The sequence below is a fragment of the Pleurodeles waltl genome, chromosome 8 (assembly GCF_031143425.1).
Source record: "Pleurodeles waltl isolate 20211129_DDA chromosome 8, aPleWal1.hap1.20221129, whole genome shotgun sequence".
Taxonomy (NCBI): Eukaryota; Metazoa; Chordata; class Amphibia; order Caudata; family Salamandridae; genus Pleurodeles; species Pleurodeles waltl.
In genome coordinates, this window is record NC_090447.1 from 36,350,115 (window position 1) to 36,494,293 (window position 144,179).

The 144,179-nt window shown below is 47.9% G+C and overlaps 1 protein-coding gene across 1 annotated transcript; it reads left to right on the forward strand.

Moving 5' to 3' along the window:
* The first annotated feature begins 18,430 nt into the window (after positions 1-18,430).
* On the forward strand, positions 18,431-97,174 carry LOC138249368 (olfactory receptor 56A4-like). Its single transcript, XM_069203327.1, has 3 exons — positions 18,431-19,018; positions 67,512-68,474; positions 97,046-97,174. The coding sequence occupies exons 1-3, from the start codon at positions 18,431-18,433 to the stop codon at positions 97,172-97,174; spliced, it is 1,680 nt and encodes a 559-aa protein (XP_069059428.1).
* Positions 97,175-144,179: the final 47,005 nt, after the last annotated feature.

Below are 144,179 nucleotides of genomic sequence, written 5' to 3' on the forward strand. Positions count from 1 at the left end.
AGACACCTCTGCGACCACCCCAACTGCAGGTACAGACCCCACCCCCTGTACCAGCACTGCCCTCCCAGTAGCCTCTCACTAAGTTGCCTGTGCCTGCTCACCCAGGACGTCTCTTAGGAGGTGGGGAGACAGGGTGGGAGAGCACAGGGGACGCATGAATGGATGTTGTGGAGGTGTTTGCAAGTGAGGTGTATGTGATGCTTGGAATGGTGATGGTGGTAGTGGCTGTTGATGCAGTGCATGAAGGTGTGAGTGTGGAAGTGACAGTGAGGGAGGAAGAGCAGGCGGAGACAGTGAAGGCAGCAGATGTTGTGTGTGCAACTATCTGTTGTTTGTGTGAGTGCTTGTAGCCTGAAGTGTGCTGCCTGTGTTTGTCCATGCCACTCTTGTGTGATGGTTTATATGCATGCTTATCTGTATGAGTGCATGGGATGGGTTAGGGTTGACGAGACTGGGACTGGGAAGTGGTAGCTGAAGGGGGGGCAATAGGAACAGGAACAATGGCTGCCATCAGAGAGGAGGCCAGAGCCTGGAATGATCTCTGTTAGGCCGCCAATCCACCATGAATGCCCTTGAGGCATTTCTGCATTTGGGATGCCAGCCCCTGGATGGCATTCACAATGGTTGACTGCCCTACAGAGATGGATCTCAGAAAGTCAATAGCCTCCTTACTCAGGGCAGCAGGCAAACTGGGGCAGGGCCGGAGGTGCTTGGGGCGAAGGCGATGCCCACCCTCCTGGGTGAGCAGGCACAGCAGGGGCCTGAGGAGGTCAATGGCCTCCTCGCTGAGGGCAGCAGAGGTGACAGGGGCAGGGGCTGAGGTGCCTGGGGCGAAGGTGATGCCCACCCTCCTGGGTGAGCGGGCATGGGGCACACGATGAGGGACTGCTGGGAGGGCAGTGCTGGTAGGGGGGTGGCGGCTGTACCTGTAGCTGGGGTGGTCACAGAGGTGTCCGCCACCACTAGGGAGCTTTCATCGGAGGAGATATCGAAGTCTGAACTGTCCCCTCCAGTCTCCGCTGTGGTGCTCCCCTCACCCTCCATCCCACTGGTGCCCTCAGCGTCGGTGGACTCTGCCTCTTGGGTCCTGTGGGATGCAGCTACCTCCGTCGCCTGTGCCTCTGCTCCTCCACCAGATGATGCTAATGCACATAAGGACAGGGTGACAACACAAGAAGGAGGGGGAGAGACAAAGTATACACTTGATCAATGGCTGCACCAACACCAACGTTGGCATACACAGCACCCTCACACACAGGGAACAGGCCTACGCACTATGCATTGTACTACCAGTGATATTGCTAGCTACCAAGCATGGGGAGGGGCACACACCGCCAAATTCAGAACACATGAACCCATACAGCCCTGACCAGTAGTGGATGCCTACGAGCTAGGTAGCAGGACCATCACTTCAAAATCCTAGCCACCAGTGGACCTACGCTGCAATGTCAGGCTTGGCCTAGGGGCACCCACTGACAGACATCCACCACTTGGGTACCACACCACCAGGCCTTAGGAGTAATGATGGGCACTATACTCACCCCGTTGTGGCTGTCAGCAGATTTACCTCACTTCCACCTGTCCCTCCACACAGGACAGGCAGATGCCATTTCAGGGTTGGGGGCAAACCCTTGATAATTGCTGCATCACTGATTAAATTTGGACATACTGGACAATTCACACTGACCCATTACAAATTAACAGCATGCAATGTTCTGTTGTAGCCCGCATGTTCAGTTTGTCACTCTTTTGCCCCAGAAGATTGCTACCGCTCTGGATGAATCGGAGATGGAGACATACCCCTGTGTACAGACCCCTGGTGAACTTGCAAACACTGGAGGTCAGGCACATTATCCTCACCTATAGACTAGATAAGGCCACAATCACAGAGCTGTGCGCCCAATTGAAGCCTGACCTGATATCTGCTATCCGTCATCCCACTGGGATCCCCCCTCTTGTGTAAGTTCTATCTGTTCTCCATTTGCTGGCCACTGGTTCTTTCCAAGTGACAGTGGGCTTGGCAGCAGGAATGTTACAGCCAGTGTTCTCAATAGTTGAAAAGGCTTGGTCAGCTTCTGGGGACCATACACATTTTTCTTTCTTTCTTAGTAGCTTAGTGATTGGAGCCACTGTCTGGGAGAAATGATTTATGAACCTCCGGTAAAAATTTGCAAACCCCAGGAAACATTGTACATCACGAACATTCTTTGGGGTGGGCCACTCAGATACAGCCTTTACTTTCTTTTCTGCCATCACCATACCTTGAGGGGTAAGGATAACCCCCAAAAATTCAACTGTGGTGACATGAAACTCAAACTTGGTTAGTTTGCAATATAAATGGTGCTTTCGAAGGGCGGCAAGAATTTTCTTGACATGTTGTACATGTTCATTCTCATTGTCTGAGTAGGTCAAAATGTAATCAATGTAGACTATGGCAAATATGTTGAGATACTCTCTAGGAACATCATTCAAGAAGAATTGAAATGCTGCTGGAGCATTACACAGACCAAAAGGGATGACAGTGTATTCAAAAAGGCCATATCTTGTCTTGAACGCTGTTTTCCATTCATCGTCCTCTCTCATTCTGACCAAATGATAAGCACCTCGAAGATCAAGCTTTGTTTAGATTTTGGCTTTCTTTACTTGTTCCAGCAAGACCGGAATTAAGGGCAATGGATATTTATTCTTGATGGTGACTTTGTTCAAACCCCTATAGTTGATACAAGTTAGAAGCTCTCCAATCGCCTTTGGATCAAAAAACAAAGGAGAAGCTGCAGGAGACTTAGAAGGGCGAATGAAACCATTCTCCAAGAATTGATCTAGATACTTCCGTAAATGTTGATTTTCATGTTCTGACAGAGCGTATACACAACAGTTGGGGAGTATCGCACCTGGAACTAGATCAATTTGACAGTCATAAGATCTATGAGGAGGTGAGTTCTCTGCTTCTTTCTCATCGAACACATCTTTGTAAGATGAATACTGTTTAGGCAATTTTATTTCTTTCTCAGTGGCAGTGGCTATGTAGGAGTTACAAACGCTTGATACTTGAAACTGTTGGAGGCATTGTTCTTTACATAGCGCAGATGAGAACACAATCTTTCGTTCTGCCCAATTAATCTCTGGATTGTGGTGAGTTAACCATGGTAAGCCAAGGATAATTTCATACTGGGGTGCATGGATCACATCAAGGATGAGTTTCTCTTTATGTCTCTTTCTTTGATTCTTATCTTCACAAATCACCGACAAAGGGACAGTCTGAAGAATTACAGGACCTTCAGTCAAGAGTTTTCCATCTACTGCCTGGATGATTTCTGGGGTCTTTTTTTCAATAGAGGGGATCCCCCATGCACAAACCAATTGGGCGTCAACAAAGTTCCTGATAGCCCCAGAATCAACTAGAGCCTTCTTGAAATGGGTCTTTCTGTTTACCTGAACTTGTATACCCAGTTTAAGATGTCTGGATTGTGAAGGGTCCACGGTGACACCCAAGAGCAACCCTTCTATGCATCTTGGGTGTTTTAGTTTTTCCGACTCGACTTGAGCATTGGCTGCAACCTTCTGAACTGGACCTCTTTTGCTCTTTGGTATGATTGGACATTCTTTGGCAAAATGACCCTTGCGCCCACAATAGAGACATTGTCCATTCTTTCTACGAAGGTCCTTTTCGTCTTTGGTCAAAGGTCTCCTGATGGTCCCAATTTCCATCGGTTCTGGTGTTCTTTCTTTTGGAGTTCTTGAGTCTCTATTATCGTGAACACGCCATGAATATTTTTCATTCTTTTTGCGTGTTCCTTTTCGTTCAGTTAAACTATGATCTAGCCTCAAGACAAGGTTTATCAATTCTCGACAGTCTGTCGGCTGCGGGTCTATTTGAGCTAGGATATCTTTTAGCTCCTCTTTGAGACCCTTGTAGAACAAGGCTGCTTGTTTTTCATCAGGCCAGGAGGTCTCGGCGACCAACCGATTAAAGTTGGCTAAATATGACACTAAGGTGGTCATTACAACCCTGGCGGGTGGTGTTAAAGCGGCGGTAAAACCGCTAACAGTCCGGCGGTAAACAAAATGGAATTACGACTGTGGCAGAGACCGCTAACATAGACAGCCACTTTAACACTCTGACCGCAACGGCGATACAAACAAACACGGCAGCGTTAACCGCCAACAGACAGGCAGGAGACAATGTACCGCCCACAGTATTACAACCCACCAATCCGCCACCTTTTCCGGGGCGGATTTACCGCAAACAAAAACACGGCAGAAACAGGACTTCGAAGGGAAAACGCTCACCTCAACACACCCCACGATGAACCAGGACGCCATGGAACCTGAGCTCCAGATTCTGCCAGCCTTTATCTTCCTGCTCCTCTACCAGGAGCACGAATGCCGGCGGCGAAGTCAACAGTGAGTACTGCACCAACGACACACAGGGAAGGGGGAAGGAAAAAACAGTGACTCACACACGCAATACGCAAAACCATCACCCTCACCCACTACAACACACATGCTAATACACATTGATGCATCACAGTTACACACCCCAACCCCCCCGGAAGAATGCAAGGACAAAAGGAAAAGAGTCGAAAATTTTTGATATATTCAATTACATACATCAGAAATATTTACAAATATATACATTTATATATATACAATTATAAACACCAAGAACACAAGTCCAAGGGAGTCCACCATCATAGTCCGTGGGTCACTGGGCCCAAAAGGCATGGGCGAGGCCCACACAAGATACCCGAACAAGACGGAGAGAACACTGCAGGGGCATAAGATAGAAGTAAAACAGGCACCTCAGGGGGAAGTGAAGGGGGGCACCTCAGCAGGTTGAGTGCACGACGCCAAATCCACGAGGGGGCCCCATGCCCACTGTTCAATCCTGGGGAGTGCAAAGCCACAGTCTCTCAAGTCTCTACAGTGAGTGGTTTGCCCACTGTTCAATCCTGGGGAGTGCAAATCCACAGTCTCTCAAGTCTCTACAGTGGGTGGGTTGACCACTGCTATATCGTGGGGAGTGCAAAGCCACAGTCTCTCGAGTCTCTACAGTGGGTGGTTTGCCCACTGCTATATCCTGGGGAGTGCAAAGCCACAGTCTCTCAAGTCTCTGAAGTGGGTGGTTTGCCCACTGCTATATCCTGGGAAGTGCAAAGCCACAGTCTCTCCAGTCTCTACAGTGGGTGGTTTGCCCACTGTTCAATCCTGGGGAGTGCAAAGCCACAGTCTCTCAAGTGGATGTCAATATCCACTGGTTCTGGAGGGGGCCTTGTGCCCAGAGTGCTTCATCCTGCTGAGGACTCAGGTAGTGGATGTCAATCTCCACTGGTTCTGGAGGGGCCTTGTGCCCAGAGTGCTTCATCTGGCCAGGAAGGGGCCTTGCGCCCAGAGTGCTTCATCCTGCCAAGGACTGAGGTAGTGGATGACAATCTCCACTGGTTCTGGAGGGGGCCTTGTGCCCAGAGTGCTTCATCCTGCTCATGGCAGCCTCAGTAGCGTCAGAGCTGTTTGCGCTCATGGGCCTGCGGTGCTTGTAGCGGCGGTGTCCTTGGCAGCGGTGCTTGTGGCTGTGGTGTCTTGGCAGCGGTGCTTGTGGCGGCGGTGTCCTTGGCAGCGGTGCTTGTGGCGGCGGTGTCCTTGGCTGCTGTCGGTCGCCTCCTGGGCAGCGGGGCTGCTGCTGGTGGTCCTGTTGGGGCAGTGTGGCTGCTGGCGGTTGCCTCCTGGGCAGCGGGCTGCTGCTGGCGGTCCTGTCTGTGGCAGTTTGGCTGCTGGCGGTCGCCTCCTGGGCAGCGGGGCTGATGGTGGTCTTGTCCGCCGTGCTGATCTTCCCAGACTTGACGGTTTTCTTGTGCCCCTTCCCCACCTTGGATGGTGTTGCAGCTGTCTCCACAATCTCAACTGTACCCCTGGGAGCAGCTTTGGTGGCTGGTGTCTTTCCCCTCTCCTGCCGGGCACTGTCCGACTTTTGATGCTTGACAGGTGGGGGACTGTCTGTGCTGTGGCTCCTTGCCACACTGCCTGCCCTGCTGCCTGGTGCACTCCATAATCCGGTGACTACTGGCACCACTGGTCCCTCCGATGTTGTGGCTGAGGTGCCAGGTTGGACCCTAGGAGACTGACGGGGTGGGGGAGGTGAGGGAAAGAGGTCAAGGCTGGACAGGAAAAGTTTCTTAGAACACTGGGACGGGAAGCTGGAGGGGGTTTCGGAGTGGAGGAAGAGGTTGTGATCGTAGGAGGTGTACGTTTGCTGACTTTGGGTAAAGGTGCATGGGCTGGAGGCTGTCGTGAGGTGGATGGCTGTTGGGTGGGTATGTGGCTGCGTTTGTGTACCTTGGGAGGTGGCTTCACAGACACACTGGGAGAGGACACAGGGGATGTGTGAATGGTAGTGGGGGTGGTGACTGCACGGAAGCAGGGTGTAGTTGTGGGTGTGCTGGTGATGGACGTAGTCGCTGAAGATGTAGTGCATGCAGGTGTGAGTGGAGACGAGACAGGGAGGGAGAAGGGAGACGAGGAGGAGGGGGACACAGTGGAAGCAGTGGATGTTGGTGTGTCTGCATGTGTATGATGCTTGCGTGAGTGCCTGTGGGATGTGTGGTGTTTATGTTTGCCAGAGATTCCTTTGTGTGTTGAGGTGTGTGCATGCTGGTCTGATGATGTGCTTGGGATAGGCTGAGGTACAGGGGTGTGGATCTGGGTGGAGGAAGTTGGAGGGGGGAGGCTAGAGACAGGGACAATGGCTGCCATCAGTGCTAAGGCCAGAGTCTGAAAAACTCACTGAAGGGCTGCCTGACCAGAATGAATGCCATCCAGGAATGCATTAGCTTGTTACAACTGCCTCTCTACACCCTGGATGGCATTGAAAATGGTAGACTGCCCAACAGTCAGGGACCTGAGGAGGTCAATGGCCTCTTCACTGAGGGCAGCAGGGGTGACTGGGGCGGGGCTGAGGTGCCTGGGGCGAAGGTGATGCCCACCCTCCTGGGTGAGCGGGTACGGGGCAAAGGCTGAGGGGCTGCTGGGAGGGCGGTGCTGGTAGGGGGGGGTGGCGGCTGTACCTGTAGATGCGGGGGCACAGATGGCGCCACCACCGGAAGGGAGCTTCCATCAGAGGAAGAGTCTGTATCGCTGGTGTCAGCTCCTGTTCCTGTCGTGGAGCTCCCCTCGCCTTCCACCCCACTGGTGAATTTGGAGTCCATAGTGTCACCCTCCAGGGCCATGTGGGATGCAGCTCCCTTCTGCTCCGGTGCCACTGCTCCTCCGCCTGATGATGCTAATGCACACAAGTACAGGGAGACCACAAAAAGAGTTGAGTGCATGCAATACCGCTACCGTTGGCGGAAACAACAGACACAGAAGCCCCTTGCACTACGCCGCGCGCTTGGAGTCCACTATTTAATCCCTGGGACATGGCTTACAAGGCTATGGGCGATTTCTGCACACATGGATGTCACAGGAGCCTGACTAGGTGTAGTTGGCACTGTACACAGGTGGGGTGGGGTGCCACAGGAACTGCCTGAAAAAGGGGACTTAACTAGAAAAGTCACCCTGGCCTAGTGGAACTCACAGCCCACCTTCCCCACCCAGACACCTTCAATGCGCGCTGAATCAGCTGAATGAGAGTGTACTCACCCCCTTGTTGCTGCTGTGATGCCCTAAAGCACCCATCCGAACTCCGGGTACGCCACCGCCATGATCCTGAACATCAGAGGGGGTCATGGTGCGACGAACACCCCTCCCACGTTGGGAGGCCATCCCTAGCTGTGCCTCCACCGTCTTCTTGCTCCAGCGGCGAATGTCCTCCCATCTTTTCCGGCAGTGGGTGCTCCGTCTGTGGACTTCCTTGGCGATGGCACGCCAAATATCCTTCTTCTGGTGGGTGCTGACCTACAGGAATTGTACAGGGGAAAAAGAGAAGTAATTACCAACTGCACCGTCACAGTCATTGGCCCGCATCCCTACCCTTGCCATATGCCACATGCACTCACCGTCGTTTCATGCACGCCTCATTCTCCCCCCTATCGTTCATCCACCCGACTCCACACAGGCATGGCCAATACAGCATGGTAACAGTGTACTTACCTGTTTGTCTGGAGGACCGTAGAGTAGCATGTGCTGGGGGAGGACTCCATCCACGAGTTTCTCCAACTCCTCCGTGCTGAAGGCAGGGGCCCTTTCCCCAGACGCACGAGTCATTGTCTCTTCCAGAATGAGGTCCAGCAGCACCTGCAGTGTAGGTCCTCTCCTGTCGAAGATCAGGTATCGAGTGATTGAACAGTGAGAAAATGGCAGTCACGTCCGCGGCGGTGCGTACCGTCAGCACCGGCATACATTGTCATTGGCTCCTGGGACCCATAGGGTCCAATGTTAACCAATGCAGAATTGCGCGACGGTGTACAACGCCAGCGCAGTTACCTCATATCCCATTGTCCCACTTTACAGGTCAGGCAGCCGCCATTTCAGGGGCCCACAAAGCTTTATTTTTGACTGCATCACACATACCTAGGCCTTGGCTAAACACTCATGCAGGCAAAATTCGGTTTATGAATAGTTTTCGGAGTAAGCTGTGTTTACGTACCACAGAGTTGGTTGACTCTGTGCTCGCTGTTCTCCTCCACAGGCACCGTCCGCTGGGGCATGTGAGGAGATGGCGGCATCCTCCGGTGTACAGACCGCTGGTGGACCTGTCGACAATGGAGGAAAGACATGTGATCATCACCTACAGGCTTGATCGTGCCACAATCCAGGAACTGTGTGCCCAGTTGGAGCCAGACCTGATGTCAGCTATCTGCCATCCCACAGGTGTCCCCCCTCAAGTACAGATGCTGCAAGTACCCAATTTCCTAGCAAGTGGGTCTTTTCAAACAACAGTGGCCATAGCATCAGGGATGTCCCAGCCTATGTTTTCCAACGTATTGTCCAGAGTGTTGTCTGCCCTGCTGAAATACATGCTGAGCTACATCGTTTTCCCTGGTGGATTTGCCTACCGTGAAAGGTGACTTCTATGCCCTGGGACATATCTCTAACATCATAGGTGCCATTGATGGGACACATGTGGCCTTGGTCCCCCCCGCAGGAGTGAACAGGTGTACAGAAACCAGAAGAGTTACCATTCGATGAATGTGCAGATGGTGTGTTTGGCAGACCAATACATCTTCCATGTTAATGCAAAATTCCCTGGCTCAGTGCATGACGCTTACATCCTGCGGAATAGCTAAATCCCTTATGTGATGGGGCAACTACAGAGGCACCGGGTGTGGCTATTAGGGGAGCACCTGGACCCAAATCAGTGGGAATAGTTGTCTGGTTCTGGGGATGTCCCTAAGAGTTAATGTGGGTCTAACAGTTGTCCCTCGCCATTTGCAGGTGACTCTGGTTACCCCAACCTGTCATGGCTACTGACCCCAGTGAGGAATCCCAGGACAACAGCAGAGGAATGCTACAATGAGGCCCATGGGCGAACTAGGAGGATTATAGAGCTGACCTTCGGCCTCCTGAGGGCCAGGTTCCGGTGCCTACATATGACAGGTGGATCCCTATTCTACTCACTAAAGAAGGTGTGCCAGATCATCGTGGCTTGTTGTATACTTCACAAATTGGCTTTGCGACAACAGGGGCCTTTTCTGCAGGAGGATGGTCCAGAAGGAGGTTTTGTGGCAGCTGTGGAGCCTGCGGACAGTGAAGATGAGGAAGCAGAAGAAGAGGACATCAACAACAGGAACTTGGTGATCCTGCAATACTTCCAGTGATACACAGGTAAGAAGACAAACCTGCCTGCTACATGTACTTTAAAACTACTACCTCTCTACTGTCTGTCCTTTTCACCCAGTGTATAGTCACTTACGATTTCACAGATGTGGGTCCCACTGTGTGACATCTGCTTTGTTTCCTCATGGACTAGAGCTGTGTGACATAGGTATGTTGACATTACATTTGAAAGAGCATTTTGGCACTGTAATTGCTAATACACTAATTCAAAATCACATATATTGGAGGGGGTTGTAAAATGGTGAGGGGTGATGGTGGAGGAATGTCCATGGTAGAGTCCAAGCTATTAGTCTCACAGGTGCATTGTCCAAAGGGGCATAGGAAGTGGAGCTGGGGCAGTTTGAGGATGGACAGGGTGACAAGGTGGGACAAAAGGATAACAATCAGGGTGGTCTTATTTCTTGGTGGGGATCTTGGCATCGTTCTCTGTCTTTGTCCTGGATCTCAGGGACCGTTTGCGGGGTGGTTCTCCCTCTGCAGGGGGTGGGGTGCTGGTGTGGTGGTCCTGTGGCGGTGCCTCCTGTCCACTAGCACTGGTGGAGGTGGTGGGCAGTTCATCGTCCAGGCTAGTGTCAGGGGCCCCTTGTTGTGCCACAGTGTCCCTCCTGGTGTTGAGGACTTCCTTCAGCACCCCGAAAATGGTGCACAGGGTGGAATTGATGGATTTGAGTTCCTCCCTGAAGCCCAAATACTGTTCCTCCTGCAGCCGCTGGGTCTCCTGAAACTTGGCCAGTACCTGTGCCATCATCTCCTGGGAATGATGGTAGGCTCCCATGATGTTGGAGAGGGCCTCGTGGAGAGTGGGTTCCCTGGGCCTGTCCTCCCCCGTCACACAGCAGCCCTCCCAGTTCCCCTGTGTTCCTGTGCCTCTGTCCCCCTGAACCGTGTGCCCACTACCACTGCCCCCAGGTCTCTGTTGGGGTGGTGGGTTAGCCTGGGTTCCCTGTAGTGGTGGACACACTGCTGAGTGACGTGTCCTGGGGACAGAGGTATGGGCCCGCTGGGTGGGTGCTGTGCTGGTGTTTCCAGAGGGGGGAAGCTCTGTGGTGGCCTGTGACTGTGTGAGGGGAACTGACTGTCCCGAGGTCCCAGATGGGCCGGGCTGGTCATCTAGATCCAGTTGGATAGAGCTCCTGTCATCACTGTGGGCCTTCTTCTGTGGGTGGTGAGGACATATCTGGACACTCCAGTCTGGTGAAGTTGGGTAGGGGTCCTGCAGGGGTGTAAAAGCATGATTATTACATCTGTGTGTGCCATGGTGTGCAATGGGTGGTTGACCGTGTACCCCAGTGCTTGCATTCCTGTGTGGGACCTTGTGTGATGATGGTTTAGGGGGGTGTATGGGTATCTGTAGTGGCCATGCTTTGGTGATGGGTGTCCATGCTTTGGTGTTGCATGCAGGGCTTGGTGTTGGGATGGGTGGTTTGTGATATTGAGTCATTTGTGAGGAGTAGGAGTGATGGGGATGAGGACAAGGGTGGGGGTATGTGATGTCATGCAGGTAGGGTGGGGGATATAGTAGTGAAGATTTGACTGACCAGAGTCCATTCCTCCAGCTACTCCTGCGAGGCCCTCAGGATGCAGAATAGCCAAGACCTGCTCCTCCCATGTTGTTAGTTGTGGGGGAAGAGGTGGGGGTCCGCCGCCAGTCCTCTGTACCGCAATGTGGTGTCTTGAGACCACGGAACACACCTTCCCCCGTAGGTCGTTCCACCTCTTCCTGATGTCATCCCTATTTCTTGGGAGCTGTCCCACTGCATTGACCCTGTCCACGATTCTTTGCCATAGCTCGATCTTCCTAGCTATGGAGGTGTGCTGCACCTGTGATCCGAATAGCTGTGGCTCAGATGATTTCCTCCACCGTGACCCTGAGCTCCTCCTCAGAGAACCTGGGGTGTCTTTGCCGTGCCATGGGGTGGTGTGGGTGATGTGTGGGTTGGTGTGTGTTGTGATGTGTGGGGTGATATTTAGTGGTGTGTTCTGTGAGGTGTGTGGATGTTATGTGGGTGATGGTGTTGAGTGCCTGTGGATGCTCGTTTGTAGATGATTGTGTCTCTCTGTGGCCTTCAGTTGCAGCTGTCGTCGTAGAGGTTTGTGGGTGATGTGGGTGTGTGTATCATATTGTATTGGGTGTGTGGGAGTGGTGTGTGCTTGTGTATCAGGTGTGTGTATTTTGAATTGTCCAATGTGGATGTGTTTTGTAAGAGTGTGTGTATTTTGAGCGCGGCGGTGTGTACCGCCAATGGAATACCTCGGTTGAAAGACCGCCGCGTGGATTCGTGGGTCGTGATAATGTGGGCGTATTCCTGTTGGTGTGACGGTGGAGGTTTTGTTTTCGCCAGTTTATCACTGACCTTTGCTGTGGCGGACTTGTGTGGGTGTCTAAATTTTGGCGAATTCCGACCTGTGGGTCATAATGACCGTGGCAGAATTCCACTGCCGCGGTGGTTTGTTGGCGGTCTTCTGCACGGCCGTAAGCGGCATTTACCGCCAATGTTGTAATGACCCCCAAGTCCTGATTCCCTTGTCACAAGTTTAATAATTCACAATCTGACAACAATGTTACAGTTCTACGATCAAAAACTCATTCAAACTTTTGAACACAATTTCTCCAGTTGTACAACAAGGGACTGTCTTTACGCACAAGAGGAATAACCCAGGTAGCTGCATCTCCAGTCAGATATAATAACAAGAAAGCTACTTTGGACTGGGCATCAGGAAAGTCTGTGGTCTGCAGGTAAAGTGTAGTTCCACTTGAACCAGGAAAGATTGCGCTTTCAAGGGTTCACCTGAGAAACATTCGGGGGGAGCTAAAAGAATGGCTGAAGGGACATTGAGGGAATTGTTTTTCGGATTACCTCCAGAAGTTTGAGAAGAAGGACCTGGCCAAGACACACCTGTGGGATGTTGTTCCTTCTTCTCTACCTTATCCTGTAACTGACACACTCTCTCAGCTAGGCTAGATTCCAAATCTTTTGATGATACCACCTCGGCTTGGAGCTGAGTTATTGCCTTGACTAGCTCGTCCAGTGTGGCCATGCTGAGAACATACACAAACCAGGAGGATAATAATTTGTGGGCTCACTATTCTGTCAGAGTCACCAGATCCTCGGGGTCTGTGCACGTTCCCAATACTTCCACCACAAGACAGCTCCAATACTCTGATTAGAATTATTACAGAGTCTAAGAGAGTCCAAGTGGGGAAAAGGGGATTTGGAAGGGAACAGCTGGGAAGGCGACCTGTAGGTTAAAACACACAATATCAAGATTATATCATATTAATCAATACTAGATTATAACTCTAAGCATTTTCGTTCTGAGATTATATACATCCTAAGAATGGACTTAAATAACTAGGCTTCAAGAATACTGGATACCTGAGAAGGAATCAAGGAATGGTTAAATGCAATGTTCAGATTCAAACATTATCTTTTGCACGAGGATCAGGAAAAAACATCTGCATAATTTCTAAAACATCATATGAACCAGTTTTGAGGAACTTCTTAAATACATACTACATCACATCTAGAACTTTAGAATTTTGTTTTCTCAAAATTGTCGGAACATGAATTGTGCACCTTGTATACTTTCACAAAAAGGCTGTAAATACCATAGAATGATTGTGCACCATAAATAACATAAGTTTTATACTCGAGAAATAAGTCACGCGTCTTGCTGACTAGAAAGCCACCTCATAAATGCCATGAAGAGGTAGCACATTATGAACACCCTGTTAATAAACACAAGAAAAGAATTGCGCTTCCTGCCGATTCGAATGTCAGCATAAAATGCCAGGAAATGGTAGCGCACAATGAACAGCATGAATTACACACGAGAAATGAATTGTGCGTCTCGCCGATTCGAATGCCACCATGTAAATGCCAGGAAATGCTAGTGCTCAAATAACAGTATGAATTACACACGAGAAATGAATCACGCGTCTCGCCGATTCGAATGCCACCATGTAAATGCCAGAAAATGGTAGCGCACAATGAACAGCATGAGTTACACACGAGAAGTGAATAGCGCGTTTCGCCGATTCGAATGCCACCATGTAAATGCCAGGAAATGGTAGCGCACAATGAAAAACATGAGTCACACACTAGAAGTGAATTGCGCGTTTCGCTGATTCGAATGCCACCATGTAAATGCCAGGAAATGGTAGCGCACAATGAACAACATGAATTACACACGAGAAATGAATCATGCATCTCACCGATTCAAATGTCACCATGTAAATGCCAGGAAATGGTAGCGCACAATGAACAACATGAATTACACACGAGAAATGAATCGCGCCTCTCGCCGATTCAAATGCCACCATGTAAATACCAGGAAATGGTAGCGCACAATGAATATCAAGGGTTAAAGCACGAGGGGTGAATTGCGCGTCTTGTCGATTCTAATGTCACCATATGAATGCCTGGAAATAGTAACGCACACTGATTATCAAGGGTTAAAGCACGAGGAAAGAATTGAGTGTCTTGCCGATTCGAATGTCACCATATGAATGCCTGGAAATGGTAATCTAGCCAATTCGAATGCCAGCATGTAAATGCCCAATAAAACATCAAGCGCACTTTCACAAGCACAAGAGTCAAAAGATCTTATCATGATAATTAGGCCCAAGAACTCGAAATCCTTCGAGAACGGAGTTGGGGGCCCAGCCCGACCTCCGTCTTACCGCCCTGATCAAGAATCACCAAGCGCAGTGAAAGGGCGAGGTCTGGAAGATCCAAGTAGGCCTCTGGAACAGGAGCTCAGGACGTTGCTGCTGCTCTGCACCGGGACCTCTGAATAGTGAGCATGTGGAGCTGGGATGGCTCCCTTTTATAGAGTCTTAGCCCAGCCCACCAACCACACCTAGGCATGCTGCAGGGAAGCTTCTAGAAGGCCCTGGAAGGGGACCATACCCTGACACAGTCTGAATGCCTGCAACAGTACATTACATGTGAACACTATTTATATGCATGCTGAACATAAGTCTTCAGGATGAAACTCTGCAATGCAAAAGGTTAAACAACATTATATCAGCACAATGCATAAATTATGTCAGCTTGAAATCGTTAGGTTTTTGCATTCTGGTCACCCATAGAGCACGCACTGCCCTGATGTTGACAGTACACCCCTCTCCCAGACGCGCTCTAGGGCATGGTTTGTCTGGATTGAGATGATGAAAATGCCTCATAAGTACTGGAGCATGGATATCAGATGCGGAGACCCATGAGTTATTTTCAGGACCATAACCTTTCCATGAGATTAAGTACAATAGGTTACGCCCTCTCAATTTAGAATCCAATACTTTCTTGACTTTGTATTCTACTTCCCCTTGTACTAGAACTGGAGCTGGATGAGGGCGGACCTTCTGGACTGCCTTTTTCAAGAGGGGAGTGTGTAACACTGGATGAATCCGTAATGCCCTTGGCAATTGCAGTTTATAGGTCGTAGGATTTATTTGCTGAAGAACAGTGTAAGGGCCTATGAATTTGGGGTTGAACATGTGCTTCCTTTTGAAGTCTATAAGTTTTGTGGAAAGCCACACTTTCTCACCTGGTTGATACTGCGGTCCCTCACAATGTTTCTTTTCATAATGCTTTTTGTATTTTTGTTTGGCCTTTTCTAAATGCTGTTGAATCAATTTCTGGGTGTGATGCAGATGTTGAAAGGTTTCTGACACAGCTGGAGTAAGGGAACATTCTTGAGGGATAGTGATGGGCAAGGTGTCAGGATGATAGCCAAACAAGCCAAAAAAGGTGTGATACCAGTAGAAGTGTGGAAAGAGTTATTGTAGGCTAGTTCAGCTAACCAGAGCATTGATGTCCAAGAATGAAGTGCTTTTTCAGCGTAAGCACGCAGGTACTGCTTCAAAGTTTGATTGAATCTCTCAGTTTGACCATCTGTTTGAGGATGGTGGCTAGTAGATAGTGTAGATGTCACTTGGAGTGTTTTACACCATGTCTTCCAGAAATTGGAGGCAAATTGCGAGCCTCGATCGGAGAGGATCATTTTTGGCAGTCCATGATAACAAACCACCCTATTCAATAAAATTGTTGCCAGTTCACTGGAAGTGGGCAATTTCTTACAGGCAATGGAATGTCTATATTTCGTGAGACTATCTACTACCACCAGGATTACTGAATGTTGTTGAACCACAGGTGGACCTGTAATAAAGTCTAAGGAAATGTGCTCCCAAGGACGACTTGGAGTTGGGAGTGGATGCAACAACCCTTTCGGTTTTGAATGACTTGTTTTTGTGCGAGCACAGACTTCGCAGTTGTTTACCATCGTTTTTACATCTTTTGTTAAGGTAGGCCACCAAAAATAGCGTTGGATTAATTCAAGAGTTTTAGGAGTACCTGGATGACCTGCCGTAGGTATAACATGCAAACAATAAAACACTATCTTGCAAAGTTTGGTAGTGGGCACAAACAAGCGAGCATCATGAAAAGGTAATCTTCTGGTGCAGGCTGAAGACAGGCAGTCCTTGGAAGATGCACGACCTGGAAACTGTTGCAGTTGCTGGTAGGAGCTGAAGTTACAATGTTGCAGAAGTCATCTTTGCTCCTTTGTTGCACTTTTGTACAGTTAATGTCTTCTAGTTAGCCCTTGCCTTCTCATCCACACTACCCCTAGAGAGCATGGCTTCTAGATACTGACCACATTTCACAAATAAGGAATAACTGGACCTGGTACAAGGGGGAAGCACCTTAGGTACCCACAACAAACCAGGCCAGCCTCCTACAGGCACGGATTATAGTTACTTGAGATAGTTCTAACTATAACTGATGAATTTCTATGGTTTTGTATGTTTAAAATGTGAGCCTAACTATAACATTCCTGTAACCTTTGTTTTTGTAATGAATTTATATGTTTTTTTAATTCTATTTGCTAACTACAATGTCCTTGTAAACTTTCTTTTTTTCAGTGACTTTTTATGGTTTCAAAATGTTCATTATCATACGTTAATCCAACCACCACTGTGCATGGCCTTTGGCTGTGCGCTGTGGCAGTTGCCCACACAGACCAACCCCCCATAACCACCCAACATTGTGCATGGCCTTCACTAGTGTGCAGCAGGAGTTGCCCGCAAGGTCTGGACCGTGGACAGTTCCTGCATCCAAACAACCAACCCTACTCTGCACATGGCCCTTTGACAGTGTGTGGCAGGAGTTGGCTGTGGCCTATCTCTCTGGGTGTGAGAATAGGTGTAAGATGGTGTATCTGGAAGTGAGAGTGGCTGTGAGAGTCTCTCTCTGGGTGTGAGAGAGCATACATCACTGTCTTAGTGGGTATGTCAGTGTCTGCACAGGTGTGTGAGTGGCTGCATGAGGGTGTCAGTGGGTTTCTGAGTGAGTGTGTAAGAGTCTGAGTGGGTCTGCAAGTTGGTGCATCGGTGTCTGAGTGGGTCTGTGAGTGGGTGTGTGAGGGTATCACTATGGCTGTGAATGGATGTGTGGGGTCTGAGTGGAGCTCTGAGAGGGTTCATGAGGGTCTGAGTGGATCCGTGAGTGGGTGCATGAGTGTCTGAGTGGGTCTGTGAGTGGGCGCACAAGTTTGTGTGTGGGTCTGTGAGTAGGTGCGTAAGGATCTCAGTGGGACAGGAGTCCACTCTTCGTGTTTTTTAAAATTTACTCTCATCATAAATTTAAAAAAATGCTTTTTAGCCCTGTGGGTTCCCTCTTGGACCCTACCACCTGAGCTAATGGGTCCGGGAGTCTGTACCCTGGCCCCTTTGTTTTTTTTTTTACATTTTTGTCCTGGACTCGGCTCATGCTGAGTCCCAACACAGCTTCTAATACTTGCTGGTCCGAAGTGTTGAGAGCCAATCACCTCTCATCAGATCGGGAGGGGTCACAAATCCTTTGCGTTCCTAGAAATACAAATTTGAATATCCTTAAATTTCTCAAAAACTGCTGAACGGATTTACACCAAATAAAAAAGTGCTCTTTCTGGACTAAGAGCTACCTTTCTGCTAAATTTGGTGCAATTCCGTCCAGTGGGTGTTGTGCTATCTCTGTTCAATTTTTCCTATGGCAATTAACATTGGAAATGCTCACAATTTCACTCCCCCTTTATATAGCCTCCTGCTTGACAGATTACCCCAAAACTTTCCAGATAGCAGGTCACGTCACTGATGATTTTTTTGGGAAGATTCGTCTAGCAGCCCCATTGATATAGGAATGCAAAAACACCTTTTTCTTTTGAACTATAATTGTCTAGTGGTGACTACAAAAATATATATATATATATATATATATATATATATATATATATATATATGCATTGTGCATTAACTGTTTTCTTTCCACGCTCTTTCATGCAATCAATAAATTCCGATTAACCTTTGTAAACTTTAAGCATTTTTTCTCTCAAAGCCATCGGTCACAGTCAATCAAAGTATGTTGTTACCCTTGGCACTTCGGATTCTTCTTATCTCTTTTACTCCCACGATGTTGTGCGCTGCCATAACGCCATCAAACACGAGAAAACAAACTGGTCCTGCTTCTGGCGCGCTCTTTCATGTTGGTGCAGGTGTGAGGAATGGACTATTTCCTCTCATGAATCCAAAAACAAACAGTTGCAAGCAACTTCACCACCGCACTCCAGGAGGAAATTATTTATTTTTATTGCAGTCAGGATTAAATCACCAGGTAATAGAATGGATATATTTCATGATTTGGTAATCGAGGATCTTGAGAAGATGGTTAAGATCAAGAATAATAAAAGTGAAAATATCACTATACGAGAACGGCAGGCACTGAAGGCACTCATGGAGAATAACAACTTGGAAATTAAACCAGCCGACAAAGGTGGGAACATAGTGATTATGGAAAAGCAGCAGTACATGCAGGAGGCATACCGTCAATTAAATGATAAAAATCACTATCTGAAACTGCAAAGAAATCCCATAAATGATTTGATCTTTGAGTTGAATAGATATCTGGACTCGTGGCATGAGGCTGGTTTGTTAAATGATGATGAAAAAACATTCCTTAGAAATGAAAATCCGACACTTCCTACAATATACTTCCTCCCGAAGATACACAAGAGCTTAAAAAATCCCCCATGGCGTCCAATTGTCTCGAGTTGCGGAGCACTGTATGAAAATATTTCTACGTATGTGGATTTCTTTCTGGCACCGTTAGTACAAAATTTGAGTTCTTATATTAAGGATACTGGTGATTTCCTGAGGATTCTTGCTGACATTGGATGGGAAGAAGGCTATAAACTGGTCACTATTGACGTGGTATCTCTCTATACATCTACTGACCACAAGATTGGACTGAAAGCAGTGCAATATTTTTTACAACAACGTGACATTAGTCTGTTAAAACACTCTCAAATGCTGTTGAAGATGATAGAATTGTGTCTGAACAATAATATATTCCTATTCAATCATCAAATCTTTGCCCAAATCCGCGGGACAGCAATGGGCATTTCCTTCTCACCGAGTTAGGCCAACTTGACCATGGGCTGGTGGGAGAAACAGATAGCCTGGGGAGGTGAGAATGAGAAACTAGCGGAGAAAGCTGTGATCTGGTTAAGATTTATAGATGATCTTTTCATCATTTGGAATGGGACAGAAAATTAATTCCTGCAATACTTTGCAAAACTAAATCAAAATGATATGGGCCTCCAATTCACATATAATATAAGTGAAGAACAGGTCCAGTTCTTGGATGTGATGGTGTATGTAGAGAACAATCGGATTCAGACAACTCTATTCCGGAAGGAAACGTCAACTAACAGCATCTTGCATGGAGAGAGCTTCCATCCAATGTCATTGAAAAAGAGTATACCCTATGGAGAATTTGTCAGAATAAAACGTAATTGTTCCACGGAAAGTGAAATGGAACAAAAATTCATCAAAACGAGACAGAGATTTCTTCAAAGAAAATACAAATACAAAGATATTAGAGCTGGGGAACTAAAAGCAAGAGCTCGAACCAGAGATAATATATTGAACAAAACAATGATGAAAAAACCTCAGGAAGACACAACTATTAGATTTGTGATGACATACACCAAGGAGAGCTATTTAATCTCGAAAATTCTGAGGAAATATTGGTACATTATAAGGAAGGACCCAGAGGTGGGAAAGTTGGTTGGGGAGAAACCTATGGTTACTTATTAAAAAGTACCATCTCTACAGGACCTTTTGGTTAATAGTCACTTTCAGATCAAAGAACAGTCAAACTGGCTCTCGAGCCAAACAAATGGTTTTGTCTGCTGTAAGAAGTGCAAAGCATGTCGCATTGGGATGAATGTGAAGGAATTCGAGGACTCTGGTGGCAACAAGATGACTAAAAAACAAAAAGATCACATGTAATTCCAATTATGTGGTATGTGTGATTCAATGCACATGTGGTCTGCGTTATGTGGGCAGTACAATTTGTCCTTTGAAAAAACGCATTTTGGAACACATTAGAGCCGTTCAAAATAAGGATACAACCTATGCTATTGCAAAACACCTTATGACTCATGATGGAGCTAAATGGGCAGACATGAGATTTTTTGGTATTGCGAGTGTAGAGAGCAATGAAAGGGGAGGAGATAGAGAGTTACAACTGAGACGTTTGGAGTCACGGTTCATAATACAGCTCAAAACCAAAAGCCCGTGGGGTCTGAATGGGGATGAAGAATTACATTATCATCTGTAGGTTGAGGATATATAAAGCTCTTGCTAACAGTTATTAGATAAGATTACCTGTGTATGTGTGGATAGAGGATATTTATAGATAAATATCAAGGAGAAAATGAGGTAAATTTAGGATGTATATGAGAAAGTATGAAAACAATAATAGATAAGTGCACCAATCTATTATCAGGTACATATAGCAACCACAGAGGTAATTGTATTAAGCAAGGTTAATAGTACCAACAAAATAGAAATGGACATAATGTTTGTTGTGAATAGTGATATTCTTTGCACATATTCATTTAGACAATTTGTGTAGCGTAGGGCACGTTCTGTGGTGGTGGGGAGCTTGGTTTATAATGCACAACATTTAATTTATTTTTAATAGACTACATGTCCCACAATGCACCAATAGGGGTCATAGGAGAGACACTATAAATAGGGGACATGGAGATAGGACTAAGTTACTATGATCAAGACCAGTAGGTCGAAACGCGTCAGTGGTGAAGGATGGTGATTTAATCCTGACTGCAATAAAAATAAATAATTTCCTCCTAGAGTGCGGTGGTGAAGTTGCTTGCAACTGTTAGTTTTTGGATTCATGAGAGGAAATGGTCCATTCCTCACACCTGCACCAACATGAAAGAGCGCGCCAGAAGCAGGACCAGTTTGTTTTCTCATATATATATATATATATATTTTTTTTTTTTTTAACAGATATACATATATATATATATATATATATATATATATATATATATATATATATATATGCTTAAAGACTTTGCTGTACAAATGGCAAAAGACTTTGGGGGTCATTCCGACCCTGGCAGTAAATACCGCCAGGGCCGGGGACCGCGGGAGCACCGCCAACAGGCTGGCGGTGCTCCCTTGGGCATTCTGACCGCGGCGGTTTGGCCGCGGTCAGAACAGGAAAACCGGCGGTCTCCCGCCGGTTTTCCGCTGCCCTGGGAATCCCTGCGCCGCCATGGGGGATTCCGACCCCCTCACCGCCATCCTGTTCCTGACGGTTCCGCCCAGCAAGAACAGGATGGCGGTGAGGGGTGTCGTGGGGCCCCTGGGGGCCCCTGCAGTGCCCATGCCAATGGCATGGGCACTGCAGGGGCCCCCGTAAGAGGGCCCCACTTTGTATTTCAGTGTCTGCATTGCAGACACTGAAATACGCGACAGGTGCCACTGCACCCGTCGCACATCCTCCACTCCGCCGGCTCCATTCGGAGCCGGCATCCTCATAGAGGGCTGTTTCCCACTGGGCTGGCGGGCGGCCTTTTGGCGGTCGCCCGCCAGCCCAGTGGGAAACCCAGAATGACCGCCGCGGTCTTTTGACCGTGGTACGGTCTTCTGGCGGTTCCCTCCAGGCGGGCGGCTCCCGCCGCCCGCCGGGGTCAGAATGACCCCCTTTGTCACTATGTAGCTCGGCATGGATAGCACTGTGCTGATCCAATGCTTAAAAACTTTGCTAGATAAAAAGACATTTGAGGTGAGCAAATCTAGAGTGTCGCTGGTGTTGCTGGGTGCTCCTTACTAGAGCTGCTCTCCACCTAAACTTGGGAACTACCCAGAGTTCTCTATTCTTTTTTGCATAATTTATGCGGCACTCTAACACTGGAAGGGATTTGCTATATATATATATATACATAACAGAGGTTCTGCTAATGAAATCTTGAAAACTATGGGATTTACAGTTGATCACACTATCACCAGTTTATTGAAACCTTCCAGTAGATTCAATCAATAGCTACCTAGTGGCAACCTAATTGACACTTTTCACGAATTGGTAGTCAATGACATTGATAATTTTCACAATAATTGGAATTGTAAAAAATCTAAGAGAACTAATTTTTCAGCTATGGATTGGAAAGATTTGAATGATTTGAAATCCAATTGTACTATTATCATTAAGCCCTCTGATAAAGGAGGCAACATTGTGATCATGGATGTAGAGAGTTATACCAAGGAGGCTTATCGACAATTAACCAATAGGGAGCACTATGAGAAATTAGGTGCCAATCCTACAATTGAATATCAAGCTATATATTGGGAGATGTTGGATACATGGCGTATAAATGGCCTCATTGATCAAAATGAGTATCTCTACTTAAAAGTTGTATTTCCTAAAATCCCATGCATTTACTTCTTACCCAAAATCCATAAAAATAAGAAACATCCTCCAGGTCGACCGATTGTGAGTATGAACTCCTCCCTCCTAGAGAACACCTCACGTTATTTGGATCTTTTTCTATGTACCTATGTAACTGAATTGCCTTCATATTTGCGGGATACCAATGACTTCTTATCTAAAATACACAATATTCCTTGGCAACCTAGTTTTTTGTTGGTCACTATGTATGTAACCTCCCTCTATACTTCCATCATGCACGAGTATGGCATTCAGGCTTGTAGATACTTAGGTACCCGCAAAATAGAATATTTCCAACACACAAATATGCTTCTGACCATTTTGAGATTATGCCTTACCCATAATGTCTTTCTATTTGATAATGAATATTATCTTCAGAAACAGGGGATAGCTATGGGAGCTTCTTTAGGCCCCACTTACGCGAACCTGTGCATGGGTTGGTAGGAAAAGAAAATAGCTTGGTCAGACTCTAATAAGGACCATATGGAACGAGTTGTTCTGTGGGTCAGATATATTGATGACCTTTTTCTCATTTGGGATGGTGATGAACATTCCTTGGTACACTATGTTAATATACTTAACAATAATGAGTTTAATATCCATTTGGATTTGAAATATAGCGCCTGTACCATTGAATTCTTGGATGTTCAGGTAACTGTCCATAATGAGACTTTGCAGACGACTATATTTTGCAAACCAACTGCATGCAATTCCATTCTGCATGGGAATACAGTAGTGGTCATCCTAAAGCTCTAAAATGGAGCATTCCTTACAGTCAATTTTTGCGGGCTCGTAGAATTTGTTCTGATGATGAATGCTTTAACATTGAAATTACCACTGTTATTCAAAGATTTCTAAACAGAGGCTATCCTTGGAAGATCCTAAATGATGCCCATCTGAGAGTATTGAATATGTCCAAAGAAAAATTACTCTTTAAATTGGGAGGCACAGAGGATATCTCCCAAGGTAATAGATCTCCTCCGAGGCTGTTTCTTGAATTCAATCTACAACACTCTGAATTGAATAACATTATACGTAAAAATTGGCATGTCTTGCGACATGAATCTTGTATTAAAGAGAGTGTGGGCTTACATCCTCATATCGTAAAACCGGGTCATCAGGAGATCTTCTCACTAGGAGTCTATTTTGTTCCAAGGTTAATCGATCCTGGTTATCCAAGAAGAGTTTGGGCTTCTGGAAATGTGATCACTGTAAATCTTGCAAATGTGCGTACAACACTCATTCATACACTACATTTGAGGGCAGGGTTTGTGAAATAACTGATTGAATAACCTGTGACACTGAGTATGTTGTATATGTGATAGAATGTGGCTGCCACAAAAAAGATGTGGGCAGCACTATCCACAAATTAAAAGTGAGGTTTTTACAACATCTTAGAGCAATTAAAAATCAGGATCGATCATGTCCTTTAGCCAAATAATTCTGGGATGTCTATGAAGGTAATTGTAGTTCTTTGACGTTTTATGGGCTAAAAACTGTTGCTGTCAATCCCCAAGGTGGGAATAGAACTGCATTGTTAAGACAAATAGAATCCAGAATGATTTTATCATTGGGTTCTGTAAATCCGTGGGGACATAATCTAGATGCGGAACTCTATGTACATTTGTGAGAATCTGAATCTCATCTACTTTTGACTGTGCCATGGTAGACATACAACATTAGTACACATGATCCTGATTCAATTATATGTATGTTATTTAGTAGTTTGGACTGAAGATAATCACGTTACAATATGGCCGCCATGTTTTCTAACATCCTATTTTTGTTGCTGAAACTAAATAGGGACTATAAGATTTAAATAGGTGTGTGCTAAAATGTCAGCCAATGTCCAGTTGAAGGCGTTTGCCGAAACGCGTTGACATTTGGCTGAGACAGCGTGTGTTGTTGTTTTTTGGCATTATTTTTGCTTATTGTTAAATTTTTGGAGTGACTTTTTGAAATTCATATATTTAGATTTGCCTCCATTAATTTTTTCTTCAATAGAGTCAACGATTTTTCACAAAAATTAATTTTGAACTGTTTTCATTATCTACTTTCCACGATCACCTGGATATTGTGCAGCCATTTGGTGTTGAAATACGTCGCACCGCTTTTTGAAATTTATATATATATCTATATATCTTTATATCTATATATAACCACTTGATGCGGTGTGCTCTTCTGCTCCTAATCGCCGGTGGTGCTGGTATCTGACTCGCGCCACCGGGTCAAATATTCACACTGTCCTTCTGCATTTTAAAAAGGATACGGCACTCCACAGTTGCTAAAATTAATTTATTGGCACGCAAAGGAACGCATTTCGGTGTTTATGCCTTTGTCAACTTTGCGGTCGCCATTTTGGAATGTCCTTATATACCACAGGATCGATTTTGCAATTCAAATTGTTTTTAAATCTCATTCGATTTTTAAACATACTAGCAAACCTACACAATTACTTCTACTATATTTCATTAATCACATACTGATGTCTCATTTTGAATTTAAAATTATGTTTGATTTCACTCTTGAATCCCTCCAAACAAAATACATAACGATAGCGATGGTCATAAAATAAAATAAACATATCATTAATATCATGTCACAATGTTATTAGGTCACATTCAGTTAACTTATTCAGACTTTGATTTCATTCATCACTATATCCAAACGAAATCGCACAGCGATATAAATGGTCTCAAACATGTCACCTTTATCATAGTAATGATAAATGCGCTACTACATTAATTTATGAACGGTGTTTATCATCTAATATCAATATCAATATTAACATTTATAGTGCCCATTCAAAATTAACTAAATAACAAAAAAGCAGATGTCATAATAAATACCTATTCCTTTATCACAGCATCATTTGTTTATAAACAATTTCAAATAGCCTATTGATTTTTCTAACTCCCACCTAAGCAGCTAATCTATTGTTAGCAGTAGAAACTGTAACATATTATTGTAAACTTATAAACAATTCTTCACTACTGTTTAATCCATTAGGTTCCATAGTATCAAACTTGATTATATATCTTGATTCCAATGTTCTTAGTTTCAACTCCCTATTGCCACCTCGAACGTCCTTAACAATACCATCGATCATGCTTTATTTTATTTCTTCTAGTTTTCCATTGTGTCTCTCATGAATGTGGCGTGCAAAAGGATATGTATCATCCTTATTTTGTATAGCTCTCAGATGTTGTAAAGTTCATTTAGGAACCTGTAATTTGGTGCTCCTTACATATATTTTGGGGCAACTGCACCTCAAAATATATACTACATAGTCACTCTTACATTTATAGCGTCCCTTTATTTTTTGTACTGGTTTTTGACTTACCATAAGAGATTTGATGCTCTCACCATTTTTACAAGCTTTACACTTAAAACATTTATAGAACCCATCCTGTTGTTTCAACCACATATTGTCGTTTTCATGCTTCCTGATGTCACTTTTGACTAATATATCCCTCATTGCTTTACTCCTCCTATAGGTTAGTTGAGGTTTATTAGGTATTTCTGTCCCTATCACAGGACCACTTTTTAGTACATGCCAATGTTTTCGCAATAGTCTTCTGAATTGCATGTGTCTCGTGTATTATGTCGTTATAAATCTCTGGATACCTGCTCCTATTTTATTCTTTTATTCTCTTTATCTTCTACATTAAATAAGAGAGAATCTCTAGATCGTAACTCAACTTTCCTTTTTGCTGCTTCCAATGTTGTGTTAGAATAGCCTCTCATTTTTAGTCTTTCAAATATTTCAAATTGTACTGACTCAAAGTCTTCTTAAGTGCTGCAAATTCTCTTAGCTCTCAACAACTCCCCTAACAGAATACTCTCCTTCAATTGATGGGGATGAAAGCTCGTTGCATGTAGTATACTATTTCCTGCAGTGGAGTTTCTGTATACTGTGGTTTCCAATCTGCCTGCATCTATTCTGATCATAACATCTGGAAATTCAATTTCTTGTGTATGAATATTAAATATGAATTTCAAATTTAAATCATTACCATTAATCTCTTGAATGCATTTTCTTGCACTTTCCACATCGCCTTTCCATATGACAAAAATGCTACAACTCTATAAATTATTATTTTCCAATTAACTTAAAAATATAAATAATTTAAAATTACAAACTATATTCAAAAACATTAACAACAATTATACAAACAATATAACACATAGACAATCAACATATTATTTAAACACATTAAAAACTTAAAAATGATATTTCTTCCACAAAAAAAATTATATTTTGACCAACAATATTTTTGAACACTATGGGGCTGATTAAGAGTTTGATGGTCCTGTGACCGCCATGTTGGCGGTGGCTGTCCGACCGCCAACAGTATGGTGGAGTGGACCGCCATATTATGAGATTGCCCGGAACCCACACCTAAATGGACACATGCACTTTCAAATTCACATTCACATTCAAATGCTACGCAAACTACCATAACTCCACACACTCCAGGTATGCACTGACAAAAAACTAGAACACACACACCGCATGTACACTATAACCTTATCAGGGGGACACATCTTACACCATACATGCCTACATCACACAACACAAAAGTTAAAAAAACACATACCACTACAAACACAACACAATGCGGTTCCACCAACATTCAATTTAAATGCACATACTCATCACACAACACACACTCTAACTTTGAGGACAACAGCACTGCACACAAACCCACAGACTGCAGAAAACATGACATGAAGCAGCAAGCTTCACAAACACACACATCTTCATGCACAAACAACGTCAGCCAGAAACATAAGAAACCTAGGGAAGGAAATGCAGGACAAACATGTTACACAAACTCCAACAACAGGCTGGGTTTATTTTTTCTTATAAATAAATCTGAAAAAAAAAGTCCAAGGCTGTAGGCCAGTCGAATCATAGAAGGTCCAGAAGGCACAATTCAGGTCCCAAGACTCGACACCTGACTCCCAAATAACCTCCAAAGGTAGGGGCTTCAAGGGGGCAGGTAGGCACCTCATGAATTATAGGGGGTGGGCAGGGTGCCAGGGAAGGGGGGGGGGTGGGTTTTGAGGAGGAGGACTTAGGTTTGTGTTTCTGAAGGGGGTTCAGGTTTGGTCTTGGGAGGGGGACCTTCTTTGGGTGGGTAGACTTCTTAGTAGGGGGAGGGGCATGGGTGCCAGCAGACAGGGAAGAGGAAGATTTGGTGGTAGAAGGGATGGCTTTGGGGAGGGTAACTGAACATTTGGGGGTAGTACAGGGGAAGAACAGGGGTATGGTGAAAATCACAGAGGAATAATTATTTAGACACATGGGGATGGTCATCAAAAGTGGGGCAGGATTTGGAGGTTGAGGAAGTGGTAGTATGACATGTTAGGGTTGATGTCTTGGGTGTATGTTTGTGGGAGGTGTGCTTGTATGTGGTGGGTGTCTGTTGGGTGGGTGGGTGAGGGTGTTTATATCCTAGGGTTGAGGGGGGTTGGAAGTGCTGGGGAATGCCATGGTGGGTGGGAGGGTGTCTGCTGGGGTAGTGACTACACGTATGGTGTTTGTGCTGCTTGTAGGTATCTCTATGGTTGGGGTGTCTGCAGGTATGACAGGTGTGGTGTTTGGATGTGTGGCTGTTGGTGCAGTGTGTGCAGGTGTGCTAGATGCCGTGTGTGTGATATTGTGGTAGGGTTGTCAGGGGAAGTCCTGACTGTTGCTGTTTCTGCAGGTAGATGTTGTTTGTGTATATGCCAGTGGTATGTCTTGTGGTACTTGTGTTTGTGTGAGCTACCAGTGTCTGTTGAGGTGGATGCATGTGAGTCTGCTTGTGTGCTTTGGGTGGGTTTTAGAAGGGAGGGTTTGGACTAGGAAGAGAAAGGTGGAAGGGGGACGGAATACAAGGGGAGACTTGCTGCCATCATTGTGGATGCCAGAGCCTGAAATGATCTCTGTAGGCCAGAGATTGCACCATGAATGCCCTCCAGGAATGCGTTGGATCTGGCGTGCCAGCCCCTGGGTGGCATACATAATGGCCATCTGACCCACAGAGATCGACCTCAGGAGGTCAAATGCCTCCTCACTGAGGGTAGCAGAGCTAACAGAGGCTGGGGCAGAAGTGTTTGCTGCAAAGGAGACGCCCACCCTCTTGGGTAAGAGGGCACGGGCAACTGGGTGGGGAGCAACAGGGAGGGCGGTGATAGATCAGGGGATGGTGGACAAAGATGGTACTGTCGTGGTCCCTGATGGGTCCACCACCACTAGGGAGTGGCCACTAGAGGAAGAATCCGTGGAGAAGATGTTGTTCAGGTCTCCCCCATGGTACTCCCCTCGTTTCCAGGCCACTCGGTCCCTCGTTATCAGTGGGCTCATGACCTGGGGTCACGTGGCCAGATGCTTCCGCACTTGGTGAAGCCCTATCTCCTTCGCCTGCTGGTTCTGATATTGACAAAAAAAAGAAAAGTAAGGTTATAACATCAACATGAAGACAGTACAATTACAAATCTGAGAGACAAAAAAAAACATCATATCAACTGACCCCCTGCATGAAGTGACCACTCCACAGCAAACATGTGCAATATCCAGAACAACACATTGAATCCAGTTGCCAAACTATGGATCCCTCTGCAAGGTACCCTAACAATTTCACTGGCACAAGCCTATGCACGCATCTAAAAAGCACTGACATTATTTCTCAGGGACAATTGATGGTGCTAAGGAAAGGCAATCAACAATGCTTAAATCATGCATACCTGGATTAGGTGATATGGAAACGTCCAGTTCACTAGCAGCACAACACAAAAACGTACAGCTCCACAAGTCACACCTTACCAAAGTGAGTCAAGGCTGGTAATTGCAAGACCTACTCAAATGTGACACACATCTGAAGTTTCAACAAACTACATAAAAGTCAGGTCCCATTGCTCATGGACAGATGTCTTCTGAGTTTAAACATGAATGGTCTAGTAAGGTCCAGGATAGGCCCCAAAAATGTCACCCACCCATGTCCATCTGTACTTCTGAGTGTGTCTGTAGTGGATAACTGTGCCGTGCAGGAAGTGGGGACACAGAACGTGCAATCACTACCAGAAGGACACCATACTGTTACAAAATGATGAACACTGTCACTACCCACTCCACAGACATGATAAGCATGGAATCTGTCTGTGGGGAATCCCTGACCCAAAAGACATGTAATGCTCACATCACTATAAGTCAATCCATGATGCATTCATACAGTCAGAGAACAATGCCCAAACAACACACAAATTCTGGGTACCCAAGACATTATACCACATCAAGGGCACAATCATCATCAAGTGGATCAACACCCTGCCCCTACCTGTCATGTCCATCACCCTACTGCTGTTACACCTAACTTACAACATACTATGAGGTATGAATGTATCTGTCTGACTAAATATGATGGTGACACAGTCCTGTCAGGGGCATCACAGTAAATGGACAACCATTGCAGATGTATCATGACTACAAAAGGACCCCATGGATATATATGTGAGGGATCTGGGATATCATGCCAACCCTAATGGCTATCACATGCCTATATCTCATGCATAGATATGTATCATATTGAAACTGGACCAGATGCAGACATGTTGGTACAAGGCATGTTGAATACACTGATGAAACATCACCTATGACAATGTACATTCCCCACTTACCAAGGGGAAGTCTCTTGCTACAGCTGCCAAGACATTAGCCATGTAAGTCATGTCACATGTATGGTGGACACCGGTGCATCACAGATGGCTATTAGGCACATGCACACAACATACAATAGAGAAAATCTGACCCTGGGGTGCAGATGTAAACCTACACATATCCCCAGACACATGACAGAGGACAGTGGCCCACGTCCTACTCACCTTTGGGCTGCATCATTTGTCTGGAGTGATTCCCGTGTACAAAGTTACATTCAGCAGGGTTTTGTAACACTTTTCTGGACACCTCACATTGACATATGTACTCACAGCTGGAAAATTATACTGAGGGTATAGTAAAAATCTAGGTCTCATCTCCTATAGGAGGAGCACACCAATTGAGAACACATGACTTTTCCCCAACAATTGGATGCCACAATATATGTGACACATGACATATGCCGCATTGTCAGGGGGAGAAGTCTGTCCCTCACTCAATCACTTGGCAAAGGGGCAAGCATGTTATATGTACTTGCCCCTTGTGGCTGCTGTACTGCTCTCAAATGCCCATCCAAGGCCAGATAGGCCACTGCCAAAATGTGGGCCATTATGGGGGTCATTGTCTGATGGGCACCCTGTCCCCATTGGGAGGACATCCCCAGCAAGGCCTCTGCCGTCTTCCGGGCCAAGCGTCTAGGGTCCTCCCACCTCTTCAGACAGTGAGTGATCTGCAGACTGCAGACTCCCATGCTACGCACCTGCTTGGTGATAGCTCTCCATATCCTCTTCTTCTGGTGGCTGTTGACCTGCATGGATGCATAAAAACAAGACATGAAATCATGTCCATAAGTTCAATGAAAAAATGAAAAAATGAAAGAGTCACACACATGTCATTGTACCAAGCCTAGAGCATCCTGTCTTAACCTTACAGTCAACCTGTGGCACATATCAGTCATTGTACACAGGGACATGACTGTAAACACTCCCCATTTGGGTGCAGTAGACACCCCACAGCTCATGCCCTCCAATGACCAGTTGTCAATACTGTAACGTTTGTGAATCATGACAAAATTGCCTGACATTGATTAGGTGCAAGAAGATGGAACACATTCCACAACATTGGCAAGTAATAGTTACAGCTCACTGCAAACAATGCACAAAAAAACACACAACCTCCAAATATCACATGCTGCTAAAAGTCATTAGATGAAACTACACGCCCACTGATAGATCCATTGTGCATTGATCACATTGATGGGAGTGAGCGGTGGAGCATACATAGAGGCAATCCTTCCATGTGTGAACATGTGCTGAGACAGATGCAGGCACATGCTACCTCAGGGGGTGGGGGGTTTCAGTGTCACATCAACCAGTAGTTACATACATCTACACATGTGTGGACACAGAAACTGTGACTCTACAGGGACATACCTGGCCCAGCATTGTACACATCTAACTTCATAACCATAAACACAGAGTCCAACATCAGGGCACATTACACAACAGCACATTGTTTTCAGATGTGCAATGTCCGAAATTGAAGGCACATACACTAGACACATCAGAGCTGTAAGGTAGAGACTATAGGGCTGAGTGATCAAGGTAGCCATAAAGACTTTTTAACACATGTAAAAAATGCAATAATCATATGCCCCAATGCAAATCCCAGGGTGATGAGTGGACATTGGCTAAAGAAGCTATTGATAGGCAGAGAGGCATGAACTGACACCATCACATGTTTTAGGGGAATCTGGGAGTGGGCACAGTGTCACAATCACAGTGGAACAGGCAAATCGATACAGGACAGCTATCAAACATACCCAGACACTTTACTCAGCAGGCTGAGCAGACAGACCTACACATCAAACCATGTCCTCCCAATCATGTGCAACAGGGTAAATTATGTAGTCGTTAGCCAATTTACACTGCATGCCTATGTCCTTAGCTCTGAGGGGCATAGTGAGTCAATACCTGGCTTCAGTGCAACAGGTCAACAAGGCCACATGTGGCCACAGACCTATGTGTAAAATGTGTAAACACAAATGGGACTCAGTCCACACACATGATATGTCACCAACCCTCCTGCTACCATGCAACCACATTTGACTACACTATACAGACCTTTTTTGGAATAATTTCAGTGCAGATGGCTGTCAAAGCAACTCATCTAGCCATGTGCATCAAATCCAAATTGGGTCAGAGAGTACTCAATTCACACTCACCACATTTTCTCACAACTTCAAACTTTTCACTTGCCCATTCAATCAACCACCCATACACATTTACAGTACAAAATAGGTCTTTGCAGACACCAGCTAACTAATTGGGCTTAAACGTAGGCTAACGAAAGCTGAGATAGGTAGAAGTAGATGAAAAGTATGCACATGGTGTATTTACCTGCTCCTGTGGTGCACCATAGAGCTGTCATACAGGGGTGGGACCTCCTCCAGTAGCTTCTTCAGCTCTTCTGGTGAGAAGGCAGGGGCCCTATCACCTTTTGGACGCAACATGACTGCTCCCAGAGGTGGTACACAGCAGTCAGGTCATGGAAGTCTTGCTGGCAGCATTGTCAGGAGTCAAGAAAGGGATTCTGTAGAACGTGGCGGTTTTGCTTGCCACATAGACAACTTCTCTACTGGCTGACACTGCCATTGGCCCACGAGTGCCACAGCAGCAATGTTATCCTATGGCAGTGCCCATCGCGGTAGTATCTGCCTAATGCCATGACAACTCCTGCCAGTGGTCACGGGCAGTTCCTATTGTCCAGTGGAGTAGGTTAGGCATCTACCATTTTTGAGCCATATAAAGCAATTACACTAAATTTTTTGACGTGTCAAAAAAATGATGTTCTTGGGGATATTGAGTACTGGCCTAGTCAGGTCAAGTAAGTCAATCCTTTTGCCAAACATATTGATATGTAGTTATGCAGATGTGACAACATGCTTGGAGGTACAGCCACCACCCTCTCTCACACTTGTTACCTAGGAGGTTGTACATTAAATCACAGGCAGTTCAGGTAGTTATCTGATCATGAGCTTCCTGTCTATAAATATGATTGCTACACATATGTTAATAATAAGGGCAATAACGGTCCAGGAAGTGCAATGCTTAGCCCTGGTGTGTTTGCACATCATGTTTACAATGACAAACATAGCATGTGATATCACCTATCAAACATGTTGCATGTTAAATGTAAGGGACAGACTAAGGTGGTCATTACAACCCTGGCAGATGGTGTTAAAGCTGCGGTAATACCACAAACAGGCCGGCGAAAAAAAAAGGGAATTATGACCGTGGCGGAAACCGCCAACATAGACAGCCACTTTAACACTCCGACCGCCACGGCGGTACACACAAGCAGCACGGCATTCACTGCCAACAGACAGGCGGAAGACAATGTACCGCCCACAGTATCATAACCCGCCAATCTGCCACCTTTTCCGGGGCGGATTCACCGTGGATAAAAACACGGCGGAAACAGCTTTTGCAGTGGGAAAACGCTCACCTTAACACGCTCCACGAGGAAGGAGGCCACCATGGAGACCGAACTACAAATACTCCCTGAGCTTGTCTATCTGCTCCTCTACGATCACCATCTACGTAGGTGCCAAAGACAACGGTGAGTACTGCACCTATGACATAGGGGAGGCAAACGTCAGGGGGACACACACGGAACACCCCCACCCCCAAACCGATCCTCACCCACTACAACACACACACCAATGCATGTCCAAACAGCACAGTAACAACCTCCTCACCCCCCCCGGAAGAATGCAAAGACAAAAGGAAATCAGTTCAAACATTGTAATGTATCCAAATACAGTAAGCTAATATATACAGATATATATACACATTCCAGAAATTATACATTACGATTAGTAGTGCAGGTATGCACATATCAATGTCCGTGCACCACTGGGCCCAAAATGCATCGGCGAGGCCCACACTAGATACCTATCCACAAACGGAGAGAACACTGCAGGTGCATCAGATAGAAATACAACAGGCACCTCAGGGGGAAGAGAAGGGGGGGCACCTCAGCCGGATTACAGCACCACGCCAGATCCACGACGGGGCTCCATGCCCATTGATGTATCCTGGGGAGTGCAAAGCCACAGTCTCTCAAGTCTCTACTGTGGGTGGGTTGCCCACTGTACCATCCTGGGGAGTGCAAAGCCACAGTCTCTCAAGTCTCTACAGTGGGTGGGTTGCCCACTGCATTATCCTGGGGAGTGCAAAGCCACAGTCTCTCAAGTCTCTACAGTGGGTGGGTTGCCCAGTCTTCCATCCTGGGGCGTGCAAAGCCACAGTCTCTCAAGTCTCCACAGTGGTTGGTTTGCCCACTGTACCATCCTGGGAAGTGCAAAGCCACAGTCTCACAAGTCTTTTCAGTGGTTGGTTTGCCCATTGTACCATCCTGGGGAGTGTAAAGGCACAGTCTCTAAAGTCTCCACAGTGGGTGGTTGGCCCACTGTACCATCCTGGGGAGTGCAAAGCCACAGTCTCTCAAATCTCTACAGTGGTTGGCTTGCCCAGTCTTCCAACCTGGGGAGTGCAAAGCCACAGTCTCTCAAGTCTCTACAGTGGGTGGGTTGCCCAGTCTTCCATCCTGGGGCGTGCAAAGCCACAGTCTCTCAAGTCTCCACAGTGGTTGGTTTGCCCACTGTACCATCCTGGGGAGTGCAAAGCCACAGTCTCACAAGTCTTTTCAGTGGTTGGTTTGCCCATTGTACCATCCTGGGGAGTGTAAAGGCACAGTCTCTAAAGTCTCCACAGTGGGTGGTTTGCCCACTGTACCATCCTGGGGAGTGCAAAGCCACAGTCTCTCAAGTCTCTACAGTGGTTGGCTTGCCCAGTCTTCCAACCTGGGGAGTGCAAAGCCACAGTCTCTCAAGTGGAAAACAGTCTCCACTGGTTCTGGAGGGGGGGCTGGTGCCCAGACTGCATCAGGCTCCCCGTGACGGTTCCTGTTCCGTCACTGTCCCAGCTGCACATGGGCTAACAATGCTTGAATTGGTGGTCCTTTCCCTGTCCAGCGGTGCTTTGCCATGTCGGTCTTTGCCCTGTTCAGCTGTGCTTTGCCCTGTTCAGCGGTCTTCACCATGGCGGTCTCTGACCTGTTCAGCGGTGCTTTGCCATGGCGGTCTGTACCCTGTTCAGCGGTGCTTTGCCCTGTTCAACTGTCTTCACCATGGCGGTCTTTTCCGTGTTCAGCGGTGCTTTGCCATTGCAGTCTGTGCCCTGTTCAGCGGTGCTTTGCCCTGTTCAGCGGTCTTCACCATGGCGGTCAATGACCTGTTCAGCGGTGCTTTGCCATGTCGGTCTTTGCCCTGTTCAGCGGTGCTTTGCCCTGTTCAGCGGTCTTCACCATGGCGGTCTCTGACCTGTTCAGCGGTGCTTTGCCATGGCGGTCTGTGCCCTGTTCAGCGGTGCTTTGCCCTGTTCAGCGGTCTTCACCATGGCGGTATCTGACCTGTTCAGCGGTGCTTTGCCATGTCGGTCCTTGCCCTGTTCAGCGGTGCTTTGCCCTGTTCAGCGGTCTTCACCATGGCGGTCTCTGACCTGTTCAGCGGTGCTTTGGTGCTTTACCATGGCGGTCTGTCCCCTGTTCAGCGGTGCATTGCCCTGTTCAGCGGTCTTCACCATGGCGGTCTTTTCCCTGTTCAGCGGTGCTTTGCCATGTCGGTCTTTGCCCTGTTCAGCAGTGCTTTGCCCTGTTCAGCGGTCTTCACCTTGGCGGTCTCTGACCTGTTCAGCGGTGCTTTGCCATGGCGGTCTGTGCCCTGTTCAGGGGTGCTTTGCCCTGTTCAGCGGTCTTCACCATGGCGGTCTCTGACCTGTTCAGCAGTGCTTGCCTTTGCTGTCTGACCTGTGCATTGGTGTGTGGCATGACGGTCCCTCATTGCCCAGCTAGGCTGTGGCTGCTGGGGCCCTCCAGGGCACTGACGCTGGTGGTGGTCTCCGGACAAGTGACTACAGTGCTGCCCTACAGGACACTGACGCTGGTGGTGGTCTCCTGACCAGTGACGATTGTGCTGCCCTCCTGGGCACTGACTCTGGCGGTGGTCTCTGGACCAGTGACTATTGTGCTGCCCTCCTGGGCACTGACTCAGGCGGTGGTCTCCGGACCAGTGACGATTGTGCTGCCCTCCTGGGCAATGACTCTGGCGGTGGTCTCCTGACCAGTGACGATTGTGCTACCCTCCTGGGCACTGACTCTGGCGGTGGTCTCCGTACCAGTGACAATTGTGCTGCCCTCCTGGGCAATGACTCTGGCGGTGGTCTCCTGACCAGTGACAATTGTGCTGCCCTCCTGGTCACTGACTCTGGCGATGGTCTTCAGACCAGTGACGATTGTGCTGCCCTCCTGGGCAATGACTCTGGCAGTGGTCTCCTGACCAGTGACGACAGTGCTGGCGGTGGCGTCCCGGCCGGCGGGGAGGATGGCGCCCTTCTCCGCCGTGCTGCTCTTCCCAGACTGTGCAGACTTCTTCTGGCCCTTCACCACCTTTGGAGGAGTCACAGCTGACTTGGCACTCCCCCTGGGACCCTTGTGAGCAGTTTTGCCGCCAGGAGTCTTCACCCTGTCCCGTCAGCCACTTTCCAACTTAAGGTGCTTTACAGGGGGTGGACTGGCAGTGCTTTGGCTCCGTGTCACACTGGCTGCCCTGGTGGCTGGTGCACTCCACACACCTTTAACACGCACCACTGGTACTGGACTTTTTTTGGCTGAGGTGCTACTACGGGACCTATGAATTGGACGGGTGGGGGTGGTGGCAAAGAGGTCAACGTTGCTGAGGAAGAGTTGCTGACGAAGACTGGGATGGGTAGCTGGAGGGGGTCTGGGAGTGGAGGTGGTTGTAGGAGGTGTAACTTTAGGTGATTTGGGTGCAGGTGCAGGTACTGGAGGCTGTCGTGAGGTTGATGGATTTTGGGTGAGTGGGTGGCCGCGTTTGTGTACTTTGGGAGGGGGCGTCACAGACACACTGGGAGTGGACACAGGGGACGTGTAAATGGTAGTGGGGGTAGTGAGTGGGGGTAGTGTAGGTGAGCTGGGTGTGGTGCTGGGTGTCCTGGTGCGAGTCCTAGTGCCTATAGATGTAGTGCATGCAGGTGACAGTGTAGACGACACTAGGAGGGAGGAGGGAGACGACGAGGAGGGGGACACAGTGGAGGTTGTGGATGTTGTTGTGTCTGCATGTGGGTGATGCTTGTTTGAGTGCCTGTGGGTTGTGTGGTGCTTATGTTTGCCTGAGCTACTTTTGCGTGTTGAGGTGTATGCATGCTTGTCTGATGGTGTGCTTGGGATAGGATGGGGTACAGGGGAACTGGGTCTGGGTGGAGGAAGTTGGAGGAGGGAGGCTAGACACAGGGACAATGGCTGCCATCAGTGCTGAGGCCAGAGATTGCAGGGTTCGATGAAGGGCAGCCTGACCAGAATGAATGCCCTCCAGGAATGCATTACCATGTTGCAACTCCCTTTCTACACCCTGGACGGCATTCACAATGGTAAACTGCCCAACAGTGAGTGACCTAAGGAGGTCAATGGCCTCCTCACTGAGGGCAGCAGGGGTGACAGGGGCAGGCGCTGCGGTGCCTGGGGTGAAGGTGATGCCCACCCTCTTGGGTGAGCGCGCACGGGGCGAAGGCTGAGGGGATGCTGGGAGGGCGGTGCTGGTAGGGGAGGTGGCGGCTGTACCTGAAGAAGTGGGGGGGCACAGATGGTGCCGCCACGACAAGGGAGCTCCCATCGGCGGACGAGTCCGTGTCGCTGTTTGGTGATCCGGTGACCGACGAGAAGCTCCCCTCGCCCTCCGTCCCACTGGTGTATTCAGAGTCTGTGGTGTGGCCCTCCATGGCCATGTGGGATGCAGCTCCCTCGTGCTCCGGTGCCACTGTACCTCTGCCTGATGATGCTGATGCACACAAGAACAGGGAGAGCACAAAAAGGGGGGGACGACAGAAGAAAGACAGGTTGAGTGCATGGCTTACCGCTAACGTTGGCGGACAATACAGACACAGCAGCCCCCTGAACTGCGCCGTGCTCTTGGCCTCTACAGATGCAATTCCTGGGATCTGCCCTACATGGCTATGGTGGTCATCTGTACACATAGATGACACAGGGGCATGTCTACCTGTACTTGGCACTCTACAGAGGTGGGGTGGAGTGCCACATGGCCTGCATTACGGAGGGGCCTAGCCTACGTAACTCGCCCTGGCCTAGGGAAACCCACAGCCCTCCTCCCCCACCCAGACCCCTCCACTGCGTGCAAAGTCCGCAAAATGAGAGTGTACTCACCCCCTTGTGTCTGCTGTGATGCCCTCAAGCGCCCATCCAACTCAGGGTAGGCCACCGCCAGGATCTGGAACATCAGGGGGGTCATGGTTCGACAGGCACCCCTCCCACGTTGGGAGGCCATCCCCAGCTGAGCCTCCGCCATCTTCTTGCTCCAGCGGCGAATGTCCTCCCATCTTTTATGGCAGTGGGTGCCCCGTCTCTGGTGGACCCCCAGGGTCCGGACGTTCTTGGCGATGGCACGCCAAATGTCCTTCTTCTGGTGGGCGCTGACCTACATGACATGTACAGGGGAGGAAGAGAAGTCATTAACAACAGCACCGTCGAAGTGGGTGGCCCCCATCCCTACCCTTGCTATGTGGCACATGCATTCACAGTCCTTCAGGTTCCCTGACCTCTGCCCCCTTCCTACTGACATCCAGCCCTCTCCACCCAGGCATAGCCCATACAACGTGCACCCTGTGTACTTACCTGTTGGTCTGGAGGACCGTAGAGTAGCATGTACTGGGGAGGACCCCGTCCACAAGCTTCTCCAACTCCTGAGCAGTGAAGGCAGGGGCCCTTTCCACAGACGCAGCAGCCATTGTCACTTCCAGACCGAGGTCACAGCAGCACTTGCAGTGTAGGTCCTCTCCTGTCAAAGATCAGGTATCGAGTGATTGAACATATAGAAAATGACGGTCACTTCCGCGGCGGTCACGTCCGCGGCGGTGCGTCTCATCACTGCCGGCGCACTTCATCATTGGCTCCTGGGACCCATAGGGTCCAATGTTAACCAATGCAGCATTGCGCCACGGTCTACGACCGCCTACTGCGACGGTGTACAACGCCAGTGCAGATACCTCACATCCCATTGTCCCACTTTAGAGGTCAGGCAGCCGCCATTTCAGGGGCCCACATGGCTTCATTTACTACTGCGTCACACATACCTAGGCCTACACTCAACACACATACAGGAAGATTTTTGTATTTGGTGTCGTGTTCTGTGTAGCTGTGGGTACATACCTGGGAATTTGTTGACTCTGTGGTCACTGTTGTCCTTCCTAGGCACCGTCAGCTGGGACATGTGAAGAGATGGCGGAATCCTCCGGTGTACCGACTGCTCGTGGACCTGTTGACAATGGAGGATCGACATTTAATCATCACCTACAGGTTTGACCGTGCCTCAATCCAGGAACTGTGTACCCAGTTGGAGCCAGACCTGATCTCACCAATCCGCCATCCAACAGGAATCCCCCCTGACGTGCAGGTGCTATCAGTGCTCCATTTCCTTGCAAGTGGGTCTTTTCAGACAACAGTGGCCATGGCATCAGGGATGTCATAGCCTATGTTTTCCAACGTGTTGTCGAGAGTGTTGTCTGCCCTGCTGAAACAAGCAAGGAGCTACATCGTTTTCCCTCAGGTGGAGGATTTGGCTACAGTGAAATGTGACTTCTATGCCCTTGGACATATCCCCAACATCATAGGTGCTATTGATGGGACCCATGTAGCTCTGGTCCCCCCGCAGGAGTAAACAGGTGTACAGGAACCGGAAGAGTTATCATTCGATTAATGTACAGATGGTATGTTTGGCAGACCAATACATCTCCCAGGTAAATGCTATGTTCCCTGGCTCTGTGCATGACACCTACATCCTGTGGAATAGCAGTATCCCGTATGTGATGGGTCAACTCCAGAGGCACCGGGTGTGGCTATTAGGGGATTCTGGTTACCCCAACCTGTCATGGCTATTGACCCCAGTGAGGAATCCCAGGACCACAAGCAGAGGAACATTACAATGAGGCCCATGGGCGGACTAGGAGGTAGATCGAACGCACCTTCGGCCTCCTGAAGGCCAGGTTCAGGTGCCTCCATATGACAGGTGGTTCCCTTTTCTACTCACCAAGGAAGGTGTGCCAGATTATCATCGCCTGCTCGATGCTTCACAGTCTTGCTTTGCGACGCCAGGTGCCTTTTCTGCAGGAGGATGGTCCAGATGGCAGTGTTGTGGCAGCTGTGGAGCCTGTGGAGCTTACTATTACATTCACTTTCACACTTCTACCTCTATCCTGTCTGTCATTTAGTAGCAGTATTTGGTAACTGAGTTGTACCTTTCCATTACTGTTTCACAGGTGTGGTTACTAATGTGTGTCATCTGCTTGCATCCTTCATGGACTTGTGATGTGTGACATAGGTATGTTGGCATTACATTTGAAAACGCATTTTGACACTGTCATTGATAATACAAATTTACCAAATCACAGACTGACTCCAGATTGTTTTGTGCTTCAAGGGTGTTTATTTAAGTGCTCAAAAATTGAGGGGGGTTGTAAAATGGGGATGGGGGATGGTGGAGGAATTTCCATGGCAGAATCCAGTCTATTCGTCTCACAGGTGCTTTGCCCATGTGGGCATAGGAAGTGGAGCAGGGGCAGTTCCAATCTGGACAGGGTAACAAAGTGGGACAGTGGGAGGACAATCAGGGTGGTCTCATTTCCTGGCGGTGGTCTTGCCATCTTGCTCTGTCCTGTTCCTGGATCTCAAGGACCGCTTGTGGGGTGGTTCTCAGTCTGCAGGGGGAGGGGTGCTGGTGTGGTGGTCCTGTGGCGGGACGTCCTGTCCACTAGCGCCGGTGGAGGTGGAGGGCAGTTCATCGTCCATGCTAGTGTCAGGGGCCCCTTGGAGTGCCACGGTGTCCCTCATGATCTTTTGTATGTCCTTCAGCACCCCTACGATGGTGCCCAGAGGGAGCTGATGGTTCTGAGCTCCTCCCTGAACCCCAAATACTGCTCCTCCTGCAGGCGCTGGGTCTCCTGAAACTTGGCCAGGACTGTCGCCATCGTATCCTGGGAGTGGTGGTATGCTCCCATGATGGAGGAGAGGGCCTCGTGGAGAGTGGGTTCCCTTGGCCTGTCGGCCCCTGTCGCACAGCAGCCCTCCCACTTTCCCTGTGTTCCTGTGCCTCCGTCCCCTGGACCGTGTGCCCACTACCACTGCCCCCAGGTCCCTGTTGTTGTTGGGGTGGTGGGTTAGCCTGGGTTCCCTGTAGTGGTGGACACACCGCTGATTGACGTGTCCTGGGTACGGAGGTATCGGCCCGCTGGGTGGGTGCTGTGCTGGTGTTACCAGAGGGTGGAAGGTCAGTGTTGGGCTGTGCCTGTGCGAGGGAAACCGACTGTCGCGAGGCCCACGATGGTCCGGGCTGGTCATCTGGATCCAGTTGGCCAGAGCTGCTGTCGTCACTGTGGGCCTCTCCTGTGGGTGGAGTGGAGATGTCTGGACCCTCCTGTGTGGTGACGTTCCGTAGTGGTCCTGCAGGGGTAGAAGAGCATGATTATTGCATGTGTGTGTGTCATGGTGTGCAATGGGTGGGAGTGCAAGCATTCCTGTGTGGGGGTTTGTGTGATGATGGTTAGGGCATTGTTCTGGTTATGTGCAGTGAGCATGCTTTAGTGAGGGGTGACCATGCTTAGTTGTGTCATGCAGGGCTTGGTGTTGGTTTGGGTGGTTTGTGTTATTAGTACATTAGTGAGGAGTTGGAGTGATAGGGGAGGGGGTTAGGGTGGGGGTGTGTGATAGCATGCAGGTAGGGTGGGGGATCTGATAGTTAAGATTTGACTTACCAGTGTCCATTCCTCCACCGACTCCTCCGAGGCCCTCTGGATGCATGATGGTCAAGACTTGCTCCTCCCATGTTGTTAGTTGTGGGGGAGGAGGTGGGGGTCCGCTGCCAGTCCGCTGTACCACGATGTTGTGCCTGGAGACCACAGAACGTACCTTCCCCCTAGGTCGTTCCACCTCTTCCTGATGTCCTCCCGATTTCTTGGATGCTGTCCACGATTCTGCACCATAGCTCCATCTTCCTGGCTATGGAGGTTTGCTGCACCTATGAGCCAAATAGCTGTGGCTCTACCCGGAGGATTTCCTCCACCATAACCCTGAGCTCCTCCTTGGAAAACCTGGGGTGTCTTTGGTGTGACATGGGGTGGTGTGAGTGATGTGTGGGGTGGTGTATGTGTTGAGGAGTGTGGTGATGCGTAGTGGTGTATGTTGTTTTGTGCGTGGAATGTTGTATGGGTGATAGTGTTGTGTGCCTCTGTGTGGTGGGGTTCTCAATTGATGTGCTCTCTGTCTCTCAGCTTCCTCAAAATTTCAGGTTGTAGGGGTTTGTGGGTGATGTGGGTGTGTGTTTTATATTGTGTTGGGTGTGTGGGAGTGGTGTTTGTATGTGTATCAGGTGTGTGTATTTCGAATTGTCCAATGTGCCGGTGTTTTGGAGATGTGTGTGTATTTTGAGCGCGGCGGTGTGTACCCCCAATGGGATACCGCAGTTGAAAGACCGCTGCATGGATTCTTGGGTCGTGATAATATGGGCATGTTTCTGTTGGCGTGACGGTGTGGAATTTGTTTTCGCCAGTTTAACACTGACCTTTGGTGTGGCGGACTTGTGTGGGTGTCTAAATTTCGGCGGATTCCGAGATGTGGGACATAATAGCTGTGGTGGAATTCCGCGGCGGTGTATTGGCGGTCTTCTGCACAGCGGTAAGAAGGTTTTACCGCCAATGTTGTAATGACCCCCTAAGTGACTGACTTATTTGTTTTTTGACCCACATAGTTACCCTGGGTGGAGACCGATCAGACACCCTCCTGTGTACCATCCACTTGATGACTTGCAGACCATGGAGGACAGATTAGTGATTCATATTCTGGATAGGCAGACAATCAAGGATCTTTGTTGTCAGTTGGAGTAAGATCTATTGCTAGCCATCCGTCATCCAAACAGCATACCACCCATTATACAAGTCATGTCAGTGTTGCACTTCCTGGCCACATGGTCATTCTAAAATATAGCAGCCCTATCTGCTGGGATGTCCCAGCCTACGTTCAGTTTGATATTGAAAGATATCTTCTCATCACTGTTGAAACACTGGAACAGCTATATCCGGTTTCCTCAAGGTGAGGATTTTGCACACATGAAAGCAAAATTCTATGGTTTGGCACACATCCCACATGTTGTTGGAGCCATTGCTGGTATCCATGTGGCCCTGGCTCTATTGCTTGGCACTGAACAGGTCTATTATAACAGGGAAAACCTCTAATCTATCAATGTCCAAGTAGTGTGTTTGTCAGAAGAAGAAGGGTCCCAGTAGATGAGTACACACTTGTGACTGTGTGGAGTAACATTCCCAGTGCCTTCTAGCCTTAACATTGCTGTCATGGCCTGTCCTCATCCCACAGTATACAGATGGGATGACCTCAAGCACTCATGACCTCTCGGGCCTGTCCTCCCCATTCAGTATACAGATGGGGTGACCTCAGGTGAATACATTTCAGTAGCTGAGTAGAGGGAGTAGAGTCCTAGTAGGTGAGTACACAGTTGTGGCAGTGTGGAATGACATTCCCAGTTTCTTCTGGCCTTAGAATTGCTGTCATGGCCAGTCCTTCCCACTCAGTATCCATTTAAATGTCCCTCAGGTTGATGCATTCAAATGTGGAGTTTTTAAAGTTGGGAATTTTTCAAAGGGTACTGTGTTCTGGTATTGTTGATAGTAGCATGGTGACTGCTGGGAATTGCAGTGTTGTCAATCACTGAGGTACACCCTGTTTACTGGTACGTTATCCCCCCAGGTGGGTCTCATTAAAATGTTGGCAGCCAGGCAGGGGTCTACGGACAGGTGGACACTAAGCTTTCGAGTGGGTTAACATTATAGGTGGCTAAAGGTGAGCAGTGGGCATGCATGACAATATAATTGGGGCACATAATTTTGTAGTTGTGAAGTACCTGACTCAACTCCCCTGGGTATTTCCGTCAAGCCCTCGGAGTGCAGGATGGCCAAGACCTTCTCCTCCCATGATGTGAACTGTGGGGGAGGAGGTGGGGTACGACTGCTAGTCTTGTGTACTGCAAGCTGGTACCTGGCGGACATGGAACACACATTTTCCTGAGGCCGTTTCACCTATTCCTGATGTCATCCCTTTTGGGTGGGTAGTTACCTACAGAATTCACTCTGTTGGCTATTCTTTGCCACATTTCCATTTTCCAAGCGATAGTAGTCTGAGGGACTTGGACTTCAAATATATGTCACTCTGCTCCAATGATTTCATCCACCATGACCCTTAAATCCTCATCAGTGAACCGTGGGTGTTTTTGTGGTGACATGGTGGTATACAAAAATTGAGAGAATGGGAAAAAACAATAAATGAGTAGGTGATTCGTGATGAGTGGGTGGCATACAGTAAAGTGTGTGATAGTGTGCAAAAACGTGTTGGTGGTGCAGTGCTGATGTGGGATTTGTGGCTTATGTGAGGTGAAGTGGTGCCTATCCTATGGTTTTCACTACTGTTGTTGTATTCTGCATTGTAGAGGCAAAGAATTGTAGTGTGTGAAGGGGTGTGTTATGTAGTGTGGTTGGTGGGTGTATCAAGTGTGCGTATGAGTGTCAGCTGTGTTGTTTTCAAATCTTTCCAATGTGGTGCTGCGTATTACTGTGGGAACTGCAGAAGACTGCCATGGTAAGACAACCATGGAGATTTTCAGTTGTAATAGGTTTGATGGTTGGTTGGTTGGTTGGCGGTCCCGGGGGACTGCCTCTTTCCCGCCCTCCAGGGTCCTGGCAGAGTCAGAATATTGACTGTCTTTTGGCAGGCTTGTCTGTTTAACTTGTAATATTGTGTTCTGTATGATATCAACTTGGCTGTCTTTTGGCATCTGCCACCACAGTGGTCTTGCAGTCAGACAGCAAATGATGCCCTAACGTTCTGTATCACCATATTAAAAACTCAATATTTTGCAACTCAATATTTTTACATTGATATTTTGTCTGAACACCAGACCAAGGTGGTCATTCTGACCTCGGCGGTAAAAGGCGCCTACCGCCGGTCAGAAATCCTCCATAATTCCGCCGCGGTCGCGGTAACCCGCCACGGTCATTCTGACCCGCAGCAGCCAAACCTCCGAAAATCCGACAGCCACAACAGACCGCCAGACCAGCGGTCGGCGGAAAAGTGGAGGTGACCAAACCTCCACCGTCACGCCAACAGAAATACGCCCATGCCATTACGACCCACGAATCCACGCGGCGGTCTTTCAAACGCGGTTTTCCATTGGCGGTACACACCGCCGCGGTCAGAATACACACAAACGATCAAAACTCAGCCACATTGGCCGATTTGAATTCCACACACCTGATACACATACACACACCACTCCCACACACACAATACAATATAAAACACACACCCACATCACCCACAAACCCCTACGACAAAAAATTCAGAAAGAAGCACTGAGAGACACATCAGCGATCACAGAATACCATCACACAGAGGCACACTACACCATCACCCACACAATATCCACACACAAAACAACACACACCACCACACTCAACACACTTAACTACACATACTCCACCCCACACATCATACACACCACTCCATGGCATCCCAAAGACAGCCCCGCTTCTCAGACAAAGAACTCAGGGTCATGGTGGAGGAAATCGTTCGGGTAGAGCCCCAGCTCTTCGGCACACAGGTCCAATACACCAGCATTGCCCGGAGGACGGAGCTATGGCAGAGGATTGTCGACAGGGTCAACGCTGTGGGACAGCACCCCAGAAATCGGGAAGACATCAGGAAGCGATGGAACGACCTACGGGGGAAGGTGCGTTCCATGGTATCCAGGCACAACATCGCCGTGCAGAAGACTGGCGGAGGACCCCCACCTCAACCCCCACAATTTACAACATGGGAGGAGGAAGTCTTGAACATCCTGCATCCTGACGGCCTCGCAGGAGTCGGCGGAGGAATGGACACTGGTAAGTTGAAGCTTCACTACTGCTTCCCCCCCACCTGCATGCCAAATCATACCCCAACCCTCATCCCCATCCTCGAACCCCACCCTCACCCCCACCCCCATCCTCACCCCCACCCTCACCCTCACCCCCACCACCATCCTCACCCCCACCACCATCCTCACCCCCACCCCCAGCACACCTATTCCCTGCCAATGTCTCACCATCACAACCCACACATCCCAAAACCTAGGCCTGCATGCGTCCACTAAGCATGGACACCCATCACCAAAGCATGCCCAATGCATATACACATCCCCCCCACAAGCCACCCTCACCAAAGCCCCCACACACGAATGCCAGCACTTGGGGACACGGGAACCCACAGATACACCCATATGCCACACATTGAAACTATAACCATACCTCTATACCCCTGCAGGACCCGACCGTCAACACACCGCCACGGAGGGCCCAGAATTCTCCACACCCCCCACCCAAGAGGCCGTCAGCGATGACAGCAGCTCTGTCGACATGGACACCGATGACCAGCCCGGACCATCAGGGACCTCTGGACAGTCGGTTCCCCTCACACAGGCCCAGGCCACTACAGACCCAAACCCCTCTGGGAACACCAGCACAGCTCCCACCCAGCGGGCCCATGCCTCTGTCTCCAGGGCGCGTCAATCTGCGGTGTGCCTACCACTACAGGGCACCCAGGATAACCCACCACCCCAACAACAACAGGGACCTGGGGGCAGTGGTAGTGGGCACACCGGCCAGGGGGCAGAGGCCCAGGGAAACAGGGCAACTCGGAGGGCAGCTGTGCGACAGGGGGGGGACGGGCCCAGGGAACCCACTCCCCACGAGGCCCTCACCACCATCATGGGAGCATACAACCGCTCCCAGGAGACGATGGCGACGGTACTGGCCCGGTTCCAGGAGATCCAGGTACTGCAGGAGGAACACTATCGGGGGTACAGGGAGGACATCAGAGCCCTCACCTCCACCCTGGTTACCATGGTAGGGCTGCTGCAGGACCTCATCAACACCAGGACGGACACTCAACAACAACAAAGGGCCCATGCCACTAGCCTGGACCAAGAACAGCCAACCACCTCCGCCGGCGCTAGTGGACAGGAGGCCCCCGCACAACAGCAGCCCACCAGACCCCCACCTCCTGCAGGAGAAGAACCACCCCGCAAGAGGGCCCTGAGATCTCGCAAGAAGACAGAGTAGGATGTCAAGACCCCCGCCAGCAAAGGATACCACCTGATGTCATCCCACTGTCCCACATTGTCACCCTGTCCATCCTTGAACTGCCCATGCTCCATCTCTCCACAGGCCTCTGGACAATGCACCTGTGTGACTGTTACTCTGGACTCTGCCATGGACATTCCTTCACCATAGCCCCCACCCACTTGAAACCACCCATCCCATTTTGAGCACTGAAATTAACACCCATTTAGCACAAAACTATCTGGAGTCTGGCTGTGATTTCAAAATATTGTAATTGACATGACAGTGCAAATATGTCCTTGTACATAGTGAAGTCAACAAACAGCTGCCACAAAGCTGTAGTCCATGGGGAAACGAAGCACAGGACTCGTAGTGGGGACCCCAGATCTGAAATAGGGAGGGAAAAGCCACAACTCAGTCATCATACACTGGGGCAAATAGACAGGCAGCAGAGATGCAGGAGAGTAGTTCACATTCACTAAATTATGTTTGAATTGTTACCTGTGTCCTATTGGAAGTACTGTTCAATGATTCTGTCCCTGTTGTCTGTTTCAGCCCCGTCGTCTTCCTCCTCGTCACTCTCCACAGGTTCCACAGCTGCCACTACACCACCGTCTCGACCATCCTCCTGCAGGAAAGGCACCTGGCGGCGCAAAGCCAGGTTGTGAAGCATGCAGCAGGCCACGATGATGTGACACACCTTCTTAGGTGAGTACATTAGGGATCCACCTGTCATATGCAGGCACCTAAACCTGGCCTTTAGGAGGCCAAAGGTGCGTTCGATCACCCTCCTAGTACGCCCATGGGCCTCATTGTACCGTTCCTCTGCCCTGGTCCGGGGATTCCTTACTGGGGTCAGTAGCCACGACAGGTTGGGGTACCCAGAGTCCCCCAATAGCCATACACGGTGTCTCTCTAGCTGTTCCATCACGTAAGGGATGCTGCTATTCCTCAGGATGTAGGCGTCATGCACTGACCCAGGGAACTTGGCATTTACATGCGAGATGTACTGGTCAGCCAAACACACCACCTGGATGTTCATGGAATGGTAACTTTTTCTGTTCCTGTACACCTGCTCCCTGTCTCTTGGGGGAACCAAAGCCACATGGGTCCCATCAATGGCACCAATGACGTTGGGAATATGTCCAAGGGCGTAGAAATCACCCTTCACTGTAGCCAATTCGCCCACCTCAGGGAAAATTATGTAGCTCCTCACGTATTTCATCAGGGCAGACAACACTCTGGATAACACCTTCGAAAACATGGGCTGAGACATCCCAGAAGCAATTCCCACTGTTGTCTGAAATGACCCACTTGCCAGGAAATGGAGTACTGACAGGACCTGCACCAGAGGGGGAATCCCTGTGGGTTGGCGGATGGGGGACATCAGGTCGGGCTCCAGCTGGGCACACAGTTCATGTATAGTGGCACGGTCAAGCCGGTAGGTCAGGATAATGTGGCGTTCTTCCATTGTCGACAGGTCCACCAGCGGTCGGTACACGCGAGGATTCATCCGTCTCCTCGCCAAACCAAGCGGACGGTGCCTAGGAAGGACAACATGGAGCACAGAGTCAAGCAACCCACAGGTACGTACTCACAGCTTGCACAGTAAACGATTCTCTATGCAGTGAATGGCGTGTCTGAGTGGCTATGCAAGGCCTAAGCCTGTGTGACGCAGTTGAAATTGAGCCATGTGGACCCTCGAAATGGCGGCTGCCTGACCTGTGAAGTGTGACAATGGGATGTGAGGTCAATGCGCTGGCGTGGCACACCGCGGCGGTCGGCGGTCGAAGACCGCGGCGCGAAGCCGCATTGGTTAACATTGAAGCCTATGGGTTTCAGGAGCCAATGGCGAAGGGCGCCGGCGGTGGCGGTACGCCCCGCCGCGGTACGCACCGCCGCGGACGTGACCGCCATTTCCTATCTACTTATCCACTTGCGACTTGAACTTTCACAGGAGAGGACCTATACTGCAAGTGTTGCTGTGACCTCGGTCTGGAAGTAACAATGGCTGCTGCGACTGGGGAAAGGGCCCCTGCCTTCACTGGAGAGGAGTTGGAGAAACTTGTGGATGGGGTCCTCCCCCAGTATGCGCTACTCTACGGTCCTCCAGACCAACAAGTGAGTTTAATTCAATATGGATTTGGGGCCACTGGCTGGCTTGGGGGCCTGGCGGGGGGCCTGGCGGGGATGGGGGGCATGTTGGGGCTGGCGGGGGGCCTGGCGGGGGGCCTGGCGGGGGGCCTGGCGGGGATGGGGGGCATGTTGGGCCTGGCGGGGGGCCTGGCGGGGGGCCTGGCGGGGATGGGGGGCATGTTGGGCCTGGCGGGGGGCCTGGCGGGGGGCCTGGCGGGGATGGGGGGCGTTGGGCCACTGGCAACGAAAATGCAGACAAACTTGAACGTGGTATTTCTCCCTCCCTGTACGTGTCACATAGGTCCGCGCCCATGAGAAGATCGGGATTTGGCGTGCCATCGCCAAGGAAGTCCGGACCCTGGGGGTCCACCATCGACGGGGCACCCACTGCCGCAAGAGGTGGGAGGACATCCGCCGCGGGACCAAGAAGACCGCCGAGTCTCTGCTGGGGATGGCCTCCCAACGTAGGCGGGGTGCCTGCCGTCAACTGACCCCCCTGATGTTCCGGATCCTGGCGGTGGCCTACCCTGATTTGGATGGGCGCGTGAGGGCAGCACAGCAGACACAAGGGGGTGAGTACAAGCATCATCTACTCTGTTGTCGCGCAGTGGAGGTGTCTGGGTGGGGGAGGAGGGCTGTGGGTCCCCCTAGGCCAGGGCGATATCTGTAGGCTGGGCACCCCCGTAAGCCCCTGTGTCCCCAGCCACCACCCTCAGTAGTGTGTCAGTACAGCCATCTCTGGGCCGTGTCATCCATGGGTGCAGTTGTCAACTCTAGGCGTGTAGGGCATGTTCCACGGAATGCGTAGCGGACCCCAAGTGCGCAACTCAGTGCAGGGGGCATCTGTGTCTTTCATGTCCGCTAACTGTACCGGTGATCCATGTACTCAAAATCTCTTTATTTCTCTCTCCCCCCCCCCCTTTTTGTTTGTCTTTCTGTGCTTGTGTGCATCAGCATCATCAGGCGGAGGAGAAGTGGCATCGGGGCAGGAGGGAGCTGCATCTCACATGGCCCAGGAGGGCCATGCCACAGAGTCTGACTGGACCAGTGAGACGGAGGGCGAGGGGAGCTCCACAACGGGGACGACTGGACCCTGCAGCGACACGGACACGTCCTCGGAAGGGAGCTCCCTTGCGGGGGTGCCACCATCCGTGCCCCCCGGCATTACAGGTACAGCCGCCACCCAGCGCACCATCTCCGCCCTCCGAGCAGCCCCTCAGCGTTCGCCCCGTGCCCGCTCTGCCAGGAAGCCGGGCATCTCCTTCGCCCCAGGCACCTCAGGCCCTGCCCCTGTTACCCACGCTGCCCTCAGTGAGGAGGTCATTGACCTCCTCCGAACGCTCATTGTTGGGCAGACTACCCTTTTGAATGCCATCCAGGGGGTGGAGAGGGAGGTTCATCGCAGCAATGCGTACCTGGAGGGCATTCATTCGGGTCAGGCTGCCCATCAGCGATCGTTCCAGGCTCTGGCCTCAGCACTGACGGCAGCCATTGTCCCTGTCTCCTGCCACCCTCTACTAACTCCCTCCTCCCAGTGTCCTGTTCCTCTGCCTGTCCCACCCACACCATCAGACCAGCCTGCACACACCTCAACACCCAAGAGCCGCTCATCCAAACATAAGATCACGCAGACATTCACACAAGCAACATTCCGATGCAGACATGCCAACAGTCACTACCACCTCTGTGACCCCCACCTCCTCGTCTCCCTCCTCCCTCCCTGTGACGTCTACACTCACACCTTCATTCACCTCACCATCAGCCAGTGTTTCCATCACCAGCATACCCTCCACTCCAGTCCGCACACGTGCAGTCACCACCCCCACTGCCATTTACACGTCCCCTGTGTCCTCTCCCACTGTGTCTGTCACCCCCTCTTCCACACCACACAAACGCAGCCACCCACCCACCCAACAGCCATCCACCTCACGACAGCCTCCCGCTCCTGCACCTGCACCCAAAGACAGCAAACTTGTCTCGCCTACAACCACATCCTCTCCCTCCACTCCCATACCCACTGTACCTACCACTCTCCATTGTCCCAAGAAAATCTATCTCTCTACTGATACCTTCTTTCCTGACCCTGAGCCCCCCCCTCCTTCTCGTCGGGGTAAAAAGAGCACCTCAGCCACCACCAGCCACCACCAGCCCTGCAGCCCCCTTGACAAGGGTGCAGGGGTATTGGAGCCCACCAGCCCGCAGGTCTGGATCTTCGCCCAGCAGCAAGGGGACAGCCAGCCCACCCCCTGGGAAGAGGAGCAGAAGGCGGAAGGGCCGCCGCCGGAGCCCGGATTCGATATCCCCCCAGGACACTAGCCAGCCACCGTCAACAGCCACAGCTCCAAAGGGAGGAAAGGGCCACAGACTCCCGACTAAGGAGGGCAAGGGCAGCAAGGCGGAGAAGTCAGGCAGCAGGCCTGCTGCCCATGGAGGACCCGTCACAGCTGCCCAGGAGGAGCCCGCAACCCCCATAGCCGCTGCCCCGGGAGGAACCGGCACAGCTGCCCCGGGAGAGCCCACCACCCCCATAGCCGCTGCCCAGGGAGGACCCAGCCCAGCTGGCCAGGAGGGCCCCACCACCCACAGCCCAGGTGGGCATTGAAGGAGCACCATCCCCGCTGCCCAGGAGGGCACCACCAGGCAATGAGCAGTTGGCCATAGAATGGCCGCCATCTCCAGCACCGCTCCGCTGGGGACCGCCGTCTCAAGAACCGCTGAACTGGGCCCTTCAAGGCAAGAACCACTGAACTGGGCCCCGCCGTCTCCAGCACCGCTCCGCTGGGGACCGCCGTCTCAAGAACCGCTGAACTGGGCCCTTCAAGGCAAGAACCGCTGAACTGGGCCCTTCAAGGCAAGAACCGCTGAACTGGGCCCTTCAAGGCAAGAACCGCTGAACTGGGCCCCGCCGTCTCCAGCACCGCTCCGCTGGGGACCGCCGTCTCAAGAACCGCTGAACTGGGCCCTTCAAGGCAAGAACCGCTGAACTGGGCCCTTCAAGGCAAGAACCGCTGAACTGGGCCCTTCAAGGCAAGAACCGCTGAACTGGGCCCTTCAAGGCAAGAACCGCTGAACTGGGCCCTACAAGGCAAGAACCGCTGAACTGGGCCCTTCCAGGCAGGAACCGCTGGCCCTTTGGCAGACGTGGCAGGGCAGGATCTGTCTCGGGCAGGGCTGCAGGATGTCCTCTGGCCAACATGCCTCCTCCAGTGGCAGTGGAGTCTGTTATGGACTGTTTGGACTGTGGCTTTGCTCTCCCCAGGATGGCCCAGTGGGCAGGCCACCCACTGTATGGACTGTTTGGACTGTGGCTTTGCTCTCCCCAGGATGGCCCAGTGGGCAGGCCACCCACTGTATGGACTGTATGGACTGTGGCTTTGCTCTCCCCAGGATGGCCCAGTGGGCAGGCCACCCACTGTATGGACTGTTTGGACTGTGGCTTTGCTCTCCCCAGGATGGCCCAGTGGGCAGGCCACCCACTGTATGGACTGTTTGGACTGTGGCTTTGCTCTCCCCAGGATGGGCCAGTGGTCATGGAGTCCCCTCGTGGATCTGGCGTCGTGTACTCAAGTGGCTGAGGTGCCCCCCCTTCCCTTCCCCCTGAGGTGCCTGTCCTTTTTTCTTTCTGATGCCCCTGCAGTGTTCTCTCCGTGGAGTTCTTGTCGTGGGACTGGGCCTTGCCCCTTTGCTCAGGACCCCTGTGGTCCACGGACAGTGGTTGGACTACATTTAGTAGCTGTATATATTTTGTACATAGTTTATTTATTTATTTGGATTACTGCTGTCCATTTTTCAATATATCTGCCCGTTTGAGATCTCTTCTTTTGGTCTTTGCATTATTTCGGAAGGGGGGGGTTTGTGGGTTGTGACAGTGATCTGTGGGAATGCATTGATGTGTGTGTTGTAGTGGGTGTGTGCCGGTAATCTTTTCCCTCCCCTGTGTCGTAGGTGCAGTACTCACTGATGTCTTCCGCGCCGCCGGGCGTGCTCCTGGTAAAGGAGCAGGTATAGGAGTGCGGGGATGACCTGCAACTCGGGTTCCATACTGCCGGAATCTCGTGTGGTGTATGTGGAGGTGAGCGTTTTCCCGTTCGTAGTCTGTTTCCGCCGTGTTTTTATCGGCGGTGCTCCCGCCCCGGAAAAGGTGGCGGATTGGTGGGTCGTGATAGGGTGGGCGGTACATTGTCTGCCGCCTGGCTGTTGGCGGGGACCGCCACGCTGTTTGTTTGTTCCGCCGTGGCGGGCGGAGTGTTAATGCGGCGGGCTGTGTTGGCGGTTCCCGCCAGGGTCAGAATTGCATATTTTGGACCGCCGGCCTGTTGGCGGGTTGGCCGCCGCTTTATCACCGACCGCCAGGGTCAGAATGAGGGCCCAAGTGTGAAGCAAGAACCTTCAAATTTTATGTGTGTGACCAATATGTGGGAGTTGAATTATACATAATATCCCCTTCCTTATGAAGGATGGACCTTGCCAGACAATCCTAGACCAAATGACCAAGATCAACACAATGTAAATGTGAGAATGTTAATTATTAATTGGGTTTGGTGGTAGCCCAACACAAGTAAGAAGGTCACTATCTTGTGAGGTCAGTTAACGCTTTCAATAATTTAACCCTGAGGTCAACCCCTGGTATGTATGGTAGAGAGCAGCCAGGGCAAATGTAGGAACATGTGTAGATCATTTAGAAATACCAACACAGGTGTAACATTAAAACCACAACACAATAAAAATCCCACTCCAATTAATACAAACATAAAATAATTAAATAGACAGAATTACACCAAAATGACAATATTCTAGTATGGGGAACCAACATTTTAAGTAAATATTGCACCAAAATGCACAAAGAGCAAATGGTCATTGTTAGAAATCAGGTCTCCATCCTGCAACCTGTCCAAGTAGGGACCACAACCCTAGTCAGGATAATTCACAACACAACCTAATTATCTGGGGCTCACTCTCTGGTATCTTGGCACAGAGCAGGCAGGCTCAACTCACAAGGCAATTTAAACACAGTGAAAACACCACAAACAGACTTCACACCAGGTTAGAAAAACATTTAGGGCAATTGTGTTTCAACCATTATAGGTGTATAATTAGATGCTCCTAGAAAGTTAATGCAAGGCATGTGACTTCAACAGGATCACATAGTGAGGGGGGACAAAATCAGCACTCATCATCTAGGTCCAAGAGTCACCACATTAGTGAGTAGGGTATTCTGCGTAATACTTTATTATTCTATGACTTCAGGAGTTGTATTGCAGTTTCTTACAAAATGTAGCTGAGCTATTGTGGGCAGAATATGGTTGGTCAGTCTTCAACAGAATTGAATAAACTATTTATTTGAGTAAATCAAGACCGAACTACAAAAATCGATCATGTGGAAGTCAAGATATAAATTTTTAAAGAGTAAGGCCCTCATTTTCAACACAGCGGGATTTCCCGCCGTGTTCAGGCTGGCGGTCTTTTCATCGACCTCCAGCCCCCTGGAAAACCCACCGGCTGTATTATGTTCTCCCTACAAGGCTGGCGGGCGGAGACAGTGTCTCCACCCGCCAGCCTGGCGGGGTGCACAGCCGTAACATTGAGGGCGGCTCCATTAGGAGCCGCCGCCAATGTTGGTGTACGGCGGGTGCAGCAGCATCCGTCGCGCATGTCACTGCCCGTAAATTGGGCAGTGACATGCACGACGGGGGCCTGCACGTGGGCCCCGGCACTGGCCATGCAAAGTGCATGGGCAGTGCCAGGGCCCCCAGAGGTGCCCTGGGGCACCCCCTCCGCCAGCCTTTTCCTGGTGGGGTATCCCACCAGGAAAAGGCTGGCAGCATATAAAACATTATCTGCAGGGTAGCGCAGCTACTCTGGTGGATGGTGTTTCATCCCGCCACTAGGCTGCCAGGCGGCGGGAGCATGGCGGTGGGTGACGGCTGCCGCTGGCGGCCATCAACCAGTTCAATATGTGGTGGTTTGGCCCACCATGCCGGCTGGCGGCTGCAGCCGCCACTGCCGACATGGCAGGCCGAACCACCATGTTCATAATAACCGCCTAAGTTGCTTATTATGAGTTTGGGGATGAAAACATCCGTCTTCCAAACTCCTGACGGAGAGGTCTCCGCAGTGGCCCCCTGCGCTTGTTCTACCCCAGACTTTCCATGGCGGTCAGACCACCATGAAAATGCTGGCAGAGAACAAGGCAGAGAACAAGGTTGTAATCAGCAGCACGGTAAAGAGTTCAGAACCACCCTGGCTGAATACAAATGGGGCCGCTATCAGCCTGTTGGGATCACTAATCCTGATGGAGACAGACGTAGGTTGGCGTGTCTGCCTGCCAACCTCATAATGTGGTGGTTGGACCACCACCGCGAGGATGGAGGTGTGAAAACAGTGCTTAGAAGTCAAAAGGTGAAAAGGCTGCTGAGGATGCAAGAGACTGGTACAAATTCAAAATCTCGGTTGACACGATGGAGGAGAGGCAGACTACAGAACCCACACAGCATCTCTCGAAACAGTGCCTTTGATGGAGCAAACCGTCGTCATCAAGGGAACGATGAGTCAGTATTTTCCATGCAGCTGGAATACTGTATCGGTGTTGGGCTCCTTTGAAGTGAATGCAATGCAGCATTGTCGTACTGCGCAGAGCTTTGTTGGTGAGCAATGCAGGCTGTGGATCTGCTATTATGGAACAGTCTGTTGCAGAACCCACTTTCGAGGCCCAGAACGTATGGGGGCACCTCAGGCAAGGTTGAAACTCACAAAATGCAGAGTTCAGCAGCACCAAGAAAGTTGTAAGCAATCTTTGTTGTCCCTGAGACTGCAGGGGAGTAGGGGGCAAGACAGCAATCTTTCCAGCAGGATCAGAGAGCAGAAGGCAGCAGGGCAACAAGCAGAAAAGCAGTCCTCCCAGAAAAGCAGTTCAGTTGAGTCTTTTGAGCAGTACAGCAGTGCTTCTGACAGAGGTTCAGTTCCAGATCCAGAAGTGCCTGATTTGAAGGGGGTTAGAGACCCCATACTTACACCCAAAAGTACCTTTGAAGTGGAGAGACTTCAAAGAGTGGCGTTGAAGTGAACCAGTTACCTTCTAGACCAGTCCTGTCTGCCAGACCATGTGCATGAGGTTGTCAGTCCTTTGTGTGGGGCCAGGGTGCTCCCTTTTGAAGTCTAAGTGTGAGCCCTTCCTGCCCAGGAAGACCAATCAGTATACAGATGAATGCAGATGCAGTTGAGTGTCCTGTGTTTGTGGTGGTCTAGATGAAATGCACAATTGTAGCTGTCACCCAGCATGGCCTAGACATGCATCAGAGTCAGGCTGTGCAGCACATTGAGCAGTAAGAGCAGAGAAATGCCTACTTCCTAAAAGTGGGATTTCTAAAATAGTAATGCTAAATCAATTTTACCAGTACAGAGGATTTGTCATTATCATTCCAAAGATATAAAACATGATCTAGCATCTACTTTCTGATAATAAATTACAGCTCAAATTGATTTCAAGGAATTCCCAATGTTAGCCTATGAGACGAGTATACCTCACAGTAGTGGAAAACCAATTTGGGTCTTTTCTACTACTAGGACATAGCCTGCCTTTTGCTTGCATTGTACCCTGCCCTACAGGCTACCTAGGGCATACCTTAGGAGTGAGTTATGTGTAATAAAAGGGGTGTTTAAGGCATGGAAAAGGGTTTTAAATGTGAAAAGTTGTAGTGGCAGTAAAACTGCACACATGCTCTGCAATGGCAGTCCTGAGACATGCTTAAGGGGCTACTTATGTAAATGGCACAATCAGTGCTGCAGGCCCACTAGTAACATTTAATTTACAGGCCCTAGGCATAGGTAATGCACTTTACTAGGGACTTATAAGTAAATTCAATGCCAATTGGGTATTGAGTCAGTATTACCATGTTTTAGGGAGTGAGCACAAGCACTTTAGCACTAGTCAGCAGGGTCCTAAAACCAGCAAAAACTAAGTCAGAAAAAAAAGAGGAGGAAGGCAAAGAATTTGGAGTCACCCTTCAGAGTGGGCAATTTTCCAACAGTGCAAGTTCAATTTGACCACAATGGAGTGCGGGTCATTTACAACAACCAGGCTCAACCCTGTTTGAGGTTTTGCCTTAGAACTTACTCTTATTTTACTGGAAGTCAAAATCCATCAGCGTGGTAAGGAAGTTGTATCCGAAGAGGGCTGTCTTATAGTAATTGGAGTAGTCCAAGGTGAAGTTTGGCTCAGCTTTGACTAGGGTTGGGTGATATATTCTGCTCCACCAGTGAAGTTGGTGGAGTTCTGGCCACTCTGTGTTAGGCATGTAATGCAGAGTTCTGGCAAATGTCACCAAGTGCTATATGGTGGAGTATTTTCTTGTGTGTGGTTCATCAACAATAGTTTGGCAAGCACAAGTGAGAAATTAAGTCCCCTATCACAATATTTTGGGTGCTAGGAGAGCACACCCTGAGATTCTCCCAACACGAGCAGTTGCGGGCAGTCATGACCGTTGCCATTGAGAAAGCTGCTGCTCTAGTAGAAAATCTAGCTGCAGCAAAACCAAATGGAAAAGCAGTGCACTCTGGCATGCAGTGTGGTAACAGTTGTGCTGATCTTTCTGTGTGGAAGAAGCTCCTGGTGCTAATAAATCAGTGTAAGCAGCGCAATGAGCTGATTCACAGTACTCCTGGGGATTTTAACAAACTCCACAGAATTCAAATGGTGGAAGCCCACGAGTTGCGCCTACCCTTAGTTGTGGCTGGAAAAGCTCAGACTGGGAGAAATTCAAATTTCTTGCCCCAGAAGTCCTCCTGATGGGGAGATACTTACTTTTTTCGCAACTTCATCAAGTCAAGATTTTTTCATTAGGCCCTCATTGTGAACAGCACATTTGGGAAGGCAATTTTTATCATACACATTACTACAAGGAACATAATTTAAACACATACAATAATTATTGACTTTTACAAGTTGTGCCCTTTAAAATGGGGCATAACATGTGGACTTTGGTGTTTTGTGCACCACAACACTAAAATCAACAGTTTACCATTACTAAGCTTGCATTTTCCCCTAATATAATTCAGCAGGTTTCACATGTTCCAATTTACCTGAAGAACATTGTGAGGAATGTGGTAACTATCACAAAATCCCTTATTCCAACTCCTATGCTAATAGTAGTTTACACAGTGATGAAAAGGATGGGTCATCGGTAATGAGGGCCTTAATCTTGTTTCAAAATTCAAAAATCCTCCAGCAGGGCAAGCTATATTCAAAGAGGGCTCCTTAAGGCTGGATAACTCGGGACAGCTGGAGGTTTTTTATTTAAAAAAAATTCTAAATCCAAAGTTTTTCTGGGATGACAGAAGGAGTACACTTGGACACAGCCAAGTATCCCAGGATCTCAGGAGCAGCACTTAGTGGTCAAGATTCACTTGGGTGCTGGTCAGAACTAGGTGGTATTGGTTAGCTGGTCTCTTTAGTAACATGGCTCTTGCAGCTTGTTATGCCGCTGTAGTTTACACAGACAGTCAGCCAACAGACCCTTGGAGTCTTCTTCTTTGTTCTGTGTACAAGTAAGAAACAGGCCCAGCCCCTCAGATCTCCTCACATATCTCAAGCAGCAGGTGCATTTCATCTTCTGTTCTTCCATAGTTCCAGAGTGTTGGAAATAGGGTTATTGTTTATGTGGGGTGTTAATCTTACTTGAGCAGCAGCCACAGTCCCTGTCAGGATGAATCACAAAGGTCACTAAATTAACTTGTGCTTAGCCATCTGGAAGCTTGACAAAAGACTTTCAGTCATAATTTAGAGACAGTGTCTAAAGTACTTATGCAGCAGACAAAGTAAAAGGTGAAAACACAACACAAAACAAATCCTGCATCACTTTAGAAGAATATAATACATTTTAATAAATTATTTGCCACTAAAACAACAAACATTCAATCAGTAGAACTGAAGTTATATATTTTAAAATTGAAGATCAAATACAAAAAGTGGACTTGGCCCAGTCTGCACTTACTTTCTGACTTAGAAGAAATTCCAGCAAAAAGTTGCCTGAGAAGGGAAAGTTGAATGTGGAAAGACTGCCAGCGGTGTCCAAGGAGGAGGCTTCATCAACAGGGAGCTGCTGGATGAAGTCACAGTGAAGATTTTCTTGTTCAAACTTAGGGCTTGATTATGAGTTTGGTGGTCAGGCTGCCAGACAGCCAAACCAGAGGTATCAATAAAGACCTCTGAGTAAACAACTTCCTGCATGCCTTACTACAATGTTACTGCTGGGACCACAGCAGTCTTCCTGATAGTCGTGGACTTGCAGGGACCTCTGTCAGCAATAAAAGGAATATTTTTACATTTGTGTCGATACCGATGTGTACATTTTGTCCAGAATGTACACATATGCATGACACATGTCTAAATCTACTCAGTGCATGTACCGTTCCATTGCTGGGGTCCAGGCCGATATGCCATGTCCAGTCAATGCAACACGCACTTATCGAATCAAATCAACTCAGGGTTTAAAGAGCGCAACTACTCACCTGTAAGTGGCCTAAGGCACTAAGGGGCCTTGTCCTCTGAGCTTCAGTTGAAGAGCCAGGTTCTAAGGTCCTTCCTGAATTGAGGTAGTGATGGTGACTGCATGAGGTGCAGGGGCTCTGACACCTCAAAGCAGGCAATCTCCCCACCACAGTTGGCTCGACTGTAAAGCACTTTGTAATGTGCACGACGGTCTCATTGTCTGTACCGCCCTCTGACAACTCCTTTTCCCCAGCCACAGTTAAGGCGATTAAAACATTCTGGAAGTGTCCGCGGGATTCCAGCAGTCTCTATTCCAGTAGACTGCAAACTTCATAATTGGGCAGTCAGACTGGCAACATGGCAGCAGTCGGACCACACCTGCCGCCATGGAGGCTCCCAGACCACCAAGCTTGTAATCAGGCCCTTAGTCTCTTTTTTGGAAGTTGAAAATCTCCAGCAGACTTGCCTGGAGGCTGTTGCAGATGAGACTTTCATGAGGCCAGATACACCTTTAGTGAAGGACTGCTAAACAGGATTTGCTGCTGCAGGACTGAACATAGCAGGAGCTGCTTCCAAGTCAGGCTTACCGGCAATGCATCTTGAGTGGATAGAAAATCAGGTTGATCTCAGTCTCCTCTGCTTTCAGAGCAGTTTTAAGCATCTTTTAAGTTTCACAGTTTAGATTACTGCTATCTGGACACATTTAACACTACCACCATGTGAAATAAAAGGGGAGTTTAATGTGTAGGAGTAACTCAGCCTGAGTATAGGTATGAGTTCAAGATGGATGGAACCTTTTCTGTCACTAAGCCTCTGATCAGGAGGCCAGCCAAGTAGCACATAGAGTCACTCTGGTAGTCCTGGGTTCAAAGAATGAAGCAGTGTTGAAGCAGCAGGGAATGTCCGCGAGGGTTCATGTCAGGCCACAGGCAGCAAAGCAGTTCTTCTAGGTGCAGCAAGGCTGTCTTCTGAAGTGCACAGCAAGCCACATCAGCAGGCAGTCTTTTGAGAGTCATTCCACAGTCCACAAAGTGAAGTGATGAGTGGCTCTGAGGGTCCTATTTTTATATGTGACACCTTCTTTGAAATATTAGATATTTCAAAAGAATTCTCTTTGAAGTGCTTGAAGTTTCTTACCTCCACTGCCCTGGCTCCATGATGGTTGCATGCAAAATCCTGTCAGTCATGGCCCATCCAGGCACACTTGATCCCTTTATTGTGTGGCTGTCTGGAAGAAATAAACAAAGTTCAACTGCCAACTAAACCAAGTCATGTGACCCAGGAACAGGCTGTTGGAACCACATAGCTAGGGCAGAAAAATGCCAACTTTCTAAAAGTGGTATTTTCTAAGTTGTACCTTAAAATCTGTGAGACTTAAATTACACTTTCTGATACACTAAACATGAAAAGTTCAACTGCTTCCAACCAAAAGGTATCACTTATTAAAAGTATCAAGGCAATTCTATGTTATCCTATGGGAGAGGTAAGACTCATAGTAGTGAAAAATTTACCTCGGAGTGTTTCACTAGCAGGTCATTTAAAACTTAAAAGTATTTTCCCTAACCTTTCATTACAAAGCACCCTGCCTTTTGAGCTACCTAGGGTCTACCTTCGGGCTGGCTTAAGTATAATAACAGATTTTAAGGCTTGAGAAGGGGGCTATTTTGCTAAGTCACATTGGCAGTCTAAAACCAAAGTCAGGCTGCAGTGGCAGACCTGTGACACATGTTTAGGGCTCCTTAGGTAGGTGGACAACAGTGTCTGTAGGCCCACTGTTAGAAGTTAATTTACTGGCCCTGGGTATGTGTTATACCACCTTACTGGGGACCTAATAGCAAATTAGATATGCCAATCAGGTGTCAGATAATGTAACTGTGTTTTAAAAAGTGAACAGAAGCACTTTAGCAGTGTTAGAAGTATTAAAGTGCACATAGTACTAATGCCAGGAAAAATAAATTCAGAAAAATAGGAGGATAAGGTCAAAATATTTGGGGAAAGACCATGCTATAGCTGATAAGTTTAGCACAGAGTATTTTGAGGAGGGTACTAGGAATGCCATATTTATTACTTTCACAAGTGTGTGGGTGGAGGTGACTCATGGTTCCCTATATTCAAACAATCCACTGGTAGCCCTCTCTGACTAAGTGCAAGTTGGAGAAATCCTTCTCCCCATTTGCAGAGCCTGTTTGATCACTCCAGAGGTGTAGCCTGAGAAATGATCCAGCCCTTCTCTGTGGTCACTTGAAATCAGTTCTGGGGCAGCATCCCTCCACAGGGATGGAGCCATCCTCATTAGGTGGACAAAGATAATGGTGTGCCCAGGTGTGATATGACATCTTCTTGCTACAGGGGGATCAAGTTTGAAGATAGTTAAGTTCATGGGCCCTGCCCAAATGCTCGTCCTGCTAGAGAAACCAAAACAACTCCCGTACCAGGCTTTAGTTTCTAGAAGCAGTTTTCCCACCACATTCAGAGCTTTAGCACTCAGAGGGCTGCAGTTTGAGGCTAATGCAAATTAGCCTTTAGAGGACGTAGGCATAGAAAAGGTGACTTTCAAAAAGCAATTCTTTCTTAATATACATTAGAAATCCAACATCACCAGAGAATCAAGCTTTTAATAAATATTACATTGAAACACAAATGATATTTCTAGTTGTTTCTTATCTGAAGATCAGCTAGCCTTGCCATAATGAATATAGCTTTTAGGTGCTATTCACCATAAAGCCATGATTAAATCATCTATCATCTTTATACATACCACTTTTTTAAACAGCTGAACATAAGATATACTAGGTGGAATTATTAATATTTTAATGGAAGGTTTAGACTGCCAAAAGAGTTTAGTTTGACAAGCCAGGATTATTTTTTTAACTGCTGCCATGTTTGCCTCACCACACTAGTGTATGGTGGAAGTTAGCTTCCCATGCCAGATGCATATGGCATACTATATATTACAAGTGTATAGGGAATTTAAATATGTCAATTAGAGGGTAGCTGATTCAACATGGTTTAGGGATCAAATCACATGCACTGAGGCCAGGGTGAATTGTCCCATCCCACATTTAAAAGAAACACTGCATCAGTCCACAATGAATTTGAAGACTGCACTAAATGCCAATCATCAAACATCTTTTGAGAGCGGGTCATAAAGGGAATCAATTTTCACTGGTGTTTCTTTAGATAAAGGTATTGATGGAGGTTCAACTGGGGAGTATTATTCTAAACTGGGGATAATACTTAGAACTTGCTAGTTTTTACTTTTTTTTCTGTATTTCTCTCTTAAACAAAGCGTTCATTTGTCAGGGCTCATTCAATCAATTCTGGTAGAGATTCTAGTTGGGAGTTCTTATTTATGCATCCATAATTTTGTTTTCAACCCTCAACAAATATGAATCATCTGAGTTTAATCTAAACTTACCACATCCAATATTTGAAAGTAGGTCAGATGGGAAAGGACATCTGCTGCCCCTCAACAAAGTGCTTCTTCAGCTCAAAAAGTGCTACCTTGGGAACAATTTTGTAAACAATACTCTCATTCTTGCACCTGTGCTAATTTACAGACTTGCAAATGCACTGTACAAACAAGAGAAGTAGAATATGGAACCACAATTAAAACTAACACACGGTATGTCATTGCAGGTGGAATTGGCTTGGTGCTGCAGGGGGACCACAAACCTTCCTATACTCTGGGATCCTTTGCTCCATTTCTGATAGGCATACTTTGGGGGAGGAAGTCACCAACACATAGGAAGAATGGCAGTGTAAATGACAACTGATATTGACATAGGCAGGTGCAATAATTGTAGAAATAACTACATGGTCGTTTGGAGAGGCTCATCAGCCATAATATCAGGCATAAAACAGTAACAGGGATAGCTGATCATGATTGAAAATGAGGAGTCAAGATTTTTTTTGTCTGGTGTAGCATTATATAGGGAAGATGTCAGGAAACCAAACTCAGTGAAAAAACAGACACACAGGGCCTCATTCTAACCCTGGCAGTCTTTTGACCTCCAGGGTTAATGTGGTGGTATCACCGCCCACAGGCTGGCGATGCATACCGCCACGTTATGAGATTGGTGGGTTGGCTGCAGCCAACCTGCCACTTCTCCACTCATACCGCCATGGGGATATGAACCCCCAGGCCAGAGATATCTATCTCCAGCCCGGCAACTGTCATAGTACTGACCATGACATTATGGGCAGTAAGCCCTACCGGTGACAGAGAATTCCTTCCCTGTTACCGGTAGGTGGCTCCCCCATCCCCCAACACTCACCTAACACTTTCGACCCCACTTCCATCCAGACTCACCCCTCCCCCTCAGATCCAGTCACATACCCCCCATACACACACACCACACAACTGACCCCACCCCCACAGCCACACACACACACATCACTCCCCCTCCCCAACCCCTACTACAGTCACACCACCCCTCACACCACACCCCCTCACTGCATACATGTACACAGACACCCGCATACACCAGGCATACATCCATTCACTTAGACATACACGCATTCATTCACACACTGACATACACGTATTCATTCACGCATACTTCCAGACATGCTCACGCACATTCTAACACAATCACACTGACATGCAGGCACACATGCAGGGAACGGGAAGGGGCACTGCTACTGCCAGCAGTGCCATGCCAGCAGAACACCGCCAGGTTGTATTACTGGACATAATATGGCTGGCGACGTTCCACTGGCATGGTGGTGCTGGTGGTAGCAGCTTACCATAGTCCACCACCATGAGCACTGCCGGATTTCCACCTTTGTTGAGGTGGAAGTCAGGCAGTGCTCATAATATCGCGGACGAATGGTAGCCGCGGTGGCTCTATGATGGCGTCCGTCACTGTGGCAGTAGGCAGTAAGTACTGTCAATGTAATAATGAGGGCCATACTTCTTGAAACATGAGGAAGCCCCCCTGAGTCATTGCAGATCAAGGGGATCAAGTGGTGTGTGTAATGTTCAACAACTTGGTAGGGAGATGAAAATGTTCATTGTAGGTTACAATGCTGTTACTCACACTGATCAGGACCTGTGAGTGACTTTTTTTCTGACAGCAGAAGAATGCAAACATACTGATCAGTAGACAAATGGTAGTGTCTATGGATCAGAGAGAGAGGGGGAATCAAAATATCAGAAGCAACAAAAGCTGCACAACATGAACCAGAATGAACATAGAACAAGTATCAAAAATCCAGCAGGGCCAAGACAGCATTTGAAAATAAGAAGAGTCAGTAAAAGCTGAGTTCAATACTTTGAAGATACGTTAAAAGAACTAGCAATAAATTATTTGAAGGCAAGTAAGCGCATCCCATTTCCGCTTACATATATTTTATTGGCTGCTTTTAGACTTTGAGTCAGGTCACAAATATGTAAACCTCTCTTTCTCTAGGTGTTCCAAGGCAGCATTATACCCTGGCATCTCCAAATTATACACTGTAACGTTTGGCAGACTGGGCAATTATTGCAAACAAAACGGAATACCCTGACTGCCAAATTTTTGTAAACCACTTAATTTAGAGACAGAAGGACCATTAATATTTTGACAATGGAGGCTCTTTTGGAAGGAAGTACATTTCATCAATCTCTCTATTAGGGGTGGATGGACAAGAGAAAGGCAATTATGACCATGGCTGGACTGCGATCCCAAAACAGCCCCCAGGTGGGGGTGAGGGGCAGAGAGGTGACGAAGCACTCATGCTTTTGTTCTCTTATTACTCAAGGCTGATATAGCAGCACTGCTGCAAAACTGGTCCAGAGTAACAAAACCGTCCCCCTCTACTAAAAACCAGTCCCCACCCATTGCCAACTATGCCCAGCCATGGCCTGATAATGACTACCACACCCAGGGGAATATTCCAATGACCTTGGTTCCTGCCCATCAGCTCAGTGGGAAAGTTGTAATAGGGATGTTGGGGAGACCGCCACCTCAACGGCTGTCTCTACACCATGGGTCTGGCGGTTGGCAAACCAAATGAAAAGCCAACCGCAAAGCCAACCGTCAAACTCATTATCAGGTCCCTTGTTTTAAAAAAACAAAAATATTCCAAGTGAAGAGTCATCAAATCTGACAGTGGACATACTTCACAGTTTTATACATTTCAAGGAAACACCATGAGAGTGGATCCTTTCAATGCACAGAGATTACAGCTGGGCCAGTGGTCAACTCTAAATTTGGCATATGGAGCCCTGCTATAAAACCAGATGAAATTTCCTACAACATTCTACCTGACACTACTCCATCTGCCAAACTCTAGATGAAGCCCAGAGTTTTCAGCAAAAAAGATTTTAACACACTGACCTACCTTACGGCAACATTTATTTCTCCGTGCCGTCATACTTATTTCTTCGAATCTTACCTCCTCAGCCTAATTGTCCACTCCCTCTCTTCGTCCCACACACTAGCCCCCTTCTCTACAGCTGTTGATATCGCCACAGCTATATTATAAGCATTTGTTTATAGTTTACTTTTTCAAATTTAGGGCCATGTTTGCAATACTTTGGTAAAGGGCAGCAACACATGGCTTCTGACTGTGCTGCCCTGCATCAAAAGAAAAGTGCAGGAATGAGTTGTATCCATAAGATACTGCACATTCCTGTTCTCTTCCACTGCACTGGTGCTCAATTGGCTGCCATGCAGCAACGCAGGTACCATTACACCATGGTTCAAGAGTGTCTGCATTGTAGGAATTATTGTTTTTGTGCAGGAAAGGACACCTGCCTGCCTCACTGGCGGCATTCCCCTCATTTTATGTGTGCTGCAGAATGCAGTTGCAGAAAGCAGCAGACATAGAAGGAGGAAATAACAAGGATAAATAAAGTTATTTCTCTTCGTTACACCTTCCCTGGGAAGGTGTAGGCTTTTGATGCAATCCCAGGTTTACAAATCCTTGTAAATCTGGAAATGCATCAAAATCTATGGATGTTGCATGGGAAAATCCACTGCAATGCACATGGAATACTTTTCCGAGTAAGGCAACAGAGCAACTTCCACTACGTTGCCTTTCTCCATTACTACAAGGCAATAAAGAGTCACGCAAAGTGGCTTTGAGTGGCCTTGTAGACATAGTGACGCAGCATGCACTGCTTATGGGTCAAAAAAGTGACGCACTAGCACAAGCTGCCTGTAAATATACCCCTTAGGATCAAATAAACCTCGATGATGTTTGCTAAAGTTTTGCAGATTGCATTTGGAATCACTGGTGCAGTACTATGTCAGACTTCTTATTTAACAAGCTAAAAATCCATTGTTGAAATTGCTCTGTGATCAAATTTTAATGTCAATTTTATTGAATGTAGTCATGGGTATAAAATGTGAATATTCAGGTTTGTTTTTATTTTTCAGGGTTTTGAGATTATGCAGAACACAGAACGTTTACTGATCAAGAACATATCTGCGGACCAAGTCACAGAGTTCATCCTTATTGGTTTTCCAGGGTTTGGGTCCTGGCAGCTCTGGCTCTCCATTCCTCTGGCTTTTCTCCTTCTTCTTGCTGTGGTGGCCAATGTTACTCTGGTTATAACCATATACATAGAGCAGAATCTGCATGAGCCAATGTGCTACTTTCTCTGCTACCTCTCTATTGCAGACTTACCAATAAGCATGATCACCACTCCCAAGCTCCTTGCCATCCTGTTGTTTGACTCTAGATCAATTAGCCTACCTGGATGCTTCACTCAAATGTTCTTTGTCCACATGCTACTCGCTGCAGAGTCAGGCATGCTTGTTGCCATGGCTTTTGACCGTTACATTGCCATCTGCAGTCCTCTAAGGTATAGATCAGTTCTAAACAACAAACTTGTTGTGAACCTTATGGCTGTAACAACTGGCAGGGCCTTTTTAGGTGCAATACCTGTGCCCTTTCTTGCAGCCAGGTTGTATTACTGCTCTGACCAAATAATTAGGTTTCCATATTGCAATAATTTGGCCGTAACAAGACTTGCATGTGATGATATAAGCATTAGCAGCACATACCAAATGACTGTTCCTAATTTCATTCTGGGTGGAGACGTGGCAATGATCTTCCTGTCCTATTGCCTGATCCTATATGCAGTTTTGAAGCTCAACACAGAAGGAGCATTAAAAAAGGCTTTTGCAACCTGCAGCTCCCATCTAATCATTATTTTAATTTCATATTCTTCTATAATAGTCATAATTATTCCTCGCATCACAGACAATAAATATGCAATTTACTCTGTGGTGCTGCTCAATGTTCTCCTGCTCATAGTACCACCAGCTTTGAATCCTGTTGTATATGGCGTTAGAAACAAAGAGATCAGCCAGGGCATCAGGAAGCAATTCAGCCGTGTATGTGGTGCCTAGGTTTTTAAATAACTACTAGAGAAATCCAATGCACCCCCCTGCAGGATGCTAGATAACTAACTACCACTTTTGATTGAAAAAATATTTACTTTACCCATAGTTCTGCTGTAATATGCCATTCCCTGGCACAGTATTCCTTTGATTTCAAGTGAGGATCTTGTACCCATGCATACCTATGACTAAAATAAAGTTGATGAATATTTGAGTTGAAATAAAATTGATCTTCTATCAGGGGTCTCCATGGTGTTTAATTGTGTATAGTCCTTACCTTGCATCAATTTTCCAAGCAATCTAATTGTTAAGATGAAATTAACCAGCAAGCACCATCTGTTGTGAACTCACCAAACAGTAGAATCAAATAGTAGTTCAAGATATAGAAAAGAAGTATGAGGCCAGAAAATATGATTTGCATGTTTTTAGTCATTCTGAAGACCCAAGTGATTTCACCTCTCAGAAGTTTGATTACTGCAGCGTCACAACACACTTTGGATGGTACTCTAAGCTGAAAGCCACATCAGCTCTTTATTACCTGGGAGATGAACTTCTTATTCTCTGTGGTTCCTTGGACCAATGGCTGCAACAATTTAGCTAGAATGGAACACATTTCAATCAAGGTTGAATCCTATTTTCTAATGCCTTCTGTTCCAAGGTTCAATTGAAGTAAGAGAAAGTAGCTAGTGCCAGACAAGTGCAAGAAGAATGGAAGTAAGGAATTTCACTGTGCTGTCTGCACCACAAAGACAACATGATATAACATAGAAAAAAACATAATATAACATGTCAAACCACAACTGGCATAACAACACCAGCTATGACAATGCAGAATAAAACATATCTTGTATGAAATACCATAGCATACGTTTGTAATTAAAATTCAAATACAAATATCCAGCACCATCTGATGTCTGTTGTAAGATTACGCATACTGCCTGTCAGGTTCCATGTATGTATGGGTGATTGTTATTTCATCAGGCAACATATGAATGTGGACATGGTAACTGGCTATTTGCAACATTGTCACCCTATTTTCTGAATATCTGCTGGTTTGGCATGTACTTGGAGTTCAGCATCATCTGAATAATGAAAGTGCCTGTTAGTCACTTAGATGCCTGATCTGTATATAGGCAGCATGTTTATCACTGGTATTGTGCCCTTTGTCATGTCAGCAATTAGGTGTCTTCATTTACTATTCATGTTTTCTTTATTGTATATCCTAAGGTGGGTTGGGCCCTGGACATCTAAACTAGGTGATAGTGTGCTTGTTCCGAATAATTTAAAGGTGAGTCTAATTATGTTTTTCTCATGATATCAATGTCTGTCAGAAAGCTCATATAGTCTTCAAGGTGAGAGGATACTCAGTAACCCCCTCTTTTTCGAAGCTTCTCTAAAATAGTCAGGGATTCCAAAATCCCAAGGAAGGTACGTTCTGTCCATTGTGGTGAACGATCAGGCAGAGAGGTTTAGCTAGCACAACAACTTAATGAACAACTTCTGTAGTGGTTAGGAGTTTGGACCTCAATGCCTAAGTACATTCTAGGTTCTTTTGTGATTACTCAGGATGCAAAGATTATATCCAATGTGTCATCCACAATGGTTTTTCGATGTATAATGGCCCATATTTAACAAGGTTTTGCATCACCCGTGTGCCAATCAAGAGGGCACAAGGGTGATATAAAACCTAAGTGAGATTTATCTGTGTGGCCCTTCAAAGCTTGATAAATCTAGAGTAATGCAAGGCAGCACTGACTTGTGCTACCCTGCAGCAGGAAGGTGTTCCATGGGTGGAGAGTGTGTGTTTACAGATTTTGGCACATTTCAAGATTTACCATTAGTGCTAGACCTGGGAATGAGTTTCATGGAATTTATTGTTGTTCAATTAGAATCATAACATCTATTCATAAAACAGTACATACAAATGAACACTAGGACAGAAAAGCACTATTTCAAAAAAAAAATGAGTGTCAAGTTTGTGATACCACTGGGCTCCCTATTCCCAAGCTGCCATTCATGATAGCGTCTAGCAATATGCAAGTCTTAGATGCTTGAGGCTAAAAAGGGCTAAAAATGACTGGAACTGGATACATCAGTCCGCATAATTTAAGTACGGTCAGGTTAGAAAGAGCTGCCTGGCAATGGGCAGTTCTAAGGTGCTTGAGTCACAAAGTGCTTCATTGGTCCACACAGGTAAAATGTAGTCTAGTAGAGTGCAAACCAGAGCAATCAAAAAGTGCCCCATGCTTAATTCGTAGACAGAATCTTAGTCATGAAGTTCACAGTTTACTGTTCTAAAGTGCTTAAGGCTGACAGTGCTTTGTTGAACCTTGCCGGGAGAAAACAGCACAATGGGGTGCAGTCCCAGAAGATCAAAGGTGCCCAATGTTCTCAAGTAAGGCCATTATAGGCATTTTGGATTGCCTGTTGCTGCTTTCATAAACATTACAAAATTCCCAGAACACTGGCATGATTCTCCTTGTAAACAGGTTAGGGTGGCCGTCCAACATGTCTTCACTTTTAGGATATGAAATATGGACCAAAGCCAGTAGCACATCAAGGGTTTGAGGGCTTCTCATACACAGATCACATGTATTGGGAGCTCTTCTACTGTGCAACACCATCTGCATCATATAACAACTTCAGCCTCCTTATGACCATACCAATTACCCCTAAGGAGACTTAGACCAAGGTGCATTCTCAAGAGAATATACTTGACTTGGACTGGAAAGCGCAAGATGAGATTATCCCGTAGAGAACCTGCAGGGTACAGGTTCACAGCCCAGTTACCATGTTGTTTGGTTTTAGGTCCTCAAGATCCTGGTCCCATGAAATTAATTTTGCTTATTTTGTTAATAATCTTGCTGTTATTCTTTGTGATAAGGTGTTTTTTTATTAGGTCTTCAGCACTTAGGCCCTCATTATGACATTGGCGGTAAGTACCGCTTACTGCCATGCTGACTGCCGCCAACATAACCGCCACCGCATCAGATTACCGCCACCCATATTATGACTCACACATAGCAGTCTGTCACTATACAGCCACACACACAAGTCCGCTAGCCCAAAGGTCAGTGATAAACTGGCGGTAGCAAAACCCACACCGTTACGCCAACAGAACAACGTCCACAGCATTATGACCTACGTATCACCGCAGCGGACATTCAATGGTGCTAAACCATTGGTGGTACACACCACCGCGCTCAAAATACACACACACATAAAAAACAGCACCACATTGGACAATTTGAATAACACACACCTGACACACATACACACACCACACCCACACAACTATAAAACACACACCCACACTACCCACAACCCTTTACCATTACAAACAAGTGCCACAAGAGAGACATCAAGACCACAGACAAGACCACAGACAAACACCACCATCACCTGTACACCATCCACGCACCTTACATCACACACCCCCACACAGCACCCCGCACACCCTCACCCACACCACTCACACTACAGCCATGGCACCACAACGGCACCCCAGGTTCTCTGAGGAGGAGCTAAGGGTCATGGTGGAGGAAATCATACGGACAGAGCTACAGCTATTCAGATCACAGGTGCAGCAGAAGTACATTGCTAGGAAGATGGAGCTATGGCGGAGAATCGTGGACAGGGTCAACGCCGTGGGACAGCACCCCAGAACAAGGGATGACATCAGGAAGCGGTGGAACAAACTACAGGGGAAGGTGAATCCTTCAAATGGATTCCCCCAGAGACCAGAAAGACAGTTACCCATGCACTCATCAGCAGCAGACTAGACTACGGTAACGCCCTCTACGCCGGCACCACACTCAAACGCAAACTCCAGAGAATCCAGAACACAGCTGCGCGCCTCGTCCTAGGCCTCCCCGCCATGAACATATCTCACCACACCTCAAATCCCTTCACTGGCTCCCCATAGACAAGAGAATCACATTCAAGATCCTCATCCACGCTCACAAATCCCTCCACAACCCTGGCCCAGCCTACATCAACGAAAGAGTGAACTTCCACACTCCCACATGCAACATCCGATCAGCCGACCACGCCCTAGCCACAGTCCCCCATATCCAACGCACCACCACAGGAGGCAGGTACTTCTCCTACCTCGCCCCCAAAACCTGGAACTCCCTCCCCACCAACCTTTGCAAAACCAAAGACCTCCTGCTCTTCAGAAAGAGCCTCAAGACATGGCTGTTCGAACAGTGACCCTCCTGGCCCCTCTCCCCCTCCCTTTTCATCCCCCCCAGCGCCTTGAGACCCTCAAAACTGAGTAGTGCGCTCTATACATTTTTTGATTGATTGATTGAAGGTGCGTTCCACAGCAGCAAGACACCAAAGAGCTGTACAGAGGACTGGTGGTGGACCCCCACCTCCTCCCCCACAACTAACAACATGGGAGGAGCAAGTCTTGGCAATCATGCATCTTGGGGGCCTGGCAGCAGTAGCAGGAGGACTGGACTCTGGTAAGTCAAATCTCTATTACTATCACCCCCCTACCTGCATGCCATCACATACCCCCACCCTTACCCTCACTCCCATCACTTCACCACCTCCCATGTAACCCACCATCACAACTCACTCCCCCAATACCAAGCCCTGCATGTCACACCAATGCACAGACACCCATCATAGACCTGCATGGACACCCATCACTAAAGAATGCACATTAGAGAGAATAACCTAGCCCACAAAATTACTACTCACACAAGGCAAAGCTGGCAGGGCAGTAACAATCATAGCGGGCAACACACCCATGCACAAGATGACACACACAGAAACAATAACACCGCATTTACATCCCCACAGGCCCCCCAGCCAACGTCACCGGAGAGGAGGTGCCAGCAACATCCAGCCCACCCGCAGAAGAGGCCCACAGTGATGACAGCAGCTCTGGACCCCTGGATCTGGATGGCCAATCTGGCCCATTAGGGATCTTCGGACGGTTGGTAACCCTGGCACAGTCCCATACCACCACAGAGCCTCCCCCACTCAGGAAACACAAGCACAGTACCCACCCACCAGGCCCATACCTCTGTCCCCAGTACACGTCAATCAGTAGTGTGTCCACCACTACAGGGACCCCAGGGCACCCCACAAACACAGGATGATCAGGGACCTATGGTCAGTGGCAGTGGGCACACGGTTCAGGGGACAGAGGCACAGGACAACAGGAAAGCTGGGAGGACTGCTGTGCAACAGGGGGAGGACAGGCCCAGGGAACCCACTCTCCAGGAGGCACTCACCAACATCCTGGGAGCATACCATCATTCCCAGGAGACGATGGGCCAGATACTGGACAAGTTGCAGGAGACCCAGTGGGTGCAGGAGGGACAGTACCTGGGGATCAGGGAGGACTTGAAGGACATCAACACCACCCTGGTCACTATTGCAGGGGTGCTGGCAGACATGGCCAACACCATGAGGGAGGCAGTGGCACACCACTAGGCCCCTGATACAAGCCAAACCGAGGAACAGCCTTCCACCTCCGCTGCTGCTAGTGGACAAGAGGCCCTGCCACAGGAACAACAGGCCACCAGCACCCCACCCCCTGCAGAAGGAGAACCACCATGCAAACAGTCCCTGCAATCCAGACAGAAGCCAGAGACCGTTGCCAAGAACCCCACCAGGAAATAATACTCTCCTGATTGTCACCCTTGTGTCCCACTCTGTCACCTTGTCCAACTTGAACTGCCATTGCTCCACTTCCTATGCACCCTTGGACAATACACCTGTGATACAAATAGACTGGACCCTATCCTGGACATTCCTCCATCATCACCCCAGCCAATTGAACATCCCCCTCTAATCATTAGCACTTAAATAAACATCATTTGAAAAAAGTATGGAGTCTGCCAAATGATTTGACCATGAATTTGTTTAACAAGTTTTAAACACTGCAATATACTGTACCGTAATTTATACATAGTAATGACCTGTAGTTGGCTGCAGTCAACACACCAGGAGCAATCGTGGGGCACAAATATCTGCAAATAGAGATGCCAAAGGGTACAGTGAGTGGCCCTAGAAGTGGGAAAATCAGCCTCCCAGTGACTATGTCAAACACAAAACTGTCAATGTAGAGTGAAATTGCCTGTGTGTCATTGGAAGTATTGTCGTATTATTGCACTTCTGTTGTCCCCATCCTCATCCTCGGCCTCCTCATCTTCACTCTCCACAGGGTCCACTGCTGCCACACAGCCACCCCAGTCTCATCCTCCTGCAGAACAGGTACCTGGTGATGTTAGGCAACGTTGTGCAACATACAGCATGCCATAATGATCTGGCACACGTTCTTGGGTGAGTAGTACAGGGATCCCCTTGTTAGATGGAGGCAACGAAACCTGGCCCTCAGGAGGCCAAATGTTCTTTCTATTATTCTTCTTGTTCGCCTGTGTGCCTCATTATAACATTCCTCTGCCCTTGTCCTGGGATTCTTCACTGGGGTCAGTAGCCATGAGAGGTTGGGGTAACCAGAGTCACCTGCAAATATCGAGGGACAACTGTTAGACACACACTAACCCTTAGGGCCCACACCATACCCAAACACCAACATCCACTGGGTAGGAACCAGGGCTCACTTTTTATCCACACACAGTACCTCTGGAGTTGAGCCATCACATATGGGATGCTGCTATTCCTCAGGATAAAGGCATCATGCACAGACCCAGGATACTTTGCATTGACTGGTCCGCCAGGCACAGTATCTGCACATTCATGGAGTGAAAGCTCTTTCGATTTCTGAACACCTGTTCATTTCTCCGGGGGGGGCGGGACAAATGTAATATGTGCACCATCAATAGCACCAATTATGTTGGGGATATGTCCCATTGCATAGAAATCAGCTTTCACTGTAGCCAAATCCACCACCTGGGGGAAAACGATGTAGCTGTGCATGTGTTTTATCAGGGAAGACAACACTCTGATCAGCACTATTGAGAACATTGGCTGAGACATTCCTGCTGCCAAGACCACTGTCACTTGGAAGGAGCCAGTTGCCAGGAAATGGAGCACATAAAGGACTTCCACAAAGGGGTGATCCCAGTGGGCTGACGGATAGCACATATCAGGTCAGGTTCCAATTGGGCACACAGCTCTGTGATTCCGGCCCTGTCCAGTCTATAGGTGAGGATAATGTGCCTATCCTCAATTGTTGCCAAGTCCACCAGGGGTCTGTACATGGGGGGATGTCTCAATCTCCTATTTATCCACAGAGGTTGCAATCTAGGGGGTAAATGATGAGCAGCTGGTCAGTATTCCATATTTCCAAACACTACACTGCCTTGCATCTTGTGACTGTAACAGTATATTGTTGGATAGGCCCAAATGGTGCCTATGTGTACTGAGACGCAGTTAGGTGCCATGGCCTGCCCCCCCTGAAATGGTGTCCACCTGTATGGAGGGACAGGTGGAAATGAGGTAATTCCGTTGAGGGAGGTGGTCGAGAACCGCTGTGCAACTCCTCATTGGATACCAGTGGGTCCTATGGGTTATAGTGTCCAATGGTGATGTACGCTGGCGGTGACAGTACACACCGCCGTGGACGTGCCTGCCATTTTCTATCTGTTCACTCACTTGCTACCTGCCCTTCAACAGGAGAGGACCTACACCGCAAGTGCTGCTGTGTTCTGTGTCTGGAACTTACTATGGCTCATGTCACTGGGAAAAGGGCCCCTGCCTTCACCGCTGCGGAGTTGGAGAAAATGGTGGATGGGGTCCTACCCCAGTACCGGATGCTGTATGGGCCTCTAGACCAACAGGTGAGTACACTGTGAGCACAATGCTTAGGGCATGAATACATGGAATGCTGTGTGTGAGGGCCTCGTGTGGGGGGGTTAGGTAAGGGCCCTGGGCAGCGTGCTGCATGTATGGTGGGCAATGTCTGTGCGTAAGAGGATATAAGGGCTATGGTGGGCCATGAGTGTAACAGGCAGGACGGTCTGACTGATACCTTTTCCTATGTGTATTTCTCTGCAGGTCAGCGCCCATCAAAAAAAGGGTATATGGCGTGCCATCGCCAAGGAGTTGCGGACCCTGGCGGTCTACAGCAGGCGGAGCATCCACAGTCGGTGGGAGGACCTGAGATGCTGGGCACAGAAGAGTCTGGAGGCCCAGCTGGGGATAGCCTCCCAACGAGGAAGGGTTGCCCATCGCACCCTGACCCCCCCTTATGGCCTGCATACTGGCAGTGGCCTATCCGGAGCTGGATGGGTGCTTGGGGGCATCACAGCAGTGCAAGGGGGTGAGTACAGTGCCCCAATATACTACTTGCTCGTGGTGGGGTGGCATCTGTGTAGGGGATGTGGGCCTGTGGGTTACCCTAGGCCAGGCCGGACAGTGCAGGGTAGGGCCCATGTTGGGCAGGGTCTGATGTCAGCCTCCTCCAAACAAGCTAGTAGGCCTCCGCTACTGGGCAGGTGTCTGTGGGTCTCAGGTATGCTGCATTTGTGGTTAGGTATCCCAGTCCATGGGCTGGTGACTAGCATTGTGACTGGTAGTGCATTGCCTAGTGTGTAGGGATTTTCCCTGTGTGTGTGTGTCATGTACGACAACGGTGGTGTTGTTGCCGCCATTGACCAAAGGTATCCTTTGTCTCTCCCCCCCTTTTTGTTTTGTCATCCTGTCCTTATGGGCATTAGCATCATCTGGAGGAGGAGCAGAGGCACCGGCGACGGGGAGAGCTGCATCCAACAGGGCCCAGGAGGCCAAATCCACCGACGGTGAGGGCACCAGTGGGACGGAGGACGAGGGGAGCACTGCAGGGGAGACTGGTGGGGACAGTTCTGACAGTGATACCTCCTCTGATGGAAGCACCCCAGCGGTGTCAGACACCTCTGTGCCCACCCCGACTACAGGTACAGCCGTCCCAGAAGGCCCCTCATCGTGTTGCCCGTGCCCGCTCAACCAGGAGGGTGGGCATCTCCTTCGCCCCAGGCATCTCAGGCCCTGCCCCAGGGAGCCCTGCTGCCCTGAGTGAGAAGGCTATTGACCTCCTGCTATCCATCTCTGTTGGGCAGTCAACCATTGTGAATGCCATCCAGGGGCTGGCAGCCCAAATGAAACAGTCCAATGCATTTCTGGAGGGCATTCACACTGGCTTGGCGCCCCAACAGAGATCAGTTCAGGCTCTTGCCTCCTCTCTGATGGCAGCCATTTTCCCTGTTTCCACCCTCCTCCTCCAACTTCCTCTTCCCAGTCCCATTCCCCTCAACCCCAAACTATCCCAAGCACACAGGCAGACGAGCATGCACACAGGACAACACACAAGAATGGACATGGCAAACACAAGCACCACACTTCATCCCACAGGCACTCACACAAACACCATCCAGATGCAGACATACCAACATCCACTGCCTCCACTGTGGCCCCCTCCTACTCGTCATCCACCTTCCTCCCAGTTGCGTCTCCACTCACACCTGCATGCACTACATCCTCATCTACTACCCTCATCACCAGCACACCTATCAGACCACACACACCTCACTGGCAGTCACCACCCCCACATCCATACACACATCACCTGTGTCCTCTCCCACTGTGTTTGTGCCCCCTCCTCCCAAAGTACACAAACGCAAGCACTCAGACACCCAACAGCCATCCACCTCACAACAGCTTCCAGTCCATGCACCTGCACCCAAACACAGCAGACTTACACCTCCTACAACCACTCCCTCTTCCTCTACTCCCACACCTTCTCCCTCCTCCCGCCCCAATGTCCCAAAGAAGCTTTTTCTCTCCACCGTTGACCTCTTCCCTACCACTCCCTTCCTGTCCTTCACGTCGGGACAGGGTGGTCAGCACCCAGGCGAGCACCTCAGCCACAGTAGTGTCAACAGCTACTGCAGGTGGGAGAGGATCCCAGGCACCAGGCAGCAACACTGACTGGGTGCCTTGCCCAGGTGCATCAAGGAAGGGCAAGGAGGCACCACCAGCTGTGACTAGGACCTCTTTCCTACCCCTACTCCACCCCGTCCTTCACGTCAGGCCAGGGTGGTCAAAACCCAGGCAAGCACCTCAGCCACCCAGTCCATGGGCAAAGTAGTGTCCCTAGCAACTCCAGGTGGGATTGGATCCCGGCCACCAGGCAGCCAGACGGAAAGGGTGCCTGCCCTAAATGCTTCAAGGAAGGGCAAGGAGCCACCCCCAGCTGCTGCAAGGAAGGGCAAGGAGCCAGCCCCAGATGCAAGAAGGAAGGGAAAGGAGCCACCCCCAGCTGCTGCCAAAAGGAGCAAGGCGCCATCCCCAGCTGCTGCCAAAAGGAGCAAGGAGCCATCCCCGGCTGCTGACAGTAAGGGCAAGGGGCCTGCACCAGCAGGCAGGAGGGACAGGAAGCCGGGTGCTGGGACTCTGGTGGAGCTCTCCACCAACCATGGTGCTACAGCCGTCCGAGGCTGCAGGGGATGGGCTGCAGCCTCCTCCCACCACTGCTTTTACCGCCACCAGCACTGCCACCAGCAGCAGCAGCCTCAGTGGGCAGCCGTCCGAGGCTGCAGGAGAAGGGCTGGAGCCTCCCCCCACCACTGCCAGCACCGCCACCAGCACCACCGCCAGCAGCCCCAGTGGGCAGCTGTCCGAGGCTGCAGGGGAAGGGCTGGAGCGTCCCCCCACCACTGCCAGCACTGACACCAACACCACCACTGCCACCACTGAGCAGCCGTCACCGCCGGCAAACAGTGTGTAGTCCTGCCTCCATGGGCTGTTGTGCGCCCTGGCCCCTGCAACTCCTGTGGGTCTGACATCCATGTGAGAGACTGTGACCTTGCACTCCCCAAGATCTGCATCACAGGGCACAGGACCACCTCCAGAACCACTGGAAGAAGCCATCCACTCACCCCATCCTTCCCTGGATGATGCACACTGAGCACAATGCCCCCTCCAGAACCAGTGGAAGAAGACATCCACTCACCCCATCCTTCCTAGGATGAAGCACACTAGGCACCAGGCCCCCTCCAGAACCAGTGGAAGAAGACATCCACTCACCCCATCCTTCCCAGGATGTAGCACACTGGGCACAAAGACCTCTCCAGAACCAGTAGAAGAAGACATCCACTCACCCCATCCTTCCCAGGATGACGATCACTGGGCACAATGCCCCCTCCAGAACCAGTGGAACAAGCCACCTACTCACCGATCCTTCCTAGGATGAAGCACACTATGCACCAGGCCCCTACAGAACCAGATCTGAGTCTACAAAGTACTGGTGCAACAAATCAGACACACAATTGTTCAAAATATGCTCTCTCAGGATTAGATTATACAGGCTTTCATAGTCAGTCACCTTACTGCCATGTAACCATCCCTCCAAGGCATTCCCTGAACACTCTACAAAGTCTGTCTAGTCTTGAGAGGACTCTTTTCTGGTGTCTCTGAACTTAATCATGTATTGTTCAGTGGTTATGCCAAATCGATCCAAGAGTGCATCCTTCAAAACTTTGTAGTTGTTAGCATCACTTTCTCTGACATTAAGGAGCCTATCCTTACCCTTACCAGTAAACGATAGCCACAAGATAGCAGCCCACTGCCTTTGAGGGACCAACTGAACCATACAGGCCCTCTCAAGTGCAGCAAACCACTTGTTAATGTCACCCCCTCCTTGTAAAGGGGACTATCTTATGCAGGTTTCTGGAATCTTGCTCTCTAACAGGATTACTATCAAAAACACTGCTGCTGCCACCATGGGGAACTAACCCCAACCTCTGCCTTTCCCTTTCCACATCCAGAGATTCCCTGTCTAAGGCCAGCTGCTGCTGTTTAAGCTTCAGCCTGGCCTCTTACAACCTCAGCTTTATGGGTTCCCTGTCTATGGTGTCATTCTCAGGGTGGGAGGCTTGGGACTTTTGAGACACAGAGGAAATGTTAGAATTGGCAGAAGTGGACCTGGCTCAAACTGGCTGGACTCTAGTTACCTGGCCTTTTGGAGTGAAAGGTGCCCTACTAGTGTGTGACCCTCTCCCACTACCAGTGTCACTAGGTGTCCTGTTAGCTGGCAGGTCTTTGGATGAACCCTCCCCGGTGCTCTCAGGCCCTCCCCTGATTCTTTCTGGGTACCCCGCTCCTCTACTTCCTGATACTGGGATGGGCCAGACTGGTTCTGGTCCCTTTCTAGGAGAAGGCCAAGGAGAAGATCTTTGGTAGGGTTCTTACCAATGCTTAAACCTCTTTCTATGCAAAGACCCCCTCAAACTTTTAAAGTTTAAACTACCAAAGGTTGAGGTTGCCTGGACAACTGTGGGAGAAAGTTCTACTGCAGACATAGTTGTTAGAAAGGGTTTAGGACTGAGAGAAAAACATTTTTAGAACTTTTAAGGCAAAGCGAAAAACTTTTCAAACTTTTTCAAAACTTTTGAAAACTTTTTAGAAACTTTTAAGAAAGTTTTTAGAAAGAGAGTTAAACTGTTTAGGTTAACTGTGTATATTTTTAAGTATTTGGAATATGTTTTTCTTATGAAAAGCACCAATGACAGAGTGGTAAAGCATTTACACACACTTATCCCACCGCTGCACCACCAATGTAGGAGGCTGGCCTGGCTTATAGTGGGTACCTGATGGTATGTACACCTTGTGCCAGGTCCAGTTCTCCCTTATTAGTAGACTAGTAGTGTTCTAGCAGCTTAGGCTGATAGAGGTAGCTATGGCAGAGCAGCTTAGGCTGAACTAGGAGACATGCAAAGCTCCTACTATTCCACTTACATCATATAGGTACTATATCATAAGAATCACAATACTCAGAGTTACTAAAAATAAAGGTACTTTGGGGCATATTTATACTCTGTTTGCGCCGGAATTGCGTCGTTTTTTTGACGCAATTCCAACGCAAAACTAACTCCATATTTATACTTTGGCGTTAGACGCGTCTAGCGCCAAAGTCCATGGAGTTTGCGTCATTTTTTAGGGTGGACACCAACTTTGCGTTAATGAGATGCAAGGTAGGCGTTCCTGTCTAAAAAATTGACTCCGAGGCATGTGCGCCGTATTTACACTCCCGGGCAAAATTCACGCCCGGGAGTGGACGGGTCAAAAAAAATGACATACGCCCGCTTTTGCGCAGTTTTTTAGCGCCTGGACAAGGCAGGCGTTAAGGGACCTGTGGGCTCGGAAGGAGCCCAGAGGTGCCCTCCCATGCCCCCAGGGACACCCCCTCTCACCCTTGCCCACCCCAGGAGGTCACCCAAGGCTGGAGGGACCCATCCCAGGGACAGTAAGGTAAGTTCAGGTAAGTATTTTTTTAAATTATTTTTTGTGGCATAGCCTGATTTGTGCCCCCCTACATGCCACTATGCCCAATGACCATGCCCAGGGGACAAAAGTCCCCTGGGCATGGCCATTGGGCAAGGGGGCATGACTCCTGTCTTTGCTAAGACAGGAGTCATTTCTATGGGGGTTGGGAGTCGAAAAAAATGGCGCAAATCGGGTTGAGGCGAAAAATTTGCCTCAGCCTGACTTGCCCCATTTTTTGGCGCCAAAGCTCCATATCCCCCTACGCCGGCGCTGCCTGGTGTACGTCGTTTTTTTCCACGCACACCAGGCAGCGCCGGCGGCTAACGCCGGCTAACGTCATTGATTAAATACGGCGCCCGCATGGTACTTCAGAATGGCGTTAGCCGGCGCTAATTTTTTTGACGCAAAACTGCGTTAGCGCAGTTTTGCGTCAAAAAGTATAAATATGGCCCTTTATTTTAGTGACAATGTGCCAAAACTATCCCAGAGGATATACTCCCTTAGGAGGTAAGCAAAATACACAAAATATACACACAAACCAAAATCAGGTAAGTAAACAGTTAGAAAAGTAGCGCAAACACTGTAGAATACAATAAGATGGAATAGGCCTAGGGGTAACACAAACCATATACTAAGAAAGTAGAATGCGAACCACTTAGGGACCCCTGGCCTAGTGTAGTGTGTAGCGGGTCGCTTGGAGTGTAAGAAAACACTAAGGGTGTCCAAGAAACCCCACGCCAAGTCCATGAAAAGTAGGAGTAAAGTGATGCTACTTACCTAAAAACACACTAAAGTTGTGATAGGAGATTCTGCAAAGACCAAAACTGACTGTAAAGAATTGAAGATGGATTCCTGGATCTGAGGACCTGTAAAGGAAGGGGACCAAGTCCAAGAGTCACGAAAGTGTCCATGAGGGGCAGGAGCCCACTAAACCCAGGATTAAGGTGCAAAATGGCTGCCTCTGGGTGGAAGAAGCTGAAGATTCTACCACAACAGAAGATGCCAGGAACTTCTCCTTTGGTCAGAAGATGTCCCACGGCGTGCTGGAGGATGCAGTGTTCTTTCCACACAGAAAGACCACAACCAAGCCTTTCTAGCAGCAACGGTCATGGTTGAGGAAAAAGGGTGCTGCCGGGGCACAGGAAAGACCAGCAGGTTGCCACTTGGACGAGGAGACAGAGGGGACGCTCAGCAAAGCAGAGAGCCCACACAGAAGCAGGCAGCACATGCAGAAGTACTTGAGCATGGGTTCTAGAAAACTGAGCACGTTGGTCGTCTCAACAGTACAAAGGAGGGTTCCACGAAGCCGGAGATCAACTCAGCAAGTTGAGCAATGCAGGACGGAGTGCTGGGGACCTGGGCTATGGTGTGCACGAAGGAATCCTTGCAAGAGTGCACAGAAGCCCTAGCAGCTGCAGTTCACGCAGTACACAGGATTACTGTCTGGCGTGGGGAAGCAAAGACTTACCTCCACCAAATTTGGACAGATGGACCACTGGACTGTCGGGCCACTTGGATCCAGCTCCTGTGTTCCAGGACCATGCTCATCACGATGAGAGGGGACCCAGAGGACCGGTGAAGCAGAAGTTTGGTGCCTGCGGTAGCAGGGGGAAGACTTCATCAACCCACAGGAGATTTCTTCTTGGCTTCCATTGCAGGGTGAAGGCAGACAGCCCCCAGAGCATGCACCACCAAGAAAGCCAGCAGGATTAGGTGCTACAATGTCGCTGGTAGTGTTCTTGCAACTTTGTTGTAGTTTTGCAGGTGTCCTGGAGCAGTCAGCGGTTGATCCTTGGCAGAAGTTGAAGAGTGAGATGCAGAGGAACTCTGGTGAATTCTTGCAGGTCATTATCTGAAGAGAAGCCCACAGGAGAGACCCTAAATAGCCCTCAGAGGAGGATTGGCCACCTAGAGAGGTAAGCACCTATCCAAAGGGGTCTCTGACGTCACCCGCTGGCACTGGCCACTCAGAGGCCCCCATTGTGCCCTTACACCTCGGGATTCAAGATGGCAGAGGTCTGGGACATACTGGAGGAGCTCTGGCACCAACCCTGGGGTGGTGATGGACAGGGGAGTGGTCACTCCCCTTTCCTCTGTCTAGTTTCGCACCAGAGCAAGGTCTGGGGGATCCCTGAACTGGTGTAGACTGGCTTATGCACTGAGGGCACCATCTGTGCCCTTCAAAGCATTTCCAGAGGCTGGGGGAGGCTACTCCTCCCCAGCCCTTCACACCTATTTCCTAAAGAAGAGGGTGTAACATCTTCTCTCAGAGGAAATTCTTTGTTCGGCCTTCCTGGGACTGGGCTGCCCAGACCCCAGGAGGGCAGAAGCTTGTCTGTGGGTTGGCAGACGCGGTAGCTACAGTGAAAACCCAAAAGAGCTGGTTTGGCAGTACCCGGGGTCCATGCTGGAGCCCCGGGGATGCATGGGATTGGCACCCCAATACCAGATTTGCCAAGGGGGACAATTCCATGATCTTAGACATGTTACATGGCCATATTCGGAGTTACCATTGTGAAGCTACATATAGGTATTGACCTATATGTAGTGCATGTGTGTAATGATTTCCCTGCACTCCCAAAGTCCGGGGAAATTTCCCTGAACTATATGGGGGCACCTTGGCTAGTGCCAGGGTGCCCTCACACTAACTTTGCACCTAACCTTCACCAAGTGAAGGCTAGACATATAGGGCACTTTTAAGTTACTTAAGTGCAGTGTAAAATGGCTGTGAAATAATATTTGTGTTATTTCACTCATGTTGCAGTGGCAGCCTTTGTAAAGATTTGTCTGAGCTCCTTATGGGTGGCAAAAGAAATGCTGCAGCCTATAGAGATCTCCTGGAACCCCAATACCCTGGGTACCTAGGTACCATATACTAAATAATTATAAGGGTGTTGCAGTGTGCCAATTAGAATTGGTGAAAATGGTCACTAGCCTGCAGTGACAATTGTAAAGGCAGAGAGAGCATAAGCACTGAGGTTCTGGTTAGCAGAGCCTCAGTGGCACAGTTAGGCACCACACAAGGAACACACATTCAGGCCACAACTATGAGCACTGGGGTCCTGGCTAGCAGGATCCCAGTGAGACAGGCAAAAACAAACTGACACACAAGTAAAACTGGGGGTAACATGCCAGGCAAGATGGTACTTTCCTACACTGCTTGGGGCTGCTGATAAAACGACAGAAACGCCACACAGCGTGGTTTTCTGACACCGTGCAACCGGATTTCTCCTGCATCATTGCTGGGCATCAAAAGTCAAAAGTCAATGCACGCCTGCGTGGATCCGAGGTACCCATCCAGAAATCGACGCATCACACTGTTGCGGAACAGAAAAAATATGCTTCGCCTACCCAACCACAGAAGAAAACAACGCACGGCCTCACCTCCGGGGAATTGACAAATCGCTGTTTTTTTCAATGCACGCTCCCTGTGCAGCTTTATTTTTTATGCAAACCAGTGTTTTCTATGGAGTAAGACTTGACTTGTGTATATTGGATTTTTGTTGGTTTGGTCTTGTTTGATTTAGATAAATATTACCTATTTTTCTAAACTGGTGTGGTGTCCATTTTGCAGTGTTTTCACTGTATTATTGTGTGTGTTGGTACAAATACTTTATACATTGCCTTTGAGATATGCCTGACTGCTTGTGCCAAGCTACCAAGGGTGTGAACAGGGGTTATCTTAGGAGTGTACCGCACTTACCCTGACTAGAGTGACTGTCCCTTCTTGGACAGAGTGCAAACTGACTGCCAACCAGAGACCCCATTTCTAACACTGGTGATCAGCTGTGAGGATTGGACTTGTATTTGTACTTGACATACAGTGATTAAGTGTACACTACTGTTTTCAGTGCAGACCATTACATGACCACATATGACTTGTTTTTGCTTTTTCTCTTTTTTGACTTTTTCCTGGTTCCATATTTTTGGTGACTTTTGTTTTTTTTAACTTCTCTTGGTCCAAAACAAAATCTTGGGAACTCTCTGAACTACTTTGGAACTTTGCATTTTTGAGTGAACTTTACCAACATGTCTCAATCTGAGGATGCACCAGCTGTGGCTACAAAGGCTGTTTTTGAGTTGGAGAAATTGGAGGATCAACTGAAGCAGTTTTGTAAGGATCTTGCCTGCCCAATCAAGAGCTTCTCCAGGAAAGAAGAGCTGTAAAATGAATTGAGGGCCTGGGTGGGAGCCAAAGAAGCTGGTCGGGTACACAGAGGAGGGGAATGTGTGTGAGGAGGTGCAGAGCGTTCACAATGTGATAGTGGATGTACCTGTTCTGCCTGGGGGGAGGGTCTCCAGGGCAGGTAGCAGTGTGTCATCCAAGGGCCTGCCTCCAGAAGAGTTGGTGGTCAGACAGGCAGAGAGGGTTCACCAGTTGGAATTAGAGAAACTTAGGATGAAAATAGAGAGGGACATGGAGACGAGGAGGATGACAATAGTAGAGAAGAAGATGCTCCTGGCTCATGAGCTTAGTTTGAGTGAGCTAGATCAGCGGAGCCAGTCTAGTAGAGATGGTGGCAGCAATACCAAAGCGCAGCCTGAGAGGAGGGTGCACATTCGCAAAGACTTAGTTAAGGATTATAAGAGGGAGGATGACATATACTTGTGGTTTAAGGGGTATGAGTCTGCTCTCCACATGAACATGTTCCGTGAAGCACATTGGGGGCGGGTCTATGGAAGCACTTTGAGGTAGTGGGGAGGGGTACTCTGACATCCTTAGGGGATCCTCAGGGGCTCACTTACCCTATCATAAAGGACATCCTACTCAAGCGGTATGGTCTTATCCCTGAGTAGTACAAGGACAAGTTTAGGTCCTACAAAAAGAAAGAATCCCAAACATTGTTGGAATGTGTTGACTCCTTTTGTAGGCCAATGGATTGTTGGGTGATGGGCAGTAAGGTAGCAACTTTTGAGGGGCTGTACACCTTGATTGATTGGGAGCCTTTGTATAGTCTTTGTTTTCCAGAGCTGTGCCAGCACCTGATTAATAGCAAGCTGAGTGACCAGACAAGAAGATTTCATAGGAAGCAGACAGTTGGGTGATGGCCCCAGTGGAGCCTAGGGCTCTCCAGGATAAGTGTACTGGGCCATTTGAGGTAGTGGAGCGCAAGAGTGATGTCACATATATGTTGAACTTGTGGACTCCCAGGAACCCTTTGAGGGAACCACCTCAAACCTCATTTTGAGAGGGCAGAGGTAACAATGCTCTTGGCAACAGATGATGGGGTGGAGGAAGAAAGTGAGCCTCTTCCTGGCCTCCTGTTTGCCAAAGAGAAAGATGGTCAGTAGAGAGTGTGAACCTCTCCCCCTCCCTGACCCCAGAGCAACAGAGGGACTATCGCCAAATGTTTGGGCAGTTTGCCTCTCTCTTTTACTTGATCACAGGGGTCACTCATCTGTGTATAATTGATGTGGGCACTGGGGACAGTCCTCCAGTAAAACATAAGGTTTACAGAGTGATGACAAGGCTAGGGCTAACATCAAGAATGATGTGTCCAAGATGTTAGCATTGAGGGTTATTGAGTTTTCCAGTAGCCCTTGGGCCAGCCCTGTGGTCTTGGTCCCAAAATCTGCTGCTTCTGTTGCCACTCCAGAACTCAGGTTCTGTGTGGATTATCGTGGACCCAATGCAGTCACTAAGATTGACACGCACCCCATCCCCCGAGCTATTGAGCTCATTGCTCGGTTATAGGCTGCCAAATATCTAAATACTTTTGACTTGACCTCTGGATATTGGCAGATTTCTCTGACTGAGGGGACTAAGGAGAGGTCTGCATTCTCCACCCCAGATGGGCACTACCAATTTGGGGTGATGCCCTTTGGAATGAAGAATGCCCCTGCCATGTTTCAGAGGTTGGTGAACCAGGTGTTGGCTGGACTCGATGATTTCAGTGCAGGCTCCCTAGATGACAATGCTGTATTCAGCTCCACTTGGGAGGAACACTTACAGCACCTCTACAAAGTGTTGGAGGCCCTGCAAAAGGCAGGCCTCACTATTAAAGCTAGTAAGTGCCAAATAGGGCAGGGTTCTTTGGTGTGCTTAGGACACCAGGTGGGGAGTGGCCAGGTGGCACCCCTACAGCCAGAGATTGACACAATTCTGGCTTGGGAGCCTCCCAAGACCCAGACTGAGGTAACAGCCTTTTCAGGACTCAAGGGACACTCTAGGAGGTTTGTCAAGGGGTATTGCTCCCTTGACTGAGCTAACCTCCAAAAAGCAGCACAAAAAAGTGATCTGGACTGAGGCATGCCAGACAGCCTTTGATGCCCTGAAGGCAGCCTTGTGCATGGCACTTATGCTGAAGGCACCTGACTTCTCCAAAGAATTTGTCATACAGATTGAGGCTTCAGAACGTGGTGTGGGAGCAGTGTTTTCACAGCTAAATGAAGAGGGCCTAGACCAGCCTGTAGCCTCCAGTAGTAGGAGGTTAGTTCCCCGGGAACGTTGGTGAAATGCAATTGAGTGTGAGGCTTTGGTGTGGTCTGGGTACTGAGGAAACTAAGACCCTACTTGTTAGGGACTCCCTTCCGGGTACAGACAGACCACAGGCCCCTCAGATGGTTAATGCAGAGGAGGGGTGAGAACCCAAAACTGTTGAGGTGGTCCATTTCCCTACAGGGGATGGACTTTACTGTGGAACACCGCCCTGGAACAAAACACTCCAAAGCTGATGGTCTGTCCACATTTTTACGCCTTTGTGATGAGAACTCTAATGAGGTTGGGTAATTCTCCCAACTTGCAGCTGGGGGGCACACGTGTTAGACCTGGCATCCTTGGCGTAGTCTCACCTGTCTTTTTGCCTCTGCTTCCCAGGTTGTTGACTGTGTGCTGGACTCTGTTTTTGCTGTTTTTGGTACTCTGAGTACTTTACCACTGCTGACCTGTGCTAAAGTGCAAGTGCTTCCTGTGTAAATTATCTATGTAATTGGCTTTTCCATGATTGGAACATTTGATTTACTAGTAAAGTGCACTACGTGTGCCCAGGGCCTGTAAATCAACTACCTCTGGTGGGCCTGCCGCTCTGGCTGTGCCACCCATCTGAGTAGCCCTGTGAACATGTCTCAGGCCTGCCACTGCAGTGTCTGTGTGTGCAGTATTGCACTGCCAATTCGACCTTGCAAGTGTACCCACTTGCCAGGCCCAAACCATCCCTTTTAGTACAGGTAAGGCACCTATAAGGTAGGCCCTAGGTAGCCCTAAGGGCAGGGTACCGTGTAGGTTAAAGGTGGGGCATTTACTGATGTGTTTTACATGTCCTAAATGTGAAATATTGCCAAATTTGTTTTCACTGTTGCAAGGCCTATCTCTCTCATAAGTTAACACAGGGGCTGCCTTTAATATCCTTAAAGTGGAGTTTCCCTTTGAGAGCAGATAGAAATGTTTAGTTTGGGGTCTCTGAACTGACAATTTTAAACTGCATCTTTTAGTGAAGTTGGTTTTTAGATTGTTAGTTTGAAAATGACACTTTTAGAAAATGGGCATTTTGATTAAACCATTTCGTGCCTCTGCCTGCATTCCACGTCTGGTTCACACTGACAGTTGGACTTTTGTGAATTTCGTCTAGACAGTGACACAAAGGGAGCTGAGATGTAGCCTGCACATCCTGATGTGCCATCTGGGCTAGAGTGGATGGAGTAGTGGTCACTTACACCTGAAAGGTCTGTGCCTGCCCTCACACAATGCAGTCTCCAACCCCGGGGAGTGTGTCTGGGGCCAGGCCTGGGCAAGGCAGGATCTTGTGAACAACAGAGACTTTCCTTTGAAGTAGGCCGGTTTTAAAGGCAGAAAGGGGTATAAGTAGTGGACCCAAAACCCCAGACTTTTAGAATCTTTCTGGATCAAGAGGAACCTCTGCCAAGGAGAAGAGCTGAAGAGCTAGGAGAGGAGTACTGCCCCTTTGCTGTGTTGCTATGCTGGGCTGGCCTACAATTGCAGCTTCTGCCTGAAAAGAGAGCAAACAGTGAACTTTGCTGTGTATCCTGCTTGAGAAAGTTACCAAGGGTTTTGGGCCAGATTTATCAAAGTGTTTTGCGATCGCAAACGGCCCAACAGGACATTTTCAATCGCAAAAACGGCATTTTGGCATGTAAAAATTTCAATTTGCGATTTGGTAATCCCTTTCCCTTTGTGAATGCATGTGAAAATGTTTTTTAAGAGCAGGCAGTGGTCCTTTAAGGAAAACGGGCTGCATGTAAAAAAAAAAAAGATTGCGTTATTGAAAAGCAATCACAGACATGGTGGTCTGCTGAGCACAGCAGGCCACCATCCCTGTGATAGTAGCCATTCGCAATGGCTCGCAAATTGCAACCTACCTCATGAATATTAATGAGGTAGGTCTATTTGCGAGCCCTTGCGATTCGCAGTGTGAAACTCCTGGAGTTTTATACATTCCAATAGCGATTACTTAATTGCGATTTGCAAAATATCGCAATTAGGTAATCGCTATTGTAAAGAATGATACATCTGGCCCTTGGAGTACAACTTGCCTCCTGTTGGAAATCTCAGCGATATCAAAGACTTCAGTTTCATCTGCCACAGTGCCGGGAACTGTGTGATTTGTGCTGTTAAATAAGAAAAATCACTGCAACGCCGCTGGCCTGCACCGTGACCTGCTGACACTACACGGGGTTGCACCACCCCGCTTCACACTGTAACCTTGGTCTCACTGACGTGGGCATCTGACGCTGCCACGAGCCACTGCTTGCACCGTGACCCGTGCACCCCACACTATGGCATCGCCTTGCTCACACCACAGCCTGGGCATTCCCGATGACGCAGCTCCTGCTGACACCAGCATCACTGCCTGCACTGTGGCCTGTAGAAGTCGCTTGTGAGGTACACAAAGCACCGTCCCTTCCCGCACCGCACCCCCTGTCCACCGACGCGAGCGCCATCGACTCCAGTGTCATCAACAAAACCCACCCAGTGCCACACCGCCGTCTTGGGCCTGCCGACGACAGCGCTTCACCAACGCCGCTGCCTGCACCGTGACCTGGAGACACTGCACGTTGCACCGCCCTGCTACACATCGCAGCCCTGGTCTCACCGACGCTGCAGGATGCTGTCACCGAGCTGCTGCCTGCACCCTGACGTGTAGGCACCGCACGTCGCACTGTCTGCTTCGCACCACTGCCCCGATAGCATCAATGCCAGCGCTCCTGACTTCATTAGTCCGGAGTTCGATCTGCAACACGTGTGACTTCAAGGGCCCAACGACCCCCGCACCAACCTCCGGACACGACTCCTGCAATGCCAGCATCGCCTCACTCCACATCTCATCACGAGGATCATGATGCCCTACATTTCCAAAGTACTGTTTGCGGGTCTTCCCAGCACCATTGCTGGCCCACAACGCCGCGGCCGGCCAGAACTGTTGTATTTGTTGTTCACGATGCCATGATAGTCCCAGAGGGAGGTATAGACTTCAAGGAACTGTATTTTTAAGTTAGTCATGCAAAATGTACATCTTTATTACTATATGTTAGATTTTTCTTGTTTTGGTCTTGTTTTACATAGATAAATATTGGCTATTTGTCTAAAACTGGAGTGGTGTTCTTTTGTATTGTTTTTACTGTATTACTGTGTGTTATGTGCAAATGCTTTACACATTGCTTCTGAGATGAGCCTGTCTACTCGTGCTAAGCTACCAAGGGGATGAGCAGGAGTTATCTCAGCTTGGTATCTCCCTTATCCTGACTAGAGTGAGGGTCCTTATTGGGTCAGGGTGCAAACCGACTGCCAACTAGAGACCCCATTTCTAACAAGTACTTTCTCCATATGTGAGTGAATGTAGAAGTTTCTCTGTCGCTCTATCACTGGCTGAGACACTGGATCCATGCTTTGGAAACATGGATGTCAGTTGCCTGTTGAGTGGTATGCTCCATGTAATGCTTGGCTTAGCAGTTCGCAAGTGCATGAGTAAACTTAAAGTACATTTCTTAATCACTAAAGCACAATGTACTATGGCTGATGGCAATCAATCAATCAATCAATCATGGATTTGTAAAAGCGCGGCTAATCACCCATAGGGTCAAGTAGCATAGCTACAACATATGACAAATGTGAGTTATTTCTACTAAAATGTGAGTTTGAGACTTGAGAAAAGGGTACTACAGGCCAACTTACACAGTGAGACAGCACACACATGCTCGCCACTACTAGGCCCCAAGCTTGATTAAACCAATATTAGTCTAATTGCATGACAAGATTGTGCCAGTAGTTGCCCATATGGCTCAGTGAATGTGGGTGTCTATAAGTAGTAGCACCCGGAGGTTTTTTAGTACATCTGCCTGTATGTGAGTGTCTGTTTTAGAAGCAGTATAGCTCTCTACATGTATACATAAGCAGTTGAACAAATACCCTTCTGCCTGTGAAGTAGTAAATCTCTTTATTTGGTTTTAACAATACAACCATAAAACACATAATACATCAATAAAACATGTTTAGAAATTACTAAAATTCAAAATCCTCTAAAATCCAAAAATAGAATAAATATTAAAAATATAAAAAATTGACACTATTACGCCAGCAAATGGCACATTTAAGAAAAGATCCTACGCCCCCACACACACTACATTATCAGGTACCATGCGCAGCAAGAGATAGGTTGGGCAATAGTGCACAAAACCCTTACTCTTCAATATAGCAATAGTAACCTCCAGTTAAAGGGAGCATCAAACTAACAAAAAAGAGTAAAATGGAGTAAGGTCTGTGGAGAGACCCCATCACACGGGCAATTAAGGATAGTTGTTGGGTCATACTGACCGAGCAGGAAACACAGATTACATCTTATTGTTCGAAGGTGAAATCAAGTACTGAGCGTCCTTTCCCAAACATTGTGGACCACCAAAAGATAACCCTCAGGGCCCACCTGCATCTTTAGCAATCAAAAAAATCCCTCACAGACGGCTTCATTAGTTCCTCCGCTTCCCTTTTCCCCATCACAATTTATAATAAAATTCTCCTTCACCCAGCGCTTATCAGAACATCTTAAGCATTGAGGGGCATTAAAAAATCTCCGGGTGACCCAGAAGCGTGGCAAATTGTTTAATATAAAATAACCAGGGAATAGCTAAACCTAGATCACAGGCCAAGCAATCTCGGATCACGGCCCTGTTCAGGGAGGCACATTCATTTGTCCACAAAGAAATCCATAAAAGGAGGTGCAATCTTAATACTATTGCCAACAAACTCAAAATCCAATTCCTCATGAAGGCAAAACCTAGCTGTATTTGACTTGACTCCTAGTAGCATTCTACCCCAGTGATATTCTTCTGTTTGGTGTGCCAAACTACCAGAGTAGCCCCAAACTGAGGCCCCATATGATAAGACTGGAAGGCATTTTTGCCGGCACACCTCAAGAAGGGGTAAAATAGGCTTGTTTCCAACCCTGGCTGCAAAATCAAATGGGGCACCTACAATGGCATTAAATCGCTACCAACACAGAGTGATACAAGGAACCTACAGCCCTTTCTCATCAAAGGTCACCCCAAGATATGGAAGCTCATGCACACAACTAATTTGTTGGCCCTTAATGTCCACAACCCCTGCTTTGCTCAGTGTTTTACCACAAACCATGTAATGAGTTTTATCAATATTTACCTCCAGGTCTAGGTCAGTCATAAATTCCACATAAGCATTGACCGCTACACATAGGTCATTCCTTGTATGGGCCAACATCACTGCATCATCCCCATAAATCAGGGTCAGCACACTCTTCCCAATTAATTTGGGGACATCCTTGCATCTATCTATTAGAAAATCATGCAGGCCATTATATACAAGAGAAACAGGATGGGGGCAAGAATACAACCCTGTCTCACTCCTCTATTTAGATTAAAAGGATCTGTGCATTTGCCCTTGACCCCATATCTCACAGATGCACTTGTACCAGAGTAGAGCTTTCGCAAAAGCTCAACAAATGGGCTCTCCAGACCCATCTTAAATAATAGGTCCCACAGCTTGCTGCGATATACCCTATCGAAAGCACAGCTAAGATCTAAAAAAGCAAGATAGAGGGTGCCCTCCTTCGCACTCTTATATTTGAGGGTCAACCAAGTCAGCCACCTCTTTACCAAGGGTCTCTACTGAATAAATGCTACACAAATGACTCACCCAAACATTGAGTGGAATGTTATAGCCCATCCCTCCTGTCTCAAGGTTGCCCCTATTTACAATCTTCCAGAACAAGCCTGGATTCTTAGTGCGACATGCAAACTCCAACTTCTACCATGCCTAATCTTTTTTGCTGCTTCCCTAACTTCAAGGCAAGCTTATACTGTGCCCTTGCACTACTTACATGTGCCTTATCTCTATGCTGCTTTTTCAGAGCCCTCTACAAGGTTTTCCTCGTCACATGGCAAGCTTTATCAAACCAGCTGCACCGATGCTTACATGAAGTTCCTGCATTATTATTCACAATAGGTCTAATAGAGCCATTTTTTCTATTCAAGGCCTCTATCACATCTGCCGCTAAGGGGGTTTCTCATAAGAGACCCTGCTATCAAGTAATAATTTTTATTCACCAAACTCAAACTAACCTGTGGGACATCAGCCTGCCGCCAGCAAACCCTACATCCCTGATTGTTTGCTATCAGGTCAACCAGAACTATAACAGCCGGTAACAACCTGTTACAAGGGAAATTCACAATCACTGTAAGGGGATTGTGATCGTAGAAAATTTGCTTTAGGAACCCTCCTTGCTGAACCAAGTTGCTAACTGAGGCAGACACAAAAACTTAATCAATGCTCTTATGAAAACACGGCAGCGCTATTAGACGCTGCGTGGCAAGGACATATGCCGTCTTCTTTCTTATTGTTCGGACTCTTTGGGGAGGTACAGGCAGTTTCCACTTAGACTTCTTTTCTTGTCTACATGTCCCAGACTTGGGGTCATGTTTCTTGAGTTTTTGAAACCAGTACGCATAAAGAATACCTGGCCTTGATTTGGAAGGAACGCGGATCCATTACCTTGGATTCTGTTTAATAACATAAATTATTTGGTCTACCTCTCCTCACTTGAGATTTTTTCATCATGTGGATATAAAATTGAACACCGTCAGATATTCTTCTCTGAAAGTTTTCCTAGAGCCTTGAAAAAGTCCGAGAGGACGAAACACGTGTTGGCTGTCTTGTTTCTCAAGTTTGCCTGTTTATTATGAGAAGGCAGACTGTTATTGCAACCTGTCATTTACGTTTTAGATGTGGACTTTAACATCTTTGATGTATGATTCAACCAACTAACATTGAGGATTAAAAACCTACACACTAAGTCACCCGACTTTGGACTCATCTATTTTGGAGTGCCCTGGTTGCTCTTTCCTTAGATTCTGTAACTTACAGCTCATGACATAGGTGTTTTTTGATATCCACCTGTGTTAGTGTGCACCTCGGAACCCTTGGTGGTTGGGTTTCTTGCACCAGGCTGGCACCCGCCACAAGACTTGTTGTTTATTTACTACTGTGTTCATTCCTGGTAACAGATGTGCATTGCTAAGCATCAACCACCTTGTGTTAGTGTTATAGATGTTCACAAAAACTTAATCAATTGTAGACCCAGCCCCTCCTACTCACAAAGTTTGTGGCCTGGGTACCTGAATGACTCCCAGTTCAAAAATATTAATCAGCCCAATCTTTAATAGCCCCTTAATAAGGGTCCTGTCTCTGGCATCCCGAAGATCCTCACAGCTAGGAAAACAATCCTCCCACTCAAAAGGATTGCCTAAAGTGATATAACCACCAATCCTCGCATTAAAATCTTGGTCAGAACAACTCACCTGGCTTCACTGCCTGTGTTACTTTCTCATTATGTGAGTGAATGTAGAAGTCTCCTCGTCACTGTATCACTGGCTCAGATACAGGATCCAAGCTTTGAGAACAGGAATGTCAGTTGCTTGGTGAGTGCTATGCTCTGTGTTGTGCTTGGTTAGGGATTTGCAAGTGCATGAGCAGTTTCTAAAACTGAAAAGCATATTTCTTAACCACTTAAGCACTTAACACTTTGCTTGAAGGCATACCTACAGCATATGATAGGGGTGAGTTATTTGTTCTAAAATGTGTGCTTCAGACTTGACAAAGGGGTTTTATATGCAAACTTTAGTTAAGCAGTGAGAGAACACACACAGGCTCTGCACTTCTAGGCCTCAGCTATGATTAGCTCATTATTTGTCTAAATATGTGACAAGACTTTGTCAGTACTTTCCTATATATCTCAGTGAATGTAGTTGTCTACTTGTAGTAGTGCCTGGAGATGTTTCAGTACATCACCCTACATCTTATCACCTACTTTAGTATCTTTATGGCTCTGTAAATGTATATATAAGTGCCTGAACAAATACCTAAGTGCCTATGTTAGGGAATACAGGGGTATGCGAGTCTGTGTGCAATTGCCTTTGATAGTGCTTTATATATATGTAGTAGTTTGTTTAGGAGTCTGCAAGTGCATATCCAAGTAATTAATCTCATAATATATCTCTCTTGTTTGAAACAGAAAGCACCATAGAGTATGAGATACTAACAGCATATTTCAGAAATTAATAATGACATTGGTTTCATATGTAACTAACACTTTGTAGATACTATAACAAGATGCCTGTATGACACTAAAGACAGGGTCTGCAGTAGTAAGGCTGTTCCATACTCAAACACCTCATCTTTAAGTTATCTTGCCAGTCTTGTACTACACAGTCTTGTACTACACATCAAACTCTGCATTACTGTAAACAACAAATCTTACCATCTAAGCACATACAAATCAGACTTATAATTTACGAACACCTTCCCAAACAACTATTTAATACATTGCTGTCAACTTCAACAGGTTTAACATTCATACACGCTTACAGTGCATGTTTTTCCCTTCCCATTTTGAGTCTTGTAACCTTCTTTTAAATAGGAATAAATAGGACTTTAAGTCCAAGAATTAAAAGAAAAACATTCTTTCTGAACAGCACATTGTGTATAGAGCTCTAAAAAGTTTCACGTCTATTAATATATTGTTAACCCTTGGCATGGAGTTTTTTGCTACCAATTACACCATGAACTAAACTAGTACATACATAATGTGCGGTTCCAGGACAACATTCAGTGCACCAACCTCTCAAACACCTAGTCTGCACCTCAGAGAATTGCATCATGTTCACCTATTGATAAATATACAAATCAGTGACACTGCCACTCATAGATCACCTTACCTACTATGAGTATGTTTCTACATAATTTTACACACTCTTCAAAATCTCTTCATAGAAAAATCCAATTTTGGTTATTCTCAGAATTAAAACTAATTCACATACCTGAAGATTGAGTTAATTGGTCAAATATGTTTTTCTCTTATTAGATAGATTCAAAAGTCTCAAGAAGTATAACAACTAAGCACAAGATTGTCACATCACTCTCATTCAAAGTAACCATAAATGGCAAACTTTTCAACTTTGCACTGTCTGATACTATGGAAGTCAGCAAATAAAATATACCTTTCATAATATAGTTTTGTAAGTCCAGTTCTGAATGGTTGGTATGTGTTAACCCTTTCATGCACTTTTATAAAGAAGACTAATATGGTGGACATTTTCAACATAATCGTGTCTTAATAGCGATCATCTTAGCAAATTCGCTAAAAAAGGGGTCATGTACCTTGATATTTTTAAGAATTTAGGAGTACAGTACACTTTATTACAAATCCCTCACTAGCAAACTAAACACCTATTAAGCAATAATGAGTACAAACACCTTTAAGTGTTACAAAGACAGAACTCTCTCTTTAACACCCTTCCCCCAAAACACTCTGAGCACAGTTGCCATAGCAAACCAGTGCAACCAGTAGGTCACAAGTTTACAGAATATTCTAGAAGGGGCATACTAGTTGCAAAATGAGCTGCAATCGGTGTGGTTTACACTACCGAAGGAAAAGCATATCTAAGACTGAATTACATTCTTTTTATTTTTGCCAGACCCAATCATAAAGCAACTTAATATTCCTTTCAAGTCACAACCTAAATGTATTCACTAGAACATTCACAGCATCCAGTAATGTGAAGCAGACCTCCATTTTAACTGCCTTCCATTTTAATTACTGCCTAATTCACCCCAGCCTTTTCCTCTCTGCTACTGCTACTTCACTTCAAATTGGTTCGAGTGTGGATTGTTGGGCACAGCTCTGTGTTTTCGGCTAGGGAGGATGCTAGAAAGAGTGGCATTGAAAGAGACTTGAGTGTGGCTAATGTGGATACTAATTGGATTAACCAGAGAGGGTTAAAGTGGCATCAATTGCTGCCTTCAGTTAAAACCATTAGAGATTACCAAACCCCTGACCTCATGATTCTGCACTGCGATGGTAATGACCTGGGCACTCTGAATGGGGTAAGACTGGAAATCCTAATGAAGAAAACCTTTGCACAGTTGATGACACTTTTCCTTCACACTGACTTAGCATATTCCAACAAAAGCCGAAGACAGAAATGGAAGTGGTCAAATCAATTCAGTCCACAGATTTACAGAACCAGGAGCCATGTTAATAAATCAGTTTCTGCATTCCCCAGAGACAATAACATGGGCTGTATCTACAACAACTACCTGTGTTTTCACATGCATGATATCTATAGAGGTGACAGGTGTGCACTTCACAGATGAAGGCAACATGGTATTTATCAGCAACCTGTAACTCTGTATCTGCTCTTATATGTAGCTGTTACATACTCACAATGAACACAAAGGCTCTTCTCAGGGTCACCCAACTGCTCAAAATGTTTAAAATGTTCTTAATTTTTTTTTTTTATTCAACTCACAACTTTATATATATATAAGAAAAATGTTTACATCACACTATGTACATCACTTTCTAAATAACTTTATAAACACATCATTGACTGAGTGTGCCTGTGACTGTGTTTATGAGAGTTAAAGTGTGTCTGTGAGTGGGTGCATCACTATATCACTGACATTGTGAATGGGTGCATAAGTGGCTGAGTGGGTCTCTCAGTGGCTGCATGACTGTCTGAGTAGGTCTGTGAGTGTGTGCATAAGAGTCTGGGTGGGGCTGTGAGGGAGTGCATGAGGGTCTCAGTGGGAGTGTGACTGGATGCTTCATGATCTGAATGGATCTTTGAGTGGGTGTGTGAGGGTCTGAATAGGTCTTTCAATGGGTGATTCACAGTCTGAGCGGGTCTGTGGGTGGGTCTGTGAGTGGCTGTATGAGTGTCTGAGTGGGTCTGAAAGTGGGTGAATTAGGGTCTGAGTAGGTCTGTGAGTGGGTGTGTTAGGGTCTGAGTGGATCTGTGAATAGTTGTGTCAATGTCTGAGTGGGTCTGTGAGTGGGTGTATAAGGGTCTGAGTGTTCATGTGTGTGGGTGCATCAGTGTCTGAGTGAGTCTGTGAGTGTAGGTGCCATTCAAAGTACACATTCAAAGAGGCACCAGAGCCATCAAAACATGGACTGCACACAATCCAAAACTGGCCTGAATGACAGAGACCACTTGCACTCTAGTTCTTCCAGAAGTGGTGCTCCGCAATACTGCATCATGCGTTCACAATACTGTTGCGCTGGTGGAAGCGCTTTCAGTCCTCCTTGTTGTGAAGGGACAGCCATAGCGAATAAAAAATGCCAACAGCAAAATACCACTTATTATAGCCAAAGTAATTCGAAATCCCTTGAATATCGAGCGTATGGCTGAAGACATTAAGCCAAAGAGGGAGAAGAAGGTGTGATCGAAACCAGAACCAACAGCCTTAAAGAACTGTAAAATCCCCATAGTACTGGATGCATTAAATATTTGTCCCTAGAGTTCATCAAAGTATCTCGGAAAATTTGTATTTAAAAGGGACTTTATTTCTGCAGATGACCTTGCCACTCGAAATGCATAGGTCTCGCATGCAGATGTAAGCGCTGCATGTTATTGAAACAATAAAGCCTTTATTCTGTTAAACTTGTCAAAATTCACATTTGAAGTAGCAATGTGAAGCCTAATATCTGCTACTTTTGTCTGTTCTATGGGACAACAAGAACATTCCCAAAACAGGTGACGAATTGAGAGTTCCCAAAACGATGTAAGCAATTCCGGCTCGCATTCCAAAACAGCTCTCACTGTTAAGAACCACATAGCTTCCATTAGAGAGCACCTGGAATGCAGGTCTAATCTAGGGTACTGGAACTCCCTTAAGATAGCAAGCTAAGTTAGTTGCCGAATCGTTACATGCCCCATGCAAGGACAGCAGCTTACAAACCATCGAATGGCTGACAGAAGTCTCACATTCACTGCCACTAGGAAAGATTTCTTTCATGCCATTGAAACATTTGTGTGCAAATGGAAGCTCCCATACCTTATGAATGTAGTCATCTCCTAGCCTTCATATCTGCCTACTGGAATGTGTTTCAAGCAGGATGTGAATTGCAGTGTTGAAATAGGCAGATTAATAAACCCGTGTATTAACCATTCAGCCGATGGTATTTCAGCTGCAGCAAAAGGCAACTTTTCTAATCTCTTGCTTTTTAGCATAACATAAGTCACTTTCTTCTTAGCCATTATTTGTTGCTGTCGTGTCAAACTAAATGCTGAAAATTTGTCCCTCATGCTAACGTGTTACCAGGGAACATGACCTGATTTCAGTTTTAGTAGTGTCTAACCCAACTGCATAATGGACCTTAGCGTACTCTGTCCGTGTTGTAAAAATTAGATGTAATTTTGCACAATGTCTATTACAGAAGAAACAATGTTGTTTAAAGTATATAAGGTGTTCATCCCATTATCTACAGCTGTTAATGCTTTCTGTAAATTTTTCTGATCTTTTTGCCTTAACCGTCCAAATTTCATTGTAGATTGTATATAAGAAGCGCTTTTTACATTGCTTCTGGGGCCTAATGGGAAATTCTGCAAATCTGTGTTGTATAGACAGGAGCCTTAGTTGTTCTTTAACACCATCTAGTGAGGAACTTTTTAACCATTGCTGGCATAATTTCCCTACACTGTATGTTGTTACTATGCCTGAATATTCTGATGACACTTAGCGAGGGTCTGGCCTATTTGTTCTACAACCCCCCGTGGAGTTTACAAAACATGCATGACAACCATTTGTGCCTACTGGCCACAATAACCACCTGCCAGGACATGAAAGTGATGTATTGAATGTTCCATTTTGGATCCACTCATCAAGCTGATCTTCAGTTGGAATAATGTATTTTTGCCATTTGTAAAATTTAGCAGGGGAAGGGATACTGGATGCATTCAATTTCTTAATTTTTGCCAAGCCTAAACAACTTGTCTGTTGTACAGTTTCATTTTAGAATATCATTTGAACAGGTACTAGGCATGCTCTAGATAAAGCTTCCTTTCACCTTGTTTGCCATTTTTTTGTTCCCCACACACTTTTTAAGTCAATCGACTTCAGCCAATATTCATAGACTTTTATAGCCAACTGGAAAACAAAGGAATAGGGATAAATACATTTGGTATCAGTTAATAAGATATGTTGCATATCCATTAATGACAATTTAAAATAACACGACTCAGCATTTTTAACATTGTGCCCAGAAAAATATGCAAACTTTTCAGAATATATTTATGAACTACCATTGGCAGAGTTGGACAATGTTCCCATTGTATGGAATTAAAAATAGTCTTTGGGGTTCTTACTCTGTGAATGTCATGATGTCCATAATAATTATAATAGAACATGTCTCCATCATTTTCTTTTGATTGATAAACATCTTTATTTTCAATTACAGTAAAATATTCGAATGCAGATAGCAAAGAATCAACTGTTTTTACATCCCATTCATGGGAAACAACTCCAGGTGTTATTACATCATTCATGGAACGTTTAAATACATATGGAATTTGAATAATCTCCGCTGGTCCATATATTTATCAAAGGGTACTTTATCCCAAACAATCCCATCAGGAATTGGTACAGCTGAAATGTTCACTAAGGACAAGTCTCTTCGGACCATATGGGAGGAAAAATGCGGTTTTAGGACGGCATCCACCAGTTCAAATGGAGAACGCTCAGGAAGGTTATGTCCATGTAGTAGTAAGAAAAAGACAATGACAAACCCAATCCAAAGACAGAAGGCAAGTACAATTAAGAAGAGCCACAGAGAGCTCAAAGGAAGAATGAAATAGTTAATTTTGAGCAAATGTATCAGATTACGTGCTCTTGACAGTCTTGCTGTAGAAGAAGAGGATGAGTCGGTAAAAGTGTAATTGATGTCGGCAAAGTATCCAGAAGCAGTTTGTGCGAAAATGGGAGCCGTGTTTAGGAGAAAAGAACTGGTAGAAGTCTCCCTTTATGTTTCATAGTAGACTATTCCATCCATTTGAGTTGAATTTGAGTAGAACCGCTCAATATTATTGACATTGCTTGTCGTAGAAGAAGTTAATGGTATTAATGAAAGATCATTTTCTACCCTCCCCAAGCTCGGAGAGGTGTCAGCGTGCTGCCTAAAACCTGTAGAGGAACATCCTGGTCTGTAGTGAGAGGGATTCTGGACCTACCCTGGAGTCCTCTAGGTATGCTGTGCAGGATCGGCTATATGGTGTACCTTGACATTGTTGATGGAGATAAAGAGATTTTCTTTAGAACCAGGCAGCGGTGGTAAAATAACAGTACTGGTACCATGTATTCCCAGGACTGGAACCGGTGCACGATAAGAAGGACAGAACTCCTATTTAACAGCAATGTTTTCACACACTAAGGGGGTTATTCTAACTTTGGAGGAGTGTTAATCCGTCCCAAAAGTGACGGTAAAGTGACGGATATACCACCAGCCGTATTACGAGTTCCATAGGATATAATGGACTCTTAATACGGCTGGTGGTAAATCCGTCACTTTTCCGTCACTTTTGGGACGGATTAACACCTCCTCCAAAGTTAGAATAACCCCCACAATCACCAACTTTTGGAATCCAGCCCAGAAGTGTTATTGATGCATCCCCTTTTTCAAGGAGGCGGCACTGGCAGATGCGTTGTCATCACAGAACTGTTGTAAGTCCTGCAAGACAGTGACACATTCATTTATGTCCAAAGGAGTATCTGTTGCCTCCACGCCAGGGCTATCAAGATCTAAAACATACATTTGTGTTCCGAACAGGCATTCATATGGGGTACACCCTCCCAGGGACCTTCTGGGCAGATTATTAAGTGTTCTCTCAAGTCCACACAGGTGATTAAGCCACCTATGACCCATGCCTAATACTATAGCTGTTAAGTATTGCTTTGAATCCTGGTTTCTTCGCCCCAGCACGCTATTTCCCGTGGGAAGATATGGAGACAAATAATACAGTTGGACCCCTAACAAAGCCATGGTGTTCCTGAATGCCCTTGAGACAAAAGCAGGGTCCTGGTCTGAGTGGAATGCCGTAACTGCATATGTGTTGATAAAGACTTGCAAATCTTCAATAACAGTTTGAGCATCAGCCGAGAGTTGTGGCCATACCCATAGAAATCTGGAGCCTGAACCAACAGCGACTAAAATGTACTTGTGTGCACCATCAGGTGTCAGGGGACCACAATGGTCCAGGTAAACACATTGTAGAGGTTTGTTGGAAATTAGGAGGGATGTCTGCAGAGGGAGTTTGACAGTGGACCTTTTTTATTTGCTGACAGAAGTCACAGCAAGGGACATACTGCTTGATCTGTTTGTATAGACCTGGTCACGAGTAGCATGCTTGCAATAGTGAAATAGTAGCTACTATACCAGCATGGGCAGAAGCAACACCCTCATGCACTGCTTTAATAAACTCAGGTCTTTAAGCTTTGTTGGGGATCACATGATCACCCACCCCTGGTATTGTTACTAGGGCAGTATTAAAGCTAGATATGTGGTAGGCATATTTGGCAGGATATGCCATTGGCCTGGGCTTGCCTTCGGCCAAAACTTTCACAGCAGCCAGTGTTTCATCATCCAACCTCGTCTTAGAATGAGTTATTTCAGCAACAGAAGCCATAGCTACTGCTGACTTGGCTGCTTTGTCAGCCAAGGTATTGCCAGTGAAGTGGCCATACCCATAGAATTGCCAGTGAAGTGTTTTCCAATACATTGATGTCCCAATAGATGAATTACATTGATATAGGGTAGCGTTTACTTCAGATCCGCTAGATCCTCCACAGTACTTTGTGTTTAATGGTGTTACCTTTTGAATCTCTGAACCCATTCTGGTGCCAGTAATGTAGATATTCATTGAAGGACTGGACACAGTAGTATGAGCCACAGACAATTATTGTTAACTATCCTGGATCCGTGTGTTCCAGTGCCATCAACAGAGCCTTGAGCTCTATTAATTATGTAGTGCATTCCCCTAAGTTCTGCGTGTAAGTGTGTTGTGAATTCCTCATCTTTCATGTACTCACTCTAGACCGCACATGTAGCGGAGTATTGATATTTAGTGCCTACTGTGGGTTGGGCTAAGCCATCAGTGTTCATAATTGTTTGATATTGTTCGATAGGCAATGTGTTTGCTGGAACAGGGTATTCAAGTTCATATTGTAGGAATTCTTGAATTTGTAATTTTGGGTCAAAAACATAGTCAACATCAGTGACCATCAGAGACGTTGCCCATTGAATCCAACGTGGATGTAGTGCCCTAGTATTAGGAATGCTGGCTTTGGTGACAGCCTAGAGGGCTGGGATAGGAGATACAACAATGATGTGTTTCCCCTGGGCCTGAGGTCTCTCTTTATTGACAGCCATCTGAACAGCTGTCAGAATTTTTTCTGTGGGAGCAAAGCAAGGTTCAACTGTGGAATACAAATGTGATTAGTATGCCATCGGGATGGTATCACCCTCATTAAACATTACCTAGGTGAAACTAATAGAACCAGCAATTACTCTGATGACCAAATGTGTTTTGTTGTCCCTTGTGTGTAAGTGTTCAGCTGCAAGCATGTCTTGTTGCAATACTCTGAGAATGCATGTGTGTGTGACTGTCCAATACTTGCTTGAAAAGTCAGGATGTATTAAGTCATATAATGGTTTGATGTTTTGTGCATAATCTGGAATGCATGTTCTGCCAAAGTTTAAAAAGCCCAACAATGACTGGAGCTTTTTGATAGTGTGGTAGTTGGAGTTGTGCACACTTTTCTAAAAATTGGGGCACTAGGCTCTAGCCTTCATCTGATAATCTGTATGCCAAAAATAGGATACTAAGGAAGGCAATTTATTTTATTTTTGTATTGAAGTTTATAGCCTAATTCGGCAAATCTCACAACAATGTTGGTCAGCTGTCTTACATGTTGAACAAGATCATCATCCGTAAGGTAGATGTCATATATGTAGGACAATGCTTAAGGGTCAATGTTGTGGGAGTCAACAAAAGTTTTCCTGAAAGCCTAAAGTGCTAAAACTTGTCAAGTCCCTACTTTCAGGTGCTATATATATTTTTGTGCACTATATTGTTAATAAGTGCTGTACTATGTGCACTTTGAATTGCAAATGTGTGTGTGTAACCATGTAAATGTCTATAGTCTAAGACTATTCTATATAGGTGGTCCGGTTTGAGTGCAGGGGACAATGGGTTGTTCATTTGCGAGATGCAGGGTTCAATTACACCCTGATACTCTAGCTGTGTGAGGATTTCCTTCACAGGTACTCTAGCTTCATGCTTTATTGGGTATTGGGGTTGGGATCTTAATGGTATTATATTGTAGGGAGAATCTTTATCCCACCCTACATGGTTGCGATATAACACAGGTGCCTTCACCCAATCAATAGCGTAAGCTTTCCTGAGCTCTCTGGGAACGAGGAGAGAAAAAGAGGATTCAATTACCTCATCCCCATTTGGAAGATAATGAACAAATTCTGGTGGGCAATCTTTTTGGCCAAAAATATCATAAACGGTAATGACGCAATCCCAAAAGATGGAGTCTATTGTGTGCCCAATGTGTTCTTCTAATTGTATTTTTAGTTTGTATACCCTATCGGGTGAGGAGACATGCATGTCCATAGTCTCGACTTGTAAGCAGTCATCAGTTACTTTCACCTCCAGATGCTCTTGAAGATTCTGGTGAACTATTATGACCTCTGTCGGGCTGTCTAGCAATACCAGCGCCCACTTGCTGTTCTTCAGTAAAGCTCTCATCCTAAGTGACATTTTGTTTAGAAATCGCTACAACTTTTTTATTTTTGAATTGAGGTTTTTGTTGAGGAAGTTTCTCTTCTTTCTTAACAGAAACTTCTGACAAGTTTTGTGACTCCTTTCTGTGTTTCAAATACTCAGTTTGCTACACTGACTGCACATCTCTCTCACTGCGTTTATGAAAAGAACAAGATTGGCGTGTATCAGTATTTTGATATCTATCAGGCATTTTTATATTATCTGTATGTCTAAGATTATAGCGGTTTTGAGGGGTCTCCAAAGGAAGAGATTCTCCCCTTTTTATTTAGGTGTTTGTTTTTGTTTATCTCAGTGATTTTTAGAACCCTCAGGTGCTTGCTACGTAGTACCCTTTTTGGATTTACCCTGTGATTGTGATTTAAAAGGTTTGGCTCCCAGACTACCTCGACTAGAGTAGGTCTCAGCGATAATCTTTGGCAGCTCACGTTCTTGATCCTGTAAAGGAACATCCTGCAGCTGTATTCGCACTGCTAGTGCAACTGCTTCCCCTTTAAGATTACTTAATATTATTGAAGATAACGTGGAAAAATTGCCCATTAATTGCTTCCCCAAATCCAGGGCTGGGGAAGCCCAGTATTCATCTTGAATTTGCTTTAACACTTCCAAAAGATTGGCAAGTGTTGGTGCACTGTGTGCAGTAGTATAGTGTGTGGCAAATACCATGCTGCAAGTATTACAGTTATCCCATTTCCAAAAAAAGTGTGCCAGTGATGGTTGTTGATTGTGAAGCCCCTGGGATGGCCAAATCCCGGGGGCATTTCTATTTTAATGAAGTGGGGCCGCTTTGGCCCCTGTAGACTCCAGGACCGCCACCTCTCCTGGGATAAAATGTCACTAGTTACGGGGAGGCTGCCCAGCCCTCCCCTTAGCCCCAGGGACCACCACCTCCCTGGGGCTTTGCAGTAAAAGAATGCAAGGGGCCATGCAGGCCCCTCGCAGCCCCTCAGACCGCCACCTCCCCAGGGCATTTCAGTAGGTATTTTTGTGCAGCTCACCTGCAGTCCCAGGGCCTACAACCTCCCTGGGACATTTCAGTAATAATGTGCGGGGAGGCGCACGTCCCCCCACAGTCCCATGGAAAACCACCTTTCCTGGGCATTTCTGTAATTATGTGTGGGGGGTTGCGCAGCACCCCACAGCCCTAGGGACTACCACCTTTCCGTGGCATTCCTGTAAATATGTGCCAGGCTGCACAGCCCTGGTGATTGCCGCCTCCCCGGGGCATCGCAGTAAAAAAAAGGACATGGCTTGCATGGCCCCCTGTAGCTCCAGGGGCCACCAGCTCTCCAGGGCATTTCAGTTATTATGTGGGGGTGGCGATCAAACCCTGTCAGTCCCAGGGACCACCACCTCCCTGGGGCAAACATTAACAAGAGAAAATGGGGTTCCATTTCAGACCCCCAAAGGCCGGTCACCACCACCTCCTTGGGGCTATTTTAGTTGGAGCCAATGATGACCCTGGGGATCGCCACCCCCCTGGCCCGACTCTTCCTATGTCCCAAGGTGCCCATCCCAGGACATAGCTTTTTGCTGTGGCTTGGCTACAGCTTTACAGATGCGGCCAAGCCACAGCAAACACATTGCTTGCAGCGAGGGAGAGCTATCTCACTGCGAGCAGAGGTTTCCTGTGTCTCCCTGCCCACGGAGATGCTAGCAGGGAGATAGAGGAATCATTGCTCTCACAGAGAGGGACCTGTTTTAGCAGCTCCCTCTCTTTGACAGCAATGCTGGCTCCCACAGGAGACAGAAAGCCAATTGGGACAGTGGGGGCCTTCAGGATTCCCCCAAGGTATGCTAGATTGTGTCTGGGTGCCCTGGCATGTGACCCCCGCATCCCGAGAGCACCACCTCCCTAGCGCAAAGTACTTTAGTTAATGTAGGATGGGCCCTTTGGACCCCCCGTGCCCCGAGGACCGCCACCTCCCCAGGGTCAACTTTCAGTAATATGCAGTGGGGCTGAGTGGCCTACCACAGCCTCGGGGAATGCCACCTCCCCAGGGCTAATGTTTAATTAAATTTTGGGACTGTCTGCCCCCCCCCTGCAACCCCATAAACCCCTCCAGCCCCGGTGACCACCACCTCACCGGGGCTAAAATAAAACAATGAGGAGGGTCCATTTTGGGCTCCGGGGAACACCACCTCCCCAGGGCAATACATATTGGAAAGGAGCCATATAGCCCTCCCTTGAGGAGCCAATGATGGCCCTGGAGACCCCCACTCTCCAGGGCTGGCTCCTGTTATGTCCCGGGGTACCCACCGCTGGGACATAGCTGTTTCCTCTGACTTGGTATTGCAATGGTCTTCCCATACAGTGACTTCAAAAAGTCATACTAGCAAGATGTTTCATAAGAACAGTACTGTTATGTTTGTATGCTGAGCAGAACAGAGTCACTTCTGGCCTAATGGTCAAGGTATTCTGCTGTCACTCACTAGGCTGATGACTCAAATCCTAGAATTGCAAGGCAGTGTGTTTGTTAATTTACTAATCTTTTGACTGTTAAACCTTCCTAGTGATGGAACATTCATATTTCTTTCCAATCATATGTGTGGGTTGACTGTCATCGGTATGTCTGGAAGCATCACAGTGAGGAGTCAAAGGCCTAAATGTTAAGGTTACAGACTGTTATACTGAAAGTTGAGGGTTCTACTCCAGGCGGGCCTGTGGTCATTTTCCTTATTTAATTTCTTTTAAACTTCAAAAGTTTAAGGTTCTTACTGAAATGTGATCTCACTCTTTTTAATTGATAAATGCATTTTTCTTTTTAATTTGTTGAGAAATATCTCATTCTAAGTATATCATTCATCAAAGCCTAAAATACTCTCTATCTCTCTTCTTCTCGCTCTCTCTCTCTCTCTTAATTTCTCTCTTTCAAACTGGCTCTCCCACTCACACTCACACTCACACTCTTACGTATCCAGTCACATATGCACTGACACCTTCATGCACCCACTCACAGACCCACACAGACACTGACACACCACCTCACAGATCCACTAAGACACTGGCACACCCACTCTCACATCCAGAAAGACACACTCATAGCCAATCTCACATCCAGATACACCCTCGCACACCTATTCTCACACTGAGATAAACAAGCCACTGACAACTCCCTCTGTGCATGGCCAAAGGCCTTGTGCAGTGTGGAGTTGGGTGGTTAGAGGGATTGGCCACAGGGTATGGCCACATGCCAGACTCTGCAGACAACTTCTGCCATGCACAGCCTTTGGCCGTGTGCACGGGGATGGATTAAGGTATAGTAATGAAAATTACTTTGTTAAAAAAACTATAGAAATTCACTAAAAAACACAAAGTTTACAGGGACATATAGGCCCTCATTATCACATTGGTGGTATTTTCCGAATACTGCCACGGTGACGGACGCCAACATACCGCTGCGGAGGCGAACATCCATTATATTATGACACACATACACTAAACCGATAGAATACTGTCACAAACACAAATCCACCTGATCAAAGGTAAGTGGTAAAGTGTTGCTACCAACACCCACACCGTCATGCCAACAAAACAATGCACTCCACATTATGTCCCATGAATCACCATGGCAGACATTCCACGGTGTTAAACTATTGGTGGTACACACCGGCGCGGTCAGAATGGCCACCCAAAAACAAAACAACACAACATTGGCCAATACCAAAAACACACACCTGACAAAAAATACACCCACCACACCCACCCACCCACAGCACTATAAAACACATACCCATATTACCCACAAACCTTTAGGAACACAAAAAATTGCCAAGAGACACACAAGCTAATCACAGACTCAACTACACACACCACTAACACACAGCCATCCGTCATGCACCCCACACCCCACCATATCATTCAACACCCACTGCACAACAAACACCACACAACACCCATGTCCCCACAAAGGCACCCCGTTGCACAGATGAGGAGTTGCGGGACATGGTGGAGGAAATAGTCAGGGTAGAGCCACAGTTGTTTGGAGCACAGGTACAGCAAATATCAATAACAAGGAAGATGGAGCTATGGCAGATAATTGTGGACTGGGTGAATGCTGTGGGACAGCATTCAAGAACAAGGGACGACATCAGGAAGAGGTGGAGCGACCTACAGGGAAAGGTAAATTCCATGGCAGCAGGGCACCAGCTCGCCATCCAGAGAACTGGTGGTGGACCCCCACCTCCTCACCCACAGCTGATAGCATGGGAGGAGCAAGTCTTGGTAATACTGCATCCTGAGGGACTCACTGGAGTAGACGGAGGACTGGACACTGGTGAGTCCAAATTTACGACCTATCACTCCCCCATACATGCATGCGATCTCACTCCCCTCACCCTGACTCCCAACACTCCACTAAATCCCACACAGTGCACCTACACATATGACTAACCCCAATGTCAAGCCCTGCATGCCATACCCACTGCATGTACAGCCCTCCCAGCCTTGCAAATACACCCACCACCTATGCATGCACAGCATGGAGAACTAACAATCCCACAATCCATCACCATGCACAAACAAAGATGTCAGGGCAGCAACAACGATATAGGGGAAGCTAGGGATGTGCAATATGTCACAGACATGATGCACAATGCATCACTTACATCCCCGCAGGTGCCCCAGCAGCGAGGAGGTGCCACGGCTATCCAGTCCCCCAACAGAAGATGCCCTCAGTGATGACAATAACTCTGGACATCTGGATCTGGATGAACTTCCTGGCACATCAAGGACCATTGGTCAGTCGGCCACCGCAGCCCACTCCCAGTCCACCACAGAGCCTCCCCCCTCAGTATCCAACACCACAGCACACACCCAACACGCCCGCACCTCTGTCCCCAGGACAGGTCAATCAGCAGTGTGTGCCTACCTGTACAGGGACCCCAGTCCACATCCCACAGGCAAGACAATCATGGTTTTGGGGTCAGTGGCAGTGGGCACACCGTTCAGGGGACACAGGCACAGGGGGACAGGGACACTGGGAGGACAGCTGTGTGCCAAGGGGAAGACAGGCTCAGGGAACCGATTGTCCTGGAGACACTTACTAATGTCCTGGGGGGCTTACCAACAATCCCAGGACAAGTTGAGCCATGTTCTTGACATCATGCAGGAGAACCAGCGGCTGCAGGAGGTACACCATCAGGAGATCAGGAAAGATGTGCAGGCCCTCAACACCACCATGGTCCCCATAGCAGGGGTGCTGGCAGATATTGCCAACATAATGAGGGAAAATACAGCACACCAGCAGGCCCCTTCTACTAGCCAGTCAACTGAACAGCCCACCACATCTGCTGCAGCTAGTGGACAGGAGGCCCTGCCACAGGATCCACAGATAACCAGCACCCCTCCCCCTGCAGAAGGTGAACCACTCTGCAAACGTTCCCTGTGACCCAGACAGATGCCAGGGACACTTGCCAAGACCAAGACCACTGCCAGGAAATGTCACCTTGTGTCCCACTCTGTCACCTTGTCCACCTTGAACTGCCTTTGCTCGACTTACTATGGCCCCTTTCGACAGTGGACCTGTGCTACAAGCAGACTGGACCAATACCCTGGACTTGCCGCTACCATCACCCCATTCCATTGCACTATTCCATTGATACATTGCACTACAATAAATTCCCTTGAACACAACTTGAGTGATAGTGCTTTATGTGATGTAAAGGTGCAATTATGGTAACAGTTACATCTTGTGCAAATTACCTGAACTCTGTGATAGCATATGAATAATGAGGTGTAGCTGTCTGTAGTCATCACATCAGTACACAGTAGTTATAACAACATCTGCAAAATGATAAGGCATAGGTGACAGTCAGTTGGATGCAAAGGAAGTGAATGCCATCCTGCTACAGCCACACTGAAAACTAAAATAATCAGAGGAATGGACAGTTCCACTGTCTCACCTCTGTGTCATTGGAAGTACTGCCGTACAACTGATGTTCTGCTGTCCACATCCTTATCCTCTGCCTTCTCATCCTCACTGTCCTCAGAGTCCACTGCTTCCACAGGGGCATTTTCAATCTCCTCCTCCTGCAGATAAGGCACATGTCGTCTGAGGACCAGGTTGTGCAACATGCAGCATGCTACAGCTATTTGGCAAACCTACTCAGGGGAGTAGAAGAGGGATCCAGCTGTCAGATGGAGGCATCTGAACCTGGCCTTCAAGAGGCCGAAGGTATGTTCTATGATCCTCCTGGTTCACCCATGTGCATCATTATCACAAATCTCAGCCCCTGTCCTGGCATTCCTCACAAGGGTCAGGAGCCACAATAGGTTTCGGTATCCAGAGTCACCTGCAAGTATTGAGGGAAAAACATTAGCCTTACACAATGGTATGGGGGGTGACTCTGGCTCACCTATTAGGCACACCCTGTGCCTCTGTAGTTGTGCCATCACATTTGGAATGCTGCTATTCCTCAGGACAAAGGCGTCATTGTAGGAGGCTGGACTGGATTGTAGTGAGTACCTAGGGGTACTTACACCTTGCACCAGGCCCAGTTATCCCTTATTAGTGTATAGGGTGTCTAGCAGCTTAGGCTGATAGATAATGGTAGCTTAGCAGAGCAGCTTAGGCTGAACTAGGAGACGAGTGAAACTCTTACAGTACCACTAGTGTCATATGCACAATATCATAAGAAAACACAATACACAGATATACTAAAAATAAAGGTACTTTATTTTTATGACAATATGCCAAAAGTATCTCAGTGAGTACCCTCAGTATGAGGATAGCAAATATACACAAGATATATGTACACAATACCAAAATATGCAGTAATAGTATTAGAAAACAGTGCAAACAATGTATAGTTACAATAGGATGCAATGGGGACACATAGGGAAAGGGGCAACAAAAACCATATACTCCAAAAGTGGAATGCGAAACCCGAATGGACCCCAAACCTATGTGACCTTGTAGAGGGTTGCTGGGACTGTAAGAAAACAGATAGGGTTAGAAAAATAGCCCACCCCAAGACCCTGAAAAGTGAGTGCAAAGTGCACTAAAGTTCCCCAAAGGACATAGAAGTCGTGATAGGGGAATTCTGCAGGAAAGACACAAACGAGCAATGCAACAACAATGGATTTCCAGTCGAGGGTACCTGTGGAACAAGGGGACCAAGTCCAAAAGTCACAAGCAAGTCGGAGATGGGCAGATGCCCAGGAAATGCCAGCTGTGGGTGCAAAGAAGCTGCTACTGGACAGTAGAAGCTGAAGATTTTGCAGGAATGATAAGGGCTAGGAACTTCCCCTTTGGAGGACGGATCCCTCACGCCGTGGAGAGTCGTGCAGAAGTGTTTTCCTGAAGAAAGACCACCAATAAGCCTTGCTAGCTGCAAATCGTGCGGTTAGGGTTTTTGGATGCTGCTGTGGCCCAGGAGGGACCAGGATGTCGCCAATTGTGTCTGGGGACAGAGGGGGCGTCAGCAAGACAAGGAGCCCTCTTAGAAGCAGACAGCACCTTCAGAAGTGCCAGAACAGGCACTACAAAGTGGAGTGAAATGGTGCTCACCCGAAGTCGCACAAAGGAGTCCCACGTCGCCGGAGGACAACTTAGGAGGTCGTGCAATGCAGGTTAGAGTGCTGTGGACCCAGGCTGGACTGTGCACAAAGGATTTCCACCAGAGGTGCACGGAGGCCGGAGTAGCTGCAAAAGTCGCGGTTCCCAGCAATGCAGTCTGGCGTGGGGAGGCAAGGACTTACCTCCACCAAACTTGGACTGAAGAGTCACTGGACTGTGGGAGTCACTTGGACAGAGTTGCTGGATTCAAGGGACCTCACTCGTCATGCTGAGAGGAGACCCAGGGTACCGGTGATGCAGTTCTTTGGTGCCTGCGGTTGCAGGGGGAAGATTCCGTCGACCCACGGGAGATTTCTTCGGAGCTTCTAGTGCAGAGAGGAGGCAGACTACCCCCACAGCATGCACCACCAGGAAAGCAGTCGAGAAGGCGGCAGGATCAGCGTTACAGAGTTGCAGTAGTCGTCTTTGCTACTTTGTTGCAGTTTTGCAGGCTTCCAGAGCGGTCAGCAGTTGATTCCTTGGCAGAAGGTGAAGAGAGAGATGCAGAGGAACTCGGATGAGCTCTTGCATTCGTTATCTAAGGAATCCCCAAAGACAGAGACCCTAAATAGCCAGAAAAGTGGGTTTGGCTACTTAGGAGAGAGGATAGGCTAGCAACACCTGAAGGAGCCTATCAGAAGGAGTCTCTGACGTCACCTGCTGGCACTGGCTACTCAGAGCAGTCCAGTGTGCCAGCAGCACCCTGGGTACCTCAGTACCATATACTAGGGAATTATAAGGGTGTTCCAGTAAGCCAATGTAAATTGGTAAAATTGGTCACTAGCCTGTTAGTGACAATTTGAAAGAAATGAGAGAGCATAACCACTGAGGTTCTGATTAGCAGAGCCTCAGTGAGACAGTTAGTCATAACACAGGTAACACATTCAGGCACACTTATGAGCACTGGGGCCCTGGCTGGCAGGGTCCCAGTGACACATACAACTAAAACAACATATATACAGTGAAAAATGGGGGTAACATGCCAGGCAAGATGGTACTTTCCTACAGTCATGCACCGACCCAGAATACTTAGCAGTGATGTGGGAGATGTACTGGTCAGACAGGCACACCATTTGCACATTGAGTGAGTGGAAACTCTTCCGATTCCTGAACATCAGTTCATTGTGCTGGGGGACACAAACGCGATATGTGTTTCTTCAATCGCCCCAATAATATTTGGTATATGTCCCATTGCATAGAATCCAGCCTTCACAGTGGCCAAATCTTCAACTTGGGGAAAGCGATGTAGCTGCACATGTGTTTGAGCAAGGCAGACAAAACCCTTGCCAGCATGATTGAGAACATTGGCTGTGACATTCCTGCTGCCAAGCCCACTGTCACTTGGAAAGAACCAGTTGCCAGGAAATAAAGCACTGATAGAACTTGCACAAGAGGGGGGATCCCAGTGGGATGACAGATAGCTGATATCAGATCAGGCTCCAATTGTGCACACAGCTCTGTGACTGTGGCCCTGTCCAGTCTATAAGGTAGTATAAGGTACCTGTCCTCCAGTGTAGCCAAGCCCACAAGGGATCTGTACACAGGGTCTTGTCTCCTCCTTCTATTCCTCTGCAGTGGTAGGTATCTAAGGGACACAAGAGTGAGTAGGGTGTCACAAATTGAACAATGGGAGCACCACCTCAGTGTATATAAAGCATAATTGTAATTGGACACTGTGAATGGCAACGCACGTGCAATTGACAGCAATTTGTGAATGTTGTTCACTACCATAAAATGGCAGCTGCCTGTCCTGTAAGTATGGACAGGTGGAAGTGAGGTAACTCCCCTGGCGTTGTGCTTCATGGCAGAAGGCGGTATTGCAGCACTGTGCTATTCCGCATTGGCTAAAATGGGACTGTATGGAGTACAGTGTCCAATGGGGATCACCGGCGGCGGTGACGGTGTACTCCGCCGTGGACGTGACCGCCATCTTCTTTCTAAAACCTCACTTGATTCCTGACTTTTCACAGGACAACACCTCCACTGCCTGTGCTGCTGTGACCTGAGTCTGGATCTGCCATGGCCTATCTGACAGGGGAAAGGGCCCCTGCCTTCACTTTGGAGGGATTAGAGCACCTGGTGGATTTGGTTCTACCCCTGTATGGACAGCTGTATGGGTCTCCAGACCAACATTTGAGTATACCATGGGTACGATGCATGTGACAAGGTTGCATGGAGATGTGTGTGCTAGCAGTGTGTCATTTGGGTGGGGGATATGTCTGATGGTAGTGTACATGCAGGGCTCCCGGTGATGTGTGTGCCAATGGAGATGGAAATGGTATTTGTGGGCCATATGTGTAACAGGCTGGATTGTATGGTTAATGGTGTCCTCCTGTCCTGTCCTGTCCTCCTGCAGGTCAGCGCCCATCAGTAGAAGGGATTGTGGCGTGCCATCGCCAAGGACGTGCGGAACCTGGGGGTCTATAGCAGGTGGAGCACCCACTGTAGGAAAAGGTGGGAGGACCTGAAACGCTAGGCCCTAAAGACCAGGGGGCTGAGTTGGGGATTGCCTCCCAATGAGGGCGGGGTGTCCGTCACAACCTGACCCCCCTGATGGCCTGCATACTGGCGGTGGCCTACCCAGAGCTGAATGGGCGCTTGAGAGCAGCACAGCAGCCACAAGGGGGTGAGTACAGTGAGCATGACAACAATTATTGTTGGGTGTCATAGGATCCTGGTGGTGGCTTTCAGTTAGTGGGTGCCCCTTAATGCCAGCTCAACCACTGCTGCATGATCCAGCTCAGGATAGTTGGGTGTATTGCAAAATCTAGTAACCTAGTTAGGTTGCATTCCATGTCAGACAGGGCTTAGTGGGTCCCAGGAGGGGTGCAGTTGGCGGTGGTTGGTTCTCATCTTGCTGTGGCACCTAGCCAATAGAATGCCAGTGCAATGCATAGTGCTCAATCCTGATCCCTGTGTGTGATGATAATGTGTATGCCAACTGTGGTGTTGGTGCTGTAATTGACCCAGTGCTCCCTTTCTCTCTCCCCTATTTTCTTCTGTCATCCTGTCCATGTGTGCATTAGCATCATCTGGCAGAGGAGCAGGGGCACCGGTGACTGAGGGAGCTGCATTCCACAGGACCCAGGAGGCAGAGTCCACCAAGGCCGAGGGGACTAGTGGGACGGAAGGCGAGGGGAGCACCACGGCGGAGACAGGAGGTTACAACACTGACTTTGATTCCTCCTCCGATTGAAGCTTCCTAGTGGTGGCGGACATCTCTGAACCACCCCAGCTACAGGTACACCCGCCACCCCTGTACCAGCACTGCCCTCCCAGTAGCCCCCCACCGAGTTGCCCACTCACCCAGGAGGGTGGGCATCTCCTTTTCCCCGGGCACCTCAGGCCCTGCCCCAGTCAGCCCTGCTGCCCTCAATGAGGAGGCTATTGACCTCCTGAGATCCATCTCTCTAGGGCAGTCAACCATTGTGAATGCCATCAACGGTCTGGCATCCCAGATGCAGCAATGCAATGCATACCTGGAGGGCATCCACAGTGGGTTGAAGACCCTACAGAGATCGTTTCAGGCTCTGGCCTCCTCTCTGATGGCAGCCAGTGTCCCTGTTCCTACCGTCCCCCCTCCAGCTACCACTTCCCAATCCCAGTCTCATCAATCCCAACCCAACCCACCCCAGGCACAGATACAGAAAAGCATGCACACAAAACATCACACAAGAGTAGACCAGTCATAGACAGGCAGCACACTTCAGTCCACAAGCACTCACACAAACAACAGACAGTTGCACACATAACCACATCCACTGCCTCCACTGTCTCCCCCCCTCCTCCTCCTCTTTCTCCCTCACAGTAACATCCACACTCACACCTGCATGCACCACATCAACAGCCACCACCACCATCACCACATCAAGCAGCAAACACACCTCACTTGCAGACACCTCCACAACATCCATCCACGCCTCCCCCTAGTCCTCTCCCACCCTGTCTGCCCCCCTCATAGAGACACAAACACAGGCACTCAGACACCCAATAGCCATCCATCTCACACATGCACACTGTCCATGCACCTGCACCCAAGTCCAACAGATGTACACCTCTGACAACCACTCCCTCAACCTCCACTCCCATCCCTCCTCCCACATCCCACCCCAATGTCCCTAAGAAGCTTTTCCTTGCCCAACTGGACCTCTTCCCTCCCCCTCCACCCTCCCCTTCCCGCCCGTAAGAGCAGGGTCCCAACGGCCCAGCCGAGCACCTCAGCCAAACAGGCTGCCACTGCTCTCATCAAATCATCAGCTGCTGGCACAAAGGGGCCCCAGAGTGTGACGGCTGCCACTCCTACTGGGGGCACACCTCTGCCTCAGACAGGGAGGATTAGGGTGGTGAAAAGCAAGGTATAGGAGACGGGAACAGTGGAGGCAAATCCTAGTCTTGAAGTCAAGGACACAAGTGACATGTTAAAGGCCAAGGGGACCCGTTACAAGAGGGAACACATGGATCCCCCTCCACCAGCAAAGAAAGGAAAGGTTACCACTCAACCACCAATGAAACGCAAGAGGCCAACTCAACCACCAATGAAAGGGAAGGTTCCCATTCAACTACCAATGAAAGGCAAGAGGCCCACTCAACCACCAATGAAAGGGAGGTTTCCACTCAACCACCAATGAAAGGCAAGAGGCCCACTCAACCACCAATGAAAGGCAAGAGGCCCACTCCACCAGCAGAGGGCAAGGAGCCCCCACCTCCAATACAAGCACAGCAGCCCTCACCTCTAGCTGAGGCACAGGAACCCCCACCTCCCTCACAGGCACAGCAGCCCTCACCTCCAGCTGAAGCACAAGAGCCCCCAACTCCAGCACAGGCACAGCAGCCCTCACCTCCAGCTGAGGCACAGCAGCCCCCACCTCCAGCACAGGCACAGCAGCCCTCACCTATAGCTGAGGCACAGGAGCCTCCACCTCCAGCACAGGCACAGCTGCCCTCACCTCCAGCTGAGACACAGGAGCCCTCACCTCCAGCTGAGGCACAGCAGCCCTCACCTCCAGCTGGGGTACAGCAGCCCTCACCTCCATCTGAGGCACATGAGCCCCCACCTCCACCAGAGGGCATGTAGGCCACCCTCTAGGGACAGTTGTACAAGGAGCCCCCTCCAGAACCAGTGGACAAATTCCCCAGTTCGGAGACTGTGTCCTTGCACTCCCCACCAAAGACAAGTGGGCATGGAGCCCCCCCTAGAACCAGTGGGTAAGTTCCTCACTTCGGAGACTGTGGCCTTGCACTCCCCACCAAAGACAAATGGGCATGGACCCCCCTCCAGAACCAGTGGCTGAGTTCCCTACTTCAGCTGAGGTACCCCCTGTCCCCTTCCCCCTGAGGTGCCTGCCCATTTCCAACATGATGCCCCTGAACAGTGAATTCCGGATTGCGTCAGGAGTCAAGCTGGGCCTTAGACTGTGCCCTGTGGCCATGTGGCCCTTTTGTACTTTGGACTGGCCATTGGCCCATTCTGGACATTGAGCCTGCATTTGTATTTGAATGGAGAATATGGTGGCTTTTGGCATCAAATTACTGTGTTTGTTGAATATCATTGTGATCCTTGTTTCATTTTAACGTGTGTCCTGTGACATTGGTTTCACTCTGCAACTGGTTGTGTGTATGGTGTGTGTGTGAATGGTGTGTGTTGTGCATTTGTGTGTCACTCTCCTTTTCCTCCCAACCCTCCCTCTCTTGTGTGCTAGGTGGCTGTACTCACCGTCGTCATCTTCATCGGCGTTGGTGTTCGGGAAGGCCATGGCGTAGAAGAGCATCGGGAAGACTTGAAGTTCCAGTACCATGGTGGCGGCGGAGTCCTCTGTGTACTTGGTGGTGAGTCTTTCGTCTTCTATGAAGTGTTTCGGCCAGGCTTTTGATGGCGTTGGTACCGCCCCGGAAATCCTGGGTGTTTGCTATGTCATAATATGGTGGGCGGTACCTTGTCTTCCGCCTGGCTGTTGATGTCTACCGCCGTGGTCAGTGGTGTTAACGCCGTGGTGGTTGGTGTGGTACATTGGCTGTCTATGGGAGGTATCACCGCTATGGTCATAATTTGGTGGTAATTATCGCCAGCCTGTTGGCGGTATTGCTGCCACTTTAACAGTCACGGCCAATGTCATAATGATCACCATAGTGAGGAAATAGAATTCATAAAAACATAGAAATTCACTTAAAAAGCAAGGGTTACAGGAACGTCGAAAACCATAGAGATTCACCTGTTACAGTTATCAAAAGTAACTATATCTTGTGCCCTAAGGTAACTATAAGTCATGTGCTCGCCATGTACAGTTTTTTTGTCAAAAATGTTACTGCAAATATTGCATTGATGTTATCAATGATGTTATCAAAGATGTCATGAATGCCGTAATTTGTGGGGCAATTAGCAGTGCGTGGCGAGGACGTGAGTTATAGTTACCTTAGGGCAGAAGTTATAGTTACTGGAGATAACTCTAACTGTTAGACATGGCATCCTTGGCGTGGTCTCCTCTAACTTTTTGCCTCTGTTTCCCAGGCTGTTGATGTGTGCTGGACTGTGTTTTTACTCTGGGCACTTTATCACTGCTATCCAGTGCTAAAGTACACGTGCTCCTATATAAAATGTGTATGTAATTGCTTTTCTATGATTGGCATATTTGATTTACTGGTAAGTCCCTAGTACAGTGCACTAGAGGTTCCCATGGCCTGTAAATCAAATGCTGCTAGTGGGCCTGCAGCACTGGTTGTGCCACCCACATTAGTAGCCCTGTAATCATGTCTCAGACCTGCCACCTCAGTGTCTGTGTGTGCAGTTTTAAACTGTAAATTCGACTTGGCAAGTGTACCTTGCCAGGCCTAAACCTTCCCTTTTCTTACATGTAAGACACCCCTAAGGTAGGCCCTAGGTAGCCCCATAGGCAGGGTGCAGTGTATGGTTAAGGTACGACATATACTAATATGTTTTATATGTCCTGACAGTGAAATACTGCCAAATTCGGTTTTCACTGTTGCAAGGCCTATCTCTCTCATAGGTTATCATGGGGGCGGCCTTTAAATAGGATTACAGTGTAGATTCCCTTTGGGAGCAGATAAGCATGTGGAGTTTGGGGTCTATGAACTCACAATCTAAAAATACATCTTTTAGTAAAGTTGGCTTTGAGATTGTGTGTTTGAAAATGCCACTTTTAGAAAGTGGGCATTTCTTACTTAAACCATTCAGTGACTCTGCCTGTTTGTGGATTCCCTGTCTGGGTCAGTTTGACAGTTGGGCTGTTTGCACCTCTCTCTAGACAGTGCAACAAAGGGAGCTGGGGTGTAGCCTGCAAATCCTGATGAGCCATCTGTGCTAGGAGGGAGGGGAGGAGTGGTCATTTACACCTGAGAGGGTTGTGCCTGCCCTCACACAATGCAGTCTCCAACCCCCTGGTGTGAGTCTGGGGCCTGGCCTGGGCAAGGCAGGATTTCACAAATAAGAGAGACTTTCCTTTGAAGTAAGCCTACTTCAAAGGCCAAAATGGGTATAAGAATAGCACCCAAAACCACACACTTTAGATCACTTCTGGAAATCAAGAGGAACCTCTGCCTGAAGAAGAGCTGAAGAGCTGAGGAGGAGTGCTGCCCTGCCTGTGACTGTGCTTTGAGGAGCTATCCTGCAGTTGCTGCTTCTGCGAGTATAAGGGGACAAAGACTGGACTTTGTTATGCATTCCTGCTTGTGAAGAAATCTCCATGGGCTTGTCCTGAGCTTGGCTCCTGTTGTTGAAGTCTCAGGGCCAACAAAGAATTCCCCTGCCAGCACCTGGACTCTCTGCTGAGACTCCTGCCCTCCCAAGTGGTGCCCTATCCAGTTCCTGGGGCCTTGAAAGGAGAAGCTGGCAGATTAAGATTGAAAATCCATTCGCAGACTGCCGTGCAGGGAAAATTTTGACGCACCTCTGAAGAGGCGGGAAAAAAGGCCACACCGGCGGCTTCGCTACTGAAATCAACGCTCCGTCTGCAGCATGGCCGAAAGGTCGATGCATGCGGCTGGAGAAACAACGTGTTGCATTGCTGACAGAGGCTGGTAACATCGCAACCCACACAGCGTGGTTTTTCGGATATTGTGCGACTGGATTTCGACGCAACATTGCTGGGTGCAGAAAAGCGACGCACATTGACGCCACCGGAGGAGGAGAAACGACGCACGGTCTCGCTTGCGGGTGAGAAATCGACGCATCGCTAACCTTTTTCGACACACACTCACTCGTGCGTGTTATTGTGACACTACCCAGGTACTTTTCACGCTAACAGCGTTAGCGTTGTGTTTGAAGGATTTAAAAGGCTCTTTTTACATTTTAATTAATAACTTGACTTGTGTATGTTGGATTTTTGTCATTTTGGTCTTGTTTTATTTGTATAAATATTTCCTATTTTTCTAAACCTGTGTTGTGTCATTTTGTAGTGCTTTCACTGAGTTACTGTGTGTGTTGGTACAAATACTTTACACCTGCATTCTGAAGTTAAGCCTGCCTGCTCGTGCCAAGCTACTAAGGGGGTGAGCGGGGGTTAGCTGAGGGTGATTCTCCTTTACCCTGACTATATCTATATGTATATCTATATATATATTTCTTTATATCTATCTATATACATATATATATATACATATATATATATATATATATATATATATATATATATATATAAAATAACTAGGTCAGTTGTTCCATTGGAAAATAAAATACTTTTTTGTGTCGCAAATAACTTTGGCCTCATTTGACAAATTGTCCCAAAACTTTCCAAAAGTGATACTTTTGAACTAATTTGTCCATGGAACATTTTGGGGTGCTCCTTCAAGCGGGGGCTGAAGAAAAGTGGGTCCCAAAATTTAAAATCCTTCTGTAAGAAGGACTACATAAAAACTGGTGAACAGAATGAACTAAATTTGTCAGGAACCTAGATATTGGTCCACAGATTGTGATTTTTGTGATCTCCTTGTAAATCGATTCAGTAGTTTTTGAGAAATACACTAAAGGCTTAAGAGACTATCGCAGGATGTTAGAAGGTGGTTTGTCAGTAGATGCAGGTAGGTACCTACAGCTTACCAACACTACAATCATAAATAAGGTCAGTACAGTCTTAATAAATTAGTCCTTGATCCAACCCATAGTAGCTTGGCTCATGTGCAGTCAGGTTTAAGTTAGGAGACAGGTGTATAAAGCATTTAAAAACACCAACAACAGTAAATAAGTAAGACACAATACACAATTAAAATCCAACACCAATTTCTAAACATAGGAAATATGTTTATCTTTACAATGACATTAAAATGACAAAAATCCAATGTAGGGAACCAGAGATATGAATTCTTAAAGACTTAGGCCCACATTACAACCCTGGCAACGGGGGAGAAGTGGTGGTAATATCGTCAACAGGCCGAAGGAAAAAAAATGGAATCATAACCATGGCGGTAACATCCGCCACTTCTCCACTCCGACCGCCGTCACAAGGCTGCCAGCGGTATCATGACCCTACATACCACCATGGATTTCGTGTGGTTTGGAACCGCCATGAAATCCATGGCGGTAGGCACTATCAGTGCCAGGGAATTCCTTCCCTGGCACTGATAGGGGTCTCCCCCGCCCCCATTCCCCACCCCGAGTCCTCCCCCCACAACAACGACCCCCCTTCCACACCCCAAAGGAGGTAGTACCCCACTCCCCACATCCACACACATCCCCCTTCACGCACACAGACACCACCACCACACATACCCGCACACATACTAACAAACATGCCAGCAGAAACACACATTCATACACGCACACATACATACAGACATACACACACACATATTCACAGTCAAACAGACACGCACACATTTCCAAACACACAACACCCCCGCATGCATACACACACTCACACAACCCCTCTACACACTCACTCTCACACCCCCATGCACGCACAATTCACCCAACACCCCCCCAACCCCCTCCTCTAACGGACGATCACCTTACATGTTCCGGTGATCCTCCGGGAGGGGACGGGATCCATGGGGCTGCCCCGCCGCCAGCACCCCGTCACCAGAACACCGCCACACCGAATCATGGGACGTGATTCGGTGGGCGGTGTTCTGATGACGGGGCGGTGGAGGTGGAGCAGCCTCCACTTCCCCGCCAACCGCCAGTATGGCTGCTGGCGGCTCTCCATCCGAAAAGGGATGGAGAGCTGCCAGCAGTCATAATACGCTGCGTGGAAAACCACCTGCACTAGCGGTCTTCAGCGCGGCTGTACCTCAGCGGTCTTTCCAAAAGACCACCGAGGTCGAAATGAGAGCATAAATGTAAAAAAAAAATGTTCTAGTGCTTAAAATCATAAATCGTTTAACAGGGACATCTGGTTGCACTTCACCAGGACCAAGCCAAAGTGTGGGTCTCCTCGCAGGCAGGTTTGCAGTTCGAGGATGGGATCTTGCTTCAGAACGAGGCCTCAGTGAAATCCTGAAGGTCTTAGTTCTCAGCATCGACCCAAAGAACCTGAATTTCAGGCCAGGCCGCGGTTCAATGGTGCTGGCTTGACTCTCAAAGACGGGTTAGTCAACTTATGGAGCTTTTTTATGAAAATTCTCAAAATAATTCCAAACTTCTGGATCAGCCAACGTTCCAGAAACTCTGAGTTGCTCCTTGGAGAGCTGGGACTACAATTCGCACTATGCACCTGGCTAAATCCTTATAAGTCCACTGGACACCGGTCAGCTGATCTTTTCTTGATGGAGTTGATGCAGGTGACATCTTGAAGCTCTTTTGCATCTGTTGGTTTCAGGGAATCAGCTGTTTAAACTTTTAAAGCAAGGCAAATTCCTCTTTTGTTCAGCCCAGACTGTGCAGTAGGTGCAGTCCTTATGAGTTAAGTCCTTCTTGGTGCAGATCGGGGGTTCAGCAGGGATCTGAGTTGCTGGCCAGTTCTCCCACATTTATCCAGGTTCCTGGACTGGCAAGAATGGGGGTTTCCATGACCAATGGGGTTCAGGCTACCACTCTCTTTGATGGCCACTTCCCCTAATGTGTGGCATTTTCTTGTCTCAGAAAGCACTATTTCGCAAACCTCAAAATTGAGAAATTTGGCCTAGAGGTTAGTTTCTAGCTAATGGAACCCACAGATGTGATTAACCTTTCCCTACACTCCCCTTAAAGACCTTCTCCTAATTTAGTTACAGAAACTCCCACCTAGCTGGGGGTGCAAGAAGTGGGTGTATGCCTGGCTCCTATCCTCACTGTCTTTCTCCCTTTAAAGATCAGTTTGGCTAACTAGCCCCCTTCCTGCCCTGGCATCGGATGTTGCAGTTCTTCTCTCACCAGATGACGCCTTTCTCAGCCTAGGTCACTTCACACCTCATTACGACAGCTTTTGCTCAGCCTGTCAATGGCTGGCCAATCAGAAGAGGCTGCTACAGAGCTGAATTGGGTAACTTTAGGAAAACAGTTCTATGACTTCTTTCCTATAATAGTTATATTAAGTCCAACATTGGCAAGTTGTTGGATTCATTGCAACTAATAATTTGATACCTTGAAGTTTTATTTTAGCTCCCTCCTGTCATAAGATTAAGATAAGTATTGATATTAAATAAAGCCATTCCATGTTAGTCTAAGGAGCTAATGTACTTCAATGGGAAAAACAACATTCACAGTGTTTCCCTCACTAGGGCATATAAAGCATCTTTTATAATGTCCCTGCTTATTTTAATATGGCACCCTACCCTTGGGGCACCTAGGGCTGACCTTCGTGGTAGCCTATATATAAAAGTAAGGTAGTTAGGACTTTGGAAGTAACTTTAATGCCTAATTCGAATTTGGGCATATTTTTATTTTAAAAGAAGCCTGCTAGGCAGGGCTGGCTTTTACAATGACAACTGGCACCACAACAGTGCACAATTAAGTGCATTAAATCTACTATGTCTCTAAACCTACATGCCCTGCCATATACTAGGGACTTACAGGTAGGTTGTCAGCACCCACTGTAATTACACCTAATTGCCATATACCTTTTAAACAGAGTACTGGCCCTGGTTAGCAGAGCCAAAGGCACAATCCGAGCCAGTAACCACGAGTATCATTCCAAAAATGGAGGTGATCAGGGCAAACAGATTGATTTTCTAACACTGGTGAGCCAATTTAAAAATGCAGCATTCTGATAGGCCCAGGGAGCTTTATTCCCTGTGGGCCATCTTGTCCCTGTAGGTGTCAGACTCCTACAGCAGTGAGCACTCTGACTGACTGCCAGCAATATGAGGAATATTTTGTTGGCAGCAACTACAGGACTCTGGAACTTGGTTCCCTGTCCTGATCATGTTTAAAAAATAATATAAGGGGACCGAAAGGGGACAGAATAGGGATACCCTGTCCCCCTACACCCCATGGGGGGGGACCAAGAATGACTCCCTTGGGCCCAAAAAATAAATTGCACAAAATGCTGCAGTACTGCAGGACTCCCATGGGATCATAACAAAACAAGTTGGGGCCAAAATATTTGTATATGGGGGCAAGGGACATGCAGTCACGTTCCCTAAGCCATTGCAGGCCCTGGGAAGCCCACCCCTGGGACCAAAATTACTCAAACTGGGAAGGGAGGCCATGCGGTCCCCCTCCCTGAGCCCCAGGGACCCGATCCCCAGGGGCCAGCTCACAAGCTATGTCCCAGGAAGCCCACCTCCGGAACATAGCGGTTTCCCTGCCTGCATGCTTCGCAGGAGCATTTTTTTATCTCCCACCAAGCGGAAACAAACACAAAGTGTGCTTTTGTCAGCTGAGAGCAAACTTTAGATCTGTTTCCCTACTCATATAGATGGGGGCAGGAAACAGATTAATATTGTTGTTTTCCCTGGAGGTAGCAGTACTAGTGGCCACTCCCACTAGTTGGGAGTAATGCAGGATCACGCTGCATGCGTTAATCCACCTGGGGTCAGAGGAGTCATAGGTCTCCTCTCATGGCACCAAACAAATGTGTGGTGGGTTGCCCGACTGGGCACCCGGGCACCCACCTTTAAGAAATGTACGCCATGGGTGATGGTATTCCTTGGACGATAATGGCTCAGGAGGGGCTGTACAGCCCCCCCCTTCAATTTTAGTAGTGGCGTTGGGGGATAGACTCTCCAGGGCCTCACAAGGGTCGGGTGAGGGATCACGCAGCCCACTCCCCTTTACAAAAAAAAGGAACTGGGGGATGGGGTCCCCAGTGCCTAGTAAGGCTCGGGAAGGAAGGCCATGTGACCCTACTCCCCTAATAAAACATAAGACCCTGTGGCCACCAGCTGTGGGTTGGCCTTTTCTATGGTAATAAAATATTTCTTTAGGCTAAAAAAGCGCTAGAAATTCAAAGAAAAAAACAAAGATTAAAGTAACGTTATAATTAGGTGAATATGTCAGTGACAACATTAACATTTCAAACTAAAAAAGTCAAAAAATTCACCAGTTATATTTAGCAGGACTAACTATAATTTGCGCCCCCCCATGCATTGCTTATGACCTCACATATTACGACACTCATGACATGTTCTATGCCATATTTATAACATCACTGATGACATCTCAAATGACATCATTAATGACATCGCTGATAACATCATCTAATGAGTGTGTAACCTTACTTTATAGTTTAATTAGTGGCGGGTAAATACTATATTGCTTTTCTACATATTGGTTTTGCAGCCTGTGTCCAGCAAATGGGTGTAAGTATTTTTAAAATGAATGTGTTCCTAACACATATTAACATATTTACAAAGTGGTGCAATGCATGCATTGGGCAACTTTGCAACCCCTTGTGCCACATTATGCCTGCGCCAGGCATAATGTATGCAAGGTGGGCGTTCTGGTGCCTGGGGGCTTGAAATAGTGGCACAGTGAAATTTGCTAGATTTCATTGCACCATTTTTTCTGTCACTTTTAATGCATGGTCAAGGCAGGCGTTAAAATGAAGCACTCATTAAAATCAATGGGCCTACCTGTGCTTTGCTGCACTAGTGTCAACAATTCTGACGCTGTTGTAATGACCACCATGGTATGCTTTATTTTTTAAATATGGCACAACCATGGAGGGGCAAGGGCGCTGCAAAAGAAGTGGCGCATCAGGACCGATGAGCCACTTTCTCATAAATATGCCCCTATGTATTGTAAGCAGCCTAGAGTTTTTAAACAGAATCATCCCAGCATAAGATTGAAACCTGTGTGAACCAGGTACCTACCTACATGTGCTTGATTATCTTCAGAAGATGGGCTATCTGTAAAGTTTTCACCACAGGATGAAGGCTGCAATTTGTATGACCTTTAGCACCTACACAGCCAGGTTATATTTTAGGGAATAGTGTCTCTTTGAAGACGGTTTGCATTGATTGAACATCGTTCTTTGTAGACCCTATATAATACTCTGTGGTGTATTGTTTCTCATTTGAATTTCACTGTCTGCAAAGAGTGTGGTACAGAGTGAACTCTCTTCATAGTATAAACAGTGTTTTCAGAACCAACTTTTCTACTCATGTCAGCTTCACACTATAATGAGCAGTGACAGACATTTCAATGATGAAAAACTTCACAAATAGGTTTTGATTGCATTCAAAGTTGTTATCCCCTGACCACTGTGTACTCTTCCATCACCAGCCATGGTGTTTTTGCCATTTGTTCTGATTAATTTATCTACTGCAGATCCATTCCATAAAAAGCTATCAAACTTGACTAACGCAAATAGGCAGATGCCAACTTTGCCCAATAATGATGAAGTATCTAGCTACCATCTTGTCAGAGATGAAATAATGCCTCTTATTGTTTGGTCATCTTTCTTTGTTTTCTAACTGGTATTGCTGGTTGTCAAAGATTACACACTGAACATGGCTGTTCAGTTGCTGTTTATGTGCTTTGACCCCTAAAACTAGATAACATTGATTAATCCCCAATTAACATATTTACATTTCCAGTAATACCTGAGTAGAAGGTGCAGAAAAACAGACCAGTGCAAGGAAATGTTAATGTCACCAGTAAACTACAGAATGTTTTGTGCACAGGCATGCATGTGTAGCCTGATTGCTGCAACTTTTAAAACTGTAGGCAGACCTGCCAAGATAACCTTTTTTGAGTGAGAACTACATTTAAAACAAGTAAGTCATCCCTAAGTAGTCCTTGTACCTCACACTGTGCAGTGCCTTGTATTTGAAAGTGGAACATATAAGAATGTAAAGTTGGCATGTTAATAGAGTGACTAGCCCCCTCTAAGCTAAGATATTTTCACTATATAGAGTCAGTTCTAACCATGGGCCAGATTTATCAAGGGCTAGCATTGCCTTTGTGTCACACAGGGTGACCATGGCAATGCAAACCCTTAAGTCAGATGTAATATGCCACGCAGAGCCACATTGCATGGATCTGCATGACATAGGTCTTCTGGAGTAACGCAAGGCAACAAAAGTCTCTGCCTTGTGTTATTCTGCCCTTTGAAGGCGTTCCATAGGTGAAGAGTGGGCGTTCCCTGCCACCAGTCCATGATTTATGGTGCATTCACAGATTTGCTCTGGTATACCTGATAATTTGTCAAAATGGTATACCTTCCGAGGGCAGGCTTAACAAGGAGAATATATATTTATTTCTTCATGTGTTTTCCATCTTTCTATGAGTGTGCATGCTGCAGCACACACAGAAAGGGGAAAGAGCCTCAGAGGATTGATTTTGTGCAGGAAGGTGTCCCTTCTTAAACAAAAATAATCTTGCATGCAATGCAGGCACCCGGGCACCATGATTCCAGGATGTCCGCGTTGGCTCTTGGCAGCAACTAGTTTGCCAGTGCAGAGTGAGAGCAGGAATGTGCCATATCTTAATACATATGGACCATTCCTACCCTCTCCATTTGTCGTAGCACAGTAATTTGTCTTGCTGCATTGTGCTGCGTCAACGTTTAGTATGTCTGCCCCCATGTTTTTAATATTTATTAATGGGTCAAGTTGTATTTGTTACAGCACTATAGGTAAAGTGCCAATAAAGTTACACTTTTCCTACCTAAAGTTTCAATAGATTAGTTTCTCTGTCTGCATTGTGCCCCACATCAGTGCTTTCCCCTTGTAGAGATGTAAGCAGAGCAGAAGCATAATGCAAAGTTATGCCCTTCCCACTGAATGTAAATAGCCTGAGTCTCTCTTATCTCACAAATGTTTATTGGCCTTGAGGTGACTTTTTCCCCTGAAGGGGTTTGGGGTCCCTAAAGCCTTTTGGGTTCCCTTGCAACACAGGGGCTGCAGGGGCCTGTGTTATTCCCCTGTATGCTTGTCTACAGGAACAGGTCACTTCCCAGAAAGGTTGCCTTTCCTTCAGCAAAATAAATTTGATACATTTTTGAGCAGCCTGTCTTATCTCTCTGTTTCACCTGGCACAAAGTCTCCATTCTAACCCTTCATGCACAATGCTTAGCTTATAAGAATTACTTAGTCATTGTGAAACCTTTCAGAATAAACAATTAACAGAAAGTGGCATGATGTCTCTTTACTTATTCTTAGCCTGCAAGACTGTGGAGGTCATTCCAACCCTGACGGTCGGTGTTAAAGCGGCGGCCAACCCGCCAACAGGCAGGCGGTAAAAAAAATGGAATTCTGACCCTGGCGGGAACCGCCAACAGAGACCGCCACTTTAACACTCCGACCGCCACGGCGGGACAAACAAACAGCGCGGCGGTCACCGCCAACAGACAGGCGGGAGCCAATGTACCGCCCACCCTATCACAACCCACCAATCCGCCACCTTTTCCGGGGCGGTAGCCCCGCCGATAAAAACACGGCGGAAACAGACATTACGAATGGAAAACGCTCACCTCTACACACTCCACGAGGAATCTGGACAGCATGGAACCCGAACTACACATCCTACCAACTATTGTCTTCCTGCTCCTCTACCAGGAGCACGAACGCCGGCGCAGAAGACACTGGTGAGTACTGCACCTACGACACAGGGGAGGCAAAAAATTACGGGCACACACATACGCGACACACCCACCCTCACCCTCACCCACAACTACATACACATCAATGCAGAGCAACAACTCAGAGTGACACCCCCCAAACCCCCTGGAAGAATGCAAAGACAAAATAAAATGTTTATGAATTTTGAAGTATATTGAACGGCTAAGTAAAAAAATATATCCAACATCTATAACTATATATACAAATGTAAATTGTCCTGTGCAAATTGGGTATCAGCCATTGTTCGTGGGCCAATGGGCCTAAACACATGGGCAAAGCCCACACACGATACCCGAATCCATGGGAGAGAACACTGCAGAGGCATCAGATAGCAAAACTACAGGCACATCAGGGGGAAGGGAAGGGGGGGCACCTCAGCCAGATGAGTCTACGACGCCAGATCCACGAGGGGCATCCATGCCCACTGTTCAATCCTGGGGAGTGCAAAGCCACAGTCTCACAAGTCTCTACAGTGGGTGGATTGCCCACTGTGCCATCCTGGAGGGTGCAAAGCCACAGTCTCACAAGTCTCTACAGTGGGTGGATTGCACACTGTGCCATCCTGGGGAGTGCAAAGCCACAGTCTCACAAGTCTCTACAGTGGGTGGATTGCCCACTGTGCCATCCTGGGGAGTGCAAAGCCACAGTCAATCAAGTGGATTACAGACTCCACTGGTTCTGGAGGAGGCATAGTGCCCAGAGTGCTTCGTGCAGCCCTGCCCGACACAGATCCGGCCCTGCCCCTTCTGCCAATGGGCCAGCGGTGCATGAGACTGCGGTGTCCTGTCCAGCGGTGCTTGACTTGAAGGGCCCAGCGGAGCGGTGCAGAGACTGCGGTACCCAGCGGAGCGGTGCTTGACTTGAAGGGCCCAGCGGAGCGGTGCAGAGACGGCGGGGCCCAGCGGAGAGGTGCTTGCCTTGAAGGGCCCAGCGGAGCAGTGCTTGACTTGAAGGGCCCAGCGGAGCGGTGCAGAGACGGCGGGGCCCAGCGGAGCGGTGCAGAGACGGTGGGGCCCAGCAGAGTGGTGCTTGACTTGAAGGGCCCAGCGGAGCGGTGCCGAGACGGCGGTGCCCAGCGGAGCGGTGCTTGACTTGAAGGGCCCAGCGGAGCGGTGCCGAGACGGCAGTGCCCAGCGGAGCGGTGCTTGACTTGAAGGGCCCAGCGGAGCGGTGCTTGACTTGAAGGGCCCAGCGGAGCGGTGCAGAGACGGCGGGGCCCAGCAGAGCGGTGCTTGACTTGAAGGGCCCAGCGGAGCGGTGCCGAGACGGCGGGGCCCAGCGGAGCAGTGCTTGACTTGAAGGGCCCAGCGGAGCGGTGCTTGACTTGAAGTGCCCTGTTCAGCGGTTCTTGAGACGGCGGTGCCCTGTTCAGCGGTGCTTGTCTTGAAGGGCCCTGTTCAGCGGTTCTTGAGACGGCGGTGCCCTGTTCAGCGGTGCTTGTCTTGAAGGGCCCTGTTCAGCGGTTCTTGAGACGGCGGTGCCCTGTTCAGCGGTGCTTGTCTTGAAGGGCCCTGTTCAGCGGTTCTTGAAACGGAGGTGCCCTGTTCAGCGGTGCTTGACATGTGTCTCCAGGGCACCAGATCCGGCCATGACATGGATCTCACTCGCCACCCGACATGTGGCTGCCGTGCCCTTCGTGCACATCTGTCTTCTTGCTTGCGGGGCCCTCCTGTGCTGCCGTCCCGGGCCCGTGGGTGTCCTCCTTCACCCTTGGAATGGGGCTGGTGGGGCCCTCCTGGGCAGCTCGCCTGCTGCCGGACTTGTCGGGCGTGCTGCCCTTGCCACCCTTCCCTGCTCCTCTGTGGCCCTTTCCTCCCTTTGTCGGTGTGCCAGGTGGCACCCCACTTCCTGACGTTGCCAGGGTAGTGCCCTTGGAGCCTGCTGTCTCTGGCCTCTCGCGCCGGGCACTGGCTTTTTTGGCTTTCTTTCCAGGGGGTGGGCTGGCTGTATCTTTACTGCTAGCCGAAGTAGCTGGCCTTGAAGGTGGTGGACTCCAAATTCCTTGGACTATTGTCCTTGTAGGTCCAGGTTTTGTGGTGGCTGAGGTGCTGGTTGGAGTCTTATGAGATGGAGGGGGTGGGTCAGGTGATGGAAAGAGGTTAATTTTGGACAGGAAAAACTTTTTGGGAGCAGTGGGAAGGGTAGGTGTAGTGGGTATGGGAGTGGAGGAAGAGGATGTGGTTGTAGGTGAGTCAAGTCTGGTGTCTTTGGGTGCAGGTGCTTGTGCTGGAGACTGTCGTGAGGTGGATGGCTGTTGGGTGGGTGGCTGCCTGCGTTTGTGTGGATTGGAAGAGGGGGTGACAGACACACTGGGAGAGGACACAGGGGACGTGTAAATGGTAGTGGGGGTGGTGACTGCACGTGTGCGGAGTGTTCTGGTGGGTGTGCTGGTGATGGACGTAGTGGCTGATGATGTTGTGCATGCAAGTGTGAGTGGAGACGTCACAAGGAGGGAGGAGGGAGACGAGGAGGAGGGGGACACAGAGGAGGCAGTGGCTGTTGGCATGTCTGCATGTGGCTGTTGCTTGGGTGAATGCTTGTGTGATGTGTGGTGCTTATGTCTGGATGAGCTTCCCTTGGGTGTTGAGGTCTGTGCAGGCTGGTCTGTAGGTGTGTCTGGGATAGGCAGAGGTACAGGGGAGTGGGACTGAGTTGAGGAAGTTGGAGGAGGGAGGCAGGAGACAGGGACAATGGCTGCCATCAGTGCTGAGGCCAGAGCGTTGAACGATCGCTGATGGGCAGCCTGACCCGAATGAATGCCCTCCAGGTATGCATTACTCCGGTGCACCTCCCTTTCTACACCCTGGATGGCATTCAAAAGGGTAGACTGCCCAACAATGATCGTCCTCAGGAGGTCAATGACCTCCTCACTGAGGGCAGCAGGGGTAACTGGGGCAGGGCCTGAGGTGCCTGGGGTGAAGGAGATGCCCACCTTCCTGGGTGAGCGGGCACGGGGCGAACGCTGAGGGGCTGCTGGGAGGGCGGAGCTGGTGCACTGGGTGGCGGCTGTACCTGTTGTTGCGGTGGGCACGGATGTTGCCGCCACCACAAGGGAGCTCCCTTCCGAGGACGTGTCTGTGTCGCTGGTGTCACCACGTGTCCCCGCTGTGGAGCTCCCCTCGCCCTTCGTCTCACTGGTGAACTCCGAGTCGGTTGCATGGCCCTCCATGGCCATGTGAGATGCAGCTCCCTTGTGCTCCGATGCCACTTCTCCTCCGCTTCATGATGCTAATGCACATGAACAGGAAGACCACCAAAAAAAGGGGGGGGGAGAAATAAAGACATGTTGAGTGCATGCATTAGCGACACAGTTGTCGGAGAGGACAGACACAGAAGCCCCCTGCACTACGCCGCGCACTTGGGGTACACTACTCAATCCGTGGGACATGGCCTACAAGCCTATGGACGACAAATCCACACATAGGTGACACAGGGCCATGATTAGCTGTACTAGGCAACCTACAGAGGTGGGGGGCGGGGGCACAGGGCCATGCCTAACGGAGGGGCCTAGCCTACGGAAATCGCCCTGGCCTAGGGTTAGCCACAGCCCTCCTCCCCCACCCAGACACCTCCACTGCGCGCAAATTCAGCAGAATGTATTTGTACTCACCCCCTTGTGTCTGCTGTGATGTCCTCACGCGCCCATCCAAATCGGGGTAGGCCACCGCCAGGATCCGGGACATCAGGGGGGTCAATTGATGAGTGCCACCCCTCCTACGTTGGGAGGCAATCCCCCGCAGAGCCTCTGCGGTCTTCCTGCTCCCGCGGCGGATGTCCTCCCACCTCTTGCGGCAGTGGGTGCCCTGTCTGTTGTGGACCCCCAGGGTCCGGATGTCCTTGGCGATGGCACGCCAAATGTCGATTTTCTGATGGGCGCTGACCTATGTGACATGTACAGGGGGAGAAAAATAACAATAATTTTCTGCATGCTCGATGTGAGTGGCCCCCCATCCTTGCCATGTGGCACATGCTCTCATCTGTCGTTTGATGCATGCCTCATTCGCTCCCCTCCCCACCATCGTTCATTCACCCCACTCAACCCAGGCATTGGCCACAAAGCATGGTCCCAGTGTACTTACCTGTTGGTCTGGAGGACCGTAGAGTAGCGCATACTGGGGGAGGACCCCATCCACGAGTTTCTCCAATTCTTCAGAAGTGAAGGCAGGGGCCCTTTTCCCAGTCGCAGCAGCCATTGTCTTTTCCAGACCGAGGTCACAGCAGCACTTGCAGGTCCTCTCCTGTGGATGATCAGGTATCGAGTGATTAGGCAGATAGAAAATGACGGTCACGCCCGCGGCGGTGCGTACCGCGACCGCCGGCGCATATCGTCATTGGCTCCTGAGACCCATAGGGTTCAATGTTAACCATTGCGGCTTTGCGCCGCGGTCTTAGACCGCCTCCCGCCACGGTGTGCCACGCCAGCGCATTGACCTCACATCCCACTGTCGCACTTCACAGGTCAGGCAGCCGCCATTTCAAGGGCCCACATGGCTTAAAATCTACTGCGTCACACATACCTAGGCCTTGCATCAACACTCATACAAGCCATTCAATGCATTGAGAATCGTGTACTGTGCAAGCTGTGGGAACGTACCTGTGGGTTGATTGACCCTGTGCTCCATGTTGTCCTTCCTAGGCACCGTCCGCTGGGACTTGTGAGGAGATGGAGGAATCTTCCCGTGTACAGACCGCTGGTGGACCTGTCGACAATGGAAGAAAGACATGTCATACCGACATACAGGCTTGACAGAGCCACTATACAGGAACTGTGTGCCCAACTGGAGTCAGACCTGATGTCACCCATCCGCCAACCCACAGGGATTCCCCCTCTAGTGCAGGTTCTGTCAGTACTCCATTTCTTGGCAAGTGGGTCATTCCAAACTACAGTGGCCATTTCATCAGGGATGTCACAGCCTATGTTTTCTAAGGTGTTGTCCAGAGTGTTGTCTGCCCTGTTGAAATACATGCGGAGCTACATTGTTTTCCCTGAGGTGGGCGATTTGGCTACGGTGAAGGGTGATTTCTATGCGCTTGGACATATTCCCAACATCATTGGTGCAATTGATGGGACACATGTTGCTTTGGTTCCCCCCCAGCACGAGTGAACAGGTGTACAGGAACAGAAAAAGTTATCATTCCATGAATGTCCAGGTGGTCTGTTTGGCTGACCAGTACATCTCCCATGTAAATGCCAAGTTCCCTGGGTCAGTGCATGACGCGTACATCATGCGAAATAGCAGCATCCCTTACCTGATGAAACTACTTCAGAGACATCGTGTGTGGCTAATTGGTGACTCTGGTTACCCTAACCTGTCATGGCTACTGACCCCAGTGAGGAATCCCAGGACAAGGGCAGAGGAACGGTACAATGAGGCCCATGGGCGTACTAGGAGGGTGATCAAGCGGACCTTTGGCCTCCTGAAGGCCAGGTTTTACTTGCCTCCATATGACAGGTGGATCCCTAATGTACTCACCAAAGAAGGTGTGCCATATCATCGTGGCTTGCTGTATGCTTCACAACCTGGCTTTGCGCCGCCAGGTGCCTTTCCTGCAGGAGGATGGTCCAGATGGTGGTGTTGTGGCAGCTGTGGAGCCTGCGGAGAGTGAAGAGGAGGAAGACGAAGAGGACGACACAGACAACAGCGACAGAGTAATACAGCAGTATTTTCAATAACATACAGGTAAGAATCAACACCGGAATTTACATTTACTTAAAGTCTCCTGCCTCTCTACTGTCTGAGTTTCCACCCAGTGTATGTTCACTGAGTTGTGTCTTTCCCTTCCAATTTCAGAGATGTGGGCCCCACTCCGTGACCTCTGCTTTGTTTCCCCATGGACTACAGCTGTGTGACAGTGGTATGTTGTCATCACAATGTAACTGGACATTTTGGCACGGTTCTGTGTAATACATTTGTTCAAAAATACAGGCAGACTCCAGATTATTTTTGTACAATAAGTGTGTTTATTAAAGTGCTCAATTTTGGGTAATGGTTGCAATTCGGTGATGGGTGATGGTGGAGGAATGTCCATGGCAGAGTCCAGATTTTGAGTCTCACAGGTGCACTGTCCATATGCCTGTGGAAGATGGAGCAGGGGCAGTTTAAGGTTGGACAGGGTGACTATGTGGGACAGTGGGATGACAATCAGGGGGTATCCTTTCCTGGCTGGGGTCTTGGCATCCTACTCTGTCTTCTTCCTAGATCTCAGGCACCGCTTGCGGGGTGGTTCTCCTTCTGCAGGGGGTGGGTTTCTGGTGGCCTGTTGTTCTTGTGTCGGGGCCTCCTGTCCACTAGCGCCGGCGGAGGTGGTAGCCTGTTCTTGTTCCATGCTAGTGACAGGGGCCCTTTGTGGTGCCACATGGTCCCGCAATGTGCTGACAATCTGATTGAGAGCCACAACGATGGTGCCCATTGCGGAACTGATATTTCTGAGTTCTTCCCTGAACCCCATAAACTGTTCCTCCTGCAGTACCTGGATCTCCTGGAACCTGGCCAGGACCGTCGCCATCGTCTCCTGGGAGCGGTGGTATGCTCCCATGATGGAGGATAGGGCTTCGTGGAGAGTGGGTTCCCTTGGCCTGTCCTCCCCCTGTCGCACAGTAGCCCTCCCAGTTGCCCTGTTTCCCTGGGCCTCGGTCCCCTGTACCGTGTGCCCACTACCACTGCCCCCAGGTCCCTGTTGTTGTTGGGGTGGTGGGTTAACCTGGGTGCCCTGTAGTGGTGGACACACCGCTGATTGACGTGTCCTGGAGACAGAGGCATGGGCCCGCTGGGTGGGTGCTGTGCTGGTGTTCCCAGAGGGGGGTAGGTCTGCTGTGGCCTGTGGCTGTCTGAGGGGAACCGACTGTCCCGAGGTCCCCGATGGGCCGGGCTGGTCATCTGGGTCCAGGGAGACAGAGCTGCTGTCATCACTGTGGGCCTCTTCTGGGGGTGGAATAGACATTTCTGGACCCTCCTGGGCGGTGTCGTGGCATTCGGGTCCTGCAGGGGTATAAGAGTATGGTTATTGCTTCTGTGTGTGCCATACCGTGCAATGGGTGGGTGCGCGTGTACCCCAGTGCTGGCATTCCCTTGTGGGGGCTGTTGTGACGGTGGTTTGGGGGGGGGGTGGGTATGTGCAGTGGGCATGCTTAGGTGAGGGGTGTCCATGGTTTATGGTTGCATGCAGGGCTTGGTGTTGGGATGGGTGGGTTGTGATGGTGAGACATTAGCAAGGAGGATGTGTGATGGGGGTGGGGGGGAGGGTGGGGGTATGATTTGGCATGCCGGTGGGTGGGGGAGGATGAAGTAGTTGAGATTAAACTTACCAGAGTCCATTCCTCCGCATACTCCAGCGAGGCCCTCAGGATGCAGGATCGCCAAGACCTGTTCCTCCAATGTTGTGAATTCTGGGGGTTGAGGTGGGGGTCCGCCGCCAGTCTTCTGCACCGCGATGTTGTGCCTTGATACCATGGAACGCACCTTCCCCCATAGGTCGTTCCACCGCTTCCTGATGTCGTCCCGATTTCGTGGATGCTGTCCCACAGCGTTGACCCTGTCCACTATTCTTTGCCATAGCTCCATCTTCCTGGCAATGGTGGTGTGCTGCACCTGTGCCCCGAAGAGATGGGGCTCTACCCGAACTATTTCCTCCACCATGACCCTGAGTTCAGCGTCTGAAAACCTGGGGTGTCTTTGGGGTGCCATGGGGTTGTGTGGATGAGGTGTGGGGTGGCGTTTGTGGTGATGAGTGTGGTGAGTGTGGTGGTGTGTGGTGTTTTGTGCATGGATGTTGTGTGTGTGATGGTGTTATGTGCCTGTGAATGCTCTGTACTAGCTGGTGGTGTCTCTCTCTGGCCTTAGTCAATAAATGGTGGTCGTAGGGGTTTGTGGGTGATGTGGGTGTGTGTTTTATATTGTGTTGGGTGTGTGGGAGTGGTGTTAGTATGTGTATCAGGTGTGTGTGTTTCAAAATGACCAATGTGGCAGTGTTTTGGAGCTGTGTGTGTATTTTGACCGCAGCGGTGTGTACCGCCAATGGAATACCGCAGTTGAAAGACCGCCGCGTGGATTCGTGGGTCAGAATGGAATGGGCGTATTTCTGTTGGAGTGACGGTGGAGGTTTGGTCATCGCCAGTTTCTCGCTGGCCATTGGTGTGGCGGACTTTTGTGGATGTCGGGTTTTTGGCGGTTTGCCTGTTGCGGGTCAGAATGACCGTGGCGGTTTCCCGCAGCCGCGGCGGTGTTATGGCGGTCTTCTGACCGGCGGTAAGCTCCTTTTACCGCCGAGGTCAGAATGACCCCCTGTGTTTCTTTAAAAAAGAACAATAATCAAGACACCTATTTAAAGGCTCTCCATTAAACCATGTTCACATTTTAACAACAAATATTTTTAAACAGTACAGTCAGCTTACCTTAAATACTGTGAATATATCTGTGCAGACTTGATTATCACTCTGTAAAGAAAAACGAGAGAAAAGGATGCTTTTTACACTAATCACAAGCGTGCACTTTTAACCAAATAGCGTGTCAGCTAAAAGAGGTACACCTAAAGAGAAGAAAAGATATGGTAACAATATATTTGTTGTTAGCAATCATTTGACCTTATTGAATAAATAATATAGGATCTTTTTTTTCTTAGATAGAGTGGGAGGAATCCCATAAAACATAGTTGAGTCACCCTGCAGAGTATGGGCTATTGGAGTTTGGCCATCAAACCGCTCATCCAATTTGGAGTGGGTGATTGGATGGCTTTTTTTCTATCCATTATCATCATCATCATCATCATCAAAGAAACTTTATTTGATTGTTTTTCAATCATAAAAGTCATTATACATAAAAGAAGAAAAGCAGTTTTCAGACAAAAAAGGAGTAAAATACAAAGAATAAAATACGCATAAATATGAATATAAATACAATGGGTAAAGGATTAAGAAAGTGATAAAAGTTAATAAATAATTTGATTAAGACAGATAAGATAATCTCAAATGTGACGTTTAGAAGTCTCACCCATTTGCCTCAAGGCATTGTCTGGCCTTAATCACTGAGCACAGGAACAAGGCTAATCCATTGCAAACCATGATAGAGGGAAAGGATAAAAGATACAAAAAAGGTGGACGACATTGTTTAAAATGCATTAATTTTAAAAGTGGTATCACAAACATTTTCCTAGAAGTTAAATAAAATGTACAAAAAAAAAGTATGTGCATTGTGTTTTGATCAGAAACATTATCGCAGAGGCATTTTTGCAGTTGTAGAGACCAATCATTAATCAAGGGAAAACTAACGAGGCGATGAAATGACTCTAGTCTCAAGCGCGTCAGGACAAACCGATGTCTTGGGTTCGTAACTTTACTTAAGTATGGTTCCATACCATTCGTTTGCTGTATCATGTGGTTTCTCCTGACACTATGGGGGTCATTCTGACCCTGGCGGTCTATGACCGCCAGGGCCACGAATGATGGAAGCACCGCCAACAGGCTGGCGGTGCTTCCTTGCCCATTCTGACCGCAGAGGTAAAGCCGCGGTCAGAAAACCGGGGCCGGCGGTTTCCCGCCGATTTAGCCCCGGTTGGGCAAATCCGCCATGGCAGCGCTGCAAGCCAGGAAGAGGCTGGCGGGAACGGGTGTCCCGGGGCCCCTGGGGGCCCCTGCACTGCCCATGCCACTGGAGCCACTGGCATGGGCAGTGCAGGGGCCCCCTAACAGGGCCCCAGCCAGCTATTCACTGTCTGCCTATCAGACAGTGAAAAGCGCGACGGGTGCAACTGCACCCGTCGCACGGCCGCAACACCGCTGGCTCCATTCGGAGCCGGCTCCTGTGTTGCAGCCCTCCTTCCTGCTGGGCCGGCGGGCGCTAACATAGTTAGCGCCCGCAGGCCTAGCGGGAAGGTCTGAATTCCATCAGCGGTCTTTTGACCGCGTAGCGGGCAATTGGCAGTTCCCGCCTGGCGGACGGCGACCGCCGCCCGCCAGAGTAGGAATGAGGGCCTATGTTTCTTTGCCTCCGCATCCCATCTCAATTCGGCCAGGTGGGTGAGGCAAATGTTTTTCAGGTCTTTCCTGGAAATTGTTTTCAATTCATCTGGAATAAAAAACTGCTCGGTGGCCTAGTTTAATAAGAAAGTGTTTTATGTAATTTAGCCATGGGATTTTGGATGAGTAGGTAAGTGCTAACCCATCTGCTATGATAGCCCTGTTCAGCCTCACAGGATCCGAGGTCCAGACCTTATGCCAGAGTAGAATTGGTTGGACACGAATGAGATCTGTGAGGTATGTTACTCCCATTTCTGAATGGCATACTACTGTTGACGTTGATTGCGGGACACTTAGGACTGTTTTCAGGAGAGCGTTTTCAGTCAGCTGTAGGGTAGTGCAGTCTCGATATCCCCAGAGTCCAGCCCCATACAGTGCTACTGAAACACATTTTGCATTGTAAAGAGTCATCATATCTTTAGGAGTTGCTCCCCCCACACTTTTAGATTTTTTTTTTATTAACATAAAATTTTTCGTGAATAACAATTTCCTCCCTTTTATGGTTTGTACCCATACGCCTCTGTCATCAAACACAATGCCTAAATATGAAAATATACCTGTGTCGACCAGCTTCACGCCTTTTAAGTCAATGTGGCAGCTCTTTGTGCGGAATTTGGAATATGTCATAGAGAAAGTTTATTATGATTCATTTTAAGGCCCAAGACATCCATGCAGTTATCAAAGGTTGTTACTAGTCTTTGCAAAGCGACTGGGGTGCGGGCCATCAGAACGGCGTCATCCGCATACAAGAGGGCCGGGATCTTCCGAGAGCCTACTTGTGGAAGATCACCACAGGCATTGGAAAGAATCCCCTCTAGACTATTGATATTCAAGACAAACAATAGGGGAGCTAGCACACAACCTTGACGCACCCTTCGTTCAATGGGAAAAGATGAGGTGCATTCACCCTGACGCCCATAGCGAACCTTGGCGTTTGCACCAGCGTACAAATCCCTGATAAAATGGACTATGGTAGTATCGACCCCCATGTCCAACAGAATGGGCCACAATTTTGAATGCGCCACACAATCGAATGCAGCGGTTAAATCGACGAATGCAAGGTATAGTGCTCCGGCTTGGCCCTTGTATATTTGCCAAGTATGATCTCTAGGTTAAAGGCCTGTTTTGTTGTCCCTATACTGGCCCTAAACCCGTATTGTAGCTCAGAGAGGATGTGATTTTCCTCTATCCAATCTTGTAATCTGTTTAAAATAATACGTCCCGCAATCTTAGCAAGTGTGTCGAGCAATGAGATAGGATGATAACATGCAGGATTATGGCGATCTCCCTTTTTGTAGATTGGAATAATTATAGACTCAGCACAGGTCGGGATGAAAGTAGTTGAGCAGCAGGCGCGTAGCACCTGCGTCAATAGTGGCCCCCAAAGAGGGACATTAGATTCATAGATGTGAGCTGGGACTCCATCTGGACCTGGGGCTTTTCCGCTTTTACTTGCATTTATAGCGTCAATGACCTCGTTTAGAGTAAATGGTAAGATGAGAGTCTAATTTAGGGAGATTTATTGCCAGTGCCAAGTTTTCTGAGGAGTATATGGCAGAAAAGAAGGCAACCCACTCGTCTTCAGTGATGGCAATTTCAATTTTTGGTATTTTTTTATCACATAGAAGCGGGGAGTTCACAATTTTCCAGAATTTGACATTATCGTTCCGGAGACTTGCATCGAGGAGGGATTGCCATGACTCATTTTTTAAGTTCTGTTTTCTTTTCTTTATGGCATTTTTATACTCCTTCCTCTTTAGACTTAATTGGCGTTTATCCGGATTTTGTAAGTGTAAGTGGCATTATAGGTTCTTACGGGCTTGTGTACATTCACAATTGAACCAACCTTTATTCTTCGGTTTCGATTTGCTAAAACTTGCCTTGAGAAACTGTTTTACACCAGCCGTAATTACCATAAAGGCCTCGATACAATCTTGTGGACTCGTGTTATCTGCGAGGCAAATATTAAATTCGTTAGCATAGTTGGTCACTAGTTGTTTCATAAACCCTATGCGTTCAATGTCTGACCATCGGATGGTATAGCCATTTCTTGCTCCCAGTTCAATATTTTCTACTATCTCCTCTATTTCCCTGTGTATAAGGAGGTGTTGGGGAAATGTAAGGCCTACAATTTGAGGGTTATAGTCGCTGAATATGGTATCTTGAATGTCATAATCAAGTACATAAGGGAGGAGGTTTTTGGAGAGTAATATAAAATCAATTATCGTATTAGCTTGCCTACCATTAAAAGTGGGTTTCAATTGTGGTCTGCCCTGGGACAGACAGTTGCACAGGATGAGGTCAAAACTAAATAGAGCTTCATTCAACGTGTTGCCTGAGTTGTTATGTATGAAATGTAGTGAATTATCATCACCATCAGGGACATAAGGGCAGTAGCCCTTAGTTGTACTAGGACACAAGTATATGTTAAAATCACCTCCCCACACAATATAAGACTGTTTATCTGAAGAGTCACATGCTCGGTCTATATCATCCTGGAGGAGGTTAAGTACAAGTCGGAGATCTTGAAAAGGTACGTTATTATAAAAATTAATGACCACCAGTTGTGCAATATTTTTTAGATGACAAGTAATCACTTGATAAAACATATTAGATATTAGAGCAATGTCCTTGATTAGCACAATGTGAGGCCCCCCCTTTATAACTTTTTTACTTTTCAAAGTTTCCAAATCAAAATCAAGTGAGTCAAAACTCAAGTGAGTAAAATTCAAATGAACGCAATCTTAAATATCACGCCAGTCTATTATAAAGTCCAATCATATCCAGGATTTATTTGATCACATCTTCAAATTAACAGCATCCTTCATGAACAAACACTTCGAGCCAACACGTGTTTTGTCACGGGAGAGTCCTTTAGTCCCCAACGACTTCTTCAGGGCTCTACATTGTAAAGAAATGATTTATATTAGAAACCAAAATGCTCAAACTACATGATATTAAAATATGATGAATAAGGGTACCCTTTATGTAACCCAGAGAGAGCAGGGACCCAGTGGTGTGAGAGGAGAAGTGACTAGCCGAATTAAAAGATAATTTTCCATTAAAGTAATTTCAAAAGAAAAATACAACTATAATATTAATCCATCACGTTAGCATATAGAGATGGTCAATGTGCTACCAATCACCAAATCATCTACAAAAACACAAGCGGTTTAAAACTAAAATTGTCACCGCAAACCCCTTATTAATTCACCATAAGGAAAACTCTATGCTAGTGTCTAAATTTGAACCATTGCCTAACAACAATAGTGGACAATAGCAAACAACTGTTGTTGTGTTATATAACTAATCCTACCTCATGTGCTTACAGTTTCAAATGATTATAAGTTGCTTCAATATATAAATAATGTCCTTATTTTTACACATGTGCAGCGCACCTAAACAGCATACCTATTTAAACAAAGAAGAAAACCAGGTACAACTCTATATGTATCCAGACTCCCAATTTGAAAGCACAACAAAAAGTAAAGAGTGTCAACCTTACATTATTTTCCTTGGTTCTCAATGGCTCATTAGTTGATGGGTGTACAATTCAAGGCTACAACACAAATAAAGAAATCAAGTCAGTAGTCTCCATTACTCAGTGCCCTGAATTATCAAAGCCCTGATAGTCCCAAGCAATATCCTAAATAACCTCACCTCCTAAAATTCCAAACGATCCATATACGGCGTTTCCTTGCTTCGGAAACGCTACGTTGCGAGTGCGCACCAGCGCGTCCCGCATCAATGGTGGTTTAAATGTGTTTCCGGAGCGTGAAAACAAGCGCTCCTGATACGGTGTTTCCCAAATCAGGAAAACACTACGTTGCGAGTACGTCACAGCGCGTCTCGCATCAACAATGATGC

What these genes read in the sequence shown, in the direction of transcription:
- LOC138249368 (XM_069203327.1), top strand. Translation starts at nt 18,431, where the DNA reads ATGGATATATTTCATGATTTGGTAATCGAGGATCTTGAGAAGATGGTT. An exon ending in AACTGGTCACTATTGACGTG is followed by an intron (nt 19,019 to 67,511) that starts GTATCTCTCTAT and finishes TTTATTTTTCAG; the next exon opens with GGTTTTGAGATTATGCAGAA. An exon ending in TCAGGAAGCAATTCAGCCGT is followed by an intron (nt 68,475 to 97,045) that starts GTATGTGGTGCC and finishes TTCTCTTATTAG; the next exon opens with ATAGATTCAAAAGTCTCAAG.